Source organism: Elaeis guineensis, chromosome 14, assembly GCF_000442705.2.
Source record: "Elaeis guineensis isolate ETL-2024a chromosome 14, EG11, whole genome shotgun sequence".
Classification (NCBI taxonomy): Eukaryota; Viridiplantae; Streptophyta; class Magnoliopsida; order Arecales; family Arecaceae; genus Elaeis; species Elaeis guineensis.
The window spans coordinates 31,892,676-32,036,854 of NC_026006.2; the positions used below are offsets into that span (position 1 = coordinate 31,892,676).

Sequence of the window (144,179 nt, forward strand, 5' to 3'; positions counted from 1 at the left end):
GAGGAGCCAGCTGTCAATGCACGTGGAACAGTCAGAGACACTTACTAGAAGTGGCTCAGTGACCAGACCACGGTGCGCTGTATCATGCTGGCTGCTATGAGCGACGAGTTCAGTCGCAGATTCGAGACGGCTCAGCCAAAGGACATGCTTCAAGTGTTGGAGGATGCCTGTGGCACACCCGATGATGTGGAGAGGCACAAGACTAGTTGTGCCATCTTCAACGCCAAAATGCGGGATGGTGCCTCTATCACTGATCATGTATTGTACATGATCGAGCTGATGGAACGATTGAGCAAGCTCGACTTTTCCTTGCATGAGCAGCTTGGGAAAGATGCAATACTGAACTCGCTGCCCAAGTCTTATCTCCCATTCCTCACTCATTATAGAATGACAAAGCCTGAAGTAAACTACCACGGATTATTGGGGTTGCTTCAGAACTTTGAGAAAGATCACCAACTCCATAAGGAGTCGGTGAACTTAGTGGGAGGTTCGTCTTCTGGTTCTCGACCCTTTAAGAAAGGGAAGAAGAACAAGAAGAAGAAAGTGAAGAAGGTGCAAGTTCAGGCTGGGACATCTGTGTAGTATCAGACCAAAAAGATCAAACCCGATAAGAGTCAAGCTCAATGCTTCTTTTGCAAGAAGCGGGGGCACTGGAAGAGGAACTGTCCCCAGTACATTGCCTCCCTAGACCCGAACAGGCAGAGAAAGCAACAAGTTGTTGTTGGGCAAGGTATTTATATGATAACTCCTTGCAATTTTTCTATTTGTGATATAACTGACTGGGTATTGGATACCGGTAGCCCTTACCATATTTGCAATTCGTTGCAGGGGTTGCAGGTCAGTAGGAGATTCGAGCAAGGTGAGAGGTTCCTGAACGTTGGAGATGGAAGACCAGTTCCAGTTCTAGCATTAGGAATCTTGAAACTTGTATTTGAATCCCATATCATTATTCTTAATGATTGTCATTTCTGTCCTAATTTCTTTTTAAATGTCATTTCTGTAGGCCTTCTGGCCAAAAATGATTATGAAATTTCAATAAAGAAACAAATTTATAATATCATTAAGAATGGTGTTACTATTTTTTGTGGACATTTGAACAATGGTGTGTATATGTTATCACAACCTGTTAATGTAGTCTATTCAACTGGCAAGCACCCTAGATTAGATAGTGTGTCAGATATCTACTTATGGCATTGTAGGCTAGGTCATATAAACAAGAACAGAATAAACAGGTTGACTCAAGAGGGAATCCTCGAAGTCAGTGATTGTGAATCACTTCCAACCTGTGAGTCTTGTCTTCTTGGTAAAATGATCAAGTCACCTTTTACTGAAAAAGGTGAGAGAGCTACTGAGCTCTTGGGCCTAGTACATACTGATGTATGCGGGCCCATGAGCACCAGTGCTAGAGGTGGATATTTTTACTTCATAACTTTCACGGATGACCTATCCCGATATGGATATGTCTATCTGATGAAACATAAGTCGGATTCATTTGAAATGTTCAAACGATTCCAAAGTGAAGTAGAAAAATAAACTGGGAAGAGTATTAAAACTCTTCGATCTGATCGAGGAGGAGAATACCTTTCTAGTAAATTTTTTGCATATCTAGGAGAGAATGGGATTCTCTCCCAATGGATTCCTCCAGGAACACCACAGCATAATGGTGTGTCTGAAAGGAGGAATCGGACTCTGTTAGACATGGTCCGATCCATGATGGGTTTTGCTAGTTTGTCGATATCCTTCTGGGGATATGCACTCGAATCGGCCTGTTATCTGTTAAATAGGGTTCCAAGTAAGTCTGTAATTAAGACTCCATATGAGATATGGACAGGGCGTAAGCCAGTACTTTCATACCTTAGGGTCTGGGGGTGCCCGGCCTATGTCAAACGATTAGTCACAGACAAACTTGGACCTAGGTCTAACAAATGCTCATTCATAGGATACCCCAAAGAGACAAAAAGATATTTTTTCTACCATGCTGATGAACAAAAGGTGTTCGTCAGCCTTAAGGCAATCTTTTTAGAAAAGGAGTTTCTTGATGAAGGAACCATTGCCTCTAAGGTTGAACTTGATGAAGTTTAACAGGTAGAAGGACCGACACCAATAGCTGAACCTGAGTCGGATATGATTAGATCAGATCCGGTAGAGTACCGCGTCAGCCGGACAGATACTACGATTTCTTGGTCCGAGACGGTGATCCCATCGAACTTGATGAGAATAATGAGGATCCGATCACCTATATGGATGCAATGCAGAGACCTGATTCCGAGAAATGGCTTGAAGCCATGAAATCCAAAATGGAGTCCATGAAGGTCAACGATGTATGGACATTGGTTGATCCACCTGAAGGGGTTAAACCCATTGGGTGTAAATGGATCTTCAAAAGGAAGAGGGGCGCAGATGGAAAGGTGGAGACCTATAAAGCCCGTCTGGTCGCCAAGGGGTATCGTCAACGTTATGGTATTGACTATGACGAGACGTTTTCCCCTGTGGCAATGCTCAAATCCATTCGGATAATGCTTGCAATAGCTGCCCATCTGAATTATGAGATCTGGCAGATGGATGTAAAGATAGCTTTCCTGAATGGAGAGTTGACTGAAGAGGTGTATATGATACAACCTGAGGGGTTTACATCCACAGATGAGTCCAAGGTGTGCAAGCTTCAGAGATCCATTTATGGACTGAAGCAAGCTTCTCAGAGTTGGAACATGCATTTTGATAAGGTGATCAAAATGTATGGCTTCATTAAGAATGGAGAAGAGCCCTGCATCTATAAATGGGCAAATGGTCCAGTTGTGGTATTCCTTATCTTGTACGTGGATGACATTCTCTTAATCGAAAATGACATCCCCGCACTACAGGGAATAAAAGTTTGGTTGTCATCACAGTTCTCCATGAAGGACTTGGGTGAAGCATCCTACATCCTAGGGATGAAGATCTATAGGGATAGATCTAAAAGGATGCTTGGGTTATCCCAGTCCATGTACATAGACACTGTGCTGAAGAGGTTCAGCATAGAGAATTTCAAGAAGGGCTATCTACCGATAGGCCAAGAAATTTTTCTCTCTAAGAAGGATTGTCCGACAACTCCTGAAGAGAGAGAGCGTATGAGTAGAGTCCCATATGCTTCAGTCGTGGGATCTATCATGTATGCCATGACATGTACAAGACCAGATGTGGCATACTCACTAGGAGTAGTGAGTAGATACCAATCTAATCCTGAAAAAAATCACTGGAAAGTGGTTAAAGCCATCCTTAAGTATTTGAGAAATACTAAGGACCAATGGTTGGTTTATAGCAAGTCAGATCTGAAACTTGTGGGGTTCACAGACTCCAGCTTCCAATCTGACCATGATGACAGCAGGAGCGTGTTGGGTTATATCTTTACTCTGAATGGTGGAGCTGTTGGGAATAGTGTCCCAAAGCCAATCGTCAGCCTGTTGACGGTTGTGCTCCTTTTGTATTAGTACATGAATTATAAATAAATAAAAGTTATTTTGGTATTTTTTTATCACAAATGTTTCATCTTCTAATGAACTCCTGTGTTGTGGTGAAGTCCTTAGGACTATTTAGACTCGACAAAGGAGGATTTGTCGTTTAGTCCTTAAACATGTTCGCGACCAAATAATACGTTGTTACCAAGGACGACAATATTTATCGAGCATAGGTCGTTGTGTGCCATATGGGTTGGTTGTCCTCATAACCAAAGAGTGTGGAGACACTGGTATAGCATACAGGTGAGATGTAATGGTACATCTGCACTGAATGTGACCAACTCCGGAGCTATTTTTGCTGTCAAGATTTGCTCCGATGGGATATGGGTATAAATATCCCTCCGACCTGAGACCGCCACGGTGACTTGCAAGCAACTCACTGCACTTAGGCACTGGACTACCTGAATTTCTAATTCAGTGACGGAAGGTTGCTGGGTGTAGTCAAGTACTTGACTTGTCGGTGCGTGTGTCAAGATGGGATTGACCACTCCAGTTTAGGAGCTGTGTACAGTCGTGTTTCAATTTAGCAAAACCTTGGCCAGGGTAGTCCTAGTGAGGAGTCACAGGACTAATTGAGTTGAGCACGATTCGGATGATATCATCAGGGTTGACAGTTTAACCCTGAGTCATCCTAAACACAGGGGTCAAAAGGGATGAATTATACGGTAACCATATTCACGTAGGTTCTGAATGTTGCGATTGCGATTATTCGACCTATCCGGTCGTTGGATACCATTGCTAGATGGTCACTTCGATTAGTACAGAAATTGGTTCCTGTGCTACCGGCTTAGGTTCGAACCTGCGGGGTCACACACATTAGAGGTTTCTTTCTGATCTGATGGCTGATTATGAGTCTTATCTATCTGGAACTCTATGATTGAGAATTAGGATTCTCTAATCATGAGTTCCACACATTTTGGGTACCGGGGTCAAAATTTTGAATTTGAAATTTGAACTCTTTGATCAGGGTTTCATATCGATGGTCTCTGATGCCTGATTGCCCATCGGATTTGGACTCAATATTTATGAGAGGTTTAATTAATGATTTAATCACTAATTAACTCAATTTGATTGAGTAATTATTTTTGGATCAAGTCCAATTGAATTGGATTCAGTTTGGATTGACCCGATTAGGTTAAATGTTGACCTAATCGCTAAGGTGGTTTAGTCCCTGATTTGATCAGGGGTTAGGTTTAGTTAATTCCTGATTTGATTAGGATTTTATTAAGCCTAATTAAGCCTAATTATGTTGGGTTTAATTTGGTCTAATTGTGCTCAACCTATTTTAAACTAGGTTGGCTCAATTTGAATCAAACCACCTTGTTTTAAATTTCCTGCGTCACCCAACTTCCTTGCACCCATTTGAATTCATGAGAAGAAACTTCTCGTGAAATTTTTCTCACGCAAAACCCTTCCCCACATCCTCATTTGTGCACCATATGGATGGATAAAATAATTAGTTAGCCATTCAAATTCAAAGCATGTTTGAATTTGAATGGATAACTTATCACTTGCCCTTTCATCCTTATCCATTTTGTGCGCCACATTACTTACACGAGAAAAGGTTTCTCATGAAACTTTTTCCACGCACAAATAGCCACACCCCTTCTCTTCTCACACCCAAAAGGATAGGGATAAGTTGGTTTTCGTTTGAATTCAAATTTGATTTGAATTCAAATGTGTAACCTCTTGTCTTTATCCTCTCACGCGGATAAGACACGTTCGACGTTGTTTTAAAAAGAGGAGAAAGGTGGGACGTGCGTAAGAAAAATTAGGAGAGAAACTTTGGGGCGTGAGGAAGGCTTCTGCGCAAGGTGAAGGTCCAAAACCTTCCGAGAGAAAAAGAAAGAAAAGAGAGAAAATTGGGCGCAGGGTTTTTGGTGTGTACCCTAGGGTTTCTACCTAGGGTTCGGGAAGTGAGATTGGTGTGCCACGAGTGTCGTGAGTCCACCAAATTTCAGAGAGAGATCCATCAGCCTCTCAAGTAACTGTGCAGATGATCTGGAGCATCCGAGAAGTCGGCACACATCGATCGAAGGAGTTCGATCAACATCTGCCATCAAAAGGGTGAAATCACGAACTAGCATTCGTGAGGAGCTGATCAGACGGGAGCTTCGTGTGGATGATCCACAGAGGCTAGACAGTTGGGTGGCTGCGACGTGATGATCAGAGCCCTCCGACGGTGATCAGATTGCGGTGATCGACTACCCGCAAAAGGTGATGTGTTCTGAACACAGTACTGTAAAACGTTTACTGATTCAAATTTGAATTTCAAATTTAAATGCATGCTATTGTATCATATTTAGATCCTAGTGTAGGGTTAATTAGTATTAATTAATGAGATTAATTAATAATTCCACTATAAAATAGTAATTTTGAAAAAGTTTTAAAATTACCATTTTGCCCCTGCACTAAATTTTCACTTCAATTGGTATCAGAGCAGGTTCTAGAATATGATATACATATGCATGCGTAGATTAAGGTGTAATCTATAAGTTTAAATTTGAAATTCAAAATTCAAAATTCGAAATTCAAAAAGATTTGAAATTTGAAATTTGAAATTTGTTAGAAGTTTCAAATTTGAAATTCAAAATTTGAAATTTGAAATTTGGTTGAAATCTCAAATTTGAAATTTGAAATTTGAAATTCAAAATTTGAAATATGAAATTCAAAATTTGAAATTTGAAATTTAAAATTTGGTTGAAATCTCAAATTTGAAATTTGAAATTCGAAATTTGAAATTTGAAATTCAAAATTCAAAAATTTAAAATTCAAAGATTGAAAATTCAAAATTTGAAATTTGGTTGAAATCTCAAATTTGAAATTTAAAATTTGAAATTTGAAATTTGAAATTTGAAATTCAAAATTTAAATTTTAAAATTTGTATATTTAGATATACTTGATCCAAGTAGCGAGTAATCTAATTGGGTTGGTTGCCATGGCCGTCCGGTCATAGGAGAAAAGTAGGGTTTAAAGGCCCTCTCTTCCCATTCGATGGGGTCTCCTATGGCGGTAGGGGTGCCGATGCAATTATATCCCATGCCGATGAAGCAGCGAAAGGACTTAATTAAGAAATTTATCATGAATATGTTAGATTAGATCTAAAAGAAAATTTATGATTTATTTTGAGTTATTTTCTGTTATGAAATGAGCAATAGAATTGCTGTTTATAAAATGTGCTGACCCGTTTGTGAAATGAGTTAACACATTTGGTGAACAGAAAAATAAAATCTTTCAAATTTGAAAATTGTTTTTGAAATGCCAAACCCTGACCCATCAGCCCAAGTACTTAATTAAAAGAATTAAGTGTTGTCTAGTAGGTCTAGAATTGTGAATTAAGACCTAAGACAATTGCATAAACTTTTGGGTCAATGGGTTAGATGAATTAGGTCCATAATTGGGTTAGACCTAAGGTTAGTTTAAAAAAAAAATGGACTAATTGGAGTAATTGGTCAAATCTAATCAAAAGTTGAATTAGATTAGGTCAAGGATACTCTAGACTCAACTTCAATAGTTGTAGTTGAATGGGTCCATGTCTTTAACTAGACCAAGATGGACTTAATTCATGGCTACGCAGTGGAGCTCTATTTACTAAGTTGATCAAAATTAAAACTAATGAACCGGTTGGTGTCTAAGGTAAGTTCGGCAGTTTTGACCAGTGGTTCTTAAGCGGGAGCTACTCGCATTGATTCGATCATTGACGAGTTAATGGCAAATCCCCACCACTGATCTCACTTTCCTGGCCAATCTGGTAAGTTAGATTTTAATTAGATCACTTGGTGATTAGAGCTCACCCATGTCATTAGGTAAATCAGTATGACTGATTTAGGTGCTCCTAATGCCAGCTTTAATTAAATCCTTTTTAATATGACTTGGTGAAGTCAGTGGGAGGATTGAAATTGGCTGGATGATTTCTTCTCTACTATTCTTTAATAAAATCTTCAAAATTATTAGGTCCCTAAAATGATTAAGTTATAATGATAACTAAGTCATAGCCTCCCATTAAGTGAATGATAATGAGTCCATTAGTTCAATGATCATTGGAGGCCCAAAGGCCTGGTGCTCATTGGCTAATGGAATTATTATTCATAATATGATAATTTGATTAAGTCTTTCTGATGGTGGTTAGGTTGGCCGGCCAAAGTCGGGCCTGATCATTTATTGGTCCGATTCACTAAATTAAGTCATGTTAATGGTTGGACCTAACCAGATCTTTTCAGTGGAGGCCAAAGCCTACTGATTAGGTTCTGGGGCAAAATAAATTACTAGAAGTTGTTTAGAGAAACAACTGGTTAAGAACCTACCCATAGATGCACATGGGTTGACCAACCAAAGTTGGGCTCGTGTGTAGTCTGTGTGGATTCTAGTACCCATTAAGGAATTAAAGTAATTTCTCGAATTGGAGGATGAGGCTACCAGTTCGTAAAAATATTGGGAAAAACTTTAGACTAAAGTCCAAGTCTTTAGTATTAATTTATGTACTAATAGAGGTCTCGTTTTCCTTTAAGCAGCTATGGCCACTACCCTGTCGCTCCGGTCATTATTAGATAATGACAAGCTCATGGGACCCAATTTCGATAGCTGGTATCGAAAATTGAAAATCGTCCTTGAGCATGAACGGATCCTTTATGTAGTAACGGATCCAGCACCTGAGGAGCCAGCTCCGAACGCTAGTAAAGCGATCCGAGACACTTACTTGAAGTGGCTCAATGACCGCACCACCGTTCGATGTATTATGCTGGCAGCAATGAATGACGAGTTCAGCCGAAGGTTTGAGAATGCCCAGCCACAGGAGATGCTTCAAATGTTGAACGACTCCTTTGGCACGCCTGACGACGTTGAAAGGCACAAAACTAGTTGTGCTATTTTCAATGCTCGGATGAGGGATGGGGCCTCAGTCACTGATCATGTACTGTATATGATCGAGATGATTGAGCGCCTAAGCAAATTGGGCTTTCCTCTGCACGAGCAGCTCGGTAAGGATGCGATCCTTAATTCCTTGCCCAAGTCTTTCCTCCTATTTCTTACTCATTTTCGAATGACAAAGCCTGCAGTAAACTACCACGGATTGTTGGGGTTGCTGCAGAACTTTGAGAAGGATCACCAACTCCATAAGGAGTCGGTGAATGTAGTGGGAGGGTCTTCTTCTCGTCGTCAACCCTTTGGGAAGGGGAAGAAGAACAAGAAGAAGAAAAATAAGAAGGTGCAATCTCATGCTGGGACAGTAGCACGGGGTCAGACCAAGAAGCACAAGCATGACCAGAGCCAGGCGGAGTGCTTCTTTTGCAAGAAGCACGGGCATTGGAAGAGGAACTGTCCTCAATACATTGCCTCACTGGACCCGAACAGGCCAAAGAAGAAGCAAGGTAATTATATGATAACTCCTTGCAACTTTTTGATTTGTGATACTACTGCCTGGGTATTGGATACCGAAAGCCCTTATCATATTTTTAATTCGATGCAGGGTCTGCAGGTCAGTAGGAGATTTGATGAAGGCGAGAGGTTCCTGAATGTTGGAGATGGAAGCAAAGTTCCAGTTCTAGCTTTAGGAATCATGAGTCTTGTAATCAATTCTCGTAATGTAATTCTGAGTGAATGTCACTATTGTCCAAGTTTTTTTTATTAAATATTATTTCTGTAGGCCTTTTGGCCATGTACGGTTATGATTTTTTAATAAAAAGAAATATTTGCAATATCATTTTGAATGGTGTTACAATATTTGTTGGACAATTAAATAATGGAATTTACTTACTATCACAGCCTGTTAATGTGGTTCAAAAATTTGGTAAACGCTCTAGAATAGATAATGTGTCAGAAGTCTACCTTTGGCACTGTAGGCTAGGTCATATCAATAAGAACAGGATAAACATGTTGGCTCAAGAAGAAATTCTTGAAGTTAGTGATTGTGAATCACTTCCAACCTGTGAGTCCTGTCTTCTTGGAAAGATGACCAAGTCACCTTTTACTGGAAAAGGTGAGCGAGCCAGTGAACTCTTAGGTCTGGTACTTTCTGATGTATGTGGACCCATGAGCTCAAGTGCAAGAGGTGGATTTTTCTACTTCATAACCTTCACAGACGACCTATCTAGGTATGGGTATGTCTATTTAATGAAGCATAAGTCGGAATCATTTGAAATGTTCAAACTATTCCGAAATGAGGTAGAAAAACAAACTGGGAAGTGTATTAAAACTCTTCGATCTGATCGAGGAGGTGAATACCTTTCCAATGAGTTTCTGACATATCTAGGAGAGAATGGGATTCTCTCTCAGTGGACTCCTCCTGGAACACCACAGCATAATGGTGTGTCTGAAAGGAGGAATCGGACCCTGTTAGACATGGTTCTATCCATGATGGGGTTTGCTGGTCTGCCGATCTCCCTCTGGGGATATGCGCTCGAATCGGCTTGTTACCTTCTAAATAGAGTTCCGAGTAAGTCTGTAGCCAAAACGCCATATGAGATATGGATAGGACGTAAGCCAGTACTCTCGCACCTTAGGGTTTGGGGGTGTCCGGCTTATGTTAAACGTTTAATTACAGACAAGCTTGGACCTAGGTCTGACAAGTGTAATTTTATAGGGTACCCAAAAGAGACCAAAGGGTATTATTTCTACCTTGCTGATGAGCAAAAGGTGTTTGTCAGCCTTAAGACAATCTTTTTAGAAAAGGAGTTCCTTAGTGAAGGAACTGTTGCCTCTAAAGTCGAACTTGACGAAGTTCGACAGGTGGAAAAACCGACACATGTTACTGAACCTGAACCGGATTTGATTAGATCAGATCCGGAGCCCATTGATTATGCACCCTTAAGGCGGTCTGGTAGAGTACCACATCAACCGGACAGATACTATGGTTTCTTGGTCTGGGATGGTGATCCTATCGAACTTGATGAAAATGATGAGGATCCGATCACCTACATGGATGCAATGCAGAGACCTGACTCTGAGAAATGGCTAGAGGCCATGAAATCCGAAATGGAGTCCATGAAGGTCAACGATGTGTGGACATTGGTTGACCCACCCGAAGGAGTAAAACCCATAGGGTGTAAGTGGGTCTTCAAAGGAAGAGGGGCGCAGACGGAAAGGTGGAGACCTAGAAAGCCCGTCTAGTTGCCAAGGGATATCGTCAACGTTATGGTATAGACTATGACGAGATGTTTTCTCCTATGGCAATGCTCAAATCCATTCGGATTATGCTTGCGATAGCTGCCCATCTGGACTATGAAATCTGGCAGATGGATGTGAAGACAGCTTTCCTAAATGGAGAGCTGGACGAAGAGGTGTATATGATACAACCTGAAGGGTTCACATCCACAGATGAGTCTAAGGTGTGCAAGCTACAGAGGTCCATTTATGGACTTAAGCAGGCATCTCGGAGTTGGAACATACGTTTTGATAGGACGATCAAAACGTATGGCTTCGTTAAGAACGGAGAAGAACCCTGCATTTATAAGTGGGCTAATGGTCCAGCAGTAGTATTTCTTGTATTGTATGTGGATGACATTCTCTTAATCGGGAATGATGTCCCTGCATTACAGGGAATAAAGATTTGGCTATCGTCACAGTTCTCCATGAAGGATCTGGGAGAAGCTTCCTACATCCTAGGGATGAGGATCTATAGGGATAGATCCAAAAAGTTGCTTGGCTTATCCCAGTCCACGTACATTGATACTATGCTGAAAAGGTTCAGCATGGAAAATTCCAAGAAAGGCTATCTACCGATAGGCATGGAATTTCTCTCTCGAAGAGGGATTGTCCGACAACACCTCAAGAGAGAGAGCGTATGGGTAGGATTCCATATGCTTCGGCAGTGGGATCTATCATGTATGTCATGACATGTACACGACCAGATGTGGCATACTCACTAGGGGTAGTGAGTAGATACCAATCTGATCCAGGAGAGAATCACTGGAAGGTTGTTAAAACCATTTTGAAGTATTTGAGAAATACTAAGGACCAGTGGCTTATATATGGTGAATCGGACTTGAGACTTATAGGGTTTACAGACTCTAGTTTCCAGTCTGATCGAGATGATAGCAAGAGTGTGTCAGGATTTATTTTTACCCTTAATGGTGGGGCTGTCTGCTGGAAGAGTTCCAAGCAGCACACTGTGGCTGATTCAGTATGCGAGGCGGAGTATATTGCTGCATCAGATGCTGCCAAAGAAGCGATGTGGCTGAGGAAATTCATCACCGAGCTCGGAGTAGCACCCTCCCTTGTTGGTCCAGTTCTGCTCTACTGCGACAGCTCTGGAGCCATTGCTCAGGCGAAGGAACCAAAGGCACACCAGCGGACGAAGCATATTCTGCGCCGCTACCATCTCATCCGGGAGATCGTGGATCGAGGTGACGTCGACCTTCAGAAGATCGATGGGAAGGAGAACCTGGCCGACCCATTCACTAAAGCCATTGCGGTGAAGGAGTTCAACGACTACAAGTCGAAGATGGGTATTAGATACTGCACCGATAGGCTTTAGGCCAAGTGGGAGATTGTTGGGAATAGTGTCCCAAAGCCAATCGTCAGTCTGTTGACGGTTGTGCTCCTTTTGTATTAGTACATGAATTATAAATAAATAAAAGTTATTTTGGTATTTTTTCATCACAAATATTTCATCTTCTAATGAACTCCTGTGTTGTGGTGAAGTCCTTAGGACTATTTAGACTCGACAAAGGAGGATTTGTCGTTTAGTCCTTAAACATGTTCGCGACCAAATGATACGTTGTTACCAAGGACGACAATATTTATCGAGCATAGGTCGTTGTGTGCCATATGGGTTGGTTGTCCTCATAACCAAAGAGTGTGGAGACACTGGTATGGCATACAGGTGAGATGTAATGGTACATCTGCACTGAACGTGACCAACTCCGGAGCTATTTCTGCTGTCAAGATTTGCTCCGATGGGATATGGGTATAAATATCCCTCCGACCTGAGACCGCCACGGTGACTTGCAAGCAACTCACTGCACTTAGGCACTGGACTACCTGAATTTCTAATTCAGTGACGGAAGGTTGCTGGGTGTAGTCAAGTACTTGACTTGTCGGTGCGTGTGTCAAGATGGGATTGACCACTCCAGTTTAGGAGCTGTGTACAGTCGTGTTTCAATTTAGCAAAACCTTGGCCAGGGTAGTCCTAGTGAGGAGTCACAAGACTAATTGAGTTGAGCACGATTCGGATGATATCATCAGGGTTGACAGTTTAACCCTGAGTCATCCTAAACACAGGGGTCAAAAGGGATGAATTATACGGTAACCATATTCACGTAGGTTCTGAATGTTGCGATTGTGATTATTCGACCTATCCGGTCATCGGGTACCATTGCTAGATGGTCACTTCGATTAGTACAGAAATTGGTTCCTGTGCTACCGACTTAGGTTCGAACCTGCGGGGTCACACACATTAGAGGTTCCTTTCTGATCTGATGGCTGATTATGAGTCTTATCTATCTGAAACTCTATGATTGAGAATTAGGATTCTCTAATCATGAGTTCCACACATTTTGGATACCGGGGTCAAAATTTTGAATTTCGAATTTCGAATGACCACTCTAACTGTGACCGCGGGTCAGCATCCAAAGCAGTCCAGGGCTCTGGTGAATTTCCTGGTGGTAAAGGCGCCATCTGCCTACAATGCAATTCTTGGCCGTCCCGGCCTCAATGCCCTCAGAGCCGTTGTTTCAACCTATCATTTGAAGTTGAAGTTCCCCACTGACAAAGGGATTGGAGAAGTTCGGGGAGACCAGGCGCTGGCCAGGCACTGCTACAATATTGCCCTGCAAAGAAGCGATCAAGCGGACCTTTGTCCAGTCGACGGGTTGGATGCGCGCGACGACCTCACTGAAGAGAGGGGCGGCCCGATCGAGGACCTAATACCAATTTCTTTGAATGATGGGAATGCGGAGCACGTGGTGTTGATTGGCTCCAACCTGGAGGAGGAGGTGCGGACGCATCTCGTGGACTTTCTCCAAAGAAATGCGGACGTTTTCGCATGGGTCCCGGCGGATATGCCGGGGATCGAGACAGAGGTCATGGAACATCATCTGGCGGTCGACCCTAAACATCGGCCAACAAAAGAAAAAATCCGGAGTCATGCCCCAGAGAGGCAGAAGGCGATAGCCGAAGAAGTGGATAAACTTCTCAAGGCCGGATTCATCAAGGAGGTCAATTATCCAGAGTGGATCTCCAATGTTGTCTTGGTCAAGAAAGCAAACGGCAAGTGGAGGATGTGTATCGACTTCAAAAAGCTGAATAAAGCTTGCCCAAAGGACAGCTACCCCCTGCCCAGGATCGACCAACTGGTGGATGCTACCTCGGGCCACGAGCATCTCACTTTTATGGATGCATTCTCCAGCTATAACCAGATTAGGATGGCATCAGAAGATGAAGAAAAAACTGCTTTTATCACTAGTCGCGGCCTTTACTGCTACAGGGTTATGCCGTTCGGCCTCAAGAACGCAGGCGCAACCTATCAGCGGTTGGTAAATAAAATCTTCAAAGAACAAATCGGCCGAAACATGGAGGTGTACGTGGACGATATGCTCGTGAAAAGTAGATCTTCCGGAAATCATGTTGCCAACCTCGAGGAAGCTTTTGGCGCTCTTCGAAAATACAGAATGAAGCTGAACCCGACCAAATGTGCTTTTGGGGTAACCTCAGGAAAGTTCCTGGGCTTCATGGTGTCGGGGCGTGGGATTGAGGCCAATCCGGAGAAAATTCGCGCCATCCAGGAGATGGCCGCCCCGCGGTCGATCAAGGAGGTTCAGTGCCTCACTGGGAGGATCGCAGCTCTTAATCGCTTTGTCGCGAGGTCGGCTGAGCGATGTTTGCCCTTCTTCCAAACCCTCAAACAGCCGAAGAACTTCTGTTGGACCCCTGAATGTCAACAGGCATTCGAGGAATTAAAGAGCTACCTTAGCTCACCTCCACTACTGGCAAAGCCCGAACCTGGGGAGGAGTTATTTTTGTACCTGGCAGTCTCTCCCACATCCCTCGCGGCAGTCCTTGTCAAAGAAGAAATAAAAATCCAGCGGCCGGTCTACTACATTAGCCGCGTGCTAAGGGACGCCGAGACCAGGTATACTAAATTAGAGAAACTGACCTATGCTTTGTTGATTGCAGCTCGGAGACTCCGACCTTACTTTCAAGGGCACACGGTGACGTTGCTCACCGACCAACCGATCAAAGCAGTTTTGCACCGAGCTGATATTTCTGGGAGAATGGCGAAATGGGCAATCGAGCTCACAGAATTCGACATCAACTACCAGCCTAGGCCGGCAATAAAGGCCCAGGTATTGGCGGATTTCATAGTAGAATGCACCGTCCCTGAGGAGGCCGAACCTGAGCAAAGCAAAATTGACGACCTGAAGACTCAACCGGACTCCTCCGACGAAGAAGCCAGTTCCTTCGATGGCTTTTGGACCCTCCACGTGGACGGATCTTCCAACATCGCGGGCGCTGGTGCAGGCCTGATCTTGACCAGCCCGGAGGGAGTCGTCGCGGAGTACGCTCTGCATTTCGGATTCCCTGCAACAAACAATGGAGCAGAATATGAAGCTCTAATCGCAGGATTGAGGGTCGCTAAGGAGCTTGGAATAAACCAACTCCGGGTGCACAGCGATTCCCAACTTATAGTGGGACAAGTCAGCGGGAGCTTTGAAGCACGGGAGGACAGTATGGCCAAATATCTTGAGAAGGTGAAGGAATTCACCCCCGCCTTCAACAATTTCGACATCAAGCAAATTCCAAGATCGGAGAATGCCAGAGCTGATTTTCTCTCCAAGCTAGTAACATCGGCTCCGGCCGAATTGCCCAAAGGCGTCCTCTTTGAAGTTTTAAAGCACCCAAGTACGGAAGAACCGCAGCTCGTAATGGATATTGACCACGAGCCCAGCTGGGTCGACCCGCTGATAACCTATCTTAAAGATGGGATTCTCCCCCAAGACGCGAAAGAGGCCCGAAAACTCCAAAATCAGGCATCCCGGTACATCCTCTATGAGGGCAAATTGTACAAGAGATCGTACTCCTTACCTCTCTTGAGATGTCTCCGACCCTCAGAAGCCAACTACGCTTTATGGGAAGTGCACGAGGGAGTTTGCGGAAGCCATTTGGGTGCCAGATCTCTATCCCACAAACTACTCCGCCAAGGGTACTACTGGCCCACAATGCATCATGATTCAATCGAATATGTCAAAAAATGCGATCGATGCCAAAGGTACGCCAACGTCCAGAGACAATCTGCTACCAAGCTCACACCCCTGAGTGCCCCATGGCCTTTTGCGCAATGGGGGATGGATATTCTTGGCCCCTTTCCCATGGCGTCCGGTCAAAGAAAATTCCTCCTTGTAGCAATCGACTACTTCACCAAATGGGTCGAGGCCGAACCACTAGCCAAAATCACAGAAGCGAAAGTGCAGGATTTCGTCTGGCAATCAATAGTGTGCAGGTTCGGTTTACCTCGAACACTGATCACTGATAATGGACGACAATTCGCGGGAGCCAGATTTGCTGAATTCTGTGAAGACCTAAACATCTCCCACAAGTTCACATCAGTGGCCCATCCCCAGGCAAACGGCGAAGCCGAGGTAACGAACAGAACCTTTTTGCAGGGAATCAAGACAAGGCTTGAAAAAGCGAAAGGAACTTGGGCGGACGAGCTTTACCATGTGCTATGGGCGTACCAAACTACCCGGAGGTTGCCTACGGGAGAGACTCCCTTTGCTCTAGCCTTTGGTACAGAAGCCGTCATCCCGATCGAACTTAAACTCCCGTCGGCACGAGTCGTGGCGTTCGACAAACCCCAGAATGCACAAAATCTCAGGGCCAACCTCGACCTACTGGAAGAAAGGCGGGAGATCGCTCAGGTCCGAATGGCGGCCTACAGACAGAAGGTTGCCCGATATTATAACGCCCGAGTCAAGAACAGGACATTTAGAGCGGGGGATCTTGTACTCCGACGAGCTGCTGTCTCACAGCCGCAGGCCCAGGGGAAGCTAGCCCCAAATTGGGAAGGACCTTATAAGATCAAAGAAGTAGTCCGACCTGGGACTTATTATCTTAAGGAGCTCGGAGGGGCCGACCTCCCGCGACCATGGAACTCAGAAAACTTACGGGTATACTACCAGTGATTTCATCCTAATCGAAAAATGTGTGCCCACTTGTCTAGGGACAATTCAAGCAGACGGTATCAAAAACGAGAACGCAATCTTACAAAAGTCGAAGGCCCGGTTCCTTTATACCGGATGGGAGGAGAGGCCTCACAACGCCCATATGTGCCCCCACAGCCCTGTTAGGGACAGGAGGAGAACCTCGCCCTAACTTGAGCAAAGTCGAAGGCCCGGTTCCTTTAGACCGGATGGGGGGAGAGGCCTCACAACGCCCATATGTGCCCCCACAGCCCTGTTAGGGACAGGAGGAGAACCTCGCCCTAACTTGAGCAAAGTCGAAGGCCCGGTTCCTTTAGACCGGATGGGGGGAGAGGCCTCACAACGCCCATATGTGCCCCCACAGCCCTGTTAGGGACAGGAGGAGAACCTCGCCCTAACTTGAGCAAAGTCGAAGGCCCAGTTCCTTTAGACCGGATGGGGGGAGAGGCCTCACAACACCCATATGTGCCCCCACAGCCCTGTTAGGGACAGGAGGAGAACCTCGCCCTAACTTGAGCAAAGTCGAAGATCCGGTTCCTTTAGACCGGACCGGGGGAGAGGCCTCGCAGCGCCCATACGTGCCCCCGCAGCCCTGTCAGGAACAGGAGGAGAACCTCGTCCTGACATGAGCGGGGAGTAAGGCCCGGACTCCTACGGGAGCCGGGTTCCGCCACCAAAAGGTTTCGCCCGGACTCCTACGGGAGCCGGGTTCCGCCACCAAAAGGTTTCGCCCGGACTCCTACGGGAGCCGGGTTTCGCCACGAAAAGGCTTCGCCCGGACTCCTACGGGAGCCGGGCTCCACCTTCGACATCAGAGCGGCTCCGCCCGGACTTCTACGGAAGCTGGACTTTACTTATGACTTTGATTACAGAAAGACTTTGCCCTACTTCTTATGAAAACTATGCTGCTTCAACTTCCAGGAGCTTCTTCGAACCTAGCCCCAACTCCAGCGGAGAAAGATCCCAGCAAACCTAACAAGTGGATATCTCCTAACGGCAGGAAAAACCGAAAAGAAGTCCGGCGAAGGACGACCCCACATGAACTGAAAAGGTCGTCGACGGTCTTGGAACGGCATGACACAGGCAAAGAGAAGGAAAGAAGTTCGGCAGACAATTATTTGACACGAGAGGTAAACAAGGTACTGAAATCACTATTTTATTTGATAGAAGCACACGTTACAGGACCCGGCGGGTCAGGAAAAAGAGAAAAAGAAAATACATGTCTCGCAAAGCATGGTTCGGGCAGGATGAACCGGAGGCCGATCCAAGCTGCAAATTCTTCTTCCCGTTTCTGTTCTTCTCAGTCGCGTTCTCCAGTGCGTGTAACATCTCTCGCCCCATCTCTCTTCATTCTGTCCCCAAAGTTCCGACCTTAGCGAGAAAGGGGTGGGATTGATCTCCGAAGGCGGCGGGGGTAACAACAGCAGTAACGAAGACCTGTTTCAAGAAGAGCCGTAGCCATGACGGCCGCCACCTGAGACGCTCCGGCAAGGTCGGCATGCGCTACTTCCACCGTCTCCGCAACAAGTTCTACCGCCCCGCCGTCGACCGTCTCTGGTCCCTTGGCCCCGACGGCGTCAAGGATCCCGTCACGACTTGTGACGTCTATTCTGCCCTCTTGATCGGTATTGCCCCGCCTTACTGCTCCGAAATTCGCGGGCAGAATAGTTTCTAAAACAGCCCCCGATATTAAACCCCTGTTGTTGAAGGAATTCTTCCTTGGGCCCCCTCTGAGATGGCAGAGATTCTCACCGACCGTCGTCCTCCTCCTCACCTTCCTCCGAGCCCTAACAATCCCCTCAAGAACGGCCTCCAGAGTTGAGGACATGGTGTGGAAACCCTCAGAGAAGGATTGATGGGCAAAAGGCGGCGAGAATTGGCACGAGAGGAACAAGACTCTCAAGGGAAAAGAAGAACGCCAGGATGAGACCGTGAATGGATCGAAGGGTTTAAATAGCCGGCGGATCCTGGCGCAGTTATGACGGCGAGAATTCCTAGGCCAGATGGTGTGTGCCGCGTGTCGCGCTTATCCGCTTCGTTGCTATCGAGGGTTGACCGCTCACAGATTCCCACAGAGCGACGCCTGGGATCGCGTTTCAACGGGGGTTTCGAAAAGACTTTTCAAGTCGCCTTTGCCAAAAAATGGATTCTGACACGCGCACATTAAGTGGGGGCAGCTGCGCACAGGGATCGAGGGGCCAATTTCGGCTGTGCATCTCTCTCTCTGTGTACTTCCTTCGCTTGAAATTCAAACTTGGAAGTAGGGGGACTGGTGTTGGGTATAAAATACCCGCGGCCGAAATTCCCATCAGAAAGGCTCCACCCGGACTCCTACGGGAGCCGGGCTCCACCTCCGACATCAGAACGGCTCCGCCCGGGCTCCTACGGGAGCCGGGCTCCACCTCCGACATCAGAACGGCTCCGCTCGGACTCCTACGGGAGCCGGGCTCCACCTCCGACATCAGAACGGCTCCGCCCGGACTCCTACGGGAGCCGAGCTCCACCTCCGACATCAGAACGGCTCTGCCCGGACTCCTACGGGAGCCGGGCTCCACCTCCGACATCAGAACGGCTCCGCCCGGACTCCTACGGGAGCCGGGCTCCACCTCCGACATCAGAACGGCTCCGCCCGGACTCCTACGGGAGCTGGGCTCCACCTCCGACATCAGAACGGCTCCGCCCGGACTCCTACGGGAGCCGGGCCCCACCTCCGACATCAGAACGGCTCCGCCCGGACTCCTACGGGAGCCGGGCTCCACCTCCGACATCAGAACGGCTCCGCCCGGACTCCTACGGGAGCCGGGCCCCACCTCCGACATCAGAACGGCTCCGCCCGGACTCCTACGGGAGCCGGGCTCCACCTCCGACATCAGAACGGCTCCGCCCGGACTCCTACGGGAGCCGGGCTCCACCTCCGACATCAGAACGGCTCCGCCCGGACTCCTACGGGAGCCGGGCTCCGGCTCCGCTCGGACTCCTACGGGAGCCGGGCCCCACCTCCGACATCAGAACGGCTCCGCTCGGACTCCTACGGGAGCCGGGCTCCACCTCCGACATCAGAACGGCTCCGTCCGGACTCCTACGGGAGTCGGGCTCCACCTCCGACATCAGAACGGCTCCGCCCGGACTCCTACGGGAGCCGGGCTCCACCTCCGACATCAGAACGGCTCCGCCCGGACTCCTACGGGAGCCGGTCTCCACGTCCGACATCAGTACGGCTCCGCCCGGACTCCTACGGGAGCCGGGCCCCACCTCCGACATCAGAACGGCTCCGCCCGGACTCCTACGGGAGCCGGGCCCCACCTCCGACATCAGAACGGCTCCGCCCGGACTCCTACGGGAGCCGGGCTCTACCTCCGACATCAGAACGGCTCCGCCCGGACTCCTACGAGAGCCGGGCTCCACCTTCGACATCAGAGCGGTTCCGCCCGGGCTCCTACGGAGGCCGGACTCCAACCGCGGCCGAACCTCAATCGACAGATCCGCACCCCCTCGGCAGGCCGCGACAACAATCATGATCCTGTTCCATGTCCTACAGCGGATTCTACGCGGCTCCAGCAGCGGACCCATTACTCCCTGACAGGCTGTAGCAAACGGCCACGATTCTGTCCCGCTCCCTGCGGCAGGTGCTGCACGATCCCACTACTCACTGACAGCTAGCAGCAACGGACGCCGCCCCACTATCCGCAATAGGCCATACGTGGCAGACTATGACAACAGCCACGAGTCTACCCCACCACTCTCCGTAATTAATTTCTCTGACCGTGGGCGGCCCACTACCAGACGGTTGCAGGTGTCACCATCAATCCGTTGCCCCCTCTGCCTATAAAAGGGGATCCAGATACGTTATTCTCTAAGCTTTTTGCCTTATCTCAAAACTCTGCTAAATTCTCCGTTCGAGCACTCCATTCTTGTTGAGGCAGAGAACTGACTTGAGCGTCGGAGGGTCTTGCCGGAGCAACCCCACCTCCGGTTTAGACTTCCCTTGCAGGTCCCGACGGCGACCGCGGCTTCCTCAACTCCAGCTTCTCCGGCGCAGGCGGATTTTTGCACCAACAAGTTGCATCCAATTAGAGGAGGATTCTTAGTCCAAATAGGAATTCAAAACCTTTTGGTTAAATCCTAATTCAATTAGAAATTAGGTCAAACCCAAATCCTAATTAAACAAAAAATTGATCTCCCTTGTGATTGAATTATCTCATAATCCAATCAGGCTTGATCTAATCAAATCCAAATCAATCTAAATTGAATTCAATTCAATTAGACTTGATTTCAGTCCCATTGCTTAATCAAATTGAGTCAATTAGCAATCTAATTGTTAATTAATCCTTCTACAACTCACTAACACTTGTAAGTTTGACAATTGCAATAATTGCATTAGATCAATTATTAATCATATTGATAATTAAATTCTTCTGTGATTCATAATCACATATAAACTATTTGATCAGACAAAGACTTCTTTTGTGTGTGATCCCATAGATTCTATTCTGTCTAATAGTAAGATATACCGTGATTCCTATCACAATATCATCAAAACTTCTTTCGATGGATTGAAACGATTCCAACTCTGTCCATCAAGGATCATCGATCATCAAGACGATGCTCGGCAAGTCTCATGATCCAACAATGACATCTAGCAGTGTGTGGTGGCAATCCAACAAAATAAAATATTGAACCTCTAGGTACAATTATCGTGTGATTCGATTCTTCCCTTCTATCGTGAGTTCTAACAAGACGAAGGTCATAAAAAACTCAGCAAACCCCATTGTTTGTCATATGTAATATTCAATCGATTCGTGTTCATAAGTGAAATCTTATAAATTTTTTTTTTCATCATTCACTCTGTCATGATTATAATCTTCTGAACTCAGTATCATAAATAACATAAGACTACTCCTTATCTATCAAGGTCGATAAATCCTATCTAGGTGTGCACCATACTCTTACATTGAGCCTACTACAACTAACATCCATTAGAAGAACCCATATGGCTAAGGACCATGTTTATGTATAGTCAAACTACAGCAATCCCATTGTGAGCAATCGAAGCATCGTAAGTCTGAGGACTACTCACACTATTACAGCATCGAGGATACCACTGACGAGTAGATAGACATCTATGTAACTACTTGTGTTGGTTATGGTTGATACTATTATTCTCTAACAATCATCTGCACTCTCACTCTAATATCGCCATATATAGACTCGAAACTCATCTATTCAGAGAAAAATGATTCGTGCACCAATCTAATCGGATCAATCACCATCCTCGTGATAATCCATCGATCGAGAGTATTTGAAAATTAATCATTAATGACATATGTCCCAAATTTTTAATTTTTTAAAATATGTGTCATCATCCTATTAATTTTTTGAATGAATCTTGAACATATAACTCTACATAAATAAGAAAATAACTCTATGTATTTTATTCAAGTATAAAACTATGCCACTCAAAAAGTCATATGTGTCGGCCAACTTGACTTCTAGAGCATAATCTAACAATAACAACCCATAATACTATTTTAGACTACTTTCTAATAACATTCTCGATCTTCTTAAATTTCATTAATTTTCAGAATATCTCTACTTTGAAAAATAAAAAGAAAGAGAAGGGAGGATGCTACAACCTCTCTTTCATCTTTCTCCTTCGCAATAATTCCTTTCCACTAATTATTTACCTTAGCTAGACTCATCCAAAAATTCTCAAATCTTACCCTCAAGTCGACTTATAAGTCAATTATCCCCGATTAGAATTTTAGATTAAATTACTTAGTCACTATGGAATTAAAATTTACCAACTTTTGATAGAGTTAATCCATCCCCAAATACAAGACATCCCTCTTTTCAAATTTTCTCTTTAGTGTTTAAAATTTTTATTTTTCTTACCACACTACTCATTTTATCATATACTAACTTATAACAGAAATCAACTATATTACCTCTATTCATTAATTTTTAATTGAATTTAGTCTAAACAAATATAAAGAGATGATTAATTTTACGCACTAACAAGTTGATCCAAGAAGAGAAATAAAAAAAAAAAAATAAAAAAAAAAAAAAAGAAGAAGAGAAAATTTTTTTTTTTTTAATTTTTTTCTTTTCCATCCACTCACACACATCCATGTGCGTGCGCACAGAAAGAGTGCACACAGAAAGATGGAGAAGGGTTGGTTCTCCGCTTTCTTCTTCTTCTTCTTCTTCTTCTTCTTCTCTTTTTTTTTTTTTTCTTTTTTTTTTTTTTTGTCTTCTCTGTTCCACCCACACACCGTGGGAGAGGAGGGTGAGGACGTGGGGAGAGAGAGAGGGAAAGCTGGGCTGGGGAGAGGAGAGAAAAATAGAGGGAGGGAGGGAGGGAGGGAGTGAGAGAAGGAGAAAATGAGAGAGAGCATAGGAGGGAGAAAGTGGGAGGGGGAGAGAGAGAGAGGGAGGGAGGGAGGGAGGGAGGGAGAGAGAGAAATTCCCCCCCCCCCCTCTCTCTCTCTCTTTCTTTCGTTTTTCTTTCTTTTCTTCTTCTTCTTCCTCCATTTTTCTTCTCTGTTTCCCACTCACATAACGCACACACGCATGGGGGGCTTGGGAGATAGAGAGAGAGGGAAGGAGAGAGACGGTGCGGGAGAGGGAGAGGGAGAGAAGAGAGAGAAAGAGAGAGTGGGAGAGAGGGAGAGAAAACGCGGGAGAGGGAGAGGGCGCGCGTGTGAGAGAGAGAAAGAGAGAGAGAGAACACGGGAGAGGAAGAGAAGGTGCGTTAAAGAGCGAGCGAACGAGAGAGAGAGAGAGAGAGAGTGGAGAGGGGGTGGTTTCTGTTGGACTTGGAAGTGGGGAGGGTTCTACACCCTTCCCTTCTCTCTCTCTTTTTTTTTTTTCGGCCTTATGGTGGGGTGCTTGCGGTGGCCTCCATTAGAAGCCACGGATCCGCGGCTCCCCCGCATCCCGCGTGGCATAGGAAAGAGGGCCCCCTCTGGGCCGGGCCTTCACAAAATGTGAACAACAGATAATTTGTTCTCCGTCACAAAATATTTCAAGTAACATGACACAACATTCTATATCAGCCATTGCAGCAATCGCTCAATAACCAGAAGTAGGTTCAACATGCACAAATATACCCAAAGTCATATCAGATACTTGGAACTCATGTGCGGCAATGGTAGGTATCCCTGCCATCTCAGTTGTGCAAAAAATCAGAACTTTCTGATTCAAGTGTGAGCTTCTCAGCGGTCATGGCATCTAGCTCTACCCAGAGTATGCTAGGCTTGCTTGCCTAGAAGGAAGTTCAGATATCTTGGACATTGCAAGACTTGGCCAATCAATGATCGGTGCAGCTGCTTCAAATTACAATGCTTCATATTATTGGACTATCTGCTCCTTTCAACAATTTAGCAGTGATCTACAAGCAACAGGGCAATTATGCTGAAGCTACAGCTTGCTACAATGAAGTTTTTGTATCGTATGGCAGCTGATGGTTGTCATTAGAGGAAACACATTCAAGGAAGATGTTGATATCTTGCAAGCCATGTCATCTCTTACCATATCCATGTGTTAAGATCCTTTTACTATCAAAAAGGAACAACTGAATTTTGTTGCTGCTGCCATTTATTGTAAAAGAATTTCTAATGAATGTTATGACAACAGGAAGCATCACACTCCTCCCACATGTAAAAAAGATGCTGATTCAAACAGGTGGCATGGATCAAAATGGAGATGTTTGAAGGTGTGTTGGTATAAGACCTCTTCAATTCGTTGTCTAGAGAGTTTCTCCTTGGAATATTGAACCTGCTTTGACGCTTCCAATGAATCCCCTTCCGATGCCTAGACCTATTGACCTAAGGATTAATTTTGATGGTGCCAAAATAGTTGAGTACACTTGGTACTAATACAACCTTGAGAGTATATTTGTAGGGAACTCTTAATGCTCAAAAGTTGCACTCATAATCACGACAAAGCCCTTTTCAAATTAGTCAAAGAAGAAGTTTCCTATGATTTTTGATAAAAGATGGAAGAGAAGAGTTGACTCTAAGATATTTGTGCCAACTCTGTTACATCTAAAGAAAACTTGTATAGCCCATAAGTTGACCCCAGTATATCTCAAGTTGACTTCGACAGAATAAGAGTTGACCCTAATAGAATAAGAGTCGAACCCAAAATAGTTTCAGGGTGCAAATAGAGAGCACTAAAAAACTGTCTGAACTCAAGTCAACCCTAGCATAGCTTGAGTTGACTCTAGTAGAACAAGAGTCAACCCTAATAGAAGAGTCGACCTCGGAATAGTCTCAGGGAGTAGATAGCCGTGAAAAGTTATCTGAACTCGGGTTGACCCCAGTAGGATATGAGTTGACTTGAGATTTGTTTCAGGGTAAAGACAGAGCAGTTAAAATTGGCCAATTTTTGAGTCAACCCCAGTGTTGCCTAGATAGACAACCCAAGGAGGAGTGATTGGGTTTTCAAAAATTAATACAAGTATATGCACAAATTAAAATGTGTGAAGTGATGGTGCAATGGAAGCAATAAATTAAGACTATAAGAATGCAAGCACAGATGAGATCTAAATAGAAGTAAGCAGAAGCATACACAAATATAAAATTTTATAGTGGTTCAATGCCAAACTCGGTACCTGCATCTACTTTCCAAATATACTCTCAGTAATTTAACTATTATCTCTCCAAGATTACAACACGATTGTTTTTCCAGGCTCACAGTTAAGCTTAGTTTATTGTGTCAATAGAAATCAATTAAAACCACTCCCCAAGCCATTCGAAGGCTTGAACAATCAATACAATACAATTCAATTCAAGACTTGGATAGGCATTTTCTTAAGTTTCAATTCCAATTGAAACTTATTACAATAAAATTGAGAATATATCCAAAAGAATAAACTAAAGCTCCTCAAGGGCAAAAAGAAACATTGTTGAAGCTTGAGAGAATATTGTTGAGGAGACTTGACGATGAATGCTCTTTTTCTTTTTCTTGAAACCCTCTAAAATCTCAAGAGTTTGGTGGTGGTTAGAAAGTAAATGCTCTCTCTTGAATGAACACTCAACGTATCTTATTTATTTATTTATTTTTTTGCTTCTTCTATATCTTCTTTAATAAGTCTGGTTGGCATTTAAGGCTTTTAGAGGATCCAAAAATGGGCTTTTGCCTGTTAGAAGCTCGAAACTAGCCATTGGGAGTTTTCTCCAAATTTCTGCCACTTCTGCGAGACTAACCATTAGAGCTACCAAATACAGTGGAGTCTACTCAAATCAATTTGGGGTTGACTTAAAGTTGACTAGGGATCGACTCGAGTTCATCCATCTGCAATCAATTAGTGGATCACAAGTAAGGCACGTTATAATTCTAAAAAGATAAATATCTTCCACTAAGTAGACTAACAATTCAATCTATCTCATCCTATGATACCCAAACTTACCTAAACACCCTATTGTACCCATGTTGATATTACATAAGTTCCAATTAATGCATGACATACACTCACATTGCTCAGAAACAACTTCCACAAGATGATGTGTAGTGAAAGGGAAGTTAGATATGGGAGTGAAGAATTGGAGAGCGGAGAGAGGGGAGGAGCTGGAGGCGGGAAGGGATAGAGAGTGCAGGATACCTACCTAGATCAAATGGGTTGCCCAACTGGATCAAGCAAACGATGATGGTGCTTTGGCAAGGATAGAAGAAACTGGAAGAGTGTGCGCATAAGTGGAGGCAGAATGTGTGCATTGCTCATGTTTATTAAGTAGATAGATGGATGACCATGGTCTCATTGGTTAAATGGGTTTTGATACAAAAGTTAATCTTTGCTCCCTATTTTGTATGTTATTGTGAGATAAGGGCTTATTGGCAAAATAATTATTGTTGAGCCCTTATTGTGATGAGCATTTAGTTTTTAGTCCTTAAAGGCATGAATAGGAAAAGCATAATTATGCGCATCATAGACACATATCTAAACAAGACATGAGTATGAACTAAAAGTTAAACAAAAACATAATAGGTGTATACAATATTTGGCAATCCTTTTTAACATTGTCCCCATATCCCAAGATTTGGCAATAAGATCAATCCAATTGTTAGCCACACCCTCAATTAATAACATACCTATACTTATGTAACATAGAACCCATCTATCAATCCATAAGGCCTTCATAGCTGTTGGATTGTAAAATTCTTCTATTAGATGGACTTAACAATTTGATTTGTGAGACCTTTAGAGCCATCAAATCATAAGTTTCTTTCATTAGATGGACTAAACAATTCAATCTAGTCCAAATATTGATCTATAAAGCTTTTACCCTATATTTGATTGGAATCATGAGAGGGAGGATGGATGCGGTCAGAAGGAAGGATGGTCTCCATCCACCATTTGATTTCAAAAGTTTTAGGAAGTATGGATGATAATGAGGGATTGTCCATATACCCTGACCCATCAATTTGCATCCTCCTAAATTGGAAGGATATAGAAAGATGGATAGAGCATGTGAAGGATAGATTTCTGTATTGACAAAATTAACTCATTAATTTTTTTGACAAAATTATAATAGTTCACTTTTTCATTCATGTTATTTGTATATATTTTTATTTTATCGATACCTTTAATCCTATACTATTAAATTTTACTACTAATCATTTTAATTTTAGTACATAATTTACATAATTAGAAATAAATAATTAAAATTTCTTCTATTTTTTTATTTATATTTATGATTTTTAACGAACTATTTGTAAAAATTAATCAACCATTTAAATTAAATTATAAATAATTAGTCATTTATATAATTAATATAAATAAATAAATAGTTAATTTATAAATCATTTATTAAATTAAATTAAAATTAAATAGTTATATAATTTTTATATAATTATAAATTATAAAGATTATAAATTTATACATTACTTCTTTAAGTGTAAATAAGGATTATAAATTGATAATAATAATTTTTTTATCGAAAGATAGTTTAGTAAAAATATCATACAAATATCATCCATCTTTTCTTTTATTCCTCTTATACCAAACAGGAGAAGAAATCATTCCCATCCACCTTCCATGATTCACCAAATGTATGAAAGGATGAATGGTAGATCCATCCATTCTTTCCCTCATCCATTCTTCCTCCTCTCTTCCATCTATTCTTCAATCCATCCTTCATACCAAATAGAGGATTAGAGCTATCAGGTCATAGTTTTGTCCATTAGATGGACATAAGAATTCGATCTAATCCACTTGTTGATATGTGAGATCTTTAAAGCCATCAAATCATATGTCTCCTCCATCAAATGGACTAAACAATTTGCTTTTGTTCACCTGGCACTTATTGATCTAAGGGTTCTTTAGCAAGGATGGCAATTGTAGTCAACCCCCCAAGGGTACCCGACCTAATCCGATCTAAATGGGATGGATTTTATCAGACTTGATTAAAACTCGGGGTAAGTATGGGTTCTAGATAAAATACGCAATGCATGTTTGGATTGAGTATGGCCAATGGTATGCCCCGCTCGAACTTAACTAGATATAATATTAATTTAAATATCCCCCCTTTTAAAGTAATAATTATTTTGGAATGCTTGCATGATGAGTTTCTCATCTGACCCACTCAACCCATCTTATCTACCCGACACAACTTGACCTAACCCACACCATCTATGTGACCTAATCAAACCCAAGGTGGGTATGGGGTGGATATGGTTATGGGGTTGTTAATTGTGAGGTGGGTACAGATATTGGTTGATCCGACCCATACCTGATCCATTGCCCTCTCTATTCTTTAGAGCTATTACATCATACATTTCTTCTGTTTGATGAACTAAACAATGAGATATAGTCCAACTATTGATTTGTGAGGCCTTTAAAACCACTAGCTCGTATTTATTAGATGGATTAAACAATTCATTTTGGTCTATCTATTAACCTAAGTCCTTGCCATCAAATCACAAGTTTCTTATGTTGGATGGATTAAACCATTTGGTCTAGTCCATTTATCGTCCATGAATGCTTTAGAGCCATCAGATCTTAAGATTTTTCTATTGAATAAAATAATATAGGTTAATCTGACCTGTATATTTATCAGTTAGCCCATTACAACCATTGGATGATAAGTTTCTTTTATTGAAGCAAATAAAATGGTTTAATCTGACTAATTTATCTATTAGAATGGTCTCTGTCATCACTAAATGGTCAACTTCATCCAAAGAAAGCATGAAATGGGTCCATTCTTGGCCATTCCTTCAACAGAAGCACTTTTATTGTCAATTTTTATTGTCAATTTTCTTATTTCATTTATGATTAGTGGCAATAACTCACCTCAAAGTTCAAACAATCCATTGAAGGTTTCTGTGCATACATTGCAATATTTGCCATACCACCCTGTACCTTCTGATATGGGGCGTACCATATCATTCTACTATGCCATACCACACTGTACCATCACTGTCATACCAGTCTATACCATTTACCGATACCGTAAAAAGATGGTACTAGTATGGGGTTCTGTACCAAGAAAATGAATCTTGGTACATTGTATACTAAATTTCATTATTAACAAGTTTTACAGGTTGTTGCATTTTGATCATTTTTACTAGATTCTGGAAAAATGATTTATCAACCCCCTAGGGTCAATCCTTGCAAAGCAAAACTTTACCAATATTACATTCAAAAAATTTACAAGATTGTCAGCTGTCCAACAAATTGTGCTAGCATTCCTGGATGAAGTCGGTTGCTGAGTAGTGAAAAGCTACCTGTAAACATTGAGACATAAATAAACATACTTACAAAACGATGAAGGTAAACCCAAGTTGAACAGATAAATACAATTTATACTATTCCTTGCACAATCTATGAATAAAATTTCCACAATCTGATATGAATGTAATTCCACTTGCATACACTACATTTTCGGGCGTAGCTACCTCCACAATACTCAAAACTATGGGAAATTAATCCAGTCTAGTCTGTTTTAGCTCTCTTTCTCTCCCTTTTTTTGTAAAAAAGTCATATCCAGAAGCATGTTCAGCCTCTTCACATCCCTTTATAATCACCTCCATCTAAGTTACATTGGGCTTCACTTTGTTTGCCCTATTGATGTGTGTATGTACTCCATTCCTTGTATTATCTTCTTTTAATTTGCAATGTATATGATCAATCCATTTCACAGTGTGTTATAAACTTTATGAAATACAACTCACAGGCTTCCTTTTAATTCCTTGTTTCTTATGTTATCTTATTCACAATTTTATAACACATCAATGGTGAACACCTGAAATTCGTTTCCTTAATCACCATGTTGCTTATCTTTTTTTTCTTTATTTTTATTGTTTAATTAGAGATTTGTGCTATTAGTAGTATTGTTGTTTTCCAACTATGTTATGATTATTTTGTCTTTTGAATTATAGTCATAGTGTAGTAAAAAGAAGTGGTGGTGAGAGGAAATTCATTCAATCAATCTCTCTCCCCCCATGTCCTGTTTTCTCCTTTCTTCTCTGCTCACATTTTTCCTGTTTCTTTTACTTCTTCTTCTATTTTATGTTATAGTTTCAGATCTGAACCTATTTATTATCTAATCTAAAAATGAAGATACTAGAGATGGTTTTAATCTTAGTTATGATTAAATTCCTAGCAAAATCTGAAAGGTTTTTTCTTCTAGGTGGTGAAGTAGGATCTACCATGCTACTTATAAGATCATGCTGGTAGATGATCGAGATCACGATCGAAAGCAAGGTTTTAAGGCTCAATTTGGTTTCAGTCCCATTGGTAGAATTTTGCTCCGAGTTCTAAGTTTTAGTCAAAAAGTCAAAATTGGAATATATATATATATAAGGAAAATAAAATAATCATGAAATGTCAGTTCTAGATTTACAAACAAACCAAACTATTCATGAATTACTTGGAATTAGGTTTACACCAGGTTCAAGTAGGAAATGAGTCAAGGTCAAATAGATTTTATTGCTCAGCTCATAAACAAGGCAAGCTTGAACACTAAAAGCATGGGAGAATAAATAGCATTTGGCTCAACTTAGCTCAAAAGAAATGCCCTGCTTGGATCATAGATGAGCTGGGCTTGATCACATTCTTTTAAGTTTGGCTTGATCTTGACTCAAGCTTGAATGGTCCTTTTATATAGCAAGCTGAGCCAAAGAAACCTCACTCAGCTTGCTCTCTTTCGTTTGCATCCGTAGTCCCTCCCATCATATATTTGTATTTTAAGCTATGTTACATGGATTTGAGTTTGTATGTCAAGCAAGGTTTGTAACTTTAGACTGCACCGCCTGGTATGGTTATGCCATACCATACAGTAGGGTATTGAGCAAGACTCACAAAATCGATATTGAGATTTGTGCTGACCGCGGTGGTACAAATTGGTATCGGACCGGTGCGAACCGATATAGAAGCAAAGAAAGAAACTAGAGAGGAGGAAAAGAGAAAAAGAGGGGAGGGAGAGAGAGAAGGGGGGAGGGAGGGAGAAGGTGGCTAGAGGAGACGCCAGTAGTGGCCATAGTGTGGGCCATGGGCGTGCTTGAAGGGCTGCCAAGGCCTCCATTTTCTCCATCAAATCATGATCGAGAGAGAGAGAGATAAAGAGAGGGGGGAAGAAAATGAGTGAGGGGAAGCCGTCGGAGAGGCCGCTGGAGGACCTCCAATTGGCTACCATGGCCATCGGACAGTGAAATCGTGGTTCGTGGCTCTATGGGCATGAAACAGGGGCGATTGTCCCTATTTCATAGGATTTTTTTTAAAAATTCTGACCACGATAAAGTCGGCAATGGGTTTGTTGGCTTCAGTTAAGTAAAGCCGGCAATGGATTTGTGAACTTCACTATTTATCATCGTTTAAAAAAAAATATGATGAGTGGAGGCGGTCATCCCTGTTTTACGACGGCGACTCCATCTGTGCCTTTTTTACCATCTAGTAGCCACAATGGCCATCTGATGGCCTCTCCGTCTACTACACCTCCCTTCGGCACCCTCGCTCCTCTCTCTACCTCTTTTGATTAAATATCCTATTGGACGACACAGAACCACAGAGGCCTTCGTGGCCCTCTGATGGCCTTGGTAGGCCACCATTGCTCCCCCTCGCTCCCCCTCTCTTTATCTTTTTTGATTAAATGTCCTATTGGACGACATGGAGCCATGGAGGCCTCTACGACCCTCTGGTGGCCTCGATAGGCCACCGTCGGCCCTTCGATGGCGTCATCTCCTTTTTTTCTCCCCTCCTCTCTCTTTTCCTCTCTTTCCCTCTCTTTGTCTCTCCCTTGTCTGATGTTCCGATTTAGAAGGCCGAACCATCTCGATTTGTAGCTGGTATGGCTCGAAATGCCTAGAACTATCTACTTTGGGATGATTCGATGAATCATGGTGCTGAGACTTGGTGTGCCTCCGGTACTATGTCATTATTGAGATATGTGTCATATCGAATTGGTACAGGGTGTATAGGCACTAGTATAGGGTTTGATTCCAAGATTGCAAACCTTGATGTCAAGTGTAGATGTGTGTCTAAGAGTCAGATCCTTTCAATATCTAAGAATTTATTCTTATGGAGCCATGTCCATGTGTTATACCGATAACCATTTCAATTGTCAGGTGCAAGTATTTTGGGCTAAAAGCGAAGGGTCTAGTTAAAATAGTTTTAACTTTTAAGTTTATCTAGGATCATAATTTTTATAGTTTGGATAGTTTAAGATTGAAACTAAATTGTATTGACTATTGAAGCAAATGTGTTAAATAGATTAAGGTTGGTCTGATCAGACCCAAAACTCCAACCATGGTATGCCATATTATAACAAACCGGATAGTATGGGGCATAATGTATTATACTGGTTTAGTATTGATACATGGTATAGGGGCTATACCAACACTCGGTACATTGAATCAGCCCTATACTAGGTGTACCAACACAGTAATAGGGTGACACTGGTATGGGGCCTGGCACAGAAATGGCATGCCTAGACTCTAACTAATATCCATCCATCAATTGAGCTATAATAAAAGGTTGTTCAGATCTAAAATAAAAAGATCTATATGTCAGGAATAGGCTGTTTGAGATGAAATGTTAAAAGATATGCTGGTAATAAATTAAGTCCATGCATATACTAAGAAAGCAAAGCCTATGCACCAAAGTAGACTACTTAATCAAGTGTGGCAACTACCATAATCACCAAATTACAATAATATTTTGATTAATATTTTTGAAGGAAAAAATGGCTTGGATCTGATCATTGAAACCGATCAAGAGTGAACTACACAGACATAAAAGAAAACCAATTTGGCTCTAAATGGCAAATCAAATACGTTGACACAAGAAATTGACAATGGATTGATTAAATCAAAAGAAAATCTAATCAACATTAGAAGGAACTAAAGCCTATACATCAAAAACAGGACAACCAAATTACAAACTTCCAAAATCTACAATTTGTTAATCTACCTAGTACCCAAACTGCCTCCTTTCAAATTAGGCATGCACATGCTTCTCTAGATATTTCAATGTTGTGTAGCTAAAAGAGAAAACAAGAAAAAGGTTTTAGAGACATGCATGCTTATGATGAAGCAGTAATTATTATAGATAAACATCTCATGGATGCACTAGGGGACTCAATTGCATCTCACCCACCACAGTAACAAAGAAGCCGAGTAGGAATTACAATCATCGAAAGTACAATTCCAGGCATATGTATTTATAGTAATTGTACCTACCAATAGGCTCCAATGCAATACTGAGGTTCAACATGGCGCAAGGGTTGAACTGGCCTATACCAGTTGCAACCAGCATTTATGTTGTACTGACCTGTACCACACAGTTCCAAGCAGTACCGTGGCTGGCCCCAAGAAAAGAATCCTAACTTTGTGTCAGTACAAGTGTACCATATTAAACTAGGCACACCATACCATGTTAGTAGGGTACTGGTATAGAAAACGTTGATATATACGCACTTGTTAAGCACAAAAGAAAAAGAACAAAGGTTTGGCTGGTTTAAGCAAAACTATCAAAACCAATTGAAAGTAGCTAAAGCCAGAAATTCTGGTTTTCAGGTCAGTTGGCTGAAACTTAACCTTATTTGAAAGGGTTCTTGTGGGATGCTGGATCAAAATCGGTGCTAATACCCTGGTGATATCTACTTCTTTTGTTTGGACTGACGTTCAGCTAGCTAATGTATTTAGCAAATTCTCTTCATATACTCATTTGAAGAACTCATTGATAAGCTGTGGGCATGCCAAATATCTATCATCTGGCTTGAGAGATGCGTAGAAATATTTGGAACATTATTCCTTAATTGTCATGTTACCTTATTTATATTTTCGCTTATATTGCTTTAGTTGACTATTATATTAAGGTTGCATATTATCAGCTATTATTCAAGGCAAGGATTGCGAAACCATCTTGAACCACCTAGTTCGGAGCATATCGGACCATACTGATGATGGATTGGGACGTTTCCGACATTCAAAATGAGACACCAGTGAGGAGGGGGACAAGGAGAAGGAAAGAGAAGGAGAGACAGAGAGCAGGGGAGGGAAGAAAAAGGAGAAGCTAGTAGGCTGCAGAGGTTGCTGGAGGGCCGTAGGGGCCATCGAAGGCCTCTGTGGTCCTCCGACGGCCTCCACTTGCCTTTGTGCCCTTCCTTCAATGGCCTCCACCAGCCTCCATGCTCTCTCCCTCTCCTTCCCTCCCCACTCTCTCTCTCTTTCTCTCTTTTCTCTCTCATGTACTTCGTCTCCCCTCCTCTCTCTATTGTGTCAGTTCAAGCCCTGCAAGGAATGGCATGGGGGCATATTAAACCATATTGCTAGTCGACCGATATGGGCCCTAGCATCGGCATAGTCAATCTTGATTTAGGGTACACTTTTTCTATCCCATTATGATCAGATCATAATAAAAGGCAATCGATGAAAGAAAAATTTAGTCCATCTCTTTTCTCTCTGACATATAGTTTCTCATATTTTTCTTTTCCTCTTTTTATCTCTTCTCACATATGTCATTCTTCTTTCCCTTTTCCTATTTTTAATTCATAAATCTGAGAATGGGTGCTCTTTATTATTTGGTCTAAATCCTTTTCTTCTTTATTATACATCCACGTTTTACCTTATCTCCTTTATATTCTTCTGCTGATACACTTTTTTTAGGTGCAAGCAGTGACCTTTCCCACATAGATGAAGAGATATGCCCAACAATGGAGTAATAAGACAGAAGAAGGCAACAGAAAAATATCCCAAACTCACAAAACATAGAAAAGTGAACTAGAAATTTGATTCAACCCAAAAATATGGATTTTAGATCAGCTAGGAATCCCTCTTTATGGTTGTATAATCCTATTGAATTTGTACTTGAATATGTGGAAAATAATCATAGAAAAAGAAATTCCTTATAATATGCTATGATTTGTCTATACATTTAACTAATATAAACATTGAAAGTCATCCTAGAGAGAATCACCTCATGATTGGATAGGCTCTCATGACATCTCTAGCAGATCTCTATGTTAGATTCTTTCTAATTTATTGAGATTTGTTGGCGTCAATCTGGTGTAATCATACCTTTGAGATTAATTTTCATGTTGTGCGTTAGCCATTTAAAGTTGATTTAGGTTTGAGTCAAACTTGAAACTGCTTTGCTTTTTTGGACCCAAGTTGGATATAACTCGCTCGAGTTGAAAAGACTTGTATTTCTCCAACAAAGTAACAAAGAGCTTTATGAACTCAGCTTTTGAGATCTAAGATCTTCAGGGAGTGAATTGTTCTTCCATCTAACCAAGTTTCAAACTGAGGAAGTGGCCAGAATGGTGATAGACTTGTTTTAGTACTCGCTCCTTTGGACCTTCTAGTGTAGCTGCTGACAGTTGAGCTGGAGCTAGGCCCTTATCTTCACTTCCATAAAAGCCAAAAAGATCTACAATACTAAAAATAGGAGAGTACTTGATGGATGCTTTGCATAATAGCCGTTGTCATTAACCTTCATAAGATTTTACAAACACCAATTTTTCACTGTTCCAGCTTACTGCAGGTGCCAGGAGGACATCTCTCCTAAGGATGGCAAACCATTGCCAGGTCCCCGTCTCAAGCGGACTCAGCTGATGGAACATTTGCACAAGCTAGTTCAGGCAAACTTGGCTTTACTGGAAGTGTTTTTTTATTGTCACTCATATATATAAAATAGTGTAATGAGTTAATTAGGGAGATATCATGAACTAGGCTCTGTATTGCTAATTTATATAAATTATGTTGTGCTTTTGCCTGGCCTATTTTGAAAAAGAAGTGTACTCGAGGCCTATTGCCTTGTCATTAAGGAGGCTCATCATTATGTCTTGTCTTAATTTACCCATAAAGCAATCATTTTTGTGAGCCCCATTACCTCTCTTGTACTGTCATCTCTTTCTTGTACTTCTTTTCCTTCATAGCTAATACATCTTTAAATACTTTATGTATCAGCTTCCTTTTGTTTGACTCACTTAGTTTGCTTTAAGGAACTAGAGGTACATCTCATGTCTCAAGAGCTAAAGATATCTGCAAGATATGTGTTGGCCTTGAAGGCTTTAAACTAGTTTCCATCTTCTACCATAGTTTTTGCCTAACACAGGGCTACTGCAAGAACATCGCAATCAGTTTTAAGAGAAATGAACTTCAAAGAGTAACATTTTTAATCACTGAACTTAGGGCCATAGAATAAGAGGTGGAAAGTGTCCTTTTTTCTATAGTGCCAATAAGGTGGTAAATTTACTACATAGAGGTTAGGTTGAAACTTGGGAGCATGAGATTTCTTTTCTTCTGCTTGTGAAAAAATATTTAGTTCAGTGGAGGAAAAAAAAAGGGAAATAGTTGTGCAGAAATGTCATGCTATGTTACGCTCGTGGATTAATACAAATCTTCAACTAAATGACATTGACATGCATCTCCCTGCTCTCCTTATGGAAGGACCCTGTCGCTTTTTATCTGCTTGCTAAAAATATATTTGTCTCATAAAAAACTATGGAAATGTCATGCCAAGTTATAGTGGTGAAAATAGAAATTTTTTTGTTAAAACACATTGGCATACAAGAATATGCTTTAAGATGGTCAAATGTCTTTGCACAAAGAATAAGCTGCAAGTTTGGTTCTTTTCCTACAATTATATATTTTTATATAGGCTTTACCTATCCTCAAGTATTTTCCAGTCTAGTATATTAGAAGATAAAGTGGGACATATTTTTTTTGAGTTATCAGATCCAATGAATAGCTTGTCATCCTGGAGACTCCAGTGGTGACAATTTAGTTGAAATGGCAGCACTTGGCAAACCACTTCAGCGCCACAGGTGGAGAAATTATTGCGTGGACCACGCCCAGGTAGACCAGTGCAAATCTCGAGGCATGTGCATGGTGGATAATGCATAATCGGAAATTCGTGAAATACAAGATTTAATGTGGCGTGTTATCCACTGTGGGATTTGGCTGGTCTATCTGGGCATGGTCCAGGCAATAATTTCTCCCACAGGTGGGCATGAAGCACAGCACTCGTATTATTGTCATCATGCCAACTGTGAATCGTCAACAGGGAACAACTAGACCACGACATCACCACGTCCTTGTAGATGAGATTGGCTTCTTTTCTGATGATTTACAAGAACTGGTGCATTCACTTTCCTACGTGTAACTTTCATGTTCAAAGTTTTATTACTCCCTTCAGCAATCATCTATGTTTGCCACTGGCAATAATTTGTTATGTTGCTCTGCAGTTGAACCATTTGCATTCCCCAGGTACCAATGGAGCACTGCAGTTATTTCTGAAGGTAATGGTCTAAAGTTAGAGCTGATTTACGAAAATTGCTGGTTATGTTTAGCTTCTACTAAGATACATGCCTCAAAAGATATAAAATTTCTAACAAGTAAGCCATGAAAATTCCTAAATTAACGTGAAACCAGATGAAACCATGAAAATTCAGCATTGGCACCTCTTAATGAGCAGAAGTTGGTAGGCGTCGCATGCCCAAGTTGCAGACTCGTCTATAAGCAAAAGTTTGGGGTGCTAACCCTGACTTTTCAAGGCTGTTTATTTCTTCTCCTTGGTTTAGCATCATTTAAAAAACATTTTTTAGGATAAACCTTCATTTTGGTAAAGGTATCTTAGCAGGACCAGAAAGAATCACCGCCATAGTGCAGATAGTATTTTCCAATATATTTTAGTGCTTAAAATGGGAAATCTTGGCATTAAAATGCTTCAATATGCAAAAATAATTAAGCAAAAACTTTGGCTACAGCCTGCATGACTACAAATCATGAATGCACGTTTGAATTATCCGGGTATTGTTGGCAAGGGTTTAATGCATTCTCCATATGTTATTTCCCATCAGACTAACCAACTAAACTCAAGCAACTTATCTCATCAATGCTGCAGTAGCACCTCTACGTTACTCCCATTTAGCAGCTGCTCAGATGTCCCAGATGATTAAACCAGATGATGACTTGATGTCTTGGCCAAGCAGTGTCAATATTCCATGCCAGAATTGCCAAAGCTTCATACGTTTGTGTGCAATATAATATGTTCTTCTGTCAAGGTAATGATGGAGTTCCTTTCCAAGGATTCGTGTGGTTCCTAAATATTTAGCTTCAGAGGAAGAACCGGGAACATTTAGCTCTCCCCTTTTTTCTGCTATAACATTGTGTGCAGGATTTTGAAATTACTACTCTAAACGGCCTGACCATGAAATGCAGACAGTGATTGTCGTACATGTAGGTCATGCTGAATGATTGAGTTGTTCTGGAAAAATTTTTTTAACCTGAAAACACGTCGGGCGGTTTGATCGAGCTGTTTCTTTCCATGGGTGGCAGAATATTGCAAAATTGTAACAAGCCTTGAAACAGCATTTGAATTGATACAATTTGCTGGGGGTGTATACACACCTACCATGAACTTCTTAATTCATGATAGGTGGACCAAAAAGATCTGCCGCCTAAGTAGATAAGATGTTGAGACTTGATATGGTTTTGATTGAGTCCTGCAAGGTCACCACACTTTGGTCTCGGGGCTCAATTAAACTTGGGCCAAGTTCTACTGGGGGGTTGATTATTGAGATCGACTGTGGTAGGTGGGGGTGCTTATAGAGGTCATCGACGGTGGTGGGCGGTGATAGAATTCATCAACAGTGGTCGGTGATTATAGAGATCGAGGTTATGTGAAAACTGCTGGACATCAACGATGATGGTAGACAGAGATGGCATGCGCCAATGGTGGGGACAATGATAATTAAAGGACCAACTAGGAAAAGATTGTAAGGCTTCCCTAGTACCCTTCTAGGGGTGACAATGTACCTACCCCATTACCCAAAATATAGCAGATCCAAGATGGATGCAAGTAACGATAAAACTCAACCTATACCCTACACACACACACACACACACACACACACACACACATACATACATACATACATACATATATATATATATATATATAATGATTTGTATAAAAAAATAATAATTTTTGTAGTTTTACATGATTCAATCCATCTAACCCAAGCTGTCCAACTCTATCCATCCAACCCTATCCTGCTTCAAGATAAGCATGGAGCAGGTAAGGGTAACGGCCGATCCCACCCATTTCCATCCCTTCTCTTCCACTTAAACTTTCTTCTTATACTTGAAGAGTCTCTTCTTGCTCAACCAAAATGTTAAGAACTTAGCTATAAGATTCCGAGCTACATTCAACCACCTCATTGTGAAGAAATGAGATAGAATATAATAGTAGAGCAAAAAAGAAGAGGCAAGATTTACGTGATTCAGCCTATAGCTTGGCCAACGTCCACAGGAAGAGGAGCAATCTTCCTTATTGTCATAATTTACAATGCACACATCCATGGGTATTTATAATCTAACAGTACACTTGATGAGGAAGGGAATAATATTCTCCAGGATTATATCAAAAATAGAAATCAACATAAGGTAATGAAGGAAATCAGTCAGCCTTTTTCCATGGGAGGAAAGCGGGCAAGGCAAATCAATCAAATCTTCCTGGTTTGCGGCAAATTGATTTCTTGATATAGAAGATTGAGGTGGCCAGTTATTTGTTAAATCCATCTAAGATTGGTAAACAATTTCCAAAATCTATTAAAGATTTCCACCACAATTTGCAAATATTCTCAACACCCCACATAAAGTTGGTGCGGGAAAATATTGAACACACGCAACTTAGATGAGACTTGGTGATAGCAAGCCTTATCCATAGCCTTGTGAAGATATTTGCTAGCTGATCTTCTTTCGGAATATACTTTATTCGAGAAATAAATAGGCCTGTTTTTGAATAACCTACTTCAATACTAAAAGAATATTTCAACTTATCAAGATGTTTGATATCAAACCTGCCGAAGATGATGTTCTAATTTTTCAATTCCTTCCAGATCCTGGTTGCATTAATAAGAAGGAAAAATTTCAGGGATTTGCATAAGCAAAGCATCTGTATATGACAAGCTGCAGAAACGACCATCCATCTTTTCCGGTCCCCCCCCCCCCCCTCCCCCACTATTGTATCATTATCAGTGTGACATTATCTAGTTTGACTCCCTAGTCTTTTCTTCCAGTCTTTGGTATCTTTATAACAAGTGCATAGGACCTTCCCAATTCCAATTTCCGTCTTTATAACAAGAGCGTAGAACCTTCCTGATTCCAATTCGGCTTCTTCCTGATTCCATGTTCCGTCTTCTCTTGATTCGCCCTGGGATGCCTACATTCAGCAAAGTAGATAGATGTTGTGGAAATGAACAGAGGCAACAAAAAAACTGATTGCCGTGGGAACAAGCCAGTATATACATGAATTTGCATGCTGGAAACCAAGCATACGACCCCACAGTCAACTCAGCCCTGTCCATTAATAATGACGAGCTTTGCACCTTCCTACCAGCATCGCCCCCACAAATCCTCTGAAGGAACCCATAATTCTAAAGTCTTGCTAGGGAACTTATTCTCTTCTTTAATCTGCCGAATGTTTTCAGTTGCGTTTAAAGTGGTTAGAAGGACAAGTGCATGGACCCCATTGAGTGATTGTGATAGATAATGATGCTAGAAGCAAGTGGATTCATATAATAGGCTTCGGGTGTACCTTTCATGTAAAAGAGAATGAGTGATCTTCTTTCATGTTGTCGCACTTAGAAAGCTGTACAAAATGTGATCCAACAATTTATGTCGTGAAAGAAGATCAATCATTCTTTCACATGAAAAAAAACAACTCGCACCTGTTTAGCAGAAACTTTGCCATGGCTTCCTCTCCTTTTCTTAGATGCACCGTTGGTGCCCAAATTCAACTAGCAATTGAAATATACGGAGTACTCACAATTTTCGCTTGAACATTTTTCTTGTTCAAAGTGGCAATCAACTTCCATATTTTTTGCTCCTTTGTGGGATATGGGATTTAAAGAAATATTTATTGCAGCTTGATTGGCACAAATCATTTTTGTTGGCAAGTGATTTCAAATTGCCTTGTTCTATTCTTGCAATGCCCTAACTTCAAATTTCCATGTCTTGAAGAAGATACTTCTGCTATACAAGTTCACTTGTGGTGGAAGCCTTTTACTTGAGCGGGCGACTATATTTTGCCTTTTCCTTTTCTATGTACCAAATTTCCATAACCAAACTATAACAACTTTGTACGGGAAAAAAAGACAAAAAACAAACTATAATAACCTGCTGTTGACATCCTATCGATTGGATTACCAGTCCATAATCCAATCTACATATCTAAACCCACAAATTTGTGTCTGGCCATTTTGTTTCAACCATATTCCTTTGCTAAGAGATGACTTATATTAAAATTCTGTTAACAAGTTCCATGTGCATGCACAAGCAAAGCACCTACATATGAAACACTGCAGAAACTACCATCTAATTTTGCCCCCCTCCCCCCTTCATTATATCACTAGCAGTATGGCAATATCTAGTTTGACTCCATAGTCCTTTCTTCTAGTCTTTGGTATCTTTATAACAAGTGCATAGAACATTCCCAACTCCAATTTGACTTCTTTAATCTGGTAATGATGTCCAAGTCCTGCAAAAATAAAGTATGCATCGTCTGTCTCTTGCTCTGCCCAAAGATGCATAAATTCAGCAAAGTAGAGACAGGTGCAGTGAAAATGAAGAAAGGTAACAAAAAACCTAATTGCCATGTGAACAAGGCAGTATACCCATGGTTATGCATGCTAAAATCAAGCATATGACCACTAAATTAAAGTCAACCCTATCCATTAGATCCAGAATCCTCTGCGGTGCATGATTTGGACTGCAGAATGTTGTACAATGCTTAATGGCTTCTGTTGAAGATGAAATTCATTTCGGACCGGAAGCGCTAGAGTATGACGAAGTCCGGTGAGTCGACGGCGGCTAGACCTGTAAGAAAAATTTTCATCAGAGGTGGTTTCGGCGAAACCCTCTAATGCTCAAATCAGATTTCGCAAGAGAAGAGGAAGAGCGAGTATTTTTTAGAGGGAGAGGAGACTACCTTTTAGGGGTCCCCTAGATTACCTTTTATTGGTGGAGTAGGAGCCTTAGAGATGGAAAGGTCATAAAGGACCTTTTTGCCCCTCATTATATTCTTGAGCACTACGTCTGATCTTTTTAATTGTCCAAAGATGGGAGAGTGGTGTCATCTTATAGCAAGTGGAAGCTGCTTTCATTTATTATGTAGAGATGATAATTAGGGCCTTAGGAATGATGGGGCTTTGTTCTGCCCCCGGCTATTTCTATATTTTAATGAAAAAATATAATAGGATCATAAAGAGGCCTCTTACAGTCATCATAACAAGCTATTATCCTTAATGACTTGACGTGACAGCCGTTTGGAGACTGAGATTATTAGGTGCTTCGACCGAATCAAGAATCAAAGAGAGTAGGCCTTATGGGGATTGATGGTCGAAGTCCAAGTGGCCGATGTGGCTCGATCCCACACGAGGGAAACAGACCGATGGGATTGGGTGAGGATCGATCTCTCCAGAGTGATAGGTTATAATAGTGAATGACTTTGAGACTGATTAGGAGTAAGGATTGGCCAAGGATTCTTGAAGAAGAAGCTTGGGCTGCAGCATCCCTTAAATCGGTGTCCAAAGTCCGAGAGCCATCTCTGGACTGAAGGTTGATTTGGCCTAGGCATGATCTGCTGTCCGTACTAGGGATCAATGGCCAAAGCTAGGAGTGAAGGCCAATACAGGGGCCAAGGCTACCACAAGGCTCGTAGGTCGAGGTAGGAACAGACAAACACAAGAAGCACGAGCACTCGTGGGTGGAAGTCGAGTACAGGGGGTCCAACCTCTCCTTGCTCTTCGTCTCCTGCCACTTTATCTCTATGCTCCCTTTCCCTTGTGTTGCATGGCTTATGAGGAAATGGGACAAGAGGGAGGGGCATCAATGCCTCTATCAGACTTAGATGACCCATAGTAATCCTTGGAGCATAAGGATAGTCGCTTGTATTAATTGCATGAGTTGACTTAAAGGAGATTCGAGAATGACATGGCCTCACCTTTCTTTTGACCACCTGCAACCTTTAATGAATGGATGTGACCAGTTACAGAAAAACGTCCCAAGGCTATTATGACAAGTCGCAGCCTTTAATGATTGGACTCGACAGCTGCATAGAAGGCTCAAATGGTGGCAACTAAATCAAGGATCAGAGGGGACTGGTCTCGGGGGCCAGCAGTTAGCACAAAACGTCGGGGTAGGAGCAGACGATCGAAGTTCATGTGGCCGATGTCGCCTAGTCTCCCACAGGAGATGTGGCCCAAAGTGATCGTGCAGAGGTCGATCTCTTCAAGGTGATAGATTGTAATAGTAAATAGCTCCAAGATCGATTATGAGTAAGGATCGGCTAAAAAATCCTCAAAGAAGAAGCTTGAGCTACGGCATCCCTTAGACCGACGTTCAAAGCCCGAGAGGAAGAGGCTTGGATCACGACACCCCCTCGAATTGGTTTTTGGAGTTCGGTAGCCTAACTTCGGGCCAGAGGGCTCTGTCTTTTGGCGGAGCTGAGATGTTGCCCTTCAACAGTTTTCCTATTGCCTCAGCCTCTTCTTTTCTTAGGCATTCCTATGGGGACACCTAACCGGCAAACTCTCAGGCTAGCCATCAGTGAAATTCAAGTAATATTTAGGGTACATTACATTAGATGAAGTTGAAGACATCAACTTCTTCTATTATTTTGTAGTGGCCGAGGTATTACCCTCCGGCAACTAAGGTTCGGTATGGCTGGGTTTACACCCCCAACAGCTTCTATCAAAAAATAGATGGTGATCAACAATAATGTGTTATATATGATATGCAAGATTATCTTATTTGATATATCCATCATTTGATGATGGCAATCAAATGCTGTACAGTATTTTATGGTGCACCAATCTGTGCTCTGTCCACTAATAGTGGCAAGCTTTGAGCGTTCCTACAAGCATTGTCCCATAAGTGTGGCTAAAGAAACCCATTCTACAAAATCTTCTTGGGGAAGTTTCGCTTATTCTCCTACTTAATCTGCCGAAAGTTGCTAGTTCCGTTTAAAGTGGTTAGGAGGGGGTATGCATGGGCCCCACTGAGTGATTGGAAAGACTCTCGATAATACTGGGAGTGGGTGCATACGTTTAACAGAGAGTTCACTGCAACTTCCTCCCCTTTTCTGAGATGATCTGATGGTGCTCAGAATCAACAGTTTGAGAAAGTGATCGAGCAATCATAACAGTAGAAGCACATAGAAGAGGAACATTGAGAAACATCACTACCTTGTTGGTGTGGACGAAGGAGCAATGGCAGAGATGGTCGCTTCCAGTCTCCTGAGGTTGCTGTTTGATAAGCTGAGCAACAAAATCCTGAAGGAGTTTGGGATGTCGATGGGTGTCGACAAGGAATTGAAAAAGCTGAGGAGTACTCTATCGACTATTCACGATGTGCTTGAGGATGCTGAGGCAAGGCAGGTGAAGGAGAAAGCTCTCAGAGGATGGCTGAGAAAGCTCAAAGATGTGGCTTATGATGTGGATGATGTGTTGGATGAGCTTGCAGCCAAAGCTATGAAACGAAGATCGGAGAACAACGGCCACATAACTGAAAAGGTGCGTCGATTGTCTTCAATCCCAAACTCATTTATGTTTCAATCTAAAATAGCTGGTAAGGTAAAGAAGATCAGGGAGAGATTAGATGAGATCGCAGGGGAGCGGACCAAGTTTCATCTACAAGAGCGAGTTGCTGAAAACATTAGGAATGAGACTACAGTGAGAGAAGAGACTGGCTCTTTGATTGATGAGTCCAAAATTTACGGCTGACAGGGAGATAAAGAAAAGATAATAGATTTCCTGATTAACATGTCTGATGAAGGTGATCTTGGCGTGATGGCTATTGTTGGGTTGGGAGGGCTCGGTAAGACGACAGTTGCTCAATTAGTCTATAATGATTAGAGGGTGCAAGAGCATTTTGAAAAAATGATATGGGCTTACGTGTCTGATGATTTTGATATTAAAAGGGTTACTAGATCAATCATAGAATCTGCAAGTGGGAGCGAATTTAATCTCACAGAAATGGATTTAATGCAGCTTAAGCTTAGAAAGTTGATTGGAAACAAGAGACTTTTACTCGTGTTGGACGACGTTTGGAATGAGAATTATGAAAAATGGAATAGGCTGAAAACTGTGTTGATTGGTGGTGCTTGGGGAAGTAAAGTCATAGTGACTACACGTAGTGAACGAGTTGCTTCTATCATGGGAACAGTCGCACCACAGCTTTTATCGGGTCTATCAGAGGATGATTGCTGGCTGTTACTTGAAAAAAGGGCATTTGGATTGGGGAGTTGCGAGAAGACCCCAAATTTGGTAGGAGTTGGGAAGGAGATGGTAAAAAAATGTGGAGGGGTTCCATTAGCAGCAAGCTTTAGGAAGTTTGATGCGTCTTAGGAGAGGAGAGAGTCAGTGGTTGACCATCAAGGATAGTGAAATTTGGAATTTGCTAGACGATTGGAATGAAATCTTACCTCCTTTGATGCTGAGCTATAATCTGATAGAAAATAAGGTAGACAACATGTGTAGATTTTAAAATTTTAAAAACATATAGCGAAAAATAAATCGGATTAAACCTTTTAATCCCATGTGCAAGATAGCAGATCTAAACCTATCCAAACTCAGAAGAAAACACATATAATTAATCTGAAATTTAAGAAAAATATGAGATCATATCTCATTACCTTTGCGTGGGTAGAAATTCATCACTTCAGATGATCTCGGATTTGTAGAAGATGGAGCCTCACACGTGTCCAGCCTCTACGGGTATCCACCGGGATTAATCTCGAACTTTTCTTTTCGTAGAAGATTCTTCTTCTCAAGAAGAACCTTGGCCTTGAGGACTCTGATCAACTTTTTTGATCTTAACTGAGAGATCAACTCCTTGATCTGCAGCATTCTTCTTCTTCTCCTTGATCCTTGATCTCTAAGCCACTAAAACTCCTTCTAAGCGTGTGGAAGAGAGAACACCCAACCTTTGGGCATGGAAAGGAAGAATATGAGAGAGAGGAGGCATGGAGATAGAGAGAGAAAAGGTTTTCTTGATGAAAAATTAATACTAAAAAATCTTAGAGACCTCCCTTTAAATAGACATAAGCCCTGACACATATTAGGAACTCTGTCATCTTAAAAAGGTAGATCTTTATCTCATAAGAATCCTCTACCTTTTAAATATGATTTATGTCAAATAAAATCAGATATAAAAGATAATTAATCAGCCCTTTTAAGCATATACAATAGCCATCCATGGAATACATATCAGGTGGTTGGGACGCCAACTCTTGGCGCCCCACAAAGGGATCTCCAGCCATAAGAGATAGGGCATGGACCCCACCCTCTCTCCTTCACGCCACGACACATAAGAGGGGGTGGGCTACTCTAGAATATGACGCTCAATAATTTTCAAAAAAAAAATTATGTCACTCATTCTTCCATCTATTCCACATGCATACTTAGAGATAATTAAGAGATATGGAAAAAATAATGTTAGGATAATTATACCAACTAATTGACTTAATTAAATCCTCTTAGACTTATAATTAAGAGCCTAATTAAATCCAAATAAATTTAGGTTAGGTTCAAGGCTATGGACTTGATCAAATCAAAGTTCCGAGAAGAATTAAGTTTAACCATGTGCTAGCATGATTCTCATAAACCTAATAGAGTTTCAAATAAATCTTAACCCAATTAGAACTTCATAAGCCCAATTAACAAATTCGAGATTAAATCCCTTAATGTGTGATCCCATAGGTTCTATTCTATCTGATAGTGAGATATATTATGATCTCTATCACAATATCATCGAAACTCTTTTCGATGAATTAGATATTTTCAATTCTACCCTTCGAGGGCCATCGATCATCAAGATGACACCTGATGAGTCTCACAATCCACCAATGATACCTAGCAGTATGTAGTGACGACCTAGTAGAATGAAAATACGAACCCCTAGGTACAGTTATCGTATGATTTAGTCCTTCTATTGTGAGTCCCGACTTGACGGAGGTCATGGAGAACTCGTCAAACCCCATCGTCAGTCTTATGTAAGATTGGCTCGAGTCGAGTTCATTTGTGAATTCCATAGAAACTCTTTTTCAGTATTCATACTTGCTTTGGCCAAAGACTTTCTGAACTCAATCTCGCAAATCACATAGGACTTGTCTTTTTCTACCAAGGTCGATAAATTTCATCTAGGTGCATCCTACTCTAAACAGCAAACCTGAACCTACTGAAGCCAACATACACAGCAAGGATCTGAATGGCTAGGGACCAAGAAAACGTGCAGTCAAACTCAGTAGCCTCGCTGTGAATAGCCAATATCACCGCAGGTCAAAGGACCACTCATACCACTATAGTATCGAGAAGAGCACTGACTAGTGAGTAGACATCTATGTAGTTCTCGTGTTGATCATGCTCAGTGCAAGTTGTTCTCTAATAACCACCTGCACCTTCACCCCAGTGTCTCTACACTGCAGACCCAAAACTCATCTGTCCATAAGAGAGGTGAACCGTGCACCGATCTCAAATAGATTGATCACTGTCCTCCATGATGATCCCTTGATCAGGAGTATTTAGAAATTAACCACTAATTAATGTATGTCTCAAATTCTTAACTCTTGAAGAATATACAAAAATCATCTTTGTTAATTTTTAGGATAAATCATGGACACATAAGCATGATTGAAAAAAAAAGTCCTTTATTTATAATGAAAGTATTACAAATACAAATTTAGGCTCTGAAAATACATAATGTGTCAGCCAACAATTGGCTTCTAGGGCACAAATCCAACAAACTCCCACTTGATCTAAAGCCAATTTGCCATATACCTTAGACCCATCTTCTCAAGGTGAGCTTCGGTCTTCTGTTAGCTGAGAGGCTTGGTTAGCGGGTCCGTTATATTTAGCACAGAGTCAACTCTCTGTACCTCGACGAACTTCTTCTCGAGGTATTTGCGTATGATGTGAAATTGCCACTCTGTATGTTTGGACTTCTGGTGAGACCTGGGCTTCTTAGCAAAGGCTATGGCACCATTGTTATCACAGTGCAGTACAATGGCATTTGATGGTATCACACCCAACTCTGCAACAAACTTCTTGAACTAAAAGGCTTCCTTAGCAGCTTCAGAGACGGTGATGTACTCGACTTTCATGGTCGAATCTGCAATGATTAGCTTCTTGAAATTCTTCTAGCTAACCGCACCACCATTACACAAGAAGATATACATCGATGTAGACTTTCTATCATCGACATCAGCCATAAAGTCTGAATCGATATCCCTCAACTTTCAGCTCCGATCCTTCACCAAAGACCAACATTAAATCTTTAGTCCTTCTCAAGTACTTAAAGATGTTTTTAACAGCAATCCAGTATTCTTCACTTGAATTTGCCTGATATCTGCTCGTGACACTCACGGCAAGTGCTATATCAGGACGTGTACATAATATGGCATACATGAGGCTCCCTATTACCGAAGTATAAGGGATCTTGTTCATGCGCTAGACTCCTCAGGTGTGTCTGGACACATCTTCTTGGAGAGCTGAATGCCATGTCTAAGGGGCAAAAGACCCTTCTTGGAGTTTTTCATGCTAAATCTCTTCAGCACCTCCTCTATATACATATGCTGTGAGAGCCTTATCATTCTCTTAGATCTATCTCTATAGACTTTTATACCAAGAATGTCGGAAGCTTCTCCTAGATCTTTTATGGTGAACTCTTTTGACAATCATATTTTGACCGATGTCAGTATGGAAATATCATTTTCAATCAGGAGGATGTCATCCACGTACAATACAAAGAATGTGACAGTACTCCCATTGATCTTTTTATACACACATTGCTCCTCCTTATTTTTGATGAAATCAAACATTTTGATCACATCATTGAAGCAAGTGTTCCAACTCCGAAATGCTTGCTTGAGTCCATATATGGATCTTTACAGCTTGCAGACCTTGTGATCACTATCACTGGATATGAAACCCAGAGATTGCTCCACAGATATCTTCCTTAAGAATCTATTTAGGAAAGTAGTTTTCACATTTATCTATCAAATTTCATAATTATAAAATACTGCTATAGCAAGCAGAGTATAGATGAATTTCAACATGACTACGGGAGAAAAAGTTTCATGATAGTCGATGCCTTCGCATTGACTATAACCTTTCGCAACTAACCTTGCCTTATAGGTCTCTACCTTATCATCCGACCCAATCTTCTTTGTTGTAAATTCATTACACCCAATAGATACAATACCTTCAGGTGGATCTACTAAGGATCAAACCTGGTTGGAATGCATAGAGTCAATTTCTGACTTCATTGCTTCCATCCAATTTTCGAAGTCTACATCTAATATTGCCTCATCGTAGGTTTTGAGATTATTCCTAATATCTCTATCTCCCATAAGGAACGCTTCCTCTAAATTTTCTATAAGAATACCTAAGTATCTTTCAGTAAGACGGAAGACCCTACTTGATCTATGAGGTGGAGGAGGTATCACATCTACTGGCTCGTTACTGGTTCAGGTTCTTGGACTCGATGCTCTTCAAAGACTTTCTCTTCAAGCTCAATCTTTCTCCCACTGCCTCCATCTTGGATAAACTCTTTTTTCAGAAATACGGCATGATGGCTCACAATCACATTGTGATCCTCAGGAATATAGAAGTAGTATCCCATGATTTTCTTAGGATATCCTGTAAAAACGAGCCCTAAAGGACCTAGTCTCTAACTTGTCCGCCTGCTGTCTCTTGACATGGGCCGGAGATCCCCAAATCTTGAGATACTCAAGAGTTAGTTTTTTACCATGCCATAACTCATATGGTGTGGTAGGAATAGATTTAGAGGAAACTCGATTCAAGAGATGAATCGCAGATAGCAAAGCATGTCCCTAAAGAAAGTTAGGAAGATCTGTGAAGCTTATCATAGATCGAACCATATCCAATAAGATTCGATTCCTTTTCTCAGATATCCCATTGAGTTGAGGTGTCCCTGGAGATATCCATTGTGAGACTATACCATTTTTCTTAAGATAGACTCAAAATTTTCCACTAAGGTATTCTCCTCCTCGATCTGATCGAAGAATCTTTATGGGTTTTTCAGTTTGTTTGTCTACTTTATGTCTGAATTCTATGAACTTTTCAAAGACTTCAGACTTTCGATGCATCAGATACACAAAATCATACCATAAATAATCATCGATAAAGGTTATGAACTAGATATAGCCATCCCTGGCTTCTACATCAAATAGACCACACACGTTAGTGTGTACCAGGGCTAATATCTTAGTGGCCCTTTTTTCTTGTCCCACAAAAGGCAACTTGATCATTTTTTCTTCAAGACATGATTTACAGACTGGATAAGACTCGAAAGTCAATGGTCCAAGAAGACCATCTTTCTCCAGTTTGTTGAGTCTGTCCTCTCCAATATGGCCTAGTCTAAGGTGCCACAGATACTTTTGGCTGATCCTATCTCTAGATCTCTTAGATCTTATGGCATTCATAATTTGCTCGTTAATGTTTACACTTGCATCGGTTTGCAAATGGTAAAGACCATCAATCAAGAAAGCATGTGCCACAAGTTTATTTCTAAAATAAATAGAACACATATCTTTATTGAAATAAAAATTATAATTATCTTATGCCAGCATAGAGATAGAAATCAAATTTTTACTAGCTATAGGTACAAAGTAACAGTCTTTCAAAAATAAACTAAATTCTAACAGTAGTCGCAGAGGGTAGGTTCCAACGGCCACAGTAGCAATCCTTCTTTCAAAAATAAACTAAATTCTAACAGTAGTCGCAGAGGGTAGGTTCCAACGGCCACAGTAGCAATCCTTGCTCTATTGCTGACTCAGAGAGTGATCTCGCCTTCTCTCAACCTCCTAACTTCTTCAAGATCCTGCATTGAAGTGCACAAATGAGCACTTGAACCAGAATCAAGAACCCAACTAGAAGAAGAAGAAACCGTTAGGTTAGTTTCTATAATAAGCAACTCAGACATACCTTCAGAAGGCCCATCATTCTTTCTGTTCTAGATAGTTGTCAGGTAGGCTGGACAGTTCCTTCTCCAGTGGCCTTCGATATTGCAATGAAAATATTTTTCTTCATCGTCGACCTTCTTCAAAACCTATTTCTTGGGCTTGGCCTCTTTCTTTTGCTTCTTTGTGGACTTTTTCTTCTTCTTGAAAGAAGACTTCTTTTTGGAGGAAGCCCACTCCACAGCCAGAACTATGCCCCTTGAACTTTTCAAGGTATCCTCTGCAGTCACCAGCATATTCAATAACTCTGGCAAAACAGCATCAATCTTATTCATATGGTAGTTCACAATGAACTATCCATATGAGTCAGGAAGAGACTGGAGGATCAGATCCACCTGTAGTTCCTTGTCCATGTTCATACTGAGCTTCTGAAGCTCCTCTATGTCCTTGATTATTGTCAAACAATGATCACTGACGGCCAGCCCATCATGCATCTTTGCTCTGAAAAATCTCCGGGAGACTTTGAAACGAGCTATACGACTCTGTTCACCATCCAACTCTTGCAGGTGAACTAGCATTTCTTTGGCAGTCCTTACATTTTCGTGATGTTGCTGAAGATCATTGCACATGAACGCTAAAATATAGCACTTTGCTTTGTTATCTTCGTCCATCCACTTCTCAAGTGTAGCTCGTTGATCAGCAAATAGGCGAACAGGTAACTCAGACACTTCCTGATCGAGGACATGGGTGGGCTTTTCAGAATTGAGAATGATTCTCAAATTTCGGAGTCAGTCTTTGTAATTGGTGCCGGTCAAACTATTTGTATCGAGGATTTGGGCTAAAGGGTTTAAACTCGATATGATTTTCTATAGAGAGAATAGTTTCTAATTAGATTTTGTACTTATAATATTATTTATTTTAAAAACTTTAAAAATAAATAGAAAACTCTCACTATTTTCTCAAATCTCCCACACTCCTCAGGTGGAGAAATGAAAACCTCTACGTGATCGATTTCAAATGGGTACTGCAGTCTCATTAATCTATACACACCTCACCTAACAGTTATTGGTGAGTACAGACCGATAGTGGATAACACTTTATCTATTGCATCACTAAGCAAGATGCAGCAGGCTAGGTCTCTAAATCTCGTGGCCTTACGTAATAGTTATTGGCACATTCCTTAGTTAAGTCAAATCCATCATTCACCAGCGGATGCAATGTCATCATTGAGACTCTCACCTAACAGTTATTGGGTCCAACCCCATCTCTACCCCGAGACATCATATGTCAATAGAGTGGTTGTACCTTTTCGATACAACCGAACCACTGTAATCAGTCGAGAACGATCAATGTCAGGAAGGCATCCGCATCTCTACAATGATGGAAGACTTCTAGACTTAATATTTAATGAGGAGATTTGGGTTTAAGTCTCTTCTAAATCAACAGATCTGACATCTGACTAATTAAATTAGATTAGCACATCAATATGTCTAACCAGCCTAGCTGGCATGGGTGAACTCGAGTCAACAAGTAACTTAATATGAAACTAAATCTTCCAATATGGTCAGGTAAGTTAAGATACATGGGGGTCCCCCCGTTGCTTTCTTTAGACACCAATCAAAATTGGCCAGATTAGACAACAAAATCAATTAAATAACCACCATCTAAATATTTACCTTAGACACTAAATTGGTTGATTAAAATCGATTAGATTAATCTATTGAAACAGGCCTGAGCCACTGAGCCAAATTTTGGTCTTGAGTCAATCAACTCACATCAAAATGTGAATCGATGCAATGAACTACAACTAAAGTCAATTTTGAACCCCTTTGATCTAATCCCAATCATCCATCGATTAGGTTCAATCAATTGCTCAAAATCGAAAAATAGGTTTTAGCCTGATCTAATCAAATAGACCTTAATTATAGTTTGATTATTTAGACCTAATTTGTTCAACCCATACCCATATGCAACAACTTAATTTTAGATCTAAAAATAATTTTAGATTATATTTCATTGCATGCTATTAATGGCTTATGATCTTAAAACTGTTTCAGATTTAAATCTAGTTTCATATATCGAATATATGTAGTTTCAGATCTAAATTAAATATGTATCATAAATACATTAATTTTAGATCTAAAATTAAATTTACACATATCAAATATATATATAATTAGATCTAAAATAATGATTAAAATATTTTGAAAGTATCTTTTCAAAAATTGATTCACATCAAACTAAGACAACTTTTACAATATAGGGGGTAAACCCTATATCAGGACAACTTTATACCAGTTTGATGTAAACTTTTAATCATTCTAATTTTATATCTAAATCAAAAATAAACATATCATATATGTTAACTTTTAGATCTAAAAGATTTGATTTAATTATTTCAAAAATAACTTTCAAAATCAATCAATCTCGTGCTAGGATAATCTTTGCAGTATAGGGGGTAAACCCTATACCAGGACAACCTTATATTAGCATAAAATTAATTTTAAATCATTAAAACTTTTAGATCTAACCTAAAAACCAGATGTATTTTCAAAAAATCTGACTCTGATACCACTGATAGAAAACAGGATAGGCAGCATGTGTAGATTTTAAAATTTTGAAAATATACAGTGAAAAATAAATCAGGTTAAACCCTTTAACCCCATATGCAAGTTATCAGATCTAAATCTATCTAAATCCAGAAGAAATACATATAATTAATCTAGAATTTAAAAAAAATATGAGATCATATCTTATTATCTTTGCACGGATAGAAATTTATCGCTTCAGATGATCTCGGATTCATAGAAGATGGAGCCTCACACGTGTCTGACCTCTACGGATATCCATCGAGATCAATCTCGAACTTGTCTTCTCATAAAAGATTCTTCTTCTCAAAAAGAACCTTGATCTTGAGGACTCTGATCAACTCTTTTGATCTTAACTGAGAGATCAACTGCTTGATCTGCAGTCTTTTTCTCTTTGATCTTTGATCTCTAAGTCACCAGAACTCCTTCTAGGCATGTGGAAGAGAGAACACCCAATCTTTGGATATGAAAAAGAAGAATATGAGAGAGAGGAGGCATGGAGATGGAGAGAGGAAAGATTTTCTTGATGAAAAATCAATACTAAGAAATCCTAGAGACCTCCCTTTACATAGACATAAGCCCTGACACATATTAGGAACCCTATCATCTTAAAAAGGTAGATTTTTATCTCACAAGAATCCTCTATCTTTTAAATATGATTTATGCCAAATAAAATCAGATATAAAAGATAATTAATTAGCCCTTTTAAGCATGTACAATAGCCATCTATGGAATACATGTCAGGAGGTTGGGATGCCAACTCTTGGTGCCCCACAAAGGAATCTCCAGCCATAAGAGATAGGGCATGGACCCCACCCTCTCTCCTTCATGCCATGACACATAAGAGGGGTGGGCCCCTCTAGGATATGACGCTCAATAATTTTCAAAAAAAAAAAAATTACGCCACCCATTCTTCCATCTATTCCACATGCATACTTAGAGATAATTAGGAGATATGGAAAAGATAATGTTAGAATAATTATGCCAACTAATTGACTTAATTAAATTCTCTTGGACTTATAATTAAGAGTTCAATTAAATTCAAATGAATTTAGGTTAGGTTTAAGGCTATGGACTTGATCAAATCAAAGTTCTGAGAAGAATTAGGTTTAACCATGTGCTAGCATGATTCTCATAAACCTAATAGAGTTTCAAATAAATCTTAACCCAATTGAAACTTCATAAGTCCAATTGGCAAATTCGAGATTAAATCCCTTAATATGTGACCCCATAGGTTTCATTCTATTTGGTAGTGAGATATATTGTGATCTCTATCATAATATCATTGAAACTCTTTTTAATAGATTGGAACATTTTCAATTCTACCCTTCGAGGGCCATCGATCATCAAGATAACGCCCGATGAGTCTCACAATCCACCAGTGACACTTAGCAATATGTAGTGGCGACTCAGTAGAATAAAAATATGAATCCCTAGGTGCAGTTATCGTATGATTTAGTTCTTCTATCATGAGTCCCGACTTGACGGAGGTCATGGAGAACTCGTCAAACCCCATCGTCAGTCTTATGTAAGATTGGGTCAACTCAAGTTCATTTGTGAATCTCATGGAAACTCTTTTTCAGTATTCATACTTGCTTTGGCCAAAGACTTTCTGAACTTCATCTCGCAAATCACATAGGACTTCTCCTTTTTTACCAAGATCGATAAATTTCATCTAGGTGCATCCTACTCCAAACAGCGAACCTGAACCTACTGAAGCCAACATACACAGCAAGGATCCGAATGGCTAGGGATCAAGAAAATATGCAGTCAAACTCAGTAGCTTCGCTGCGAATAGCCAATATCACCATGGGTCAAAGGATCACTCATGCCACTGCAGCATTGAGAAGAGCACTGACAAGTGAGTAGACATCCATGTGGTTCTCATGTTGGTCATGCTCAGTGTAAGTTATTCTTTAAAATCATCTGCACCTTTACTCCAGTGTCTCTACACTGCAGACCCAAGACTCATTTGCCTACAAGTGAGGTGAATCGTACACCGATTTTAAATAGATTGATCACTGTCCTCCATGATGATCCCTTGATCGGGAGCATTTAGAAATTAACCACTAATTAATATATGTCTCAAATTCTTAACTCTTTAAGAATATACAAAAATTATCTTTATTAATTTCTAAGACAAATCATGGATACATAAGCATAATTGGAAAGAAAAAGCTCTTTATTTATAATGAAAGTATTACAAGTACAAATTTAGGCTCTAGAAATATATAATATGTCAGCCAATAATTGACTTCTAAGACACAAATCCAACATAATCATCTGCCATCATATCTGAAACAATGCTTTGCATATTGTTCCTTATTTCCTAAAGGTGAAGAAATAAGAAGCAATTGGTCCAGCTATAGATTGCAGAAGGCTTTGTTCAATCATCTAATGGAAGTGCATGGTTGGAAGATGTGGGTCTGCAGTATTGTGATGAGTTGTTATCGAGATCACTCTTTCAGAGTGGTCAGAAAATTACAAATGGTGTGGTAATGCGGTTTAAGATGCCTGACCTGGTTCATGATCTTGCGCTATCTGTCGCAGGTGATGAATGCTCGATTGCAGATGCTGCTAATAAGATAGTAATTTCCCAAAATTCTCGCTATTCATCGCTCATATGTAGAGGCCCAATACAGTCAATAACAGAACCTCTCAAAAATGCAAAACGGCTGCACACTTTGTATTTTGTTGCATCTAGAGGCATGGCGAAGGAAGAAGATAAGGAGGATGTTCTTCAAGATATGTTCTCCAAAATGAAGCTCCTACGAGCATTACATCTAAGAAAATGTCCCATGAAAGTCATGCCCCTTTCAGTTACTGGGCTTAAACATCTGAGATACCTCAACCTCTCACAAACTGACATCGAAACACTACCGCCATATATTGGTGCTCTCCAGAATCTGCAGATATTGGACCTGTCATGTTGTCAATGACTTCTAGAACTGCCTGAAACTATCGGTCACCTCCATAATCTATTATGTTTGAATCTCAATTATTGCTTAAACTTTTTTTCCCTACCCAACTCCATTGGTTATGTTAGTAATCTGCAAAACTTGGACCACTCATTTTCCCAGATCCCAACATTGCCTGAATCACTGAGCTCCCTTTTAAATCTGCAGTCACTGAGCCTCAAATATTGTTACTTTCTAAATAGGCTTCCAGAGAACATGAAGAACATGAGAAGCCTCAAACATCTAGACATATATCAATGTTGTGGACTGGCCTGCATGCCTCCAGAGATAGGACAGTTAACTCACCTGAGGACATTGCCCATGTTTGTGCTTGGTGGGAATAACAGTTGCAGACTTGGTGAGCTTGGTCGCCTGAATCTTGAAGGTGAATTGAATATTAGAGGACTTGAGAATGCAAATGAAGCTACAGAGGCCAAGAAAGCCAACTTGAAGCAGAAACAGGGCCTTGATTCACTAAGATTGTCATGGGATTTGAATACTTACGTGAAGCCAAGGCAACCATGTAATGAGACCCTGAATGAGGGGAAAAATATGAAGGAATTGGTCGAAGCGCTCGCAGCACAAGACTGGGATGCTGATGCTGACTTGGTAGAGGATGTGCTCGGAGATCTCCAGCTGCATGAAAATTTGAAGGTATTCGAGAAAGAAGGATATGTAGGCAAGACACTCCCATGGTGGCTGATGGAGTCTTCACTTCCATATGTGGCCGGGCTATCTCTGACAGCTTGTGTTAGATATGAGCATCTACATTAGAGCAACTACAGAGTCTTCAGGTCCTCCAATTGATCATGCTTCCTGCTGTAAAGTGCCTTCCAGCACTCGGGCAGTTACCACATCTTAAGGTTCTCCAATTGATGCTTCCTGCTGTCAAGTGTCTAGGCTCAGACTTCTATGGTGGAGGAGCATTCCCTGCATTGGAGGAGTTGGCACTAGCACTCATGTCAGATTTAGAAGTGAAAGAATAATACCCTACAAGCCAATCGCATATGAAATACGATAGGATATTTTCTCTAATTTATCTTCTAGACTTATATAATTTTGATATTAATATTATTAATAAAATAAATATTTTTGATTCATTATATACTGCATCTTTTTATTCTTAAGATTACAATGAACTCCATAGATCTGGATAATGGTTTTAGGGCCGTGATGAGATCACGCCAGTGACACCTAAATCTTAGCCATGATATAAAATATTTTCAGTCGTTGGTTCATTGGGTCGGGGATCAATGATACCAGTAAAACTGACATGTCCTATGTATGCTTAGAAATGAAGGTGGTTGATCTCACAACTACTTGTGTGGTGACACTAATACAAGAATATGGGTGCTCATTAGAGAATGAATTCACTGAATAGACTTGCAAGAAAATATCAGATGGAGTCTTATTTACATGTCAGCTGATGATTCTCTAGTGGGAGTTGTGTAAGTGATTCTTTGACCTGAGATCGCTATGGTACTTTGTGTACATGAATCCATATTTTGGTTCACTTCCTAACTTAATTCTCTGATCTTTGTATGGGATGTTCTGGATATGGTGAAGTATGTATGGAGGTTGTAAGTGATCAATAAGGGATCAATCACTCCTAATAAGGGAAGCGAACATCCTATGTGATCTCATAGGTCGATAATTCTGAAAGTCTTTGATCAAAGCAGGATGATAATTAGAAAAGAGTTTCTAATGTATCATCAATTTAATCATCACCTTTTGATCGAGATACATATAGATAACTGATTGAGTTTGATATATTTTTGTTGGTGCAAAAATCTGCCTGCGTCGGAGAGGCTGGAGTCGAGGGAGTTGCGGTCGCCGCCTGGACCTGCAAAAGAAGTCTAAACCAGAGGTGTGGTTGCTCCGGCAAGACCCTCCGACGCTCAAGTCAGCTCTCTGCCCCAACAAGAATGGAGTGCTCGAACGAAAATTTTAGCAGAGTTTCTAGGTAAAAACGAGAGCTTAGAGAATAACATATCTGGGGTCCCCTTTTATAGACGGGGGGAGCAGCGGATTGATAGCGACGTTTGTAACCGTCCGGCAGTGGGCTACCCACGGTCAGGAGGAGTTTGTTGCGAAGAGTAGTGGGATGAAATCGTGGCTATCACCAGGACGTGCCACATGGAGTCTGTCGCGGGGGGTGGAGCGGCGTCCGTTGTCGTGACTTGCCAGAGGATGGAGGAATCGCGTGGTATCTGTCGTAGGAAGTGGAGCAGGATCGTGGCTATTATTGCGGTCTGCCATGGAGTGATGGAGCCATGCGAAATCCATCGCAGGGAATGGAGCAGAGTCGTGGCCGTTGCTGTGGCCTGCTAGAGGGTCCAGGCCTGTCGGCTGAAGTCCGGCTGGAGTGTCTGGCGGAGAGGGGTGGCTAGTTGCCTATCTGAGAGGAGCTCAGAGTCCTGCTCTCATGGGAGTTCGGACGAAGTCTTCCTTCAGTTGAAGTCAGGGACGAAGTCCGGCTTTCACGGGAGTCCGGACGGGGTCTTCCAGTAGCTGGAGTCGGAGACGAGATCTGGCTCCCGTAGGAGCCCGAGCGAAGTCCTCCTGCAATTGGAGTTGTGAGTGAAGTCCGACTCCCGTAGGAGTCCGGACGAAGTTTACCTGTAAGCGAAGTCGCGGGCGGAGTCCAGCTCCCGTAGGAGTCCGAGCGACGTCTGCCTGTAGCCAGAGTCGGGAACGAGGTCCGGCTCTCGTAGGAGTCCGGATGGAGTTTTCCTGCAGCTGGAGCTGGAGACGAGATCTGGCTCCCGTAGGAGCCCGGGCGAAGTCCACCTGCAATCAAAGTCAGGGGCGAAGTCTGGCTCCAGCAGTCGGGGTCGAGGATGGAGCCCGACTCTCGTAGGAGTCCGGGCAAAGCCTTCCAGCAGTCGAGGTCGGGGATGAAGTTCGGGCGGAGTCTTCCCGCAGCTGGAGTCGGAGACGAAATCTGGCTCCCGTAGGAGCCCGATCGAAGTCCTCCTGCAATTGGAGTTGTGAGTGAAGTCCGGATCTCGTAGGAGTCCGGACGAAGTTTACCTGTAAGCGAAGCCGCGGGCGGAGCTCGGCTCCCGTAGGAGTTCGGGCGATGTCTGCCTGCAGCCGGAGTCGGGAACGAGGTCCGGCTCTCGTAGGAGTCCGGGCAGAGTTTTCCCACAGCTGGAGCTGGAGACGAGACCTGGCTCCCGTAGGACCCCGGGCGAAGTCCACCTGCAATAAAAGTCAGGGGCGAAGTCCGGCTCCAGCAGTCGGGGTCGAGGATGGAGCCCGACTCCCATAGGAGTCCGGGCGAAGCCTTCCAGCAGTCAAGGTCGGGGACGAAGTCCGGGCGGAGTCTTCCCGCAGCTGGAGTCAGAGACGAAATCTGGCTCCCGCAGGAGCCCGGGCGAAGTCCTGCTGCAATTGGAGTTGTGAGTGAAGTCCGGCTCCCGTAGGAGTCCAGACGAAGTTTAACTGTAAGCGAAGTCTACCTGTAAGTGAAGTCGCGGGCAGGGCCCAGCTCCCGTAGGAGTCCGAGCGACGTCCGCCTGCAGCCGGAGTCGGGAATGAGGTCCGGCTCTCTTAGGAGTCTGGGCGGAGTTTTTCCACAGCTGGAGCTGGAGACGAGACCTGGCTCCCGTAGGAGCCCGGGCGAAGTCCACCTGCAATCAAAGTCAGGGGCGAAGTCTGGCTCTAGCAGTCGGGGTCGAGGATGGAGCCCGGCTCCCGTAGGAGTCCGGGCGAAGCCTTCCAGCAGTCAAGGTCGGGGACGAAGTCCGGGCGGAGTCTTCCCGCAGCTGGAGTCGGAGATGAAATCTGGCTCCCATAGGAGCCCGGGCGAAGTCCTCTTGCAATTGAAGTTGTGAGTGAAGTCCGGCTCCCGTAGGAGTCCGGACGAAGTTTACCTGTAAGCGAAGTCGTGGGCGGAGCCCGGCTCCCGTAGGAGTCCGAGCGAAGTCCGCCCACAGTCGGAGTCGAAAATAAGATCCGACTCACGTAGGAGTCCGGGCGGAGTCTTCCTGCAACCAGAGTTGGGGACGAGATTCGGCTCCCGTGGGAGTTCGGACGGAGTCTTCTCGCGGCTGGAGTCAGAGACGAGATCTGGCTCCCGTAGGAGTTCGGGCGAAGTCTACCTACAATCAAAGTCAGGGGCGAAGTCTGGCTCCCTTAGGATTCCAGACGAAATTTACCAGCAGTCGAGGTCGAGGATGAAGCCCGACTCCCGTAGGAGTCCGGATGAAGTTCACCCGCAGTAGGAGTCGAGGACGAAGTCCGGCTCCTGTAGGAGTCTGGACGAAGTTCACCTGCAGTGGAAGTCGGGGATGAAGTCCGGCTCCCATAGGAGTCCGGATGAAATCTGGTAGTTGTAAGAATCTGTCGTTGGTGAAGTTCAGCCATTGATGAAGTTCGGGGTAGTTCGGATTGGAGTTGAACCTGGCTGGAAGAAGTCTGGAAGGGATTCGGGGAACAGCTGATAGTCATAGAAGGTCGGCTGGCGGCGGAGCTCAGTGAGCACTTGGGGTGGCTTGATAGATGACTGGGGAAACTCATGTCGAAGGAGCTCGGGTGGTGCAGTGGGAGTTCGTCCGTCGGAGGAATTCAGTCAGTACTGTGGAAGTCTGACTGTTTGGAGAAGTCATGAGAGATACCATCTACAGTCGAAAGCCGGAGGAGTCCTGGGAGGGTTAATCCTGTCAAGAACTTCGGCTGAGGGTATTTCATACCCAACACCAGTCCCTCTACTTCCGAGTTCGAATTTCGAATGAAAAAAGTATGGAGAGATTGTCACAGCCGAAGTTGCTCCCTTGATGTCCGCGCGCAATCGTCCTCAGATATTTTGGCATTCAATGTGCATGCGCTGGAGTCTTTTCAAATCGAGGCGATCCAAAGAGGCCTTTTGGAACCTGCAGCGGAACGGTGCTCAAGGCGTGGCGCAATAAAGGCTCTGTCAGCCGTCTGCCACTTTTTAACCGCCCGCTGTGGTGAGTGAGACACGCGGCGAAAAGAGACCGGTTAGAGGGGATTCACAATCATCATTATGCCAGATCTCGGGGCCTATTTAAACCCGCGCTCCTCCTCCAAGAGTCCTGCTCTATCCGACGGTCTCATTCTGGCGCCCTTCTTCTCTCTGAGAACTTCGATTTTTCTCAGCACTCTTTCCAGCCTTAGGCGTTCCTCGAGCCGTCCCCATTTTCGCACCTTCGCACCTCTCTGAATCGCTTAGGTTAGTCTCGGAACTCCTTCCTCTTTTTGTTCTTCCATTTGCCGTTGATCTTTCTTCCTCTTGCTCTGCACATCAGTCCCCTGAGACCTTGTCCGTGATTTTCCCCAATTTTTAGGGATTTCACCTCTGTAAGTGATCTTCGTGTGATTCTAGATGTCTTCCAGGGCTTCTTCTTCTAGCGGCTCTAGGAGTTCATCTGTCTCGGTCTCCCAGAGTCCTTAGGCGGTAGATGAATCGATAGCTAGAGCTGAATCTCGTCCGATTTTTGCACCGGATGCCATTCCTTGTTCTCTGACTCCGGACGAACTCCAACTGATAAGAGTTCAGTATGGGGTTCCCCCGGAGTACGAACTGGAACTTCCTGGCCCATCCGACCAGGCTAGTGCCCCTCCCCCCGACTTCTTCTGCCTGTACCAGGAGGCCTTTCGTGCCGGACTTCGGCTTCCTCTTTCGCCTTTTGTCATTGCTCTTTTTTGATTTCTGGATATTTCTCTGGCTTCGGTTGCATTGAACTCCTTTAGGTTTTTGATAGGGTTCCTCTCTCTTTGTCATATAGTCGAAGTCCAGCCCACCCTTTCCTTGTTTAGATACTTCTACACCTTCAAGCGTCATCCCACGGTGAAGGATTGATGGTACTTCTCCCCACAGTTCGGTAGAAAGGGGTTGCTGAAAGGTACCCCCTCTTCTATCCATAACTGGAAGGGGAAGTTTCTTTATATTTGATGCCCGACCTTGAGGCTAGAGTTGCCCCCTTGGGGCTCCCCGAGGGACTCCGTCCGTCGGGCGCCTAGCCTGGGGGGGACGATCATCAAGCCTCCCAGAAACTCCTTAAATATCCAACTTTTTCTCTCCCCAACCTCCTAAAAAAGTAGTTTCTGTTCAACATCGGCTTGAGCCCCCTGGATCCCGCCAGTATTTCATCTCTCCTTTTCTTCTCTTCTTTTCTTTTCCTTTCCTCTCTTTCTCCTACTTCTTTTCTTTTCTTCTTTTTCACGCCCTCTTCTCTCTCTTTTTCTCTCTTTTTTTTTTTTTTTTTTTTTTTCAGGCATGGACGCTGAGGAAGCACAGATGCTTGCCAGGGGCCTGAAGGCTCTCAAAAGAAAGGGCACCGCGGCCTCCGGGCCGGCGAAGAAGACCAGAGTGGAGGGGATGAGTTCGGCCGTGCCCACCCAAGCGACCTCAGCTGCTGACGTCCTTGGAAACACTAAGCCTCCAGCCGCCCGTGCTTCCTCGAGGAGTTTGAGTTCTCCTACCGAGGTCCTCGCTTTGGAGATCCGCCCTGAGGAGGTGCCAGGGGGTGAGAGGAGGAAGAGGAGGAAGACCTTGGCCCACAGGGTCGACAGTCGTCGGGCTGCCACTGAAGAATCCCGCGGCTCTGAAGAGGAGCAGGGGGATGATACCTTTAGTGATAGGGATCTAATAAAAAAGCTGGTAGATGGGTGCTCGCTGTCCGAAGTCGTCCAGAGGATCGTCCACGTCGATCCTGCACAACGAGTCTGGGACTCGCTGGGGGCCTTCCTCGAGGTAAGCAGATTCATTTTCCTTTCTTCCTTTCGCTTCTTTATTTAATTAACTTCTCAGCTCCCATTCTGACCCTCCGATCGTCCTTGCAGCTTGGGCACCAACTCCTCGCCAACATCGAGATGACAAACAAGGTGGTGGAAGGTCAGCAGGCCGAGGCTGCCCGCCTTAAGGAAATGGCCCTCGAGGCGACCGATCTCCGAGAGGCGCTTGAGAGAGAGAGACAGACCTCGACGGAACAGAAGGCCACCTTGGAGGAGATGGTGAGGAGGGCGGAGGCCGAGGTTGCCAACATGGTGGAACAGATCCCGACCCTGGTCTCGGAGGCCAGGGTTCAAGCGGTGGAGGAGTTCAAGGCTTCCACTGAAATGAAGAAGTTGAAGGTTGAGTTCGGCCAAGCCGCATTCAATAAAGGGTTCGAGCTCTGCCAAGAGAAGATAGTCGTGAAATTCCCCGAGCTCGACCTCAGCTTCTTGGATGAGGCATCCGAGGATGAAGCCGGACCCTCCACCATCGTCGCAGCCACCGCGGACCACCCCCCAGAGGTGCCGAGTCCCCCCATTGATCCAGAGGTCTGAGACCTCTAATCTTGTATTCTTCCTTTATTGCCATTTTTCTTCTTTCTTTTATCTTCAAGAAACGTTCAGTCAATAAAATTGGTCTCCTCCTTGTGGGGGACTTTTCTTCTCTTCTTTTTCTTTCTTTTTTTCTTCTTCTTTGTAATGAGCTGCGTCTTAACGCGTTGACCTCCCGATGGCAGTGCCCTACCGAAGTGCTTCCCTTGCCTCAGGGGATTCCGCTGAAGTCCACAATCCAGCGCCTGAAGAAGGAGGTTCTTCATTTGACGAAAAGGTCGAAGAAGATGGAAGGCGAACTCCGTAGGTTGAGGGAGAGCCACTCTGAAGCCACCGTGGAGGCCGCCCGCTTTCAGAATCTCCACGTGAAGGGGATCATGGAGTACAGCCAGAGGAAGGCAAACTTTGAGAAGGAGCTTGAGGAACACAAGAAGCACGCCAGCGATCAAATTTGGGCTCAAGCTGCCAAGATCAGTTCTCTCAGGGTGGAACTGTCGGCTGCCCAGTAGAGGATTAGCCAGCTAGAGGGGAGTTCATCCCGGCTTTTGACTCAGGCCGACAGCGACCGGGAGTGGTCGAAGAAGGTCTTCGACCTCCAGTAACAGCTTCAGGATGCTGAGACGAGCTATGACGCATACCGGGCTGGCTGGCACAAGCAGGTGGACGAATACAGGGGGAGGCTCTGGATGGCGACCGACGAGGTTGCCCACCTTCGAAGGCAGCTAACTGAGGGGGCTGAATCTGCCTCCGCTCGGGATTCCGACGAACTCCAATCCCTAAGGAAAACCATAGAAGAACTATCCGTCGCTCTTGGGGAGGGGAAGGCCGAGCTGTAGCAATTGAAGATCCAGCTGGTATGCGAGCAGCAGGCCGTCAAGGATGCAGAGGCGGAATCCGAGGTCCTGAGAAATTCATCGCTCTTGGGGAGGGGAAGGCCGAGCTGTAGCAATTGAAGATCCAGCTGGTATGCGAGCAGCAGGCCGTCAAGGACGCGGAGGCGGAATCCGAGGTCCTGAGAAAAAGGCATCGAGAGGCAGAGAATGAAAGCTAGTGATTTCATCGAAGATACATAGAGATATTAATGAGAGAGAGGGAATTGAAAGCAGAAGTCGAACGTTTAAGGGGTTCCCTGGCGAGGGTCGAAGCCGAAAGTCTGAGGTCGGAGGGAGCCGGGCCCCCTTAGGGCTCTTTTTGTCCTTCCATCTTCCCATGTATATATTTTTTCTTTTGTTGTTTTGTCTTGTTCTTGTTGTTTTGCTTTTCTTCCTTTAGCCCACCGGACTTTGTAGTATATATTTTGTGAATGAAATGAAAAGGAGATTTTGTGTTACCTCGTCCACGTATTGCATTAAATCGTCATCCGCCGAACTTCTTTTGTCTCTTGACTTGTTCGACGTCCTTGACTTGTTCGATGTCGGTGTCGTTCGGAGGTGCCCAGTCGTTGCCATGTTGATTTGCTTTTCTTGTCGTCCATGGCCGCAGGCTCGAGCTCGTGGTCTGAACTTCGCATTAGTCGTGTCGAGAGTCTTCTTAGAGACCGGGGATGTTCGGTAGGAGCTCCCATCTTTGTTGAGATGAAGTTTCCTATGTTTTTGGTGTAGTTTATTTTTCATCTGTTGCCGATGTAGTTCGTCGCTTTCCTTTTTAATTTTTCTCCTCTTTTCTGAGTGAGGGTCCTCCCCTTGCTTTTCATGGGGTCGCGTAAAGGTGTAGAGGTGCCATTGAGGGGACTTTTTCTTTTATCCGATCATGTCGGGTGATCGGGTTTTTATCATCGTCAGGATGAGGTTCTCCCTCTGTTCCCAACGGGGCCGTGGGAGCACATAAAGGTCGTTGCGAGGGCCTCTCCCTCCATCCGATCCAAAAGAATCGGGTCTTCGACTTTGCTCATGTCAGGATGAGGTTTTTCTCCTGTTCCTGACATGGCTGTGGGGGCACATTAGGACGTTATAGGACCTCTCCCCCCATCCATCCTAAAAGAACCGGGCCTTTGACTTTGCTCATGTTAGGGCAAGGTTCTCCTCCTGTCCCTAACATGGCTGTGGGGGCACATTAGGGCGTTGTAGGGTCTCTCCCCCCATCCGATCTAAGAGAACCGGGCCTTTGACTTTTCTCATGTCAGGGAGAGGTTCTCCTCCTGTCCCTAACATGGCTGTGAGGGCGCATAAGGGCATTGTAGGGCCTCTCCCCCCATCCGATCTAAAAGAACTGGGCCTTTGACTTTGCTCATATCAGGGCGAGGTTCTCCTCCTGTCCCTAACATAGCTGTGGGGGTGCATAAGGACGTTGTAGGGCCTCTCTGCCCATCCGGTCTAAAAGAACCGGGCCTTTGACTTTGCCTATGTTAGGGTGAGGTTCTCCTCCTATCCCCAACATGGCCATGGGGTGCTTAAGGGCCATTATATGGGCCTCTCCCCCGATCCGATCTTAAAATAATCGGACTCTCATTTTGCTCATGTTAGGACGAGATTCTCCTCCTGTTCCTAACATGACCATGGGGGCACTTAAGGGCCGTTATATGGGCCTCTCTCCCGATCCAATCTTAAAATAACCGGACTCTCATTTTGCTCATGTTAGGACGAGATTCTCCTCCTGTTCCTAACATGACCATGGGGGCACTTAAGGGCCGTTATATGGGCCTCTCCCCCAATCCGATCTTAAAATAATCAGACTCTCATTTTGCTCATGCTAGGACGAGGTTCTCCTCCTGTCCCTAACATGACCTTGTTTTAATTGTTCGAAGGGGTTATCCCCAATCGTAACAAGTCCACGCCAAAAGGGAAAAACATGCAAAGTCGAAAGGAATTTTGATTCAAAGCAAAGTTGTTAGTAGTATATTTACAGGTTTCTTGAGTCCCATGGTTGTGGAAGGTCTGCTCCTTCTTGAGGTCCTCTGGTGATGGAGTCGATGGTCCCAATTGGAGGCCGATCCTCGGGCTGTTCCTCCCTCCTTGGTGGTTCAGGTTACGGCAGGGCCCTTGGCCGATCCTCTCTGTCTTTAGGTCGGCGTCGAATGAACCTGTCGAGCCGACCTCGTCTGATGAGCTCCTCGATCTCGTCCTGAAGCTGAATGCACTCCTCTATATCGTGGCCGTGGTCATGATGGTAGAGGCAGAACTTGTTAGGATTGCGCTTCCCAAGGTGTGTGCGCATCCTTTCCGGTCTTGCCAGCTACTCCCTGACCTCCATCAGTACTTGGGTTTTTGAGGCATTGAGGGGGGCATAGTTGCGGAATCTTCTCGGTGGGGAACCCTGTCGAACTCTGCGGTCCGGACTTCTCTGCCTACATACCCGAGGAGGAGTATGGACATGCTTGTACCCGGGAGGAGTTCGAAAATGCGGTCGAGCTTCCCTCGGCCCTTTTTCGACTGTGGGCTTACTCGAGTCTCCCGCCTGTCGCTCTCTCACACTCTCCTCATCCTTCATTTTGAAGGCTTCTTCTGCTCGGGCGTACCCCTCGGCCCGAGCCAACAGATCAGCAAAATCTTTGGGGTACTTCTTCTCCAGGGAGAACAAAAGGTCATTCTTTTGAAGGCCACCCTTTAGAGCGGCCATCGCCACCGACTGGTCCAAGTTTCGGACCTCCAGCATGGCAACATTGAAACGGTTGATGTAGGCCCGAATGGACTCCCCCTCCCTCTACTTGATATTGATGAGGGACTCCGAACCCTTCCGGGGGTGCCGGCTGCTGACAAAATGGGCCACAAATTGGTGGCTCATTTGATCGAAGGAAAAGATGATACCCGACTTCAGCACTGAGTACCAGTTTCTCGCCGCTCTCTTCAAGGTGGATGGGAAGGCTCGGCATAGAATGACGTCGGGTGCACCATGAAGCAGCATCATCATCCGGAAGGCCTCCAGGTGATCAACCGGGTTCGAAGTTCCATCGTAGCTTTCAAATTGGGGGAGTTTGAAGTTTGGCGGGATCGGTTCCTGCATGATCATTTGAGAAAAGGGAGGGTCAGTGCAAATATCCTCACCACAAGCGAGGAGAGCATGGCGGAGTTCTTCGATCCATCGGTTCATCTCCTGGAGCCTCTGGTCCAGGAAATCCTCTCGACTATGGGTCTCGAGGGTCCTCCGACAGAATGGGGGTAGAGATCTTTCAGGGGTGGAATCATGATCCGACTGAGGGCTCTCCACCCTCGAATTCATCTTTTCGAGAAAGACGGGGCGGCTGGCCCAAGTGGCCCACCCTACCACTGGATTCTGGTGTTCTGGTGATGCTCCTTCCAGGCGCACCGATGCCTGTGGCTGCTGCTGTTGCTGTATGGCCTGCACAGCTTCAGTGAGGCCTTTGACCTGCTGCACCAGCAGGTCAAACTGCTCCGTGCCAACCATCATTGTCGGAGGAGGAGGAGGAGGCTGGGAAACTGAAGGTGAGGCCGGAGCCTGAGATCTGGCTGCGGAGGCCGTGGATCATCGCGTGGATGCCCTGCGGAGAGGCATCGGGCAAAGACCTAGTGGAGGAAGGAGGAGAGGATGCCGGAAAAGATGCCCGGGGGTGGTCTCGTTGAGCGCTCCTTTAAGAACAAGGGTACTACATGAAAAAGAAGAAAAGAAAAGTAGGAGAAAGAGAGGAAGGGAAAAGAAAAGAAGAGAAGAAAAGAAGAGAAGAAAAGGAGAGATGAAATACTGGTAGGATCTAGGGGGCTCAAGCCGATGTTGAACAGAAACTGCTCCTTTAGGAGGTTGGGGAGAGAAGGAGTTGGATATTTGAGGAGTTTCTGGGAGGCTTGATGATCGTCCCCCCCCAGGCTGGGCGCCCGACGGACGGAGTCCCTCGGGGAGCCCCAAGGGGGCAACTCTAGCCTCAAGGTCGGGCATCGAATATAAAGAAACTTTCCCTTCCAGTTATGGATAGAAGAGGGGGCACCTTTCAGCACCCCCTTTCTACCGAACTGTGGGGAGAAGTACCACCAATCCTTCGTCGTGGGATGACGCTTGAAGGTGTAGAAGTATCTAAACAAGGAAAGGGTGGGCTGGACCTTGACTATATGACAAAGAGAGAGGAACCCTATCAAAATGCTAAAGGAGTTCGGTGCAACCGAAGCCAGAGAAATGTCCAAAAATCAGAAAAGAGCAATGACAAAAGGCGGAAGAGGAAGCCGAAATCTGGCACGAAAGGCCTCCTGGTAAAGGCAGAAGCAGCAGGGGGGAGGGGCACTAGCCCGATCGGATGGGCCAGGAAGTTCCAGTTCGTACTCCAGGGGAACCCCATACTGAACTCTTATCAGTTGGAGTTCATCCGGAGTCAGAGAACAAGGAATGGCGTCCGATGCAAAAATCGAATGAGGTTCAGCTCTAGCTACCGATTCATCTACCGCCTGAGGACTCTGGGAGACCGAGACAGACGAACTCCTAGAGCCGCTAGAAGAAGAAGCCCTGGAAGACATCTAGAATCACACGAAGATCACTTACAGAGGCAAAATCCCTAAAAATCGGGGAAAATCACGGACAAGGTCTCGGGGGACTGATGTGCAGAGCAAGAAGAAGAAAGATCAAACGGCAAAAGGAAGAACAAAAAGAGGAAGGAGTTCTGAGACTAACCTAAGCGATTCGGAGAGGTGCGAAGGTGCGGAAATGGGGACGGCTCGAGGAACGCCTAAGGTTGGAAAGAGCGCTGAGAAAAATTGAAGTTCTCAGGGAGAAGAAGGGCGTCAGAACAAGACCGTCGGATAGAGCGGGACTCTTGGAGGAGGAGCACGGGTTTAAATAGGCTCCGAGATCCGACATAATGATGATTGCGAATCCCCTCTAACCGGTCTCTTTTCGCCGCATGTCCCACTCACCACAGCGGACGGTTAAAAAGTGGCAGACGGCTGACAGAGCCTTTATTGCGCCACGCCTTGAGCACCGTTCCACTGTAGGTTCCAAAAGAGCCTCTTCGAATCGCCTCGATTTGAAAAGACTCCAGCGCATGCGCATTGAATGCCAAAATATCTAAGGACGATTGCGCGCGGACATCAAGGGAGTAACTTCGGCTGTGACAATCTCTCCGTACTTCCTTCATTCGAAATTCAAACTCGAAAGTAGGGGGACTGGTGTTAGGTATGAAATACCCTTAGCCGAAGTTCTTGACAGGATTAACCCTCCCAGGACTCCTCCGGCTTTCGACTGTAGATGGTATCTTTCCGGACTTCTCCAAACAGTCGGATTTCCACAGTACTGACTGAATTCCCCCGATGGACGAACTCTCACTACACCACCCGAGCTCCTTCGACATGAGTTCCCCCAGTCATCTATCAAGCCACCCCAAGTGCTCACTGAGCTCCACCGCCAGCCGACCTTCTACGACTATCAGCTGTTCTCCGAATCCCTTTCAGACTTCTTCCAGCCAGGTTCAACTCCAATCCGAACTACCTCGGACTTCATCAACGGCTGAACTTCACCAACGGTAGATTCCTACAACTACCAGATTTCATCCGAACTCCTACGGGAGCCGGACTTCGTCCCCGACTTTCACTGCAGGTGAACTTCGTCCGGACTCCTACGGGAGCCAGACTTCATCCCCGACTCCTACTGCGGGTGAATTTCATCCAGACTCCTACGGGAGTCGGGCTCCATCCTCGACCTCGACTGCTGGTAAACTTCATCTGGAATCCTAAGGGAGACGGACTTCGCCCCTGACTTTGATTGCAGGTAGACTTCGCCCAGGCTCCTACGGGAGCCAGATCTCATCTCTGACTCTAGCCGTGGGAAGAGTCCGTCCGGACTCCTGCGGGAGCCGGACCACGTCCCCAACTCTAGTTGCAGGAAGACTCCGTTCGGACTCCTACGGGAGCCGGATCTCATTCCCGACTCCGGCTGTGGGCGGACTTCGCCCGGACTCCTACGGGAGCCGGGCTCCGCCCACGACTTCGCTTATAGGTAAACTTCGTCCAGACTCCTACGGGAGCCGGACTTCACTCACAACTTCAATTGCAGGAGGACTTCGCCCGGGCTCCTACGGGAGCCAGATTTCGTCTCTGACTCCAGCTGCGGGAAGACTCCGCTCGGACTTCATCCCCGACCTCGACTGCTAGAAGGCTTCGCTCGGACTCCTACGGGAGTCGGGCTCCATCCTCGACCCGAACTGCTGGAGCCAGACTTCGCCCCTGACTTTGATTGCAGGTGGACTTCGCCCGGGCTCCTACGGGAGCTAGGTCTCGTCTCCAGCTCCAGCTGTGGGAAAACTCTGCCCGGACTCCTATGAGAGCCGGACCTTGTTCCTGACTCTGGTTACAGGCGGACGTCGCCCAGACTCCTACGGGAGCCGGGCTCCGCCCGTGACTTCGCTTACAGGTAAACTTCGTTCGGACTCCTACGGGAGCCAGACTTCACTCACAACTCCAATTGCAGGAGGACTTCGCCCGGGCTCCTACGGGAGCCAGATTTCATCTCCGACTCCAGCTGCGAGAAGACTCCGCCCGAACTTCGTCCTCGACCTCGACTACTGGAAGGCTTCGCCCGGACTCCTATGGGAGCCGGGCTCCATCCTCGATCCCAACTGCTGGAGCCGGACTTCGCCCCTGACTTTGATTGCAGGTGGACTTCGCCCAGGCTCCTACGGGAGCCAGGTCTGGTCTCCAGCTCCAGCTGCGGGAAAACTCTGCCCGGACTCCTACGAGAGTCGGACCTCGTTCCCGACTCTGGCTGCAGGCCGACGTCGCCCGGACTCCTACGGGAGCTGGGCTCCGCCCGCGACTTCGCTTACAGGTAAACTTTGTCCGGACTCCTATGGGAGCCGGACTTCACTCACAACTCCAATTGCAGGAGGACTTCGCCCGGGCTCCTACGGGAGCCAGATTTCATCTCCGACTCCAGCTGCGGGAAGACTCCGCCCGGACTTCATCCCCGACCTCGACTGCTGGAAGGCTTTGCCCGGACTCCTATGGGAGTCGGGCTCCATCCTCAACCCCGACTGTTGGAGCCAGACTTCGCCCCTGACTTTTATTGCAGGTGGACTTCGCCCGGGCTCCTACGGGAGCCAGATCTCGTCTCCAGCTCCAACTGCAGGAAAACTCCGCCCGGACTCCTACGAGAGTCAGACCTCGTTTCTGACTCCGGCTGCAGGCGGACGTCGCCCGGACTCCTACAGGAGCCGGGCTTCGCCCTGACTTCGCTTACAGGTAAACTTCATCCGGACTCCTACGAGAGCCAGACTTCACTCACAACTCCAATTGCAGGAGGACTTCGCCCGGGCTCCTACGGGAGCCAGATCTCGTCTCTGACTCCAGCTACTGGAAGACCCCGTCCGGACTCCCGCGGAAGCCGGACTTCATCCCCAACTTCAACTAAAGGAAGACTTCATCCGAACTCCCATGAGAGCCAGACTCTGAGCTCCTCTCAAATGGGCAACTAGCCACCCCTCTCCGCCAGACACTCCAACCGGACTTCAGCCGACAGGCCTGGACCCTTTAGCAGGCCACAGCAACGGCCACGACTCTGCTCTACTTCCTGTGATGGATTTTGCATGGCTCCATCACTCCCTGGCAGACCGCAATAATAGCCACGATCCTGCTCCACTTTCTGTGATGGATACCACGCGATTTCTCCATCCTCTGGTAAGTCATGACAACGGATGCCGCTCCACCCCCCGCGATAGACTCCACGTGGCACATCCCGGTGATAGCCATGATTTCATCCCACTACTCTTCGCAACAAACTCCTCCTGACCGAGGGTAGCCCACTGCTAGACGGTTACAAACATCGCTATCAATCCGCTGCTCCCCCCATCTATAAAAGGGGACCCCAGATATGTTATTCTCTGAACTCTCATTTTTACCTAGAAACTCTGCTAAAATTTTTGTTCGAGCACTCCATTCTTGTTGGGGCAAAGAGCTGACTTGAGCGTCGGAGGGTCTTGCCGGAGCAACCCCACCTCCGATTTAGACTTCTTTTGCAGGTCCCGACGGCGATCGCGACTCCCTCGACTCCAGTCTCTCCGATGCAGGCAGATTTTTGCACCAACAGTTTTCATGCCCATAGCTCACCTGGGATGTTGTTTGACTGAAGGGTTGAATTACATAGTAACTTACCATTGAAGGATATTTTGATAATTTTTCATCAAAATTTTAAATCCTTCGGATAGTCATGACACATTGCTAGATGTCAATCTTGACTTGTGAACTCATCAGAATTAAAAGAGTTTAATTCAAGAATCAATTAGGAAGAGTCCTAGTTGATTGGGACTCTTCGACTGACCTATTAGGGTTACATCAGAATTTTGGATCCACTACTGGCTAGATTTGAAACTCAATGGGTTACACACTTTGAGATTTAGCTTTGATCTAATTTAATTAGAATTTAATATAAAATTTAAGGGTTAATTTGATATGCTAGCATATTGTATTAACCCAAGTTCCTAAATTGGTTCAATTCAAAGTGTTTGGGCTAAACTAGACCAGTTGTCTTTGACCTAATGGGATTGGATCCATTTTTATTGGGTTCTTATCCAACTTGGAACAATTTTAAGTGTGGAAGGACTCCTCTACACCCACCAGGTTTCATGCCAAAATAAAAATGCCACCCCCTTTTAATTAGCATGTGAAGATGAAGAGTCCTTCTTAATGAAGGCTCTTATCTTAACGTGTTGATTAAATTCTCATCCAGATTCCTATTGAATTCATGCCAATTTATTATGAGATTTTTATGAGACATAGAAGAGGAGTCCTTCTGTGTGAAGGCTCTCTTGTGCCAAAAATTTTACATGATGAATTTATTCACCACATGAGAAAGTGGAGCGCTAAAGGTTGGCGCCCCTTGGTCTTTCCTCATGTCCCTTGGTCCCCTATTTAAATGGGGCATCTCATATGGCCCAAGTGCTAGGTTTTTAGGTAGAAACAGAGATAAATAGCATGTACATCAGAGAAAAAATTTAAAAAAAAATCTGAGAAAAAGATAAGAAAAAATTGAGAGGCAAAAGTTGTAAGAAGGGTGGTGAGAGAATTAGCAAGTGTTGCTAGTATGCCCTAAGGTTTGGCTTTTCCATATGTTGGAGCTCAAAATCAAATCCTAGATTCTGAGACATTTGAAGAGTGTCTTCTTGGCATGATTTTGGTGGCAAGATCAAAGACGACTGGGCTTTGGTGTTATTGTTCCTTGAGTTCAAAATCGGTAGTGTTCTTGAGAAGACAAAACTGTGGTAGCATACCAGTTAGGAAGGATCTTGGCCAACTTTCATGTGGATCACCATTAGAGGGCTTCTATTTTGGAGTCTTATGGGGATCACCAACATGGCACATTACTTTCTAGTGAAAGTATAAAATTCTATCCCTTTGCATGCTTATTTTATTTTGATCGGCATTGGCAAGGTAATTCTAGGTTTTGAATTTCAGCTCAATAGTTTTAATTGTTAAGGCTATTAACTTATTTATTTTTAAAAATTTTAAATATTATTTTTCACTGTATGTTTGAAACTCAACTGTAGTATCAGAGCCATCCTTATTAGATTCGATCAAACAAGTGCAAAATTGTAGTATAGAATTGTTCTTGTTCATATATTGCCAAGAATATTGCATCGATATTAAGCATTGGTATTTAAAATCAAAAAGTTATTTTTGACTTTATAATAACCATGGATTTAAATTTTAATTATTAAATTTATGAATTTATGATAATATGAAATTTATATTTTCATGGTAGTTTGATGCTTAAATCGATTTATGGTTAAGGGTGTTATGCATGCCTAATTTGATTAGGGTTTGCTTTATTACTTGAATATGCTTGACATATGTTATGTCTTCTATTACACCCTTATATGATTTTTAGCATGATTATATGATTGCTATTATGACTTGTAAAAGTATGTCGAATTACATAATATGTTTAGCATATTTTATGTAGTTGTAGTTAGGATGTGCCAAGACCAGCTCAAAGATCCTCTTAAAAATTATATTAAGTTGTAATGTTGGGATTCATTTTCGATTCAAATGTTGAATTCATTTGATCAATTGGTGTCGAGAAAAGTATGAAAGGTGATTTTTCAATTAGATTCATATGCTAGCTTGGCCAACTTTATTGGTGTCTAAGAAAAGCTACGGGAGCCTCCCACCTATTGACCTGACCAATCTAGTCTTGTTGAATTTTAGATTTAGATTGATTAGTGATGTAGACACTACAAGGGCCTTCCTTCAAACTTGGTCAATAAAGTATGTCAAGATCTTAGTAAGCTTATTGTGATATTCATAAGGCTCACTATAAAAATTGATATGATATTGACTAGGTGCATATTGATGCTTATGGCATATTTAAATAGTGTTGCTTTGTTGTGCTATCCACAAGGACAGTATTATTTAAATATGACCATATGAGATTGAAGGGTTAACTTAACTAGAACACTATAGTTTATTATGCTATCCACAAGACTATATGTGATCTAGAGGTAAGAGAAAAAAATATTCAAAATTGTATAAATATAATTGATAAAGAGTTATCTACTCTTGAACTCATGAATACTTGTTGTGCTATCCACGAGGTGTTTGTGAGGAATAGGGATCTCAATCCTACTAAGAAACTTTAGGATGTTTCTTAATTTTCAAACTTGAGGGCTATGAAATTCGTTAAAATAATAAGAGATAAAATTAGATAAAAGTTCTAATTTAGTTGTGCATGTCATCATAAGTTGTCCGCTTATATTGTGTTCTTGTTATTGTAGATTAACTGCACATATGGCATCCTCGCTATCACTTGGGGCATATATGATGCAAATAAATTGATCGGACCAAACTACGTCGATTGGTTAAGAAACTTGAGAATAGTTATCACTCAAGAGAAAATCTCCTCTATTCTGGATACACCTACACCTAATTCAATCGGAGAAGATGCTTTTGAGGAGGAATGGGCCACATACAAGATATGGAAAGAGGACAGTGTGATTGTTAAATGCATCATGCTTGCCTCGATGAGCAACGAGTTCAGAGGCAGCATGAGAACATGGATGTTCCCTCTATACTGCTTAATCTTAAGAAGTTATATGGGGAATAAAGTAGAACTGCTAGATATGAGATATCTAAATAGTTATTCTGTGCCCGTATGACTAAAGGCACCTCTGTGCAAATGCATGTCCTGAAGATGATTGATTTGATCACTCATCTAGGACAATTAGATTTTGCCATGGATGGTGAACTTAGTCATGATTTGATCTTGCAGTCTCTCTCTGACTCTTTTTCTTAGTTTGTCATAAATTACCATATGAACAAACTGAACACTAGTCTCTCTAAGCTGCTGAATATGTTGAAAACAGCATAGAGCCATTTCAAGGGCGAAAAAGCTCCTATTCTTCTTGTTGATAAGATCAACAAGAAGAAAGGCAAGAAGGATTCTAAGAAGAAGCTAAACCCTAAGACTAGCATCTCTAAGAAGAAGGCGAAGAAGGTCTCCGTCAAAGGTACTTGCCATCACTGTGGCAAGGAAGGCCATTGGAAGAGAAATTGCAAAGAATATCTTGCAATCATGAAACCAGCAAATATTGTGAAAGATTTGTATATGATATAAATTAATTTATCATTAAGTACTTCAATCTCAGATTCTTAGGTATTAGATACCCCCTGTGGCTCACACCTTTGCAAATCGTTGCGGGGTCTGCAGTAAATAAAGAGTTTGAGTAAAGATGACTTCAAGCTATTCGGTGCTAGTGGAGAGTATTCAGGCTAAAGCCGTGTGAATCAACATTTTGAAGTTGTCTTTGGGCAAAATTTTAAAATTGAAGATCTGTTATTATATCCCTAATATCATTAGAAATATTATTTCTATACCATTATTATTGGAATAAGATTTTAAAATAAAAGCAAAGAATAATGGTTGTTCTTTATATTTTTCTAACGAATATTAGGAAAATGCTTATATTGATAATAGTCTTTTACTTCTATCACTTAATGATAATGCACTTCATGTTGATAATATAAAGAAAAGAAAGAGAGAGGATGTGAATATCGCATACCTCTGGTACTGCTGACTTGACCATATAAATGAGTCAAAAATTAACAAGTTATACAAAGATAAATTTTTTGATCCTTATAATTTTGAATTATATGGAACTTGTGAATCTTGTCTCATGGGTAAAATGACCAAGACTCCATTTACTGGATATAGAGAAAGGATGAGTGATATTTTGGACTTTGTACATATTGATGTTTGTAGTCCAATATTGACTCAAACTAGAGGTAGATACTCTTACTTCATCACATTCATTGATGATAAATCTAAGTTTGGATATGTATATTTAATAAAATATAAATTCAAAACCTTTGATAAATTTAAAAAGTATCAAAGAATGGTTGAGAAACAAACTAGTAAAAGTATTAAAGCTCTTCGATTTGATCGAAGAAGAGAATACTTGTCTAGTAAATTTCTTGATTATTTAAAATAAAATAATATACTCTCTCAGTGGACACCTCCTTATACTCCACAATAAATAGAATTACAGAAAAGAGAAATCGCACCTTATTAGATATGGTGCGGTCCATGATGTGTTTCACGGATCTTTCGATATCTTTTTGGGGATGTGCTCTTAAGGTCGTGCTCTTAAGATCTTTCATATCTGTTTCTAGCACTCCATATGAGATATGAAAAGAAAAAAGATCCAATCTTAAGCATCTTAAGATTTGGGGTGGCCCGACTTATATGAAAAATATTAATGGACATAAGCTAGATGCTAGATGAAAAAAATACAAGTTTATAGGTTATCCCAAGGAGAGTATTGAATACTATTTCTACCAGCCTACTCAATAAAAGATGTTTGTTGGTAGGCATACTATTTTTTTGGAGAAAGAATTTATCCAAGAAGGAGGCAGTAGGACGACTGTTGAACTTGAGGAAGTTCAAAATCTACAACCCATCCAGGATTTACAAAATAATTTTCAACCAGATGTGCCCATTGTTGAGGCACAGCAACTTCACACATCTCTTCTCTGAAGGTCAAATAGAGTGCATAATATACCACTCAAGTTTGGATTTGTCATTGAGAATGACAACACATCCCACATCATTGAGAATGATGATCCCACGATCTATTCGAAAGTTATCATAAGTAGTGACTCTGACAAATAGCTCAATGTCATGAAATCTGGAATGGACTCGATGTATACAAATCAAGTTTGGACTTTGATTGATGTGCCTGAGGGTGTGACCCCAATAGGCTACAAATGGATCTTCAAAAAAAAGATTAGAGCAGATAGCCAGGTAGAGACCTCTAAGGCCAGACTGGTGGTAAAAAGTTTCAGACAAAAATAAAGTGTTGATTATGAAGAAATCTTTTTCTCGATAGCTATACTCAAGTCAATTCGGATAATGCTTACTATTGCAGCATACCATGACTATGAGATCTGACAAATGGATGTCAAGACTGTCTTCCTCAATAAAAACCTTAAGAAAGAAGTCTATATGACTCAATTAGAGGGATTTATCTCTAGTGGAGAGCAAATGAGGTATGCAAGCTGAGTAGATTCATTTATGGATTAAAACAAGCATTGAGGAATTGAAATATCCATTTTGATGAGACAGTCAAATCATTTGACTTTATCAAAAATATGGATGAATCTTATATGTACAAAAAGACTAGTGGGAGTACTGTTGTCTTCTTGATCTTGTATGTGGATGACATACTGCTTATTGAGAATGATATCCTGATATTGTAATCGATCAAGACATGGCTATCACAAAAATTTTTCATGAAAGACTTGGGTGAAGTGTCCTATATACTTGGTATAAAAATCTATAAGGATAGATCAAAAAAGATGCTAGGCTTGTCCCCGTCTAGGTACATTGACCTTGTGTTGAAGAGGTTCAACATAGAAGAAAGTAAAAGAGGTTACTTGCCCATAGGTCATGGCATACAACTCTCTAAGAAGATGTCTCCTAAGATACCTGAAGAAAAAAATAGAATGAGTTCTATTTCCTATGCTTCAGTTGTAGGATCAATTCTGGATGCTATGTTGTATATCAGGCCTGATGTAGCTTATGTCTTGGATATTGTAAGTAGATTTCAAGCTGATCCCGGAGAGGATCATTAGAAAGCTATGAAAAATATATTCAAATACTTGAGAAGGACTAAAGATATTTTTCTTTTATATGAAGGATCTAATTTAAAACTAAAAGGTTATATTGATTTTAGTTTTCAATTTGATCCGAATGATAGCAAATCTATATCTGGATATGTGTTCACTCTGTATGGTGGTAAAATAAGTTGGAAGAGTTTCAAATAACAAACTGTTGCTGACTCGATCACTGAGGCTGAATATATTGCTGCTAGTGAGGCTGCTAAGGGGGCCATCTAGATGAAGAAATTTATCTCAGAATTAGGTGTGGTTCCAAAGATTGAACAACCAGTGTCCCTTTATTATGATAATACTTGGGTAGTTGCTCAAGCCAAAGAACTGAAGTCTCATCATAAATCCAAGCATATCCTAAGACGGTTCCACCTCATTGGGGAGATAGTGGAAAGATGCGATGTGATCGTGGAGCGAGTTGATACCAAGAACAATATAGTGGATCTATTCACTAAGGCCTTGTCAATGCAGCAGTTTGACCACCACCTTGATTGTATGGGCATCAAGTATAGGGGTGATTGGTTTTAGTGCAAGTGAGAGACTGAAAGAATAATATCCTACAAGCCAATTGCATATGAGATACGATAGGATATTTTATGTAATTTATCTTTTAGACTTATATAATTGATATTAATATTATTAATAAAATAGATATTTTTTATTCATTATATGCTGCATCTTTTTGTTCTTAAGATTATAATGAACCACATAGGTCTGGACAATGGTTTTAGGGCCATGATGAGATCATGCCAGTGAGATCTAAATCTTTGATAGCCATGACCTAAAATATTCTTAGTCGTTGGTTCATTGAGTCGGAGATTAATGACACCGGTAAGACTGACATATCCTATGTATGTTCAAAAATGAGGGTGGTTAATCTCACAACTACTTGTGTGGTGACACTAATACAAAAATATAGGTACTCATTAGAAAATGAGTTTATTAAATAGACCTATGAAAGAACATTAGATGAAATCTTATTTACATGTCAGTTGATGATTCTTTAGTGGGAGTCGTGTAAGTAATCTTTTGACCTGAGATCGCCATGGTACCTTGTGTACATAAATCTATGTTTTGGTTTACTTCCTAACTTAAATTTTTTGATCCTTATATAAGGTGTTCTAGATGTGGTGAAGTGTGCATGAATATTGTGAGTGATCAATAAGGGATCAGTCACTCCTAATAAAGAGAGCGAACATCCTATTTGATCTCATAGGTCGATGATTTTGAAAGTCTTTGGCCAAAATAGGATGATAATTAGAAAAAAAAATTTAATATATCATCAACTGAATTATCAACTTCTGATCAAGATATATATAGATAAGTGATTGCGTTTAATATGTTTCCATGCCCACAACTCATCTGGGATGTTGTTTGACTGAAGGGTTGAATTACACGATAACTTACCACTGAAGGATATTTTGATAATTTTTTATCAAAATTTTAAATCTTTTAGATAGTAATGATATATTGCTAGATATAAATCTTGACTTGTAGACTCATCAAAATTAAAAGAGTTTAATTCAGAAATCAATTAGGAAGAGTCCTAGTTGATTGAAACTCTTCGGCTGATCTAATTAGAGTTATATGGAAAGTCTGGATTTACTGTTGACTAGATTTGAAACCCAATGGGTCACACACTTTAAGATTTGACTTTGGTCTGATTTAATTAATATCTAATATAAATTTTAAGGGTTAATATGCTAGCACATTGTATTAACCCAAGTTCCTAAATTGGTTTAGTTCAAAGTGTTTGGACTAAACTAGACCAGTTGTCTTTGACCTAATGGAATTGGGTCCATTTTTATTGGGTTCTTATCCAACTTGAAATAGTTTCAAGTGTGGATGGACTCCTCTATGTCCACCAGGTTTCATGCCAAAATAAAAATGCCGCCCCCTCCTAATTAGTGTGTGAAGATGAAAAGTCCTTAATGAAGGCTCTTATCTTAATGTGTTGCCTTAAATTCTTATCCAGATTCCTATTGAATTCTTGCCAATTTATTATGAGATTTTTATGAGGAGTAGAAAAGGAAGAGTCCTTCTGTGTAAAGGCTCTCCAATGCCAAAAATTTTACACAGTGAATTTATTCACCACGTGAGAAAGTGGAGCACCAAAGGTTGGCGCACCTTGGTCCTTCCTCACGTCCCTTGGTCCCCTATTTAATGGGGCATCCCATATGGCCCAAGTGCTGGGTTTTTAGGTGGAAACTAGAGATAAGTGTCATGTAAATCAAAGAAAAAATTTTGGAAAAAATTGAAAACAAGGCAAGAAAAAATTGAAAGGCAAAAGTTATAAGAAGGGTGGTGAGAGAATTAGCAAGTATTGCTAGTGTGTCCTAGGGTTTGGTTTTTTCATATGTTGGAGCCCAAAATCAAATTCTAGGTTGTGAGGCATCTGAAGAGTGTCTTCTTGGTGTGATTCTGATAGTAAGATCGGAGGTGATTGGGCTTTGGTGTGATCGTTCCTCGAGTTCGAAGCTGGCAGTATTTTTGAGAAGACAAAGCTGCAGCAGCGCACCAGTTAGGAAGGACCTTGGCCAACTTTTGTGTGGATCACCATTGGAGGGCTTCTATTTTGGAGTCTTGTGGAGATCACCAATGTACCATATTGCTTTCTGGTGAAAGTATAAAATTCTATCCTTTTGTATGCTTGTTTTGTTTTGATTGGCATCAGCAAGGTGATTCTAGGTTTTGGATTTCGGCTCGATAGTTTTAATTGTTAAGGCTATTGACTTATTTTTTTTTTAATTTTAAAATTTATTTTCTGCTACATGTCCAGAACCCAACAGGAGGAATGGCTTGCAGTGGGTAGTGGAGAATTCTTTCCCTATCTCTCTAAGCTGTGCATAGTTGAATGCCCAAAGTTGAGAGCACTGCCATCGGCTTTTCCATCTGTTAGAGAACAAGAGATGAATGTAGATGATGAGCTGCTTCTCTCTTCCTTCTAGAGTGGTGCATTTCCAAATCTCAAGCATTTGCAAATTGAAAACTGTGACTACGAATGTCATAGCCCAAGCCCATGATGTCAAGACCCAAGCCCACAAAAAAAAAAAAAACAGAGAGGAAAATCGGGAAGAAGACTCCTGATAGGAGTCTTCTTCTCCGGCGAGACCCAAGCAAATTGGGAGTCCTAGGATCTCTCGAAGTCCTAGGACCCTCTATAAGAAGACCTCCCCTCCCTAGAAACCGAACATCGGCCTCCTCCCTCTCTCTTTCTCCTTATTTTTCTCGATCGGAGCCGCGGACACCGTTCGGTTTCTCGCCGTGATTGCTCGCCGGTGGGGTCACCGGAGGCCAAGGTAAGTCTTCCTCCCCTTCCTCTCTTCCTTCCCTTTCCTCCCATACCCTTGCACGTGATGGCCGGCGACGAGCATTGCCGATTTTCGATCAGGAAAGAGACCCCTGTTTTGGGCCATTTTTCCTTGGATTTTTCTAGCATCGGCGATCGCAATCGACCGCCGGCCATGCTCCTCCATAATCGAGGGAGCAGCCTCCCTCTGCCGTCGGCCTCCATCATGGCGGCCGCGGCCTGAAGGGCCCGACAAAAGGAGGGGACGCCGGTCCCCTGTTCCGACGTGGAAAGAGCCGAGAAGAAGAAGAAGAAGAAAAAGAAGAAAAAAGAAAAAAAAAAAAGAAGAAAAAAAAGAAGGAGAGAGAAACTCTCTCTGCTCTCTCTCTCTCTTTTAGATTTTTAGGATTTATGGAATTAATTAAAAATAATAATAATAATAATAATAATAATAATAATAAAATAAATAAATTTAATTAGGGTGTCCATGGATTAGTCCGAAAATCCTGGATGCTGTCGTCAAATTGATCCTTATGGGGACATTAGATTTTAACAATTTTAGTAATTTTTAATTCGATAAAATTTTGATTAAAAATATGATATTTGACGTATCAGGTTCAGAGAAGGATTTTCGAGATTCTTAGAATTTCTAGTTTGAATTTTCTTTTGAGGTAAGTAGTGTTTACTTTTATTGAATTTATCTAGTAAATTATAAAATTTTGAATTAAATAAATTTATGCATGCTTGTGATTGAAATTATTTATTGAAATAATTGTTGAAATTATTTATGATTAAAGTTAAATGTAGAAAATTATTTATGATTGAAGTTATTTGTTGAATAATTATTATGATGATATATGATCTCAAAGAATGATATGATTGATTTGACTCGAATATCATTTATTTATATTATTTTTGAAAATAATATATGAATTGGAAGACAATATAAAATTGACAACCTGACTGTGTTGAGGACCCCGCCAATGGGGACATATACGTTGGCAATTGACTGTCCTGAGGGTTTATGTCACCAGCAAGACCAGCGACAAATCGCCAGAGAGACCAGCGATAAACTGTCAGCGAGACCAGCGGTTCCAAAGGACTTGGCTGCCAGATGATTTGCAGCCCACCGCAAGCAGATACGTGGTATTATGACCCTACCACAGGGATAATGTGGTCATAGTCATGGTTGGTAAGAAGAACTTACGAAATTGACGAATTTAAGATGATAAGCATAATTTGAAATTATGATGAATTGAATTTTATATATGATTGATAGTATGATTATGATTTCATGAAATTACATATTGATTTTGTTATTATCAGTAAATCGATATGTATAGTATTATTTGCCTGACTTATTCAGTTAAAGGTACATACTGCTTACTGGACTGTTTAGCTCATGATGAGTTTTATGTTTTTCTTATAGATCCAGAAAAATTAGCGTGATGCGGGATTTCAGTTGGGAGAGCGATTAGAGATGGAGTTAGCTCATTGATTTAAGATTTTCTCAGAATTGATTCAAGACTTTTAGTTTTTTTTTAGTGTTGACTTTGTCAGACAGTTATTTTCTTTTGAACACTGAGTTTTGATTTGTTATTTGAACTAAGGTTTGATTATTAAATATTGAAAAAATTATTTAACTTTGTGTGAAGATACCATGATGAGATGCCTTGCATGCTTATGAAAAAAGTATTCTATGAGTATGCGGTGGTTGCCATGACCCTCGATTCAAATCTTGGGTCGGGGGCGTGACAATTAATATGGTATCAGAGCATAAGTAGATAGATAGAGACATGTAGAATAGAGTGAGCGAGTGATGGGTAGACATTAAAAAATTGAAAGGTTAGTTATGATGATTATGATTTGACTTGTCACAAGTAAGTTATAACCTTATTAAGGATAAGTTATTATCTCAAATCTATCATAGGTCAATATGCCTCCACGACGAGCGAAGAATACTCAAGAAGCGGTAAGAGGAACATCAAATCCACTTGGCGATAATACTCCCCAATTAAACAGCGGTACAACTCAGCAGGAGGAAATCCTTGATCCTACCGAAAATACTCTGACAGTACAAGAGGAGCTGAACATGACTCAACTAATGCAAACTCTGATCGGAGTAGTTCAAACACAGCAACAGTTACTTCAACAACAACATGCACAGCCACGTCAGCATTTTCCACCGACACCTAGACATGGAGAACATCCGATGCAGAGAAACAATATCGTCGAATTTAAGAAGCTAGCTCCTCCAGCCTTCAAAGGGACCATCAAGCCACTGGAAGCAGATAACTAGATTATGAAAATGGAGAAGGCCTTCACTGTGCAAGAATGTCATAATGAAGAGAAGATCCGCTATACAGCATATCTGTTACAAGGCGAGGCTTACAACTGGTGGCGTATACTGGAATAAAAATATGAGCACGATAGGATACCACTCACTTGGGAGAGATTTCAAGATGAGTTCTTTGACAAGTATTTCCCCTGAAGTGTCAGAATACAGAAAGAGCAGGAGTTCATTCACTTGAAATAGGGGAACAGATCCGTTGCAGAATATGAAGCTAAATTCACGGAGTTAGCCAAGTTTGTTCCAAGATTAGTTGAGATTGAGTAAGACAGAGTACACAAATTTGAAATGGGACTGAAGACAGAAATCAGAAAATAAGTTGTACCCTATGAGCTAACTACCTATGCCTCAGTTGTGAATAAAGCTCTAATAATTGAGAGAGAAGTTAATGAAGCTCATGCGGAGCGAGAACGGAATCAGAAGAAGAGAAATAGGTTTAGTGGAACTCAAGGACGAAATCAGAACAATAAGGGTCCAGCAAAGAAGCCAGCAATTGATAAGAATCGTGAGAATGAGGCAGCTAGATGTTCGAGATACGACCGAAGAGAGCATGAGTCTACTAATTGCCCATGGAATATTGGTTCGTGTTTTAGATGTGGACAGAAAGGACACAAGATTGCAGATTGCCCCCAGATGGATGAAAATAGATCAACACAAACAAAGGATGGAGGTCAAAGGTCGAAAACTCAAGGAAGAATCTATGCACTCACACAACAGGATGCTCAGGCCTCCAATACTGTAGTGACAGGTACCATTCCTGTATCTGGTATTCATACTTCAGTTTTGTTTGATTCTGGTGCTACACACTCCTTTATATCCACCACTTTTATTAGACAACATGATATAGGTTGTGAACCCATGAAAACCAAATTATATGTTGAGACACTAGTAGGTGGTATTTTGAGTATCGAAAGTGTGTGCAAGTCATGTAGTATCAAAATAGGAGAAAGAGAATTACCGACAGATTTGGTGGTCCTGGATATGCATGATTTCGATGTCATTCTAGGAATGGATTGGCTGGCTACTTATCATGCCTCTGTGGATTGTCATGGAAAGAGAGTGAACTTTCACATATCAGGAGAATTAACTTTTAGTTTTGATGGAAGTACAGGAACCACCCCTCCATGTATTATTTCATTTGTGCAAGCTAGACAGATGATAAGAAAGGGATGTAGAGGTTACCTAGTATCAATAAAGAATAAAGAACATGATGAATTGAAGTTACAGAATATTCCTATCGTAAATAAATTTTCGGATGTATTCATTGATGATTTAGTCGGACTACCACCAGATAGAGAAATTGAATTTATCATTGAGTTGGCACCCAATGCCAGTCCGATTTCTAAAGCTCCTTACAGAATGGCCCCTATGGAGTTAAAGGAGTTAAAAGATCAATTACAAGATTTATTGGATAAAGGTTTTATAAGGCCTAGTGTATCTCCTTGGGGAGCTCCAGTCTTATTTGTGAAGAAGAAAGATGGTAGTATAAGACTTTGTATCGACTATAGAGAGTTGAATAGGAGTACTATCAGAAATAAGTATCCTCTACCTCGAATCGATGATTTGTTTGATCAGTTGCAAGGTGCACAAGTCTTTTCTAAAATTGATCTTCGTTTAGGGTATCATCAGCTAAAAATTAAAACAGAGGACATACCAAAGACTGCATTTAGAACTCATTATGGACATTATGAATTTCTAGTGATGCCTTTTGGGTTAACCAATGCTCCAGTAGCCTTTATGGATTTAATGAACAGAATATTCAGATCCTATCTTGATAAGTTTGTTGTCATATTTATTGACGATATCTTGATATATTCAAGAAGCAAATTGGAGCATGAAGAACATTTACGGTGTGTACTACAAATATTGAGAAAAGAAAAGCTTTATGCCAAATTTAAGAAGTGTGAATTTTGGTTGGAGAAAATAGTTTTTTTAGGACACATCGTATCTAAAGATGGAATCTCTGTAGATCCAGCAAAAGTGGAAGCTGTGATGCAGTGGAACAGATCTGCAAATATCTCTAAGATTCGAAGCTTTCTGGGAATGGCAGAATATTATAGATGATTGTAGAAGGATTCTCTCGCATAGCTGCACCCTTGACTCGTCTTACTCAAAAAGAGGTTAAATTCGAGTGGACTGAAGATTGTGAACAGAGTTTCCAAGAATTAAAACAATGATTAGTTTCAGTCCCTATCCTTACTATACCAACAGGAGATGAAGGTTTCACAATATATAGTGATGCATCTAAAAAGAGACTCGACTGTGTATTGATGCAACATGGTAAGATAGTGGCCTATGCCTCAAGACAATTGAAACCATATGAACAGAATTATCTGACACATGATTTGAAATTAGCTGTAGTGATTTTTGCCCTAAAAATTTGGAGACATCACTTATACGGTGCGCAGTGTGAAGTGTTTACTGATCATAAGAGTTTGAAGTATATTTTTATACAGAAAGAATTAAACATGAGACAGAGAAGGTGGTTAGAACTATTAAAGGATTATGATTTAATAATCCATTATCATCCGGAAAAAGCTAATGTTATTGCTGATGCCCTTAGTAGAAAATCTATGGAAAATTTGGTAGTTTTAATTACACATCAAAGCTAATTATTGAAGGATATAAGAAAATTAGAATTAGACATCCGAATATATGACTCAACAGTACGGTTAGCCAATATGAGGGTTCAGCCAACACTCATTGAAAGAATTTCAGTTGCCCAGAATGATGATCCACAACTAATGAAAATAAGAAATTCAGTGGAAGCTGGTGTTCAATCTGAATTCAAGATACATGAAGACGGTTCGTTGAGGTTCGAAAATAGGATTTACATACCCAATGATTCAGCACTCAAGCATGAAATACTTCAGGAGGCACATCAAACTGGTTATACAGTTCATCCGGGAGGTACTAAGATGTATAGAGACTTAAAGAAAATGTACTGGTAGAATAATATGAAGAGAGAGATCGCTCAATTCGTGGTCCAATGTTTGGTGTGTCAACAAGTTAAAGCTGAACATCAGAGACCTGCGGGACTACTTCAACCTCTTGATATTCTAGTATAGAAATGGGAACATATCACTATGGATTTTGTAACTGGACTACCGAAGACTTTCAGTAAAAATGATGCAGCCTGGGTGATTGTGGATCGATTGACAAAGTCTGCACACTTTCTACCAATTAGAGTTGGATTTACTTTGGAAAGACTAGCAAAGTTATATATGAAAGAAGTTGTAAGGCTACATGGAATTTCAGTGACCATCGTATCGGATCGGGACACCAGATTTGTATCACAGTTTTGGAAGAGCTTACACAAGGCATTAGGAACAAAATTGAACTTCAGTACAACTTTTCATCCACAGACTGATGGTCAGTCAGAGAGAACTATTCAGATCTTAGAAGATATGTTGAGAACCTGTATTTTGGATATGAAAAGTTCATGGGATGAGCATCTACCTTTGATTGAGTTTGCTTACAATAACAGTTATCAGGCTAGCATTGGTATGGCACCTTATGAAGCTTTATATGGTAGAAGATGTCGATCACCGATTCACTGGGATGATGTTGGTGAGCGAAGAATATTGGGTCCCGAACTTGTTCAACAAGCAGTCAAGAAGATTCAATTAATTAAAGAATGACTTCGGGCAGCACAAAGCAGACAGAAAAGTTATGCAGACAACAGGAGACGAAAATTAGAATTTCAAGTTGGAGACCATGTATTTCTCAAAGTATCTCCTTCAAAAGAAATCTCAAGATTTGGCATTCGTGGTAAATTGAATCTCAGATATGTGGGTCCGTTTGAGATTTTGGAAAGAATTGGTGAGGTGGCTTATCGACTTGCCTTACCCCCTTCACTTGCAGGAGTACATAATATTTTTCATGTTTCTATGTTAAAGAAATATTTATCAGACCCAAGTCACATCATGGAACTTGAACCAGTACAAGCCAGAAAAGATCTATCATATGAAGAATATCCGATACGGATCGTGGACCATAAAGAACAGGTGCTGAGATGTCGCAACATTCCTTATGTCAAGGTACAGTGGAGTCGACATTCAGAAAGAGAAGCTACTTGGGAGCTAGTGGAAGAAATGAAGCAAAAATATCCCCAGCTCTTCGAGACTACAGGTATGAAAAATTTTGAGGACGAAATTTTTTTTTAGAGGTGAAGAATGTCATAGCCCAAGCCCATGATGCCAAGACCCAAGCCCATAAAAAAAAAAAAATAGAGAGGAAAATCGGGAAGAAGACTCCCGATAGGAGTCTTCTTCTCCGACGAGACCCAAGCAAATTGGGAGTCCTAGGACCTCTCAAAGTCCTAGGACCCTCTATAAGAAGACCTCCCCTCCCTAGAAACCGAACATCGACCTCCTCCCTCTCTCTTTCTCCCTATTTTTCTCGATCGGAGCCGCGGACACCGTTCGGTTTCTCACCATGATTGCTCGCCGGTGGGGTCACCGAAGGCTGAGGTAAGTCTTCCTCCCCTTCCTCTCTTCCTTCCCTTTCCTCCCATACCATTGCACGTGACGACCGACGACGAGCGTTGCCGATTTTCGATCGGGAAAGAGACCCCTATTTTGGGCCATTTTTCCTTGGATTTTTCCGACGCCGGCGATCGCAATCGACTGTCGGCCATGCTCCTCTGTAACCGGAGGAGCAGCCTCCCTCTGTCGCCGGCCTCCGTCGCGGCGACCGCGTCCTGAAGGGCCTGGCAAAAGGAGGGGACGTCGGTCCCCTGTTCCGGCGTGGAAAGTGCCGAGAAGAAGAAGAAGAAGAAAAAGAAGAAAAAAAAAAAGAAGAAAAAAAAAGAAGGAGAGAGAAACTCTCTCTGCTCTCTCTCTCTCTCTCTCTCTTTTAGATTTTTAGGATTTATGGAATTAATTAAAATAATAATAATAATAATAATAAAATAATAATAAATAAATATAATTAGGGTGTCCATGGATTAGTCCGAAAATCCTGGATGTTGTCGTCAAATTGATCCTTATGGGGACATTAGATTTTAATAATTTTAGTTATTTTTAATTCGATGAAATTTTGATTAAAAATATGATATTTGATGTATCAGGTTCAGAGAAGGATTTTCAAGATTCCTAGAATTTCTAGTTTGGATTTTCTTTTGAGGTAAGTAGTATTTACTTTTATTAAATTTATCTGATAAATTATAAAATTTTGAATTAAATAAGTTTATGCATGCTTGTGATTGAAATTATTTATTGAAATAATTATTGAAATTATTTATGATTAAAGTTAAATGTAGAAAATTATTTATGATTGAAGTTATTTGTTGAACAATTATTATGATGATATATGATCTCAAAGAATGATATGATTGATTTGACTCGAATATCATTTATTTATATTATTTTTGAAAATAATATATGAATTGGAAGACAATATGAAATTGACAACCTGACTGTGTTGAGGATCCCGCCAATGGGGGCATATACGTTGGCAATTGACTGTCCTGAGGGTTTATGTCACCAGCGAGACCAGCGACATGTCGCCAGAGAGACCAACGACAAACCGCCAGCGAGACCAGCAGTTCCAAAGGACTTGGCTGCCAGATGATTTGCAGCCCACCGCAAGCAGATACGCGGTATTATGACCCTGCCATAGGGATAATGTGGTCATAGTCATAGTTGGTAAGAAGAACTTAAGAAATTGATGAATTTAAGATGATAAGCATAATTTAAAATTATGATGAATTGAATTTTATATATGATTGATAGTATGATTATGATTTCATGAAATTACATATTGATTTTGTTATTATCAGTAAATCGATATGTATAGTATTATTTGCCTGACTTATTCAGTTAAAGGTACACACTGCTTACTGGGCTATTTAGCTCATGATGAGTTTTATGTTTTTCTTACAGATCCAGAAAATTAGCATGATGCGGGATTTCGGTTGGGAGAGCGATTAGAGATGGAGTTAGCTCATTGATTTAGGATTTTCTCAGAATTGATTCAAGACTTTTAGTTTTTTTTTAGTGTTGACTTTGTCAGACAGTTATTTTCTTTTGAACACTGAGTTTTGATTTGTTATTTGAACTAAGGTTTGATTATTAAATATTGAAAAATTTATTTAACTTTGTGTGAAGATATCATGATGAGATGCCTTGCATGCTTATGGAAAAAGTATTCTATGAGTATGTGGTGGTTGCCATGACCCTCGATTCAAATCTCGGGTCGGGGGCGTGTCAACGACAATAACCATGATGACTGCAATGATGATGATGAAAATGATGGCAACGATGATGATGGTGATGATGATCACAACAGTGATGACAACGATGGTGGTGATGATGATCACAATAGTGATGACAACAACTACCAATCATTCCGAAAGTGCTCGCTGATGGAATGAGCGTCTACTACCGATCATTCATTCCAAAAGTGCTCGCTCACCGAATGAGCTCCCTTAAAAGTTGGTCTGTGCGCACAAAGCCCAGGCCTAGAGCTCCTGGTTCCTCTACAATGTCTATGTTGGGAATTAGCATGGTTAAAGTATTTGCTGGGGAAACAGGAGTATTACCCCTTTTCTGAATTTAACCAAAGCACTGGGCTGTCCACACAACTCCTCCAGTCTGTTGCATTTCATGGTCATCTAAATGCATCAAAGTTAAAACTTCGTCGCGATAGATGAGAAAAGTGCTGATGTTTCTGTTTGTCGTCTTATATAACTGTGCATTGATAACTTGGTGAGTTCATAGATATGGTATGGGTTCCTCTTAAGAGTTGGTTTTTTTTCTTTTGTCTTTTTTTCTTTTGTGTGTGTGTGGGGGGGTGTCAATTTTAAGCTTATGTGGCCCTGTTTTAGGTTTTCATAAGAGTGTCTTGTTGTTTATGAAGTCTCTTGAATAAAGCCAGTTAACAAGCGAAACATTGCAAGTTTTGAATAATGCCATGCAAACAAACCCCAGCCCATAGAATCATGTGATCCATTTTAATTGCTCCTAGCCTTCCTCCCATGCGACGCAATTATTATTTTTTCTTAATATGTGCGTAAAAATCATTATTGAATCGCTTATGGTAGAAAAAGATAATTTTACCCCTGCATTATGCAATTTATTTGACATGTTACTAGTGGAACCTCAACCCCCTAATGCAATTACATGAAAATATAAAATTTATATGCAATTTTCATGCATAAAGGCTTAATTTAGCCTTTGCTTGCTTCACCTGCCCCATGGGAGACAGTTGATGTGATACTTATGAAGCAGACCTCCAGGATCCTAGTCTAAGTGAGTACTAGCCTAGCTTCTGGCTAGGACGGTAGCTGGAGGTGGCTAATCCTTTCCTCAACTGTGCCCTCAGTGCTTCCCTACCTGGTTTGTGATATTTCCCATTTGCATTGGAGTTTTTCAATATTTTTCTCTTTTTCTAAATAAAATCAGTGGCAGCTCTATGTCAAATCCACTATTGTTGACCCCCATCCATAATTTAGATAAATTAAAATAGTAACTATTGCTGCAGATTTTCAACTTGGATCGGATTGACTGGAGTCAAATGGCGATGGTAAGATGGCGGCAGTCGAATCTGTAAAAGGAATACTTAGCTGGAGTTGGCTCCGATGGGAAGCCTCCGATGCTCAAATCAAAAACTTACCAACAAATGGGAAGGAGTAAGAGAGAGAGAGAGAGAATGATTGCCTACCTTGGGGGTCCCCTGATTACCTCTATTTATAGATTTAGGCAAGAGCCATAAGAGGAAAGAAGTTGTGGGAGGCCATCTCGACTTTTTCAGATGCATCATTCCAAGATTTCTGACCTAATTTTTGGGATTTGATAGTTGTAGTGGCCTCATTCGGCCTACGACTATCTGCTCTTAGTAATTGTGTGATTTGAAGGGAGTGTGCGGGTGCTTTGGGTCAACCTTTTCAAATATGGTGATCAAAGTAGAGGTTGGTCGAAGCAGAGATCGATGGCTGATGCATTATAGAGATAGAGGTCGATGGCCGACCCTTGGGTCGATTACAATCGAGGCTTTCCAATGTCTTCAATTTAGGCACCAGAGATTTTCTACCCATAACACATGCCCTCCTACTCCCAAGTCTAAGTCAGAATTGATCGGATGAAAGGAGCATAACAGATCAAATTCACCAAGGACATGCATCAACAGCTGGTCCTTTGATCAAAGCGATGCGTCCGTGTCATTTAGGTAAGTAGAAGCATCACATCGTTATGATTAACCAAGAGCCGTCATTGAGGAGGTATCAGATTTAAAGTGCCCTGCGCACTGTTTGAGACGTATGCATTAATATGCCTTATAGGAATATGATTTCGCCCCATCTAGCGGTGCCATGTGGTGGCTATCTGACGGTCGTAGGTGGACCATTGTGGGATTAGGGCCATCCAAAGTTTTTATAAATAAGGGCTTCATTTTCTTTCTTTGTTCCTTTCTTTTTCATTGCTTCCTTCTTCCCTATGATGGTGGTGCTCCTCCGAAAAATACTAGAACCCCATTAGTAATCTCTGGCTACCCCTTTGATTGAGCAATTTTTAGCTAAGTAGGTTGGCCTTTCGAGCTTATCCCAAACCTCCTTCTAATTGGTTCCTGCTTCCGCTTCATGCATCTGCTTGTTGGTCTTTCCATTTCCACCTTTTTGCCTCACTTCCTTTTTTGGGTTGGTTCTTTGTCCTTTAAACTTAGGATGGGTGGATCGAGGAACACAACCGGGGGTTGGTCCCCCAGTCCTTCTTCTTTGGGGGGTAACCTCAGGGAGTCAGATGCCAGATATAGGACTGAGGAGTCTTTTGGGCCCGAACTGTACCATTCAATACTAGATTCGGACAACCTAAGCTTGCTTCGAGCCCAATTTGGTATTCCCTCTGATTTGAGTTGGAACTCTTGGGACTGAGAAATTGGGTTTGCAACCTTCCCCTGGTCGGCTTGCTATGTATAAGGAGTTGTTCAGGGCTGGTCTTACGCTTCCCCTTCACTCCTGTATTATCTAGCTCTTCAAATTTTTTGATATGGCTCTGAGTTCGATCATTCTGAACTCTTGGTATTTCATGTTCAGCTTCTTGGTTACTTGCTTTTTAGTTGAAATTCAGCCATCCATCCCCCTTTTTCGAGCCTTCTTTACCTTCAAGAGGTAGCCTTATGCCAATGACTGGGGGCATGTTTCCCCCCAAAAGGGGATTTCTCCTTTGATCTAAGGTGCTTCTTCTATTCATGGTTACAAGAAGTGCTTTCTTTTTGTTTCTTCTTCTTTTGTTTAGGATTAAGGACTTGCTCGCTGGGGCCGACCTAGGGAGTCTGCCCTCCAGACTCCTACACTAGGGGATATGGACACTCAATGCTTCAATGTCTTGTATGGGTACAAGATTCCACCATTATCATAGCCGCTATTGGAGCAGACTCTCTACAATGTCAGTCTCAGCCCAACTAATCCTTGAGATGAGTATCGGTTCGACTGATCTATTTCTCTCTCTGATCTTCCTCTCTTTCTTCCCTTCTATTTTTTTTTTAATTTGGCTTCATTTTGATGTAAAAATGAGGCCCGAGGATCTTGAAGAATTGAAAAAGTTGAATCTAAGGAAGAGGAAAGCCTCAACTTTGACCTCCGACAAGACCGGCCAGAAGAAGTGTCGGGTCACTATTGTTTAGACGAAGCAGCCTACCAAGGGGGGCCTATCTAACTCTGTCAGGGTAGTGGTAGCTTCTCCGGGCCAAGTTCGGGTGCTAGGGGCTCCCTCATTAGCTTCAGCATATAAAGCCATTTAACAATGTAATTTCAATAAGGTGAGGATTGACAACCTTTATAAATTTTGTAATTACAAGATCCTCGTACAATCAAGCTTATTTTAGATTTCTAAAAAAAATTAACAATCAAAAAGCCATGATATAAAATATTAAGAAAGTATGCAAATAAGTAATATATTTAAAACATTTAACTCACATAATAAGATCATTACACATATTGATGAATCATCAAAATTAATCAATAATTAATGATGGTATGATATGAAGAAGGTTTAGCTTTTACCAAACATCATTATCCATTTTCTCAAATCTAAGCCATCCATCCATAAGAATTAGCTCCTTTTATTTAATTGGATGCTTGGTCAACCTGCAAAAATTATTTTCAAACTTTTGATACCCAAACCATCTTGGATCCATGGAGGTTAGAGAATATGATTTCTTTTGAAATTCAAATTTGTTTAACTAATATGTGGTCAATTCTTTTAAAATTACATTCAAAAATTTTATGATCAATTTGGTTATATTTAAAATATTTAATGGAATGATTATCAAATAAAGCTTTTAAAAATATATTTTTGATAATTTTTTATTTTTTTCAAAGAGTTTAAACTAATTTCAGCTTTGTGAAAAATAGATTTTTGACTTTTCATTATTGTAAATTTTTCAGTAATGGGCTTTAAAATTTCAATCTCTTTTCTTAGTTTAGTATTTTCTTCCAAAAGAGATTTCTTTTCTTTCAATAATTTTTTGGATTCTTTTTTCAACTCTTTATTTTCTTCAACCAAAAAATTTTCAAATTCTAAAAGCATATCTTTTTGTTTAGCTAAAGTATTCTTTTTATTTAAGATATCTTCTTTTTCTATTGATAATTTACTCTTTTCATTATCTAAAAGAAGATTGGATCTTTTAAGTTTTTTATTTTTTAGTCTTAACTTTCTAAACTCATCCATTAAACCATGAAGGCATCAAATAATTCATCAAATATAAAATCATTAGCTTGAATTGAGCCTACCACTTCATTATGAGCCATCAAACATATGTTTGTCTCTTCTTCACTTAAGGATGACTTTTCTTCTGAATTTAAGCTCTCACTACTACTCCAATTAGCCAACATAGCTTTCCTTCTTAATTTTTTTGAGCTCTTTTTCAATAGGGGGTACTCCTTTCTATTTTTTTCATATTGACTCTTTTCTTCTTTTCCTCTTATTGGTTCAAAATTTTTCATGAATCTCATGAACCTTTTTGTAATCACTGCCATTTCTTCGTCATCTTCTGAATCCTCGGTAGAGTCACTTAAACTTTTTTCAATGGCTGATGATTTGAATGCTATAGTCTGTTGGGTTCTAGTGGTATGACGAAAGGGCTAGGTATTTAAAATTTTTATTCAAAATACCTGACGCACTGAAATCCTAATGCCTAAGAATCCTTGACTATAATAATCAAAGCATAATTAAATTAAACTTGGATAAGAAGAATACCTGTAGCGCCAATCCTAATTTCATGAGATATCCAAATGTCCGCCCTTCAATGGTGATCCACACAAAAATTGGATCAAAGATAGTGCTTCTGCTTTATTTTGCTTCAAGAGTTCTAGCCCCTAGAACTCGACTAGCCACCAGTCGATCAGATTTTTTCAAGAATCTAACTTGATCCTCTTAGAAACTCCTCTAGATTTCTGAATTTTCTTCTTTAGGACCTTCCCCACTCTTATCTGGACATGATTAGGCTATGTCTTAAGTGCCAAAGCCTTGTCCTAAAACTAAGAGGGGATGTAAGAAAGAAAGGAGAGCAACTGAGAGAAAAATAGAAAGCAAATTGAATGTCTAGAACATCCGACATGCCACCTATTTATAGGTGTCAGAGGGATGTCAAAAAAGAAGACACACTCCATTTCAAATACCCTATCTAATCTATATATCAAGAATTTAAGAGTCTTCAAACAGAAGGACTCTTCAGCCTTGATACATCGATTTGAATTCTCACCCACATGCAAGTTTGAGGAGGGATGCTTTCACATCCCATCAAAATTCAAAAAAATCCAGAACTTACCACATGGCAAGAGGATTAAATTTTGATTTCAAAACATTAGATAAAAAAAGAGGAGATGCCTCCTTTAGATTTAAATTCACATCTGTCCACCCTCTTTTCTTATCACCATGCGTGCACGCGCAAGGGGTTTCCTTTGGCATCCATTTGACCATGAGATATATCTAGAAAAATTCTAGATAATTATTGTTATAAAAGTGAATCAAATGAGGAATGAAATCTAAAAGGGCACATTCCATTTAAATCCAATTTGATTAGTAGAAGGACTCTCTAACATGAGGAGACGTGCGAGTCCTTCCTCTGTTGCACGCGTGCATTCCCAATAAAAGAGTGTCAAAGTATTGGTTAATTCATCTGATAAATTTTTAGAATTATCTCATTGAATCAGCATTTAAATTTGATCCTTATCAAGGAAAAATATCAAATAAATATGGCACCTAAGATTCCTTAAAGTAGAAGGATTCTTCACATCTATTCACGCATCCAAAAACTTCTCATGCACGCAGCTTGGTTCTAGAAGAGTTTCCATGCCCATTTAAAAGGTTTTTTCATACTTTAAATAGTGTGCAAGAGAGTTTAAGATTTGACCTCATTGTCATATGAATCAGAGATCCAAAATAGAAGGTCTGTTGGTCTTTCTGCATGCCAAAATGAATGAGCACGTGCACCCTTCAATTTTGCACCAAGAGTCCTTTACAACTTGGACTCTTAGTTTTTGGCATTAAGAGGACTTTAGATGTCCCACTTTAGGCTGCCTCTAGGTATTGGAACATATGTCCCAAAGTCAATCATTAGACAATTGTGCTCATCTTGTAAATTGTATATAAATTTTTATTAATAAAAATTATTTGATATTTTTATTATAAATTGACCATCTTTGAACTCCTGTGTTGCAATGAAGTTCTTAGAACTATTATTAATCGATAAAAGAAGATTTATCATTAAGTTCTTAAAAATATTCACGATCAAACGATACGCTATTACTAGGACGATAGCGATATCAAGTGTAGGTCGTTGTGTGCCATATGAGTTGGTTATCCTCTTAACTAAAGAATGTGGAGATATTGTTATGATATGCAGATGAAATATAGGAGTACATTCGCATCAAATATGACCATGTGCCGAGCACTCTGCTATCAAGAGTAGCTCATGAAGGGTATGGATATAAGTATCCCTCCGACCTAAGATGACCATGGTGACTTGTAAGCAACTCACTATACTTTAGTATCAGACTATTTGAGTTTCTAACTTAGCGATAGAAGAATACTGGGTGCAGTCAAGTACTTATCAAGTCGGTGTATGAGTCAAGATGGAATTGACCCCTTTGAATTGGTAGGAGATATGCATCAATGTATTCCAATTCAGCAAAATCTTGGCTAGGATAATCCATGAGATAGATTTGAAAGGTTGAAATACAATATGATCGACTTAATTAGGGTTGATAGTTAAACTCTAGGTCACCTTGAGTATTTGGGTCAAAGAGATGAATTATACGATAACCATACGCCAGTAGGTTTTACAAAGTTGCTTTGCAATACTTCAACCTATTCGGTCATCGGGTCATCATTGCTAAATGGTTATATCAATTGGTATAGAAAGTTGTTCCTATACTACCGACTTAGATTTGAACCTATGGGGTAACATGTATTAGAAGACTTGATCAGATCTGATGGTTGAAAGAGTCTAATTGAATTGTGACTCTAATGAAGAGTCATACTTGGATTAGGACTTTGTGGGAGAGTCCCACTGAGACTGAAACTCTACTATTTATAAAGAATTAATTAGTAATTAAATTATTAATTAACTTAATTTGATTGAATAAAGAGCTTTGGACCAAGTCTAACTGAATTAGATTTAGTTTTACTCAGATTGAGATTGATATGATCAAATCCGATTATAAGAAAAATTTGATCCTGATTTGATCAAGATTTGGACTCAGTTAATTTCTAATTGGATTAGAAATTTGATAAGATATTTAGGTTTCTAATTGGATTAGGTTCATTTCTACCAGTGGTTTCAATCCAAATTTGATTTAGATTAGAACTGAATTAGAAATGAAGAGTCCAAGTTAGACTAGGACTCTATCCTTATCTTTTGTGTCACATTTGGATTTATGCCAATTTCTCCATGTCTAATTGGATTTGGATTGTAATTTTTGGCATCATGAGAGAGAATCCAATAAGGGTGGGCAGCAATAACTGATGAGTCATAATATTATCTCTTTCCTAATTCGAATGCGATCCGAATTAGAGATAAGATGCAGACTAGGAAAGAGATTTTTCATATATAGTATATTATTGGCATCATATTATTTTTTTTCTTATTTTTATTAAGAAATTCTTTGGTGTGTAAGACTCAAGATTCCTTCTTTATATCCTAAGGATTTTTTTGAAATTTTTTGGGATGCCAAAAGGAGATTTTGGCATTGATTTATAGCACCCTTCCTTGGAAAGCTCTAATTTTTAGTCTATGAAAAGGGATCCCCTCTCTTGGACGTCCCATAATCAATTCTCTTGCTGATTTTTTATTTTCAGAGCCTCTTCTCCTACTCCTCTCTTCCTCCTCTAGAACTCTTATCACTTTGGAGTGTCCAAGGTACTTATAGAAGAAGGAAGAGATCAGCAGTCGAAGTTGTTCGCAGACTAGCTCTCTGAGCCTCTGATCTGCGTCAGTCTTCGTATAAATTTTTTTATAGAGGCCAAATGACTTCATGTGGCTGTGAGCAATCTGAAGAACACCCTCTCCAACTATCAAACTAGAAGTGATTAAGATCAAAATTTATTTGGTAACGATCTCTAACTTGTTTTGATTCCTATGATAGATCTACTAGTTAGATCTTGAATTTCAGCATCGATGAGATCGATGTAATTTTTATTTTTAGATCTAAAATATATATTTTTTATATCAAATATTTTGATATAGTAGTCTAAGATTAGATCTTATACATATGATTAAGATTAAATTATTTAATCTATTATTTTTACTGCATAAAATTTTAAAATTGTATGTACTGCACTACTACATATTTTTTCAACTGGTATCAAAGTCAGATTATTTTGATATGAATTAATATGAATTTAGATCTAATTTTTTATTATTTTTGATTTAGATTAGATCTAAATTAGTTTATTTTTAGATCTGATTATTATTTATTTAGATTAGATATTTTGAGTAGCAAAGTACTCAGATTGGATAATCACTAGGCCGTCCGATCATAGAAGCAAGTAGGGTTTCATGACCCTCTCCTCCCATTCAATGGAGTGCTCTTCATGATGTATAGGGTTGCCACTGTGAGATCCCATAAAGAAAAAAGTGAAAAGAGAAAACTTACTTTCTTATAAAATCCTAGATCTTGAAACCCTAGGTGTTGTTGTATGTGATACAAGTTGTGAAGATGGTTAGTTATATCTAATCTTGTTTAATCAAAATTATTTTGATTTAAAATTATAAAAGAAGTTAGATTTGATCTAAAAAATTTTATGATCTGATGTAAAAAGTTTACATGAAAAATTATTTTCAGAACTTTAACCAAGTTGATGTAAAACTTAATTGAGAATTAAGTATCAAGCTGATTAGATCTAGAATTGTGATTTAGATCTAATGATATTACATAAAACATGGGGCATGGGTTAGCTCAAATCAGGTCCTTCTCTTTAATTGGGTTAGACCTAAGATTAGAATCAAAGAATTGATTGATCATGTAGAGAAATTGATTAAATCTAACCAAATATTGAATTAGATTAATCAAGATTTCTCTGGTACAATAGTTATAGATGGTCAAGTCCATATCTTTGATTAGACCAAATGAATCTTGATTGTGGCTCAGTGGTTGAATCTGAATCATTAAGTTGGTCAAATCAAAATTAATTAACCAATTGGTATCTAAGGTAAGTTTGATATTTTGACCAATAATTTTTAATTGGGAGCAGCTTATCTGGCTATTTCGATGGTATCTAAGGCAAGCTTTGCAGATCTTCTCATTGATCTCACTTACCTGGCCAATTTGGTGAACTATATTTTAATTAGATTGTTAAGTGATTTGAGTTAGCCCATGTCATTAAGGTTGATCAGTATGACTGATCTAGGTGCCAGTTCAATCAGCATGACCTAACCCGATTCAGCGACTTGGTGAAGTCAGTGAGAGAATTATGATCTACTGATTGATTTTTTCTTTTCTTCTCTCTTCCCTAAATCGATTAAACTTTTTAAATTATTGGATTCCTAAAATGAGCTGATTATGGTGATAACTAGATCATAGCCTCCCATTAAGGTGAGTGATAGTGGGTCCATTATTTCTAATTGACATTGCAGGCACCATCCATCTAGTATTCTTTCTGAATGATGGAATTATTATTCATCATATGATGACTCTGTTGAACTATCTGATGATGGTTGGATTGATCGAGTCATCCTCGGATCTGATCACTCATTAGGTAGAATTATTGAGTAGGTTCATGTTAATGATTTGACCTAATCAAAACTTTCAGTGGAGGCCCATCGCCTACTGAAATAAAATTTGAGACTAAATTAAATACTAAAAGTTGTTTGGAGAAACAATTGGTTGAAAACCTACCCATAGGTGCATATGGGTTGACCAAGCCATCCTCGAGCCTATATGTAGTCTGTGTGGATTTTAGTACCCATTAAAAAATTAAGGTAATTTCTCGAATTAGAGGTAGAGACTACCAATTCGTATAAAATAGTGAGAGGACCTTTAAACTAAAGTCCAAATCTTTAGGATTAATAAATTCATATACTAATTAGGCTTTGTATTTTCCTTGTGTGTGAAGATATTGTCTCAAATATGTCACTCCAATCACTGTTGGATAGTGAGAAGCTTACCGGACTGAATGTCGATAATTGGTATCAAAAGTTAAAGATTGTCCTAGAGCATGAGCGGATCCTTTATGTGATAACGGATCCGGCACCTGAGGAACCTGCTCCTCATGCCTGAGGAGTGATCCGAGATACTTATTTGAAGTGGCTCAATGACCGCACCATGGTTTGTTGCATGATGTGGGCCTCCATGAGCGATAAATTCAGTCAGAAGTTTGAAGAAGCTCAGTCAAAGAAAATGCTTCAAGTGTTGAGAGATTCTTTTGGTACTCCTGATGATATTGAGTGGCATAAGACTAGTTGTATCATTTTTAATACCTGGATGAGGAAAGGTGTATCTGTTATCGATCATGTATTGTACATGATCGAGCATATTAAAAAATTAAGCAAACTCGACTTTCCTTTGCATGAACAGCTGGGAAAGAATGTGATCCAGAACTCTCTACCCAAGTCCTACCTGTCGTTCCTTAGTCATTTTAGAATGATGAAGCTTGTAGTCAACTACTACGGTCTATTGGACTTGCTATAGACTTTTGAGAGATCACCAGCTTCATAAGGAGACAGTGAATTTAGTGAGAGGATCTTCTCTAGGTAGTCGTCATCCATTTAAGAAAGAAAAAAAGAAGAAGAATAAGAAGGTGCCTGGTGCTGGGAGTCAGTCCCAGAAACCCAAGTTCAAGGCTGATCAAAGTCATGCAGAGTACTTCTTTTGCAAGAAGCAGGGTCACTAGAAGAGGAACTATTCTCAGTATATCGCTTTCCTTGACCCGAATAGATCAAAGAAGAAGAAGCAATCAGTTGCTAGACAAGGTACTTATGTGATAACACCTTGTAACTTCTTTCTTATAGATACAATGACCTGGGTATTAGATACTGGAAGCCCTATTCATATTTGCAATTCGTTGCAGGATCTTCAGGTCACTAAGAAATTTGGAGAAGATGAGAGATTCCTGAGTGTTAGAGATGGAAGATCAGTTCCAATTCTAGCTTTAAGAATCATCAAGCTTGTATTCTAGTCTCAATATATTGTTCTTAATGAGTATCATTACTATCCTAGTTTTCTTTTAAATGTTATTTCTTTAGGCCTTTTGGCCCATTTCAATTATGAAATATCAATAAACAAAAATTTTTATGATATCATTTTGAATGGTATTACAATTTTATATGGATAGTTGAACAATGATATCTATGTTGTATCTAAGCCTAATGTAATGTATATTTCAAATAAACATCCTAAAATAGATGATGTTACAGATGCCTACCTTTGATATTATAGGTTAGGTCATATCAACCAGAATAGGATGAACAGATTAGCTCAAGAAGAAATTTTTGATAAAGATAATTATGAATCATTACCTATCTGTGAGTCTTGTTTGCTTGAAAAGATGATCAAGTCATCTTTTACTAGAAAAAATGAATGAGCCGATGATGTGCTGGGTCTGATACATACTGATGTATGTGGACCCATGAGCACATATGCTAGAGGAGGGTACAGCTACTTCATTACATTCACAGATGACCTATCTAGGTATGGTATGTCTACTTGATGAAACACAAGTCCGAATCGTTTGAAATATTCAAACAATTCTGTAATGAAGTAGAGAAACAAACTGAAAAAAGTATTAAAACTCTTCGATCTGATCGAGGAGGTAAATACTTTTTCAATGAATTTCTGACATATCTAGGAGAGAATAGAATTCTCTCTCAATAGATCCCTCTAGGATACCATAGCATAATGGCGTCTCAAAAAAGAAGAATCGAACCTTGTTGGACATGGCTCGGTCTATGATAGGATTTCCAACTCTATCGATCTTCTTTTGGAAATATGTACTTGAAACAGCCTGTCTTATGCCCAATAATATTTCAAGCAAGTTAGTTAGTAAGACACCATATAAGATATGGTCAGGACGTAGGCCGAACCTCTCTTACTTTAGGGTCTGGGGGTGTCCGGCTTATGTTAAATGATTACAAACTGACAACCTCAGTCCTAGGTCCAATAAGTGTAATTTTGTAGGATACCCCAAAAAAATAAGAGGATATTACTTTTACCTGCCTACTGAACAAAAGATGTTTGTCAACAATAAGGCAGACTTTTTGAAAAAGAATTCCTTAATGAAGGAATAAGTGCCTCTAAAATCGAGCTTGACGAAGTTCGACAGGTAGAAGAACCGACACCAATGATTGAATTTGAATCAAATTTGATAAGATCAAACTTGGAGCCCAATGAACAAATATCCTTAAGATGATCCGATAGAGTACCGCATCAGTCAGATAGATATCTAGATTTCTTGGTCTGGGATGGGGATCCTGTCGAACTCGATTAGAACGATGAGGATTCGATCACCTACATGGATGCGATACAGAGATCTGACTCTAATAAATGGCTTGAAGCTAAGAGATCTGAAATGGAGTCCATGAAGGTCAATGATGTATGGACATTAGTTGACCCACTTGAAGGGGTTAAACCCATAGGGTGTGAGTGGGTCTTCAAGAGGAAGAAGAGTGTAGACGGAAAGGTGAAGACCTATAAAGTCTATTTGGTTGTTAAAGATTATTGTCAGCATTATGGTATTGACTATGATGAGATATTTTTTTCTGTGGCAATGCTCAAATCCATTCGGATCATACTTATGATAGTAGCATACTTGGACTATGAAGTCTAGTAAATGGATGTGAAGATAGCTTTCCTAAATGGAGAGCTGAACGAAGAGGTGTATATGATACAACCTGAAGGGTTCATATCCGCAGATAAGTCCAAAGTGTGCAAGCTTCAAAGATCCATTTATAGATTGAAGCAAGCATCTCAAAGTTGGAACATATGTTTTGATAAGATGATCAGAACATATAGCTTCGTTAGGAACAAAGAGGAACCCTGCATATATAAGTGGGCAAATGATTCAATAATTATATTTCTTGTGTTGTATATGGATGACATTCTCTTAATCAAAAATGATGTCTCTGTATTATAGACAATAAAAATTTGGCTGTCGTCATAATTCTCCATGAAGGATCTGGGAGAAGCAGCCTACATCCTAAAGATGAAGATCTATAGGGATAGATCTAAGAGGTTGCTCGGACTTTTTCAATCCACGTATATAGATACCATGCTGAAATAGTTCAGCATAGAGAATTCCAAGAAAAGCTATCTTCTGATAGGCCAAAGAATTTCTCTTCAAAAGGAGATTGTCCAACAACTCCTCAAGAGAGAGAGCGTATGAGTAAAGTTCCATATGCTTCGATAGTGGGTTCTATTATATACGTCATGACATGTACGAGACCAGACATGGCATACTCATTAGGGGTAGTGAGTAGATACCAGTCTGATCCAGGAGAAAACTACTGAAAGGTCGTAAAGATCATTCTTAAGTATTGAAGAAATACTAAGGACCAGTGGCTTATGTATAGTGAAACTGACTTGAAACTTACGGGGTTCACCAACTCTAGCTTTCATTCAGACCATGACGATAGTAAGAGTGTGTCGGGTTATATTTTTATCCTAAATGGTGGAGCAATCTGCTGAAAATATTTCAAGCAAAATACTGTGGCAAACTTTATTTGCGAAGTAGAGTATATCGCGGCATCCGATAATGCAAAGGAAGCTATATGGTTGTGAAAGTTCATCGACGAGCTTGGAGTGGCATCCTCTGTTGATGGCCCTATCTTGTTATACTACGACAATACTGGAGCCATAGCTCAAGCCAAGGAGCCGAGATTCCATCAGTGCACCAAACATATTCTGCATCGTTATCACCTTATCCAGAAGATCGTGGATCGAGGTGACGTCGACCTTCAGAAGATCAACGGAAGAAAGAACTTGACCGACCCATTTACTAAAGCTCTCAAAATCAAGGAGTTCGATGATCACAAATTGAAGATGGATATACGATACTGTACCAATTGGCTTTAGTCCAAATGAAAGTTGTTGGAAAATATATCCCAAAGCCAATCGTTAGTGTTGGATTCTGATGATACAATAGAATATAGATTTTAAAATTTTCTAACATGCATACAATAATGAAAACAAGATTTAACATTTAAACACAACCATCGGAACTCAAAAACCAAGGAACCCCTTGATGATTACAATCAAATCACAAAAATATGCATATGAGAAGACCAGAAGTCATACACCATCATGAAGACTATGAACTGGTGATTTTGAGAGCTCCACAAGACTCCAAAGTAGAAGCCCTCCAACAGTGATCCACACAGGATTGATCAGGGCCCTTCCCAACTCATCATGGTGCTACAGCCTTCTTCCTAAGTGCACTGCCGATTGTCCTTCACAATAATAGGTTGCACCAACACTCGTATGCCTTCATGACCTCCACTAGGACCACTCTAGAAACTATTTTCTAAAGTATCATACCATACTCTAATCAGATTTTATGTTCAACACATGAACAATCTGATTTTAGAACAAGTATCTCATACTTTCCTTTTTTTCTTCCTCTCTTCCTTTTTATTTTTTTTTTCCTTTCTATTTTCACATCAGATTTTTTTTACCTCTTCCTCACCTAATTCCACATCCAATACCATTTTTGGATGAATTTCATGCCATATGGGGTGCCCCTTATATAAGGGATGAAGGAGCGCCACACAAGACATCAAGGGGCGCCAACCCTTGGCATCCCAACTCCCTTACACGTTCCAATTAATTTTTAACATGGAAACCAAGGGATCAAGGTATGGAATAAGAAGAGTTTCATCTATAGAAGGACTCCTCCTCTGCCAAAAAAAAATTTGAACACCATAAAATGACACATGGAATTAAGGGAGAAATAAATTGGCGCAAACACATCCCATGTGTCGTTCCTTTGTTTCCATAAAGAATAAAATCTTTTATATAGAAACTCTAGGTGTGGAAGAGCCTTCAAGCAGAAGGACTCCTCCACTTCTATGCCAACAATTATCCAGAACCAACATATGGCGCATGGAGGGAAAAAATGAGTGGAATAAAAGAGGAATTAAGAGTCCCATGAGAAATGGACTCTACATTTCTCAATGCCATAAATGTGGCATCCACATTCAAAATGGCATGGAGTTCCTTCCTAGTGAAGGACTCTCTCTCCTCTTCCATGTCCCACATCCCAAGGTGCCATCTGATGGTGCACAAAAATAAAGGGATGCATGGAAGATGTAATAATTTTAAGAGGAGTAAGAAAGAAGGACTCTCCTTTTTAATTCCAAAAATAAATGTGATGCCACCCATATTTATGCATGTGGTTTAATGTGGGGGAGGTTGATTTCATGTGGATCACTTTCACAAAATTAGATAAAACAAACTAATAAATTAGATGGTTCAAACCTAATCATATTAGGTTAAGGCAACAAGACTAGGTTAGCACAAACACCTTTGCACTGAACCCAATTGGAAACTTGGGTTAATTCATGTGCTAGCAATTTAATTAACCTATTAAATTTATAATAAATTCAAATTAATTAAATCAAGATCAAATTTTTATTGTGTGTGACCCATTGGGTTCCAAATCTAGTCAGTAGTGGACCCAAAGTCTCGACGAAACTCTAATCCGATTGGATTAGGTCAGCTCAAGAGTCCCAATCAACAGAACTCTTTTTAATTAATTTTAGAATTAAACTCTTTTAATTCTATCGAGTCCACAAGTCAAGATTGATATCTAGCAAAATGTCATGACTATTCGAAAGATTTAAAATTTGATTAAAATACTAAAATTATCCTTCCGTGGTGAGTTACTGTGCAATTCAATTCTTCGATCACACATCTCGGAAAGACTATGGGTATGAAAAAATATCAAATCTAAATATCTAATCATATATATCTCGATTAGATGATGATGACTCGATTAATGAACCAGTAGAAACCATTTTTACTGTTCATTCCTGCTCTAATCAGAGACTTTCAGAGTCACCATCCTATGAGATCACATAGGATGTTCTCTCCTCTTACAAGGAGTGATCGATTCTTTGTTGACCACTCACAACCTTCATGCACACTTTGCTATACCCAGAATATCCCACACACATCTCAAAATAGTATGCTAGAGAATAAACCAAAGTAAGGATCCATGCACACAAGATACCATGGTGATCTCAGATCAAAAGATCACATGCACGACTCTCACTGAAGAACCATCTATCGACATGCTGTAAAACTCCATCAGATGTTCTTTTATGGGTCAGTTCAGTGAACTCATTCTCTAATGAGCACCTACATCCTTGTATTAGTGTCACCACACAGGTGGTTGTGAGATCAACCATCCTCTCCATCGAGCATACATAGGATGTACCAATCTTACCGGCATCATCGATCTCTGACTCAATGATCCAACAACTAAAAATATTTTAGATTGAAGCTATTAAGATTTTAGATCTCACTGGCATGATCTCATCATGGTCTTAAAATCATTATCCTAATCTATAGGGTTTATCATAATCATATAAAAATGATGCAGCAATTGATAAAACATAATATCTCATATAAATAAAATAACTAATGTCATGCAAATGAGCAAAAAGATAATAAAGAAATATCCAATTGCATCCCCATGCGATTGACTTGTAGGATACTATTCTTTCAATCTTCCACTTGCAGTAAAGCTAATCGTCTCTGTATCTGATGCCCGTGCAATCAGGATGGCGATTACACTGCTGCTGTGTATGGCTTAGTGAACTGATCCATTATGTTTTTCTTAATATTAACTCATTTTAGGATCAAATCACAAATGAGGTGAAAGTGCCTAGGATGTGCATGGATACTTAGTGAGACAACTCCCAACTTAATAATGAACCCTTCATCTGGCTACTTTCCTTAGCAATCTTTACTAACAGCAATTAACTGAGTCAAACACAGTTTGTTGCTTGAAACTCTTTCAATTCACTACTCTTCTAGTACTTTGAGAATACTTTTCATAGTTTTCAATAGATCCTATCATGGATCAGTCCGAAATCAATGATTATGCACAAGACATAATTCATATCAGGCTTGGTACATTGAATATATGGGTAAATAAATATCTTTACACCCATTCATGTTGAAGCCTTTCAATATTAAATTCTATATACCTAGACTGAGATAAACCCTGCATCCACTTACATCTATCGCTATAGATGTCAAATATACTGGATACTTAACCTATGTCCTTTTTCAATGAAAGCTTCTGTGATAAGCAAGTTATTGATCGAGTGCAATATCGGGACTATCTTCCTAATATGCTGTATGTCCCTCACATATATAACCAAGAAGTTAGTGAAACTCTCACTTATCTTCTTGTACACACATATGATTCATCTATATCTGATAAAGTCAAATATTTTAACTGTCCCATCAAAATAGAAGTATCCACTCCTCATAAACTGCCTGAATTCATAAAAGTATTTGCCCTCCCACTAGAGACAACTTCTCTAGATGGCGTATGGCAATAGCAAAAATCTGAATAGGCATCCCTGATAGCAACCTATTGGGTCATACCCATAGGTGCTTCAACCATAGTCCATACTTGGTTGATGTATAGGGAGTCGATTTCGGATGTCAAGATTTCAGGCAACTATTAGAGTCTCTACTCATAACAATCTTCGAATGGGTCAAGTAAAAACATCATTTACAATGTTGTATCATGTATCGTCATTCATAATGACAAACTCATATCTTTGAGTGGTACATTACACACTCAGATTGACCTTTCAGAGAGGTGTGTATCATGGTCGTGCCTCATCACTGGACACATTTGGTTGAAGATTAACTTGTGGACACTCCACTGGTTAAGATAGGATAGTTTATAGGTCTTGAACTTTTCAAGTTCAATTATCCTCCCACTGTCCCCTTTTAGAAATTTTTTTTTCCCTAAAAGGTGGCATACCTACTGATAAAACATCTTTTATCAAGTAGGATAGCAGAAATAATATCACATACAATTCTTTTAGGATAACCTATAAACTAATAAAAGCCTATTCTAGTACAAACTTACGTACAACAACTCTTTTCACATAAGTTGGGCAACCTGCCTTTTGTATTTTTCATATCTCATATGGAGTGCTTGTAACAGATTTTTATAGTGTCTAATTCACACAATAATTTTTAGAACATTTCTCAGAAAGAGACAATAATATTTGTGAAGCATTTTAGAAAATACATCATATCACATATGAAGTGTAATCTCTGGATCGAGATATTATTAGTCTTCGAACATCCATATATTCAAGACCTAATACCTTGCTTGCCCTGAGATATGTGACCATCACATATTTATTTTTTGTTCTTATAAACATGAAGAACGTCATCATCGAGTGACTGAAACATAAGACTATTATAATAAAACCATAGCCATAACTTTTACTAGATGCACAGTAACTTTTACTCTTAACATTAAATTCAAAATTATGCTACAATAGCAAAAGATTTAAAATAATATTTTTGATAAATTTAGACTCATATCAATGGTCTATTAGTCTCTAAACCTTGCTAGAAGGTTATATAGGTTCCTATAGCCTCAGCATGAATGGACTATCCATTAGTGCCAAAAGTGAAGTAGTCACCTCACCTCAGCTTTATAAGTCCAACAAATATTTTGCATAAGAGAAACCTATATTAGGTATCACATACCTAAAAATTTAAAAATAAAATACTCGATGATAATTAGTTTGTATCACATACAAACTATTAGCAGATGTAACTTTTGCATCCTTCTATTGCTTCACACTTGTAAGATAATTCTTACAATTTATTGCTCATCAATCCTGTATCGATATTAGATACTTATAGTGAAAACATTCTTCACCTTCTATTCCTCAACCATTCCATGACATTCAATCAATTTTAAAGATATTTTAAGTAGTGAATGTAAAGATGCAAATGTATATATAAGAACATAAATAAGACTACTCATGATGACATACACAAGTTAGATGAAGTTTTTTATCTAATTGTGTCTCCCACTATTTTAACGAATTTCATAGCCCACAAGTATGAAATCAAGGAATCTTATCATAAAGTTTTTTAGTGGGGTTAAGATCCCAATTCCTCATAAAAGGCCTTATGGATAGCACAACAAGCTCCTATGAGTTCAAAGGTAGGTAATTTTTTATCAATTGTATCTTATGCAACTTTCAATATAATTTTTGCCTTTAAAATACTTATAGTCTTGTGAATAGCACAACAAACTATAGTATTTTAGTTAAGTCATACCGTTTAATCCTATATGGTCATATCTGGATAATACTATCCTTGTGGATAGCACAATAAGACAGCACTACCAAATATGCCATAAGCATCACTTAGTCAACATCATACTAATCACTATAGCAAGTCTTGTAGATAGAACAACAAACTCACTACAGTTCTTGATATACTCTATTGACTTAGTATGAGCTAAATGCAATTAGCTTTATTATGCACCAAGACAGTATTAAGCCAGTCCCCACAGCAAGCCTTGTGGATAGCATAACAAGCCTACTATGGTTCTTGACATAATAGTGACTTAGCATGAAAGAAGGCATGGGTAGTGTTGGGTATAAAATACCCACAGCCGAAACCCTCGACGGAATCGGCAACGGCACAGCTCCGCCCGGACTCCTACGGGAGGCCAGGCTCCGCCCCCGACATCGACTACAGAGCAGCTCCGCCCGGACTCCTACGGGAGCCGGGCTCCGCCTCCGACATCAGCTGCAGCTCAGCTCCGCCCGGACTCCTACGGGAGCCGGGCTCCGCCTCCGACATCGACTGCAGCACAGCTCCGCCCGGACTCCTACGGGAGCCGGGCTCCGCCTCCGACATCGACTGCAGCACAGCTTCGCCCGGACTCCTACGGGAGCCGGGCTCCGCCTCCGACATCGACTGCAGCACAGCTCCGCCCGGACTCCTACGAGAGTCAGGCTCCGCTCTCAGTATCAACTGCTGGTAGGCTCCGTCCGGACTCCTACGGGAGCCGGACTTCACCTCTAACTTTGATTGCAGAGGACTCCGCCCGGACTCCTACGGGAGCCGGGCTCCGCCTCCGACATCGACTGCAGCACAGCTCCGCCCGGACTCCTACGGGAGTCAGGCTCCGCTCTCAGTATCAACTGCTGGTAAGCTCCGTCCGGACTCTTACGGGAGCCGGACTTCACCTCTAACTTTGATTGCAGAGGACTCCGCCCGGACTCCTACGGGAGCCGGGCTCCGCCTCCGACATCAGCTGCAGCACAGCTCCGCCCAGACTCCTACGGGAGCCGGGCTCCGCCTCCGACATCGACTGCAGCAAAGCTCCGCCCGAACTCCTACGGGAGCTGGGCTCCGCCTCCGACATCGACTGCAGCATAGCTCCGCCCGGACTCCTACGGGAGCCGGGCTCCGCCTCCGACATCAGCTGCAGCACAGCTCCGCCCGGACTCCTACGGGAGCCGGGCTCCGCCTCCGACATCGACTGCAGCACAGCTCCGCCCGGACTCCTACGGGAGCTGGGCTCCACCTCCGACATCGACTACAGCATAGCTCCGCCCGGACTCCTACGGGAGCCGGGCTCCGCCTCCGACATCGACTGCAGCACAGCTCCGCCCGGACTCCTATGGGAGCCGGGCTCCGCCTCCGACATCGACTGCAGCACAGCTCCACCCGGACTCCTACGGGAGTCAGGCTCCGCTCTCAGTATCAACTGCTGGTAAGCTCCGTCCGGACTCCTACGGGAGCCGGACTTCACCTCTAACTTTGATTGCAGAGGACTCCGCCCGGACTCCGCCTCCGACATCGACTGCAGCACAGCTCCGCCCGGACTCCTACGGGAGTCAGGCTCCGCTCTCAGTATCAACTGCTGGTAAGCTCCGTCTGGACTCCTACGGGAGCCGGACTTCACCTCTAACTTTGATTGCAGAGGACTCCGCCCGGACTCCTACGGGAGCCGAGCTCCGCCTCCGACATCAGCTACAGAGCGGCTCCGCCCGGACTCCTACGGGAGCCGGGCTCCGCCTCCGACATCAGCTGTAGCACAGCTCCGCCCGGACTCCTACGGGAGCCGGGCTCCGCCTCCGACATCCCCTGCAGCATGGCTCCGCCCGGGCTCCCACGGAGGTCAGACTCCGCCCACGACCCCAGCCGCTAGGAGGACCTCTCCCGAACCTCTACAGAGGCCGAGCTCCGACCGTCGCCGAGCTTCAATCAACAGATCCGCACCCCCTGGTAGGCCACCGAAACGGCCACGACCCTGCTCCACTTCCTGTGATGGATTCCGCACGGCTCCATCATTCCCTGACAAGCCGCAGTAACCGTCGCCGCCCTGCCCCACTTCCTGTGGCGGATTCCGCACAGCTCCACTACCCCCTGGCAGGCCACGATAACGGCCACGAACCTGCTCCAGCTCCTGCGACGGATACCGGGCGATTCTCCCATCCGCTGGCAAGTCACGACAACGGACGCTGCTCCACTCCCTGCAACTGATTCCACGTGGCGAGCTGCGGTAACAGCCACGATTCTGCTCCACTACCTCTCGCAATAAATTCTCCTGACCACGGGCGGCCCACTACCAGACGATTACAGGTGTCACCATCAATCCGTTGCCCCCTCCGCCTATAAAAGGAGGACTCAGATACGTTATTCTCTAAGCTCATTTCTTATCTCAAAACTCTGCTAAACTCTCCGTTCGAGCACTCCATTCTTGTTGAGGCAGAGAACTGACTTGAGCGTCGGAGGGTCTTGCCGGAGCAACCCCACCTCCGGTTTAGACTTCCCTTGCAGGTCCCGACGGCGACCGCGGCTTCTCCGACTCCAGCTTCTCCGACGCAAGCAGATTTTTGCACCAATAGGATTGGCGCTAGAGGAAGGGGTGTGTCTTCACAGCACCCTTGTTCTTAAAGGAGTGTTCAACGGAGCCGCCTCCGACCGTTTCTCCATCACCCACTCCTAATCTTTCCCCGCGAGATCGACACTGATGCCTCCGCGCAAGGCATCCACCCGACGGTCCACGGCCTCCGCGGCCAGATCTCAGGCTCCGACCTCCCCTCCCGTTTCTCAGCCTCCTCCTCCTCCCCCTCCGATGGCGACGGTCGGCGCGGAGCAGTTTGACTTGCTGGCGCAGCAGGTCAAAGGCCTCGTCGAAGCCGTACAAGCAATGCAGCAGCAGCAACCGCAGGCGTCGGCACATCCGGAGGGGGCATCTCCGGAATGCCAGAACCCGGCGGCGGGGCGGGCCACCTGGGCCAGCCACCCCATCCTTCCCGGGAAGGCGAATCCGAGGGTAGAAAGCCCTCAATCGGATCACGACTCCACCCCTAGAAGATTCCTGCCCCCGTTCTGCCAAAGGACCCTCGAGACTCGAAGTCGAGAGGATTTCCTGGACCGGAGGCTCCAGGAGATGAACCGGCGGATCGAAGAACTCCACCACGTGCCTCCCGCTTATGGTGAGGATATTTGCACTGACCCTCCCTTCTCCCAAATGATTATGCAGGAACCGATCCCGCCGAACTTCAAGCTTCCCCAGTTTGAAAGCTACGACGGGACGTCGGACCCGGTTGATCATCTGGAGGCCTTCCGAACGATGATGCTGCTTCACGGCGCTCTTGACGCCATCTTGTGCTGGGTTTTCCCGTCTACCTTGAAGGGAGCAGTGAGGAACTGGTACTCGGCTCTGAAGTCGGGTACCATATTTTCCTTCGATCAAATGAGCCACCAATTTGTGGCCCATTTTGTCAGCAGCCGGCATCCCCGGAAGGGTTCGGAGTCCCTCATCAACATCAAGCAGAAGGAAGGGGAGTCCATACGGGCCTACGTCAACCGCTTTAACATCGCGACGTTGGAGGTCCGAAACTTGGACCAGTCAGTTGCCATGGTCGCCCTGAAAGGTGGCCTTCAGAAGAATGATCTTTTGTACTCCCTGGAAAAGAAGTACCCCAGGGATTTTGCCGATTTACTGGCTCGGGCTGAAGGATACGCCCGAGCGAAAGAGGCCTTCAAAATGAAGGACGAAGAGACTGCAAGGGAGCGTCAAGCGGGAGATTCGAGTAAGCCCACAGTTGAGAAAAGGCCAAAGGAAGCCCGGCCACGTTTCCGATCCCCTCCTGGACATAAGCGCGCCCTTACTCCACCCCGAGCACGCAGGCAGAGAAGCCCGGACCGCAGGTTTCGGTGGGGTTCCCCACCAGGGAAATTCCGCAACTACGCCCCCCTCAACGCCTCGAAGGCCCAGGTACTGATGGAGGTCAGGGAGCAGCTCCCTAGGCCAGAGAGGATGCGCACACACCCCGGGAAGCACAACCCCAACAAGTTCTGCCTCTACCACCATGACCACGGCCATGACACGGAGGAATGCATCCAGCTCCAGGACAAGATCGAGGAGCTCATTCGACGAGGTCGACTCGACAGATTCATCCGCCGCAGGCCTGAGAGTAGAGGAGACCGGCCAAGAGCCCTCCCACCGCCTGAACCGCAGAAAAGGGAGGAGCAACCCGGAGACCGACCTCCCATCGGGACCATCGACTCCATCACCGGAGGGCCTCAAGGAGGAGCGGGAAAACTGTAAATGTATCACTTACTATTTCGCCTTGAATCTACTTTTCTTTCTAGCTAACGTGCCCCTCCCACCTAGCGTGGATGTATTATGACCGGATATGATCCCTCCAAAAACACAGCCATGTCAGGAACAGGAGGAGAACCTCGTCCTGACATGAGCAAAGTCAAAGGCCCGGTTCTTTTAGACCGGATGGGGGGAGAGGCCTTGCAACGCCCTAATGTGCCCCCACAGCCCTGTTAGGGACAGGAGGAGAACCTCGCCCTAACTTGAGCAAAGTCAAAGGCCCGGTTCTTTTAGACCGGATGGGGGGAGAGGCCTTGCAACGCCCTAATGTGCCCCCACAGCCATGTTAGGGACAGGAGGAGAACCTCGCCCTAACTTGAGCAAAGTCAAAGGCCCGGTTCTTTTAGACCGGATGGGGGGAGAGACCTTGCAACGCCCTAATGTGCCCCCACAGCCATGTCAGGAACAGGAGGAGAACCTCGTTCTGGCATGAGCAAAGTTGAAGGCCCGATTCTTTTAGACCGGAAGGGGGAGAGGCCTTACAGCGCCCTAACGTGCCCCCACAAGCTAGGCTGGTAATGAGAGGAGAACCTCACGCCGGCTCGAGCAAAATGGAAGGTCCAGACTCCTACGGGAGTCGGGTTTCTACGCCAAGGAAGACTTCACCCGGACTCCTACGGGAGCCGGGTTCCGCCGCCAAGGAAGACTTCACCCGGACTCCTACAGGAGCCGGGTTCCGCCGCCAAGGAAGACTTCACCCGGACTCCTACGGGAGCCGGGTTCCGCCGCCAAGGAAGACTTCACCCAGACTCCTACGGGAGCCGGATTCCGCCGCCAAGGAAGACTTCGCCCGGACTCCTACGGGAGCTGGGTTCCTACGCCAAGGAAGACTTCGCCCGGACTCCTACGGAAGCTGGGCTCCATCCGCCACTTTTGCAGCAAGGGTTAATAATGGTGGCGAAACTCGGCCGCGTTACAAGGTCGGATGAAAGGAAAGAGCCCCCCCCCCACGACGATATCTACGTCAGACAAGCCAAACGACAAGAAAGGTCCAACAGACGATAATATCAGTGCTATGCGTGGACAAGGTAACACAAAGCGCTCTTTTTTCCATTTCCGATATACGTACTACAAGGCCAGGACGGCCAGGGAAAGAAGGACAAAACGACAAAAAGAAAGTAACTACATGGTAAGACATAAAGATAAAAGAGCTCTAAGGAGGCCCTGCTCCCTCCGACCTAGGGTTATCACCTCCATCCCTCAACCAGGACTGCCTCAGGTTCTCCATTGCTTCTTCTAGTTCTTCCCTCTTCCGCAGCGTATCCTGGAGCGCCTGACGAAGTTGCCGGCTCTCAGCCTCTGCTTCTCGACGCCACTTCTGCAAAACTTCGGACTCCGCCTCTGCGTCCGCGATGGCCTTCCGCTCAAGCGCCAGTTGGATTTTCACTTGTTGCAGCTCGGCTGTCTTCTCCCCAAGGGAGACAGAAATCCCTTCGACAGTGCCTCTCAGGGCTTGGAGCTCTTCGGTATCTTGGGCGGAAGTAAGCTGCGCCCTAGTAACCAGCTACCTCTGGAGATGAACGACCTCGTCCGCCGCCTTCCGGAATCTCCCTTTGTACTCTTTCACTTGCCGGCGCCAGCTGGCCCGCTGCACATCGTGGCTCATCTCGGCATCTTGAAGCTGCTTTTGGAGGTCGGAGACCTTCTGCGACCACTTCTGTTCATCATCAACCCATGCCAGGAGTTGGGATGAGTTTCCTTCCAGCTGGCCGATCTTCCTCTTCGCAGCTGATAGCTCCACCTTAAGGGTGCTGATCCTGGCCTCTTGAGCCCAAGTTCGGTCGCTGGCACTCTTCTTACATTCCTCGAGCTCCTTTGTGAAGTTTGCCTTCCTCCAGCTGTAATCCATGATTGCCTTCACTTGGAGACTCCTAAAGTGGGCGGCCTCAGCGACGGCTTCGGAATGGCATTCTCTCGACTTGCGGAGCTCACCTTCCGACTTCTTCAACTTCTTCGTCAGGTGGAGGACCTCCTTTTTCAGCCGCTGGATAGTTGATTTCAGCGGGACCCCCAGGGGCAAGGGGAGTGCTTCAGCAGGGCACTGCCATTGGAAGGTGCAAGCGTTAAAGATCGACTCATTACAAGAAGAAAAGCAGAAAGGAGGAGGAGGGAGAAGGAGAGGCCATCCACAACAAGAAATTCGAATTTATTGATTGAATAATTTTGAAGACAAATAGAAAGGAAATATGGCGACAAAATAAGGGCACAAGATCAGAGGTCTCAGACCTCAAGGGCAGGAGGTGGAGAACTCAGCGCGGGGGGTGCGACTGCGGTGGCGGCGGACGAAGGGCCGGCCTCGTCTTCAGACTCCTCAAGAAAGCCGAGATCGAGGTCGGGGTATCTGCTGGCCACCTTCTCTTGGCAGAGCTCGAACCCCTTAGTGAACGCCTCCTGGCCGAACTGGACGTTCAGTTCCCTCATCTCCGCGGAAGCCTTGAACTCCTCCACCGCAAGGGCCCTAGCCTCCGAGGCCAGAACCGGAGTTTGCTCGACCAAATGGACGACCTCGGCCTCCGCCTTCCTCACCGACTCCTCCATGATCCGTCTCTCCTCCTCCCGGGCTTGTCTCTCCTCTTCCCGAGCTTGCCTCTCTCTTTCCAAGGCCTCCTGGAGGGCGGCTACTTCGGCCGTCTTCGCTTGGAGGCAAGCAACCTCGGCCTGGTGGCGTTCCTCCGCCTGAAGGAGGTCCCTTCTCATGCGGCTCGTCGCCTCGACATAGGCGAAGAGCTGGTGCCCAATCTGCAAGGACGGATAGAGAATTACAACAAAGGCCGAGTGACCGTGCAAATAAACATCCACTTACCTCGAGGAAGGACCCCAAAGAGTCCCAAGCCCGCTGTTCGGGATCGGCGCGGTCGATCCTCTCCACGACATCGGACAGGATGCAGCCATCGAGCAGCCGCCTGATCAGGTCCTTGTCGTTGAAGGGGTTCTCCGATCCCCCCTCGGAGCAGACAGACTCGTCTGCAGCAGCTCGGTGGCTGCTCGCCCTGCGAGCCACCGATTTCCTCCTCCTCCCCGCGGCAGGCGCCTCCGTGGGGCGAACCCCGGAGCGGGAGCCCCAGTCGGCGGGCTCCTCGAGGAAGCCCGGGGGGCCACTGGCTCGGCATCTGAAAGAATGTCGATGGCCGGGGCCGCCTGGACGGGCGCAGCCAAGCTCGTCTCCTCCGCTCTGGCCCTCTTCGCCGATCCGGAGGCCGTCGCGCCCTTCCTCTTCTGAGCTCTCATGCCCTTGGCGAGCATCCGTGTTGCTTCGGCGTCCATTGCTAAAAAAAAAAAAAAAAAAAAAAAGAGAAAGAAGAAGCGACACCGATCAGTCCAGAGTCAAAAAAAAAAAAAAAAAGAAGAGAGAAAGAAAGAGAAAGAAAAGAGCGGGAAGGAAAAAGTAAAGAGAAGAAGAAGAGGAAGGCAAGAAAAGAAGAGATAAGATGAATACTCGCTGGATCCTGAGAGCTCAGGTCGATGTTGAAAAGAAGCTGCTCCCTCAGCAGATTAGGAAGGGAAGGAGCGGGATAAGTTAGGAGCTTCTGGGCAGCCTGAAGGTCATCCTCCCCCAGGCTGGGCTCCGCCTCCGACATCGACTGCAGCACAGCTCCGCCCGGACTCCTACGGGAGTCAGGCTCCGCTCTCAGTATCAACTGCTGGTAAGCTCCGTCCGGACTCTTACGGGAGCCGGACTTCACCTCTAACTTTGATTGCAGAGGACTCCGCCCGGACTCCTACGGGAGTCGGGCTCCGCCTCCGACATCAGCTGCAGCACAGCTCCGCCCGGACTCCTACGGGAGCCGGGCTCCGCCTCCGACATCGATTGCAGCACAGCTCCGCCCGGACTCCTACGGGAGTCGGGCTCCGTCTCCGACATCAGCTGCAGCACAGCTCCGCCCGGACTCCTACGGGAGCCGGGCTCCACCTCCGACATCGACTGCAGCACAGCTCCGCCCGGACTACTACGGGAGCCGGGCTCCGCCTCCGACATCGACTGCAGCACAGCTCCGCCCGGACTCCTACGGGAGTCAGGCTCCGCTCTCAGTATCAACTACTGGTAAGCTCCGTCCGGACTCCTACGGGAGCCGGACTTCACCTCTAACTTTGATTGCAGAGGACTCCGCCCGGACTCCTACGGGAGCCGGGCTCCGCCTCCGACATCGACTGCAGCACAACTCCGCCCAGACTCCTACGGGAGTCAGGCTCCGCTCTCAGTATCAACTGCTGGTAAGCTCCGTCCGGACTCCTACGGGAGTCGGACTTCACCTCTAACTTTGATTGCAGAGGACTCCGCTCGGACTCCTACGGGAGCCGGGCTCCGCCTCCGACATCAGCTACAGAGCGGCTCCGCCCGGACTCCTACGGGAGCCGGGCTCCGCCTCCGACATCAGCTGCAGCACAGCTCCGCCCGGACTCCTACGGGAGCTGGGCTCCGCCTCCGACATCCCCTGCAGCACGGCTCCGCCTGGGCTCCCACGGAGGTCAGACTCCGCCCATGACCCCAGCCGCCAGGAGGACCTCTCCCGGACCTCTACAGAGGTCGGGCTCCGACCGTCGCCGAGCTTCAATCAACAGATCCGCGCTCCCTGGCAGGACACCGAAATGGCCACGACCCTGCTCCACTTCCTGTGACGGATTCCGTGCGGCTCCATCATTCCCTGACAAGCCGCAGTAACCATCGCCGCCCTGCCCCACTTCCTGTGGCAGATTCCGCACAGCTCCACTACCCCCTGGCAGGCCACGATAACGGCCACGAACCTGCTCCACCTCCTGCGACGGATACCGGGCGATTCTCCCATCCGCTGGCAAGTCACAACAACGGACGCTGCTCCACTCCCTGCAACTGATTCCACGTGGTGAGCTGCGGTAACAGCCACGATTCCGCTCCACTACCTCTCGCAATAAATTCCCCTGACCACGGGCGGCCCACTACCAGACGGTTACAGGTGTCACCATCAATCCGTTGCCCCCTCCGCCTATAAAAGGGGGACTCAGATACGTTATTCTCTAAGCTCATTTCTTATCTCAAAACTCTGCTAAACTCTCCATTCGAGCACTCCATTCTTGTTGAGGCAGAGAACTGATTTGAGCGTCGGAGGGTCTTGCCGGAGCAACCCCACCTCCGGTTTAGACTTCCCTTGCAGGTCCCGACGGCGACCGCGGCTTCCCCGACTCCAGCTTCTCCGTCGCAAGCAGATTTTTGCACCAACAGGTAGTGTTCTTAACACTTCGCTATTAAGACTTAATATAATTTAACTGAGAGACTTAGGTCTTATACACATCCTAAATATTTAATCATGCATCATATGCAATGTTAATTCAAATACTAACTACCAACATGTAAGAGCATATTAAGGAAAATAAATAGTTATGGACTTTTGAAAAATTATCCAAGCCATAGGATGATCTAAGGATCTAATCCTAGGTGCATCATAGATTGAACCATATCATGATCAATCTTAATGCGCCTCTGCTCTCCTAAAGCCTGATAGTCCAGTCTTCATTACCATGAAGCCTACTATGAATGCTTGATCTTTATTTGAAAATAGAATGAAATAATTTCAATCTGTTTTCAAATAATTTTTTTCTATAATTTTATATCATTATGTAAAAATCACAATCAACAGTTGCAAATATAGAAAAGAGAGGTTCAACTAATAATATAATGCATCAGGGACACCCAACCCTAATTGTAACTCTTGCAGATGCATTAATATAATCAGCCAGCATATAAGCATTCATACAAATATCCATCACATGGATGTTACATAGTCCATAATAAATCAACATAACATTTCATAACAATTATAAACTATTATAACTAGCAACTCATGTTATTTCAATTGCGATATCATTTAAACACATGTCAATAAAGATGTTTGAATATATGGGTGTTGGACCCATCTAGGGTTTTCGAATCGGGTTCAACACTTGACCCAAAATTCAATATTAGGTCAATCATTGATCATCCATATGAGTTAGGTTGATCAATTCTTAAGTTAAACCTAATTCAATTAGATTAACTCAGATTCAGTCACCCATAACTCAAACCCTAATCTAATTAGTTAAATGACAAAATTTGATTAACCAAAATTAAACTTAGCTTCTAATCAAATTAGAACAATAATTTTGATTGAATCTATAAACATTAATTCTAATCATATTAGAATAATAAATTATAGTTAAACCAATCTATCGGTGCAAAAACCCTAATTGATATCTGATGCATCCTTTTCATGACCAAAATTTTTCGACCCCACGTATGCCTCGGGCAACAACCAAGATAGTCGACCCATAATGGTGAGTCCCTGATAACATGAGGGTTGGCCCTTAGATCTTAAATAAATGCATCAAATGCAAAATCCTTAATCCTTGGCAATGTACATCCATATGTAGCATTCCAAGGCCCCGCACATCACATGCACTGAATTTCAATTCCATCAAAAAATAGATCATAGGATCTAAATTAAACTTATCACACAAGTCTATAAATCATGGAATTTCATATCCAAGATTCGATCATAGATTGATAACACTTTATCAAAAATAATGCATCAAAATCATCAATGAAACATCAATCAGAAAAACTGATTTTGACATAGTTCGAATTGGATCTAATCCATATCACAAAAATAATATGAAATTTAATTGAATCTATCAAAGGTGGCTCTGATACCACTGTTGGATTCTGATGACATAGCGAAATATAGGTTTCAAAATTTTTTAACATGCATACCATAATGAAAATAAAGTTTAACATTTAAACACCACCACCGAAACTCAAAAACCAAAGAACCCCTTGATGATTACAATCAAATCACAAAAACGTACATATGAGGAGAAGATCAAAAGTCATATACCACCATGAAGACTACAAACTGGTGATTTTAAGATCTCCATGAGACTCCAAAGCAGAAACCCTCCAACGGTGATCCATATAGGATTGATCAGGGCCCTTTCCAACTCGTCATGGTGCTGCAGCATTCTTCCTAAGTGCGCTGTTGATTGTCCTTCACAAGAAGAGGTTGCACCAACACTTGTATATCTTTATGACCTCCACTAGGATCACTCTAGAAACTTTTTTTCAAAGTATCATACCACACTCTAATCAGATTTTATGTTCAACATACGAACAATCTGATTTTAGAACAAGTATCTCATACTTTTCTTTTTTTCTTCCTCTCTTCCTTTCTATTTTTCTTTCCCTTTTCCTTTCTATTTTCACTTAAGATTTTTCACACCTCTTCCTCACCTAATCTCACATCCAAAACTATTTTTGGATGAATTTCATGCCATATGGGGTGCCCCTTATATAAGGGATGAAGGGGCGCCACACAAGACATCAAGGGGCACCAACTCTTGGCATCCTAACTCCCTTACATGTCCCAATTAATTTTTAACATTAAAATCAAGGGGTCAAGGCATAGAATAAGAAGAGTTTTATCTATAGAAGGACTCTTCCTCTACCAAAAAAAATCTGAACACCATAAAATGGCGCATGGAATAAAGAGAGAAATAAATTGGCACAAACACATCCCATGTGTCGTTCCTTTGTTTCCATAAAGAATAAAATCTTTTATATAGAAACTCTAGGTGTGGAAGAGCCTTCAAGCAGAAGGACTCCTCACTTATGTGCCAACAATTATCCAGAACCATCATATGGCGTGTGGAGGGAAAAAAATGCATGGAATAAAAGAGGAATTAAGAGTCCCATGAGAAATGGACTTTACATTTCTCAACGCCATAAATGGGGTGTCCACATTCAAAATGGTGTGGAGTTCCTTCTTAGTGAAGGACTCCCTCTCCTCTTCTATGTCCCACATCCCAAGGTGCCATCTGATGGCACACAAAAATAAAGGGATGCGTGGAAGATGTAATAATTTTAAGAGGAGTAAGAAAGAATGACTCTCCTTCTTAATTCCAAAAATAAATGTGACACCACTCATATTTATGCATGTGGTTTGACATTGAGGAGGTTGATTCCACATGGAACACTTCTATAAAATTAAATAAAACCAACTAATAAATTAGATGGTTCAAACCTAATCACATTAGGTCAAGGCAACAAGACTAGGTTAGCACAAACACCTTTGCACTAAACCAAATTGAACACTTGGGTTAATTCATGTGCTAACTATTTAATTAATCCCTTAAATTTATAATAAATTTAAATTAATTAAATCAAGATCAAATCTCTATTGTGTGTGATCCATTGGGTTTCAAATCTAGCCAGTAGTAAACCCAAACTCTTAATGAAATCCTAATTCGATTGGATTAGGTCAGCTCAAGAGTCTCAATCAACTAGGACTCTTTCTAATTGATTGTAGAATTAAACTCTTTTAATTCTGTTGAGTTAACAAGTCAAGATTGATATCTAGCAACATATCATGACTATCTGAAAGATTTGAAATTTGGTGAAGATACCAAAATTACCCTTTCATGGCGAGTTATCGTGTAATTCAATCCTTTGATCACACAACATCACGAAAAGGCTATGGGTATGGAAAAATATCAAATCTAAATACTTAACTATATATATCTCGATCAAATAATGATGACTCGATTGATGAATCATTAAAAATTATTTCTACTATTCATCCCTGCTCTGATCAGAGACTTTCAGAGTCACCATCCTATGAGATCACATAGGATGTTCTCTCCTCTTACAAGGAGTGATCGATTCCTTATTGATCACTCACAACCTTCATGCACACTTTGCCATACCCAGAATATCCCACACATATCTCAAAATGGTGTGCTAAGAAATAAACCAAAGTAAGGATTAAGGTACCATAGTGATCTCAGATCAAAGGATCACATACACCACTCTCACTAAAGAACTATCTGTCGATATGCTGTAAGGTTCCATCAAATATTTTTTTGCAGATTAGTTCAGTGAACTCATTCTCTAATGAGCACCTACATCCTTATATTAGTGTTATCACACAGGTAGTTGTGAGATCAACCACCCTCTTCATCGAGCATATATAGGATGTACTAGTCTTACCGACATCATCGATCTCTAACTTGACGATCCAACGACTGAGAATATTTTAGATTGAGTCTATCAAGATTTTAAGTCTCACTGGCATGATCTCATCATGATCCTAAAATTATTATCCTAATCTATGGGGTTTATTATAATCATATAAAAATGATGTAGCAAATGATAAAACATAATACCTCATATAAATAAAATAACTAACGTCAAGCAAATGAGCAGAAAGATAATAAAGAAATATCCCATCGCATCTCCATACGATTGGCTTGTAGGGTACTATTCTTTCAGTTAGACGATTGTGCCCATCTTGTAAATTATATATAAATTTTTATTAATAAAAATTATTTGGTATTTTTATTACAAATTGATCATCTTTGAACTCCTGTGTTGTAATGAAATCCTTAGGACTATTATTAATCGACAAAGGAGGATTTGTTGTTAAGTCCTTAAAAATATTCGCCACCAAACGATACGCTATTACTAGGATGATGGCAATATCAAGTGTAAGTCATTGTATGCCATATGAGTTGGTTGTCCTCTTAACCAAAGAGTGTGGAGATATACTGTTATGGCATGCAGATAGAATGTAAGTGTACATTCATATCGAATATGACCATGTGCCGAGCACTCTGCTGTCAAGAGTAGCTCGTGAAGGGTATGGGTATAAGTGTCCCTCTAACCTGAGACCACCATGATGACTTGTAAGCAACTCACTATACTTTAGTACCAGACCATCTGAGTTTCTAACTTAGTGACGAAAGATACTGGATGCAGTCAAGTACTTTTCAAGTCGGTGTGTGAGTCAAGATAGAATTGATCTCTCTGAATTGATAGGAGATATGCATCAGTGTATTTCAATTCAACAAAATCTTGATCAGGATAATCCATGAGATGGATTTGAAATATTGAAATACAATGTGGTCAACTTAATTAGGGTTGACAGTTAAACCCTAGGTCATCTTAAGTATTTGGATCAAAAGGATAAATTATACGGTAACCATATGCCAGTAGGTTCTAGAAGGTTGCTTTGCAATACTTCGACCTATCCGATCATCAGGTCATCATTACTAGATGGTTACATTGATTGGTATAGAAAGTTATTACTGTGCTATCAGCTTAGGCTCGAACCTATGGGATCACATGCATTAGAAGACTTGATCAAATCTGATGGATGAAAGAGTCCAATTGGATTGTGACTCTGGTGAAGAGTCCTACTTGGATTACAACTTTGTGAGAGAGTCCCACAGGAACTGAGACTCTACCATTTATGAAGAATTAATTAGTAATTAGATTAATTGATTCAATTTAATTGAGTAAAAAGTTTTGGAATAAGTCTAATTGAATTAGATTCAGTTCGACTCAAATTGGGATTGATATGATCACACCCGATTATAAAAAAAATTTGATCCTGATTCGATCAAGGTTTGGACTCAGCTAATTCTTAATTGGGTTAAAAATTTGATGAGATATTTTTATTTTTAATTAGATTAGGTTTATTTCTATCAGTGATTTCAATCTAAATTTAATTTGGATTAGAATTGGATTAGAAATGAAAAGTCCAAGTCAGACTAGGACTCTATCCTTATCTTTTATGTCACATCTAGATCCATGCCAATTTCTCCACACCTAACTGGATTTGGGTTGTGATTTTGACATCATGAGAGAGGATCCAATAAGGGTGGGTGGCAATAGCTGATGAGTCATAATATTATCTCTTGCCTAATTCGAATGCGATCCGAATTAGAGATAAGATGCAGACTAGGAAAGAAATTTTTCATATATAGTATATTATTGGTACCATATTATTTTTTTTCTTATTTTTATTGAGGAATCCTTTGGCATGTGAGACTCTAAATTTCTTCTCTATGTCTTAAGGATTTTTTTGAAATTTTTTGGGATGCTAAAAGAAGATTTTGATGTTGATTTATGGCACCCTTCTTTGGAAAGCCCTAATTCCTAGTCTATAAAAAGGGGTCTCCTCTCTTGGACATCCCATAATCAATTTTCTTGCTAATTTTTTATTTTCAGAGCCTCTTCTCCTCCTCCTCTCTTTTTCCTCTAGATCTCTTATCACTTTGGAGCATTCAAGGTGCTTGTAGAAGAAGGAAGAGATCAGCTGTCAAAGTTGTTCGCAGACTAGCATCTCTGAGCCCCTGATCTGCGCCAGTCTTCACGTGGATTTTCTTATAGAGGCCAAACAACTTTGTGTGGCTGTGAGTGATCTGAGGAACACCCTCTCCAATTGTCAGACTAGAAAAGATCAAGATCAAAATTTATTTGGTAACGATCTCTAACTTATTTTGATTCCTATAGTAGATCTAATAGTCAGATCTAGAATTTCAGCATCGATGAGATCAATATGATTTTTATTTTTAGATTTAAAATATGTATTCTTCATATCAAAGATCCTGATATGGTAGTTTAAAATTAGATCTTATATATGTGATTAGGATTAAATTTTTTAATCTATTATTTTCACTGCATAAAATTTTAAAATTATATGTACTGCACTACCGCATATTTTCTTCACTAGGTGGAACAACCTAACCCAAATACACAACAAATTGGGTTAGCTAATTTGCAAGGTTTGGGATCAAATTGTTCTCCCAAAGAGCTAAAATTTCCATACTTGCTAGCATGCTTACTGGAGATCCTGATTGGATCCAAAATTCCAATCAACCTTACAAAAAGGGTCCTTGGTCAATTTTCTTATGTGTGTAACCCATTAAATTCTATATCTAGCCAGTAGTAGGTTCGAATACAAGTTGACCTAATTTGATTAGACTCCAATCTAACTGATTTAGGTCCAATCGAGCTAACCTAAGTTCAACAATCAGAACCCTTTCTAATTGACGATCGACTTAAACTCTTTAATTTGATCAAACCTGCAAGTTATGATTGACGTCTAACAACATATCATAACTACCTAAAAGATGTGGAATTTGATAGAAATATAAAATATATTTTTGAGTAGTAAGTAACCGTGCAATCCAATCCTTCGATCATCTCTGCATCCCGAATATGTTCATGAGTATAGAATAATGTCAAACTCAAATGCATATTCATATTGATTCTCTATCAATCAATGATGACTCCAATAATGAAGCATTAGAAATTCTTTTTAATCTCCATCCCATTTTTGGTCAAAAGATTTTTTCGAGTCATCTAGAGATGAGAATTCACAGAATGCGATCTCCTCTTACTAAGAGTAATCGATTCCTTATTGACTGACTCACAACCTTCATATACACTCCAGCATATCCAAAATATTCTATACATATCTTAATGCCATGCTTGGATATGAACTAAAATATGGATTCATGTGTATAAAATTTTATGGTGATCTCAGGTCTAAGGATCACTTGCACAACTTTCACTTAGAGAACCATCTTTAACATGCAAGTAAGGCTTCCATAAGATATTTTCTGTCGGTGAGTCAATTCAGTGGACTCATATCCAAATAAGCACCAACATCCTTGTATTAGTATCTTTATATAAGTGGCTAGTGAGATCAGCTACCCTCTCTATCAAGCACACACAAGATGTGTCAGTCTTTTTGAAACATTGATCTCCAACTCAATGCTCCCACGATCAAAAATATTTAAGATTAAGATTTTAGGATTTTAAGTCTCACTACCATGATCGATTCATGTCACCTAAAACTATTATCCTAATTTTTGGGGTTCATCATAATCTTAGACATAAAAGATGTAGCTAAAATGATGAATCAATACCTCATTTTATTATTAAATAATAAATACCATTACATGAGTTAGAAAATTATAAAAAAAAGTCCCATCGTAACATACATGCGATTGGTTTGTAGGGCACTCTTCTTTCAATCTTTCACTTGTACTAAAGCCAATCGTCTTTATATTTCAATCCCATACAATCAAGAGGGTGATCAAATAGCTGCTGTGCTATGGTCTTAATGAATGAATTTGCTATATTGTTCTTCTTGTCTACTCGTTCAAGGATAATATCTTGTCGCTCTATAATTTCTCAAATGAGGTGGAAGCATCTGAGGATGTGTTTGGATATGGATGAGATCTAGGTTCCTTAGCTTGAATAATGGTCCCAGTGTTATCACAATAGAGTGGCACTGGTCCTTCAATCTTAGGAATGACTTCTAATTTCATGATAAACTTTTTCATCCAGACAGCTTTCTTAGCAGCTTCTCTAGCAATGATGTACTTTGCCTCAGTGGTTAAATCAGCTACTGTCTGCTGTTTGAAACTCTTCCAACTCACTGCTCCACCATTTAGGGTAAACACGTACTTTGATATTGACTTGCTATCATCTGGATCAGATTGAAAACTAAAATCTATATATCCTTCGAGTTTCAACTCTGATCCTCCATATTTGAAAAAAATATCTTTAGTCCTTCTTAAGTACTTTAGAATATTTATCACATCTTTTCAATGATCTTCTCCTAGATCAGCTTAAAATCTGCTAGTTATGCCTAAAGCATAAGCTACATCAGGCCTGGTACATAGCATTGCATATATTATTGATCCCACAACCAAAGCATAAGGGATTTCACTCATTCTTTTTCTCTCTTCTGGTGTTTTAGGATATATTTTTTTGAAGAGATATATACATGACTTACAGGCAGGTAACCTCTCCTACTTGCCTCCATATTAGATCTCTTTAACATGAGATCTATGTACCATGACTAGGATAAACCTAGCATTCTCTTAGATTTATCTCTATAGATCATTATACCTAGTATATAGGATGTTTCACCCAAATCTTTCATGAAAAATTTATTGAATAGCCAAGTCTTGACCGATTGTAATAATGAGATATCATTCTTAATGAGTAGTATGTCATCGACATACAGAACCAAGAAGATAATAGTACTCTCATTTATCTTCTTATACACACATGATTCATTCTTATTTTTGACAAAATCAAACTCTTTGACTGTCATATCAAATCGGATGTTCCAGCTCCTCGAAGCCTGCTTCAATCTATAGATAGATTTCTTTATTTTGCATACTTGATTTACCCTCTCATTTGAGATAAATCCCTCTGATATAGTCATATAGATCTTTTCCTCAAGATTACCATTGAGGAAAGTGATCTTGACATCCATCTGCCAGATGTCAAAATCATAGTATGCAGCTACAGCAAGCAATTCGAATGAACTTGAGCATAGCCACCAGTGAGAAGATTTTATCATAGTCAATTTCTTATCTTTGTTTGAAAACCTTCGCCACCAACCTAGCCTTGTAGGTTTCTACTTGACCATCTGCTCTGATCTTCTTTTTAAAGATCCACTTGCACCCTATTAGGGTCACACCCTCAGGCGCATCAACCAAGGTCCATAGTTAGTGTACATAGAGTCCATCTCAGATTTCATGACTTTCATCCATCTGTCTGAGTCTCTACTCATGACAACTTTTATATAGGTCAGTGGATCATCATCCTAAATGATGTTGATCGAATTGTTACTCTCAATGATAAAACCATATGTTAGAGGTGCTTGATGTACTCTATCTGACCTTCAGAGAGAAGGTGTGTATTATGGATATACTTCATCCTTAGGTACTTTTGATTAAGAATCTTCTTGTGGTTCAACCATAGGTATTTTTGGATTGGTTTGTAGATTCTGAACTTTTATAAGTTCAATATTTCTCCCACTGTCTCCTTCTTGGATGAATTTATTTTTCAAAAAAGTGGCATGCCTACTAATAAATATTTTTTGTTCAATAGGATGGTAGAAGTAGTATCCATTAGTTTCCTTAGGATACCCTACAAACCTACACCTGTCTGATCTAGCATTAAACTTATGTCTGAAGATATTCCTGATATAAGTAGGACAGTCTCAAATCTTAAGATGTTTAAGATTAGGCTTCCTTTCCTTCCATATTTCATATGGAGTGCTTGCAACAGACTTTGAAGGTATCCTATTTAAAATATATGTGAGAGTCTCTAGGGCATATCCCCAGAATAATATTAAGAGATCAATGAAGCATATCATGGATTGCACCATATCCATCAAAGTGCGATTCCTCCTTTCTACTACACCATTTAGCTATGCTGTATAAGGAGAGGTCCATTCAGAGAGAATATCTTTACTTTTAAGATGATCAAGAAATTCACTGAATAAGTATTCTCCTCCTCGATCAGATCAAAAAATTTTGATATTTTTTTAATTTATTTTTTGATCATACTTTGATACTCCTTGAACTTATCAAAAGCTTTAGATTTATGTTTCATAAGATACACATATCCGAATCTTGATAGATCATCTGTAAAGGTGATAAAATAGGAGTATCATCCTCCAGCCTGAGTTATCATCGACCCACATATATCTGAATATGCTAGGGCTAATAGCTCCTTTGCCCTCTCTCCATATCCAGAGAGTGGAGTCTTAGTCATTTTACCCCATGAGATAAGATTCACAAGTTTTTAATGATTGAAAATCATATGGGTCAAAGTATTCACCTTTGTATAACTTGTTTATCCTAGTCTCACTAATATAACCTAGGCAGCAGTGCCAAAGATATGTGATATTCACATCTTTTTTTATTTCATATTTTTTTAATATAAAAAATATTTTTTTGGAGTGTAAAAATTAAAAGATTATTATCAATATAAATATTATCATAAAATTTATTAAAAAAAAATAGAGTATCCATTTTTCATTAGCCTTATTTCATAACCTTATTTTAATAACAAAGATATAGAAATAATATTTCTAATGATCTTTGGCATGTAATAATAGTCTTTTAATTCTAAAGTTCTACTCGAAGATAAATCAAGTATACAGATTTCCACAGCCTCTGCACTAATGGACTCTCCACTTGCACTATAAAGCTTTAGGTCATCTCCTTTTAGACCTCTGATATGTTGTAGTCGCTGCAATGAATTGCATATATGTGATCCACATATAGTATCCAATATTCAAGTATCAGAGTCTGAGCCACTCAATGAAAAATAGGTCTATATCATGTATACACCTTTTAGTGCTATACTCGCACCCTGCTTTATTCTTGCAAGATAATTCTTGCAATTATTCTTCTAATATCCAAATTTACCACAAAATGAACAAAAAATATCTGAGTGGATATCTTTAGTCTTCTTATTTTTGTAAACATTATCACTGATCGATCTAAGATCAAAAATATCCAAAACATCAAAGTTTTTCTCTGATACGAATCTAATTTGCAAGTTTCTCAACCAATCCACATAGTTTGGATTGGTCAACTTATTATCATTTATGATGTTATATAGTAAAAATAAAGAAGCCATAATATAGAATAAAATCTACATAAATAAAAAATAATAATATAAGCAGACCACTTATATTTGACATGCATAACTAGATGAGGTCTTTTGACTAATTATATCTCCCACTATTTTATCGGATACCATAGCCCTCTCTATGGTAGATGAGAAAATTCAAAATTAATTTCTTAATGGGGTTGAGACCCTAATCCTTCAATGAAGCCTTGTGGATATCATAGAAAATCTCAATGAGTTCAAAGATAGAAAAATCTATTCAATTGCATCTTATGCAATTTTCAACATAATCCTTACTTCTAAAAAATACTCATAGCCTTGTAGATATCACAACAAACTATAGTATTTTCTAGTTAAGTCAACCCTTCATTTTCATATAGCTATATCTAAAAAATACTATCCTTGTGGATATCACAACAAAGTAATATACCTAAATATGCCATAAAGCATATAATATGCACCAAGACAATCCCACATCAATTTTCATAGCAAGCCTTGTAGATATTACAACAAACCTACTATGATATTTTAACAGGATGTTGGCTAGGTATGAAGAAAGGCATATGTAGTATTCAAAATACTGAGCAATCTTCATTCAAGATTCAAATTAATCTAATTGATCAAAAAAATATTAAGATTGATAGAGATCCCTCCGTTATTTTTTTTAAATATTAATAAATTGATCAGGTCGGCAAACAAAATCAATTAAAGAACTACCACACTTGAAACACTTCTTAGAATCAATTGATTAATCGATTTAAGAAATTAGTTAGCTACTAGTTCATAATATTATGACTTAATATGATTTTATGAGGACTTTAATGATCTCAAGCACATCCTAATTCAACCAATCATAACGATGCACTATTATAGTTATATCATAATAATCATGACAACTAATCATTAAATCAATACATCTAATCATATCTCATGATCATAATCATGATCTCATACAACTAAACATATCTCTAAGATATATTAACATGATCAAAATCATAAATTCAAGTAGCTAAACATATTTCTAAGACATATTAGGATTTAGATGTTCAATCGGATTCAACCATTGACCAAACTTGAACCAAACCAAAAATCCTGAAGAAAAAATCGGCTTTTTCCTTGTAGGATCTTCCAAATCTAATGAGATCTGGGGCGGAATATTTTAAAAAAAAATTATCGTATGATATTTTAAATCTAAGATCTATTAGATCTAATTTTTATTATCTGATATTAAATCTAAAATTAAATCTAAAAATATGAAGAATAGAGAAATACCTCTAGGGTAACTAGATTACTCTGTAGATGATCGCAGCAATGCTCGAGGTTCTAAAATAGCCACGCAGTCCCCTGGCCTCTACCAATATCCACTCAAGCAGGATTTGGATTATCTTCTCCTCATAAATCTTTGCTCCAAAAATCAGATCTGGATCTGATATGAAAGATCTTCTGAAGCTGGAGCAGTAGCTTCTCGATAAATCTCTGCAGCCTTCTAATCAGGAAGCCACCACACCTTGGACAAGCACCAGATGGATGCCCAACCTCTTGGACGTGAAGAGGGGAGGGAGAAAAGCAAAGGGGGAATGGAGAAGTGGAGAGAATTTAGGATTTTACTGGTTATTGAGTAGAGTCACTAAACCCTAGGCGCAAACAGGGTTTAAATAGACCCTGCTGCGCCATGCAGTGCCACATCATTCGACCAATAAAAAAATTCTAATTAATTTTGAAAAAATTTTGATTGGTGGAGTGATGTCATCTGATCATATCAGATAAGAATCTCCACAATCCCTCCTACTATTGGCGCCAACACTGGATAAGCACAGTGAGATTTGTGCCCCACAGTCCAAGTTAATCAAGGGATCAGAGTCCTCATCTCATGGGACTCTATCCACTTGGGGCACACGCCCAATCTGAATATGGTTCCCAATTTGAGGCCTAATTTAGCAGGTGGACACTCCATAAAAAATCTTCAATGACCTCTTGCCAAGTGGCCTTCAGTCCAAGGTCCATGGGTCAACGTTTGACCAATATTTTAAAACGACAATGGCAGGTGACAGGAATTAGCAGATGTTGTCTTAAATTTATCTCATGAATTAAGATAAATCTTTTCTGAGTTGGACTGGCTCCAGTCAGACTGTGAGAAACCTTCTCAAGGTTCTCTAGGTGAGTCAAATCATATGTGGCTCAGTCGAGATAGAAAAGATTACATGAGGAGAAAGTTAGGCTCAATCGTGTGCTAGCATGATTTTCTTGAACCTAATTGGATCTAATCCAAATCAATCGAACTGGGCTAGCTCAATTGATGATATCCAGACCCTAGCTCTTATTTGTGTGACCCAGTTAGATTCATTTTTGTATGGTAATGAGACATGTCGTGATCTCATCATCGACATCATCGAAACTTCTTTCGATGGATCAGAACTCTTCTGATTCAGACAATTAGAATGATCGATCATCAAGATCATTTTAATTACTCCCAAAATCCATCAGTGACACCTAAAATATATGGTGGCAACCCATCAGAAATGAAGACGAACATCTCGATGCAGCTACATGTGTGATTGAGTTCTTCTATCATGAGTCCCGACTGAATTAGGGTTAAGGTGAACTCGTCAAACCCAACATCAGTCATATGAATCAATCGATTAATCTGAGTCCGATGTAAAACTCCAATGAAAATTTTTTTTCCATTATTTCACTCTGCCATGGCCATGGGCTTAAGGACTCGATCTTTCGATCATCATAGGACTACTCCTATCATCTATCGAAGTTGATAGATCCCTTCTTGGTGCGATCTGGTTCCTACAATGAATATGCTACAGCCAACATACACCTCAGGATTTTGAATGGCTAGAAGATCAAGTTATGGTGTAGTCAAACTATAACACACTCAAGGTGAACTGTCGATGTACCTCAGGTCAAAGAACTAGACACACAGCTGCAGCATCGAGCTAGTCATCGACGAGAAGGAAGACTTCCTTATGACTACTCGAGGTGATCATGCTCAGTACTCGCATTCTCAATGAATACCTGTACTCTCACTCTGGTGTCTCCACATCATAGACTCAAGATACATCTATCCTAAGAAAGTGATCGTACACCAACCTTTCGGATTGATCACCATCCTCGTGATGATCCTATGGTCAGGAGCTATTTATGAGTTAATTATGTAAATTCATGCCTTAAATTTTCAACTCTTAAAAATATAAATTAATATTCCTACTAGCTCAAAGGATGTATCACAGACATAATGTAAACAATGTGATAGTAGAATAGCCTTTTTATTTATTTATAGTCAAAATTATAAATTTGTCCTTAGATTTGTACAGGAATGTGTCAGCCAATCTGGCATCTAGGACACACATCTAACAAACTCCCACTTGACCTAATGCCAATTGGCTACATATCTAAGTCCCATCTTCTCAAGGTGGGCTTTGCTCTTTTGCTGGCCTAATGGCTTTGTCAGTGGGTCTGCCATATTATCTGTGGAGTCGACTCTCTTAACCTCGACATAATCATTTTTGAGATAATCATGGATCAGATGGAATCGCCGCTCGATATGCTTGGACTTCTGGTGAGACCTTGGCTCCTTAGCTAGGGCTATGGTGCCATTATTGTTGCAGTAAAGAGGGATGGCATCCGATGACATCACTTCAAACTCTGTGGCAAACTTCTTGTACTAGAATACCTTCTTTGCAGCTTCTGATGTAGCAATATACTCTACCTCCATGGTGGAATCAGCAATTACTGTCTGCTTGGAACTCTTCCTGCTAACTGTACCACCATTGCAAATGAACAGACTTTCAGATGTCGACTTTCGATCATCTATATCAGACATAAAGTTTAAGTCTGTAAATTTCTAAATTTGGAGTTCTCCATTCCCAAAGACTAGAAACATATCTGTAGTCCTTCTCAAGTACTTAAGGATACATTTCATAGAAGTCCAGTGCTCTTCGCCTGGATTCGATTGATATCTGCTTGTGACACTCACAGCATGGGCTATATCAGGTCATGTACATAGCATGGCATACATGAGGCTTCCTATTGCTGAAGCATAAGGGATCTTACTCATGCATTCAATCTCCTCAGGTGTGCTAGGGCACATCTTCTTGGAGAGATGAATGCCATGTCTAAAAGGTACTAAACCTCTTTTGGAGTTTTTCATGCTAAACCTTTTTAGCACCTCCTCTATGTACATCTTCTGTGAGAGTCCCAGCATCCTATTTAGTCTATCTCTATAGACTTTAATACCCAGTATAAAGGATGCCTCTCCTAGATCTTTCATAGAGAACTCCTTAGACAACCATATTTTGACTGAGGTCAACATGGAAATATTATTTCCAATCAAGAGGATGTCATCTACATACAGTACGAGGAAGACAACTGTGCTCCCACTAACCTTCTTGAACACACATGGTTCCTCCTCATTCTTGATGAAACCAAATATTTTGATCACATCATTGAAACGAGTATTCCAGCTCCGAGATGCTTGCTTAAGTCCATAAATGGACCTTTGCAGCTTGCAGATCTTGTGATCATTATCACTGGATGTGAAACCAAGCGGCTGTTCCATATAGATATCTTCCTCAAGATATCTATTTAAGAATGCCGTTTTCACATCCATCTGTCATATTTCATAATTGAAATAGGCTGCAACAGCAAGCAATGTGCGGATGGATTTTAGCATGGCTACGGGCGAAAAGGTATCATGATAGTCAATGCCTTCAAGCTGACTATAACCTTTCACTACGAGCCTAGCCTTGAATGTTTCCATATTCCCATCTGCACCTATCTTTCTCTTGAAGATCCATTTACACCAAATAGGTATAATACCTTCAGGTGGATCTACCAAGGTCCAGACTTGGTTTGAGTGCATCGAGTCAATTTCTGATCTCATTGCCTCTAACCATTTCTTGGAGTCGATATCTGATATCGCCTCGTCATAGGTCTTGGGGTCATCACCATGAGCCTCATTTTTCGTGAGAAATATTTTCTCTACTTCCTCTTGTATAGTACCTAAGTACCTTTTAGGAGGATAGAAAATCCTAATCGATCTACGAGGTGGAAAAGGTTGTGTTAGGACTAGTTCTAATTGATTGGGTTCCCTAGGTTCTTTAGCTCGTTGCTCTTGGGAGACATTCTTCTAGAGCTTAATTGTTCTTCTGATGCCACCATCTTGAATAAACTATTTTTTAAGAAAAATAGCATATCGATTCACAATCACATTGTGATCTTCCGAAATATAGAAATAGTATCCTAATGACTCTTTAAGATATCCTATGAACCGAGTTCTAAAAGATCTAAACTCTAACTTGTCCGCCTGCTGTCTCTTGACGTGAGTCAGACAATCCCAAATTTTAAGATGACTCAGACTTGGCTTTTTACCATACCATATCTCATATAGTGTAGTAGGAACGGTTTTAGAGGAAACCCTATTCAATACATATATTGCTGTCATGAGATATATTGGATTAAATCAATTGAGCTTATGATTCTATAAGTGTTGTAGATTGAGTTGATTAAACCCCATATATAGAATCGTGTCAACTTAAGGACCTAATCCAGCTTTATGGCTTGAATCTGATTTACCTAAGCTGATTAATTGAAACCCATAAGCTATTTGGTGTCTAAGACAAGTCTCGATCGATGATTTTTAATTGAAAGGTTACTCACCTAGATAATTTTACCTATGATGAATTAATAGTGTACCCTCTCATCGGTCTCACTTATCTGGCTAATTGGATAATTAGGTTCATTAGTTATTAAAAAGTTTTAGTTTAGCCCATGTCAATTAGATCGGTCATGTAAAGACTGATTAGATGAGACCTAACCTAAATCTTTCCAATTAATATTAAGCCTTATGGTCTTCCATCATTATAGAAGTATGGGCGTGCTACTGGCGTTGACTGTTGTCGGCTGGTTATAGTGGTTCAGTTGCATTAGAAACATGCAACCACTTTACTAGCAAAGAGTTGCTTCAAGGTGAAGATGGGATTGGGCCTAATATATGTTATCTGAGAGACTCAATGATGGCTTCACACCTACTTGTAAATGGTAGATCAGGCTTAACTAAGGAGTGGGGCAATATGTGTTATCTGAGCTCTCATGACTTAGAGACCAAGTCGCTGCAATATGCTTAAAGAAGTATCTGAGCAAAGAGTTACCTATGCATCGGTATGCATGTCATCAATAACTGTTAGGTGAGGTGTATGGCATCAGTGGGACTGCAGCACCCACTAGAAATCTTGCATTGGTCCCATCGAGTTTTCATTTTTTATCCAAAATGTATCGAAATCCAAAAAAATAGTGAAAGTTTATTTGCATCTAAAAGTTTTTAGAGTAAATATAAATTTTAAGTATAAATATCTAACTAGAATCTCTACTCTCATAGATAAATAATATCGACCTCTAATCCACTAGCCCGCATCCTTGAAATCAATCGACTGAGTGGTATAAATTATAAGGACTGGCTCAGAAATCTCAGAATAATCCTGACATCCGAAAAGATTAGGTATGTACTCGATCAAGATGCCCCAGCCTTACCAGCTTGTCCTACGGCAAAGCAAAGAGTTGCTCTAGATAAGTGGATGGATGATGACCTTAGGGTGAAGTGCTATGTGCTGGCTTCCATATCAAATGAGTTTAGAGCCAGCATAAGCACATGCCTACTGTCCATGCCATGATCACTCATCTGTAAGAGTTGTACGGTGAGCAGAGCCGGACCACACACTTCGAATTGTTTAAGCGGTTGTTCAATATGAAGATGCATGATGGGCAGTCAGTCCACGATCATTGTATGATAATGATCAAGGACCTAGAGGAGCTTGATAAGCTCGGACTTAATATGAAGAGAGAATTAAAGATTGATTTGATCCTCCAATTCCTGACCAATTTATTTGGATAGTTTATTATAAACTACCATATAAACAAATTGGACTGCAACTTACCCAAGTTGGTAAATATGCTGGTCACTACTGAGGGTACCTTGAAAAGTTTAAGAGGCTCTGTTCTTACTATTGAGTGGGTACCTTCCAAGAGAAAGTCTCAAGAAAAGAAAAAGAATAAGTCTGCAAAGAAGTAGAAGAAGAAGAGCAAGCCTAAGAAGGACACTCTGAAGAAAATGGTAGAGAAAAGAAAGTGTTTCCACTGCAACTCCAACGGCCACTGGAGAAGAAACTATCTATCTTATCTGGAGAGCCTGAAGATGAGAAAAGGTGATCAACCTTCTAAAGGTATGCTCATAATAGAATCTAATCTAATAATTTTTTTTACTTCTAGTTGGATATTATACTCTGATTTTAGTACTCATATATATACTTCAATACAGGATCTAATAGAAAGTAAGAAGTTGAGGCAAGGTGATACGACTCTTCGAGTTGGTAATGGAGCAAAGATTGCTACAGAAGCCGTTGAAACCTACCCTCTTCGATTACCGTCAGACTTTAGATTAGATTTAAAGACTGTTATTTTATTTCTATAGCTAGCAAAAATTTGATTTTGATATCTATACTAGCACAGGATGAATTTATTTTTTTATTTAATAAAGATTTTTATTTCATTTATTTATGAAATAAATTGATTGCATTTGATCTTTTGATTAACAGTCTTTATCACTTGCATGTTGATGCTAATGTAAATTTAAATGAGAAAGTAATGAGTACCGTAGGCCAAAAGAGATCCAAAGATGAATTTAACCATGAGTACTTGTGGCACCATAGGCTTGGCCATATTAGAGAGGATAGGATAAACAGACTGGAAAAAGATAAAATCTTTGACTTAGTTAAATCTGAGTCGACTCTGATCTGTGAATCATGCCTTCGAGAAAAAATGACTAGGTTATCCTTTGTGGGATAAGAAAAAAGGGCCACTGAGTTATTAGCCCTGGTACACATCGATGTGTGTGGTCTATTTGATGTATAGGCTAAGAGTGATTATAGTTACTTTATTATATTTACTGATGATCAGTCATGGTACAGATATGTATTTTTTATGAAACACAAGTCTGAAGCCTTTGAAAGATTAAGAAAATTCAGACAAGAGATAGAGAAGCAAACAAGTAAACCCATCAAAGTCCTACAATCTGATCGAGGAGAAAAATACTTGAGTGCTGAATTTTTGGAATATCTTAAGGAGAATGGCAATGTCTCTCAATAAACTCCTTCCAGCACACCTCAACTCAAATAGATATCCAGAAAGAGAAATAGGATCCTATTGGATATGGTTCGATCCATGATGAGCTTCACTGATTTATCCATATTTTTTTGGGGACATGCATTACTTACCATGATGCATATTTTAAATAGGATTCCTTCAAGTCTATTCCTACCATACTATATGAGATATGACATAGTAAGAAGTCGAGTCCAGTCTATGTTAAAAAATAGAAAGCTGATAAATTAGAGAATAGATCAGTTGTAGCTTGATTTATAGGAGATCCCAAGGAATCCTTGAGGTACTATTTTTATTTTTTACATGATCACAATGGGATTGTGAGTCGCAATGCCACATTCTTAGAAAAGCAGTTTATCTAGGATGGAGATAGTGGGAGGTTAATTCAGCTCGATGAAAAAATCTTTGAAGAGCAATGAGCTATAGATCCTCTGGAAACTATCCATGATGAGCCAATAGTAAATGTTCCACCTTCACCTCGTAGATCAGGTAGAATCTTCCATCCTCCTAAAAGATACATGGATATACCAAAAGAGGATGTAGAGGAAGCATTCTTTATAGGAGATGGGGGTCATGGTGATGATCCTAGTACTTTTGATGAGATGATGTTTGATATCGATTCTCAGAAATGGTTAGATGCAATGAAGTCAAAAATTGACTCAATGCACTGGAACCAGATATGGACCTTAGTGGTTCCATCGAAGAGAATTATTTTCATTGGGTATAAATAGATCTACAAAAAAAAAATAACTACCGATGATAAGGTAGAGACCTATAAGGCAAGGTTGGTGGTGAAGGATTATAGTCAGCATGAAGGCATTAACTATCATGATACTTTTTCGTCTGTAGTCATGCTGAAATCCATCTATACATTACTTATTGTTGCAACTTACTATGATTATAAAATCTGACAGATAAATATAAAAATTATTTTTCTGAATGGATATCTTGAGGAAGATATTTATATGAAGCAGCCTCTGGGTTTCATGTCCGCTGATAGTGATCACCGAGTCTGCAAACTATAAAGGTCTATCTGTGGACTAAAGCAGACTTCTTAGAGTTAGAATCTTTATTTTGATAATGCAATCAAATCATTTGATTTCATCAAAAATGAAGAGGAACCTTGTGTTTATAAAAAGATCAGTGGGAGCGCACTTATCTTCCTCATATTGTACGTCGATAACATTCTTCTTATTGAAAATAATATTCTCATGTTGACTTCGATCAAGACTTAGTTGTCTAAGAAATTTTTCATAAAAGATCTAGGGGAAGCATCCTATATTTTTAGAATAAAGATCTATAGAGATAGATCTAGAAGGATGCTTGGCTTGTCACAAAAGCTGTACATCGAAAAGATGCTGAAGCGGTTCAGCGTGGAAAACTCCAAAAGGAGTTTGCTAACCCTTAGGTATGGTATTCGACTCTTCAAGATGATGTGTCCTAATACTTTAGAGGAGATCAAGCATATGAGTAGGATCCCTTATGCTTCGATGATTGAGAGCTTCATGTACGTCATGCTATGTACTTGATCTGATATTGTCCTTGCTGTGAGTATCATAAGTAGGTATCAGTCGAATCCAAACGAGGAGTACTGGATAGCTGTGAAAAATATCTTTAAGTACTTAGAAAGGACTAAGGATCTAGTCTTAGTCTTTGGAGGAGTACCTGAATTATCGATTGAGGGTTATACAGATTCGAACTTCATGTCAGATCCTGATGATAGAAAGTCTACATCAGGATATGTGTTCATATGTAATGGTGGTGCAGTAAGCTGGAAGTATTCTAAGTAAAGCATCATCACAGATTCGACCACAGAGGCTGAGTATGTCGCCACTTCGGATGCTGCAAAAGAAAGTTTTTGATTCAAAAAGTTTACTGCAGAACTTGATGCAATGACATCGAATGCCATACCACTATACTATGACAATAATGAAGCCATAGCACTTGCTAAGGAGCCTCGATCTCATCAAAAATCAAAATATATTGAATGGCAGTTTCATATCATATGCGACTACCTTGAGAAGCAAAATATCGAGGTGCGAAGAGTAAACTCCACAAATAATGTGACAGACCCACTGACAAAGCAGTTGAGCCAGTCCAAAATAGAGGCTCATCTTGAGAAGATGGGGCTAAGATTAATATCCAATTAGCTTTAGTCTAAGTGGGAGATTATTAGATATATGTCCTAAAAGCTAATTGTTAGTTGACACATTTTATTTTACGACATAAATTTATACTTAAACTATTAATTTAATCAATAAAGGGCAAGTTTTTCTTTTTCATTCAAGCGTTATGTGCCCTTGAATCATCTTTGAAATTGATGTTACGATACATATTCTCAAATGTTGAAAATTAGAGGCATGTATGATTGATTCCTAAATTACTCTCAATTTTAGGATAGTCATGGGGATGGTGATTTATCCAGATAAATCGATGCACGGTTTGCTTCCTTCGAGATAGATGAGTCTCTAATCTATGGTATAGAGATACTAAGCGGGTACTTGTTAGAGAATAACTAGTACTGAGCATAACTATACAAGAGATCACATAGATTTTTATTTGATCGTCAGTGATTATCTCGATGTTGTAGTTGTGTAACAGGTTTTTTGACCTGCGGTGTCACAGTTGCTCACAGTAAGACTGCTGAAGTTTGACTATACATAAATATTAACTTGATTATAAATTTTTGTAGTGGATGTTGGCTTTAGTTAGTTGAGCTGTACGAGTGACATGTACATCTATATGGGATCTATCGATCTTGATAGAGAAGAATAGTCCTATGAGATTTGAGAAACTGAGTCCACAAGTCTGTGGCCATAGCAGTATAATTAATGAAAAAGAATTTTCATTTGGTATCACTAATGGACTTGAGCTGATCAGATTTATCATATGACTGATGATGAGGTTTGATGAATTATCCATGACCTACCATCTAGTCGGGACTCACGATAGAGAAATTGTATCATACATTAACTACACCTAGAGGTTCTATTTCAGTTCTATCGGATTGCCACTACATATTGCTAAATATTACTGATGGATTGTGAGAGCTCAATAGGATCATTTTGGATCAATGATCCTTATCGAGTTAGAGTGAAACTATTCTAACCCACTGAAAGAGGTTTCAGTGATACCTATGATAGAGATCATGATATGTCTCACTACCAGATAAAATCGAACCTATGAGATCACATATAAAGAGAGAAAATTGGGATTGATTAATAATTGAGCTTATGAAGTACCAATTTATATGGATTTGAAAAAATTCTATTGGGTTCATGTTAACCTTGCTAGCACCTGGGTGAATCCAATTTCTCTTGTGGTTGGTTTACTTATATGATAAATTTTAACTAATTCCTATACTTGATTTGAACCTAATTGAATTTAATTCAATAAGATCTAATGGTTGGATGTTTAATTTATAGTTTGGATTAAATCAAAAAAGAGTTTCTTGATTTTATTCATTAAGAATCTTTGAAGAGAATTTATGAAACCATGTGGACTAATTTGAGCATTTAAATGGATCCCATATGATGGGACATGTAGCATTGGGTGTGGACTTAGGTAAGATATGGGTGGCACCCTATTTATTTGGTCCAATTATATTATGACTAGGACTTCGAATATGATTAGGAAGAGGGATCCTAATTTGATTAAAACACCCTTAAGTTGTCTATATAAAGGACCCTAGCCTTTACTTCTCACATAGGCTCTCTTCCTCCCATCTTGCTACTACCTATTACTGGGCCCACACCTCATCTTCCCTTCCTCTCTCTAGCCCATGCCCTCTCTCTCTAGGCATCCTTCTTTGGAGCCAAAAGAAGGGTGGGCGGCATTATAGGAGGTGGTGTCAATTGTTGGCACTCCTTGCTCTTGGTTTGTTCTCTTCTATCTCAAGTTTGTTGAGAGTTAGTTATAACCACTTCTTGATTGTTATTCTTCTTGGATAGTTGAGAGATCAAAAAAGGTTCTTGATTTTCTCAAAAATTAAGAAAAAAAGATCAAAAGGGTCCACAAAGGGTTTATCCCTATCTAGGCTTGGTTCAAGCCTATTCAGTCTTTTGGTTCAAGCAAGCAGGAGTCAAGAGAATCGATTCAGGCCAATCCTATGGATACCTGTAGAGGTAGGATACTTGTACTACTGATTCAAAATTTGTTCAAGCTTCAGATCCAGGAATTGAATTGGATTCAACTCTAGTTACAAGTTTGAAGTAAAGGAAAAGCGATTCGGGTATATTAATTGATTACAGGCTTTCATTTGTTATTTCTAAAAATCACTTTATATTAATTTCAGCATATGAACTAGATCCATAGATGCTTTCGTGTGATGAATGCATACTTAAATTAAAAATATTTTAATCTAATTTTTCACTATATTTTGGATTTAAAAGAATTTTGAAATCCACATATACTAGCACCTATAGAAAATCCAACAGCATTAGGATATGCTAACAAAAAGGAGTATTCGCAAACTATAATGCCCAAATTAATTACTTTAGATGAAATAAGATTAAACACCTTGGAGCGGATAATAGCCTAGAAGAGAAAAGTAGCCCCAATTTATGATAAGAGAATCTAATCGAAATTTGGTAAATGGTCTTCAAATTGGGAAGGAACATTTATGGTGCATGGTGTATAACAAAGTGAGGTATATCAACTGACAAATATGGATAGGAATATACATGATCGAGTGATTAATGAAAAATACTTAAAGAAATATTATCCTATAATTTTAGAAATATAGAAAGAAATAGATATACAAAAGCAAAATTTGGCTAAATAAGTCAATTGACATTAGTACTTCGATAAGTTTTGTTTATAGAAATAAAGAGAAGTAAAAGTTTGGCTAAGGAGCCAATTGAAAATAAAAACAAGATTTTACTACTTGAAAGCCAACTAAAGCAAGCTCCATTGATCTAACATTGTGTTCCTAAGGATTCCATTTCATCAGCTTGCTACTGTAACTCAGGAAGACATGCAGATACTTGAGCTAGGCAGTATTCTAAGCCCTCTAAATGTCTTAATTTTGGCCTATGTAGGCATGGTTGGCACAATGTTTCTACTGGGCCAATATCTCAGTCTTAATTTGAGCTACTCTATTCTC

At 41.3% G+C, this 144,179-nt stretch overlaps 1 long non-coding RNA gene and 1 pseudogene across 5 annotated transcripts; both read left to right on the forward strand.

Moving 5' to 3' along the window:
- The first annotated feature begins 33,548 nt into the window (after positions 1-33,548).
- Positions 33,549-38,416, forward strand: LOC140853585 (uncharacterized). 5 transcript variants are annotated; one of them, XR_012136662.1, is made up of 4 exons: positions 33,549-37,208; positions 37,315-37,368; positions 37,974-38,133; positions 38,247-38,416. It is a non-coding gene; the product is annotated as an uncharacterized lncRNA (long non-coding RNA). The 5 variants fall into 5 exon arrangements; XR_012136659.1 differs by having other exon boundaries at positions 33,549-34,446; positions 35,610-37,208; positions 37,974-38,416; XR_012136661.1 differs by having other exon boundaries at positions 33,549-34,446; positions 37,134-37,208; positions 37,974-38,416.
- A 5,820-nt stretch (positions 38,417-44,236) lies between these two features.
- Positions 44,237-91,114, forward strand: LOC140853839 (putative disease resistance protein RGA3; annotated as a pseudogene).
- The last annotated feature ends 53,065 nt before the right edge of the window (positions 91,115-144,179 follow it).